A 140,586-nucleotide genomic window follows, 5' to 3' on the forward strand; every position below is an offset into this window, starting at 1 on the left:
GTATTAAATCTTTCATTCAAATTAATTTCAAGCAGTGAGGTGTATGGATTTATGCACTTAGTTAATGCTGCAAGCTGTTTTACAAGGTAAACATTTCCTTGGAACATTAAATCATTGGTTGATTTTACTACTTTTAACTGTTCCGTCCTCGATTTATACAATATTAGGCTTGTATCAGCTTTAAACGCATTAATGTTTGACGGATGACTTTACATTCGCAAGCTTAGTGTAATGAGCCAAATACTCCAACAACAGCAACAATGATTAATGGTATCTGTTCTAATTCCCCAATGTATTATCTGCAGGCTATTGCTAATAACCAAAAGCACAAGGGTTATAACTTGGACCTCTTGTGTGTATGGGCACGACACATTAACTGTCGTCCACTGTGATCACAGTATGGAGCATCTTACAAAGTATTAGAAGTGGTTGCTTTACATTTGGCATTATCATATAATTTCTGACAATGAGTGCAAGCTTTTAAACATTCCAATAAGTGCCAGCTTCTCCACCTTGGCATTTTCCACTGTGCACCTTACCCACTTAGGAAAAGCATCTAGACTGCTGCTGTTCTTTGACTAACCTCCCTCATTTGTATTGAGCTTTGGCATCACTGAAAGATTTGCTACCATTATTATTGTAGAACTTTCTTTACTCTTGTATAATTTTGTTTCTTTTATTCTCTCCTTCCTTGCATGCTACTTGGAACTGGAGTGCTATTATTCATGAGAGGCTCCATCAAAGTTAAACATGCAAATGATCAGGGAGTTTGTGGATATGGGTAAGCTTGTGTTTGGGTCCAGATTTGGCTGTACTTGTGAGGGCTATTTTATTTATTTATTTATTTATTCTTGTCTGAGGGTTAGGCAAATATTATCTCATCACCTCTGTATAAAAACCATTGTAACTATGAAATGTCCTCATTAATTTAGTGAAATAGGGCTGCACAATTAATCATATTTTAACAGTGATCACGGTTTCTGCCTCTCACTGTTAATTAAACGTAACCCTCTGCGGTATTAGTGAGCTAGTAAGCAAAAATCAGCCAGTTAAAGTTGCGAATTGTTCTTCTCTTATTTTGGGCTGTGTCTATGGACGACAACCAAATCACAAGCTCTTTAGAAGTCTGTTTTCACCTCAGCTGACCTTCTGTATCACTCTCTTTTCAGAAGTTCGCTACTGACCGATCTGTAACACTTTCAAGAACGCTCTGAAATATGCAGCCGCCTGTTGTATGGCTCGTATGTGTGCCACTTTGTTCTATCTAAAGTGTATTACACATATGCTGAACATGCATGAGGCTCATAATACAGTGTTTTCAGTGGTCTCAGAGCTGTTCTTTGAACAGATGTGCTCAGAGTTCGATTCGCCTTATGCAGTTTGCTGATGTGTGCTGGTCATGTTATATTTAAAGCACTCTAAAAAATGTTTTCGTTCTTAATACTGATGGCCACCACAAGTTACTAAAGAAATCTAAAGTAACTCCATGACAATGGGGTTTTGTAGATCGAGGAATACATGAGGTAATTTCACCATGTTTCGAATAAGGAGCACAAAGTAGTTGTCAAGTCAACTACATACACAAACTTTAAGGTCTTCCTTCAGTTTTCCGCCAAAATAAAAGCTTGAGACTGCATAGCGATGCTGCATGGAAGTTAAGAAATTATTAGAGAAAAATATACATTGCTTGCTGTATATTACAATATTATAATATTCAAGATGACTGACACCATTTTCTTTTGATTTGGGCTAACATGAAAGTGCAATAAATCAGCTGTAAAAAAAAAGTAATAAAATTGTTCTCAAATGACAGAATAATCGTAATTAATAATCGTGATTATAATTTTGAGCAAAAGCATTTTAATCATTATCGTGTGTGTGTGTGTGTGTGTGTGTGTGTGTGTGTGTGACTGTGTGGCTGGCAGAGGCTTGATAACGGTATGTTAGGTCTTACTGATTGCCAGTGTTAAAACAGCCACATTGTCACTGTAACTTGTTAAATGATTGCAGGGATTTAAAACCTGGAATGTGGAGATAGAGACCTTGAAGCCTTTTCAAGCCCAGAGAGCACAACTGCATGGGAGACATATTAATGCAGAGTGACAAGGACATGGGACATAGACTATCATTCTCACTCTCTCTCTCGCTCTCTTTCTCTCCGTAATGTGTGGTTTCAGGAATAGCCACACTAACAATTGGACAGCATGATGGGGACCTTGGAATGTAATCATGTCATTACGGTGTGAGTTAAGTATGAAATAGTGAGAGAGTGGGTGAAGATTGACTGGCCTGTGATCATGATTGCTTTAAGGGGGTGACTGATCATGTAAGCGACACCATAACAGGTATTCTGCTTCTTTATCCCTATTGTGCCCTCTTTATTTTTGACACAAGCATTCTCTCTCTCTCTCTCTCTCTCTCTCTCTCTCTCTCTCTCTCTCTCTCTCTCTATTTCACATTATTTTTTTCTCTCTCTCACACACACACACACACACACACACACTTCCTCTGTCTGACTCAAACGCATCTCTCAGACACACACAAAACACACCACAGATTTTGAAAAGTAGCCAACAGTCATTGTACAGTCACTACCATTTCCCCAGGCCTGGCTGTGAATTAATTCAACACAATTGGGAGATTAAAACACATAAGAGCTTGCATTTAACCACTTCTGTTCTCGGAGAGGGGCGGAATGCCAGCAACCAGCCTCTTGTGCTGGGTTTAGATTTGGGTCATCAGCTCGGTGTGGTCTTATCTAAATGCACTGTGCTGATAAAGCAGCAGAGGAGCTCAGGAACTCATTATTCAGCAGTCCATATCTGTTTATTACTACCCACGCAATTATGCCACAAATTGCGCTTCTTGATTTTGGGGCGGTAAATATGTATAAATAAATCACAGACCATCTGTCATCTTAACTGGATGTCAGTTAGGTAAGAATGCAGTAACATATTTTTCATTACGTGAATTTTCTGAAATGTGTGTTATGAGATCATTTGTTTTTGTTTCAGGTGGTGCTCTGTTTTAAAGCTTGGATCTAACCGCATGGGTATTGTACATGCTGTCATGGGATATTAATATATTTATGAGGTGAAATGCTGCAACATGTATATGTACAAGCTCAATAGTCCATGTCTGGCATCCAGGATGTCTTGACTTCACACAAGGACCTGTCCTTGAGGAGCCAAGGCAATAAGACAGAGTGAGTTAAAGAGAAAGATCAATAAAGAGGAGACAAAACATTTAAACAGAATGGATTGGATCTTCTTCCTCCACCTGTTCAAGAAAGGCCCTGTACTCCCTGTTGCTCTTCTTTCGAGCAGTCTCCAGGGAACCGTTCACAGAAATACAGCTTGACTCTGCTCTGCTCCTGATAAGGGCTCTACGCAGTGACCACACATACACACACACACACATGCAGGCGTGCATGCACACAGACTTTGCTGGACTTCCTACTCTCAGTCAGTGCTGTTTTGGAGGCAAGAGTTAGTCAGCCTATTATAATAACAAATCCCCCAAAAGCGACAGTACTGATTAATTTATCATCAGTAAAACACAGTGTTCAACTTGTCCTTTCGTTTTTGTTTAGCTACCTTCACACATCTTTTTATTCTTGCTAAATTCTGTTGGCTTACAAAAGGCTCTTCACATCACATGTTCTGGTATTGTGTTTTTCTATTGCATTCCAGATAGCCTCTTAGTTCAAGAGTTTTGTTATTTCAACAAAGAAATTTCACTTATTTACTTTCAGGTCAAAAGTTATGCATTCATATTGGCCTGTGGTAAACTAGGTTGTTCAGGCAGTGCCTTTAAAATTGCTCAGCAAGACGGTTCACTGTCTAGATAATGCAGGGCTGAATTGTATTAATTGTTCCAGTGTCTCCTCTGGGAAGGGGGCATCTGAAGAGCATCTCGTCACCCTCTTTAGGCATTTTCTAGGCTGCTTCTACCAGCAATTATTATTATTATTATTTGGACTTAATTATGTTTACCCTTTTTTACAGAACAACTGAGAGAAAGACAGGAAAATTGCAGGAGAGAGGATCGGGAAATGACCCAGGCCGATCTTAAAGGGATAGTTCACCCAAAAATGGAAATTCTGTCATGATTTACTCACCCTCCAGGCATTCCAGATGTGTGTGACTTTCTTTCTTCTGCAAAGGAAGATTTTTAGAAGAACTGTATTACATTTCAACACTGTACGTCCTCACAATGCAAATGAATGTGTGCCACAATTTTGAAGCTCCAAAATCCACATAAAGGGAGCATAAAAGTAATCCATATGACTCTAGTGGTTAAATCCATGTGTTCAGACACAATATGATAGGTGTGGGTGAGAAACAGATCAATTTGTAAGTCATTTTTTGTAATAAATTCTCCTCTCTGTAGGGGGCAATATGCACAACGAATGTGAATCACCAAAAACAGAAGAAGGAGAACGTGAAAGTGAAGGGAAAAGGACTTAAATATTGTTTCTCACCCACACCTATAATATTGCTTCAAAAGATATAGATTTAACCACCAGAGGCATCTTGGAGTACTTTATGAGATATTCTTCTAAATATCTTTGTTGATGTTCAGCAGAATAAAGAAAATCAAATACATTTGGGATGTCATGAGAGTGAGTAAATGATGTGAGAATTTTCATTTTTGGGTGAACTAACCCTTTAAACCTGGGTTCCTGTGAGCTAGCAGCTCTTACATATGATGAGCACTACCCACTACACCATGGCTCTGACCTTACTGTGTTTACAGTATTTAACATACTAAGGTAATTATATACCATACATTAAAAATTTGCTAAAGAGTGGAAAAGTACCACACACATTTTATAAGATAAAATCAATATTCTATCTTTGTGATGTTTGACATTTTTGTGGTGTGCTATTCTGTCTGACATTTGGTAAGGTCATTCCACGCTACTAATATAATATGCAACATTACTAAGAATAAGAATGAGAAACAGGCAAGGAGCCTTACTGTAAAGCAAATCTTTGTTTCTTCCAGGCTTTCTAATCTTCCACCACGATATGTCCTGAGAGATGTCCTTATTTTATTTTTAATTTTTTTGACTGACTGTGGACATGACACAATTGCAGTTTTGGAGGTGGCAAGGGAAGCAGGAAGTGGATTTTGACAATTTGCCTCTATGACACAGACATGGTGGAGACAGTTGGACTCATTCCTTATTCAGCGTGGAGGCAACAGTGAGCGGACTGACCCATTTTGGAATCCATATCCACTGTCACTTTCAATCACTACTGTGGCCTAGCATCCCTACCAACTCACGACCACTCAGGTAGTCCTCAACACAGTATGACTCACCACTGTTCCTGGGTCAGAGATGCAGGGTGCATTAAGCTGGGTCTGCTTTCACAGTGCTCCACAAAGCTGATCCTGGATCAGTCCCACCCAAGGAGGTCTATGATACCTGCTATCTGTTAGTATTCTAATTCACTCCCATTCATTAACATTAATTTCGGGAACATTTGCTATGTGACTCACCACTCAACAAAGCAGCAGATAGGGAAAAGTATCAGTCCATTTCACACTTTTAAGAGCCCTCCAAAAACAATCTGTCACTGGTAAAACATCATCAGAAAACTTTCATCAGAAAATGAAAATACAGTTACTTTTGAATGACCATCTATGAAGAAAGATGATTTTTGCCATCAAAAAGGTGGTGTTACTTCATCTGACAGCAGAGGCTAAGGGAGTAACACTAACCAGCCAATTCAAACTCAGCAAGCCTACAAACTCAACAGTGGATCATTTGAGACCATGCCAACTCTCACAACAATTTATCTGACCAGGTCAATCCCAGTTGGACCACTTAACAGTGACATAAGGCAATGGCTGTTTAAAGCAAGTGACTGCACAAACGGCAAATCAATATGCAAAGGCAATCAGTAGGCAAAGTGCTGAGAGAAAACACACTGATTGTAATGAATGGGTATTAAACCCTTCTGAATACCACAGCATATAATCTAGGATGATTCATGCATAGGCAAAATACGCCATAGCCGAATTCAATACACACGGCCCCAGAGTCAAAGGTCATGCTCCACACCTTTCCACTTCGTTTCCTTACACTGGATTGGATAATAACCCTGATACACACGTAACAATCAAGCTCAGTGGGTGATAGTTTTTCAAATGTAACCGCAAATAAAATTAACCACCTGCTTTGAAAGCATCAAGAGTAAAACTGCACAAAGAATGCCTGATTGTACATGCCACCTCCTCCAGAATGCAAAGGAAAATCACCTCCACCAACAGAATTATATGGAATTATGAAATCAAGCAACTGAATTTCTCTTCTAAAATCAATGGTGGATTTATCAGCCTTTAATTCAAATGGTCCACAGCATACATAAATCCCCAAATTAAAAGACTGATAACCTTTTCTTGATTTTCAGGCAACTTTCCTGCATTCGAACCAAATGGTCCAGAGCATACTTTGGTTTAAACTTAAGTGACATACTGTATAGACTGTAATTTCAGACTATTTTCCTGCCTGCTAAGTTTCTGATGTATTAACTTCTGTAGCTTTGCGAGCGCTCAAGCTTTTGCACATTTGATGTACAGTATGTTGGCTTAAATGATTCAGTCTGACCTACATAAGTCTTATGAGAACTACATGCTTTGATTGCTCCCCTTTTCTCAGCTGTTATATTATGGTATCACATTTCTGCGGTACCACAAGGTCATTAGTAGCCCTTTATGGTAGCCTGTTGGGTTCAGTAAATTCAGACATTCAGTAAGCCCACATTAAACTTGCTGGGCTGGAACAACAGGAGCAACAGCAATACAAACTTACACAGACACACAAACACATCCACTCTCAGAGGATTCACTCAGTTAAATGCCTGTCTTTTTTTCTACTTTTCTTTCTTCCTCACACTTACTCAAACACACATTTATGAACATAAAATTTTCTTGCTCTATGTTTCAGTTTTACTGCCTGTCTTTGTCTTCCAAGTCAGTCTATCTTTCCTCTTTTCATTGTTTGACACAAATGCAAACAAAGCAAAACTATATGCTCTCATGCACCATCCCTTGTGCACACAGAAATAGCGCAATCTATTTCTAACCCCCATTACAGTCATACAGTGTAGTGACTGACTTCATTATTCACCTTCGTCAATGCCCCCACATTGCTGCCTCTCTCTCCCTTTCTTCCTCCTTTTCTCATTCTTACCGAGTCATACTCCAGAGTTTCTATCCCCTCAAATCTGCCATTTCTCTCCTGTTAAGACACTTCCTTTAGTCAAGACTATTAGACCTGGGGCAGGATACTGCAAATTTTGCTCACAAATAGCTTTCCAGAGGTGGAGGGCAACAGCGACAATGAATTTTCTCACTGTAACACTCTTTTTAAGCCACACGAGCTGCAAAGTTATGCAGAGTCAAAACTACTAAAAGATGTGATGATAGCTTTGACAACACACGATATTGTCTCAAACGATACGTGTCAGCCATCAAGAAAAAAACGAGCTGTGGCATCCCAGACCCATACTCCACTCAAAAGACTTCAGCTGTGGCTTCCATATCACTCGTGTACATTTAGTGGCAGATCACAGAAGAGTTGATTGCAGTATGGCTGCTTTTGTAAGTCTTATCATTCCTCTATAATTACTACTATTAATTACGCTTCTTACAAAGATTATTCAGAGACTGTCACTCCATCTGAGATGTCTCTCAAAGGCAGATGGCGGCAGGCAGTAGTGCATAGAGGTCAACCACAAAATTATTTTGCAGTTACCATCACACACCAGGAAGATTTTTTTCCCCCTGGTCACATCCGTAGCTCTGTCATGACATTCAGTCGTATGCTCTTTTGCATGGTGATGACACCCATCTGCCACAATAGACATCACCGGCCCTGTCTTAGAGTGCCCAAAAGCATGATGGTGAATGACAGTAAAAACACCTTCAAGCCCCAGTGGAACTCTCTATCTCACCTCTGATTGCTCCCTTGGCTGTCAATCACAGAGGTCAGCGCGAGGTGCAGCCGCCGTCACGGCCCAGCAGCTATTCTCTTATGCTAATTTAGCCTGCGATCTGCCACGACATTTAGCTGCAGCGTCTGCACTCTGCGTGCTGTTGATATATGGTATGTACAAGTGTGTATGCATGTTCATATTGGGGTAATGAGATATAATGAGATATGTCAAAGTGGTGTGAGTGCTTAATGGTGTGTTGGAGTGTCTGTTTATGTACAAATTGAGCATTGTTTTAAATTGTTAAGTTTACAGCTTCACAGAAAAGAAAATGCCAAAGTGCTGCAAGTGCACTGTTGTAGCAGTTTTGGGGAGTAAACTCAGCCAAAAAAGAAACTTTTTTCAGGACACTGTATTTTAAAGATAATTTTGTAAAAATCCAAATAACTTTACAGATCTTTATTGTAAAGGGTTTAAACAATGTTTTCCATGCTTGTTCCATGAACCATAAAAATTAATGAACATGCACCTGTGGAACGGTCGTTAAGACACTAACAGCTTACAGACGGTAGGCAATTAAGGTCACAGTTATAAAAACATCAGACACTAAAGAGACCGTTCTACTGACTCTGAAAAACACCAAAATAAAGATGCCCAGGGTCTCTGCTCATCTGCATGAACATGCCTTAGGCATGCTGCATGGAGGCATGAGGGCTGCAGATGTGGCCAGGGCAATAAAATGCAATGTCCGCACTGTGAGATGCCTAAGGCAGTGCTACAGGGAGACAGGAAGGACAGCTGATCGTCCTCGCAGTGGCAGACCACATGTAACAACACCTCCACAGGATTGGTACATCTGAATATCACACCTGTGGGACAGGTACAGGATGGCAACAACCACTGCCCGAGTTACACCAGTAACGCACAATCCCTCCATCAGTGCTCAGACTGTCTGCAATAGGCTGTAAGAGGCTGGACTGAGGGCTTGTAGGCCTGTTGTAAGGCAGGTCCTTACCAGACATCACCGGCAACAACGTCGCCTATGGGCACAAACCCACCTTCGCTGGACCAGACAGGACTGGCAAAAAGTGCTCTTCACAGACGAGTCACGGTTTTATCTCACCAGGGGTGATGATTGGACTCGCGTTTATCGTCGAAGGAATGAGTGTTACACCGAGGCCTGTACTCTAGAGCGGGATCGATTTGGAGGTGGAGGGTCCATCATGGTCTGGGGTGGTGTGTCTCAGCATCATCGGACTGAGCTTGTTGTCATTGCAGGCAATCTCAACGCTGTGCATTACAGGGAAGATATCCTCCTCCCTCATGTGGTACCCTTCCTGCAGGCTCATCCTGACATGACCCTCCAGCATGACAATGCCACCAGCCATACTGCTCGTTCTGTGCGTGATTTCCTGCAAGACAGGAATGTCAGTATTCTGCCATGGTCAGTGAAGAGCCTGGATCTCAACCCCATAGAGCACATCTGGGACCTGTTGGATCGGAGGGTGAGGGCTAGGGCATTCCCCCCAGAAATGTCTGGTAAGAGTGGGGTAACATCTCACAGCAAGAACTGGCAAATCTGGTGCAGTCCATGAGGAAGAGATGTGCTGCAGTACTTAATGCAGCTGGTGGCCACACCAGATACTGACTGTTACATTTGAATTTGACCCCCCCCCCCCCCCCTTTGTTCAGGGACACATTATTCCATTTCTGTTAGTCATATGTCTGTGAAACTTGTTCAGTTTATATCTTAGTTGTTGAATCTTTTTATGTTCATACAAATATTTACACATGTTAAGTTTTCTGAAAATAAAAGCAGTTGAAATTGAGAGGACGTTTCTATTTTTGCTAAGTTTAGTTTATTAAATGAGCGATGCTACTAAATTAACTACATTTTTCAGTAGCATGACAGTAGCTCAGCTATGTTCACAATAGTGTAGCTTTTCCAGAAGTAAGTTAAATTTTCCAATAAGTAGCAATGTAGTGTAACAAAACATCACATTGTAATGCAAACACAGCAATGGAGGTTAAAATGAACGGTAACACTTTATAATAACAGTGCATGAATAATCATGAATTAATACTTGAATTAATAGTTACTTCCAAATAAATCAATGATTAGTTAATGAATGGACTAAGCAGGAATTAATGAAGAGCTAACATTAACTACATCATGACTCATATAAATTCATGCTTTAATAACAGGCACCTTAATTACATGTTAGTGCATATTTGATAGTTAATGCATTAATTAACATTAGGGAATAAACTAAATCAAACAGCTTTATTATAAGTGTATAAGAAAGAATGTGAAGGACTTCAACCTTGAATTAAACATTCATATTTAATATTTAATATTTAATATTTAAATAAAAAAATTTTTAAATACTTTTAGCTGTCTGCAGTTTCGCCACAAACGTCATTGAATGACGCAGTATAATTCAGTATAATTCCGTCATTTTTTAAATGGACGTAAAAAAAATTAAAAAAAATTAGAAAAACACAAAACATTATAATGATCAACAATAATTTGATCTCAACCCATTTTACATTATCCTCCGTCCTCATACTCACCCTACCACTCAGGTGACATGTCATCTGGACCACAGAAATAGGAAAGGTTGTCTTTATGTTTCTGGATCAATATTTGGTTTTGTTATATATATTTCTCAACATTTTTCATGGTTACTTTGTGAGTTTCATCAGTACTCAAAATTAAAAATTATGATAATGATTGGATCATCATCATCATCATCATCATCATTGTTGTTAATAATAGTAATTTGTTTTGTTCTGTGCATGTAAACATTCAATCCTTTATTGTGTGAACTTCATCCATTTCAAGTGCAGATAGTTCGCTACCTTTCTGTCTTGTCATTTCAGTTTGTTTCTGATGGGACACTTATAAGCAATGCTCTTTTGATGTTGGTTGGCTGCTTGCCACTATTTCCTATGGTAATGCTGACATTTTTAATCTAAAATTATTGGTTGTTTTGTTGGATTTAATTAAGGATTGAAGTCAGAGTGTTCATAATATCAATTTTTACAACAATATTTGGAGTATTTGAATTAATTTTGTTATTTTAATTCAAAGTTTTAGGCTAAGTGATAACATTAGCATTTTTAGCATTCCAATTTGACATCAGGAGCGATAGAGAGACACAAAACACACCTTATAAATCATACAAGTGTCTTGTATGTCTTAACAGGTATGTTTGGGTTTTCTTTTTTTATTATTATTATAATTTTGTTTTTCTATTGGGCATTCCCAATTTGCCCGATTGGAAATGCCCAATTCCCACGACTTAGTAGGTCCTCGTGGTGGCGTGGTTACTCACCTCAATCCGGGTGCGGAAGACAAGTCTTAGTTGCCTCTGCTTCTGAAACCGCCAATCCACACATCTTATCACGTGGCTCATTGTGCATGACACCGCAGGGACTCCACATGTGGAGGCTCATGCTACACCCCGCGATCCACGCACATCTTACCATGCACCCCAATGAGAGTGAGAACCACTAATCACGACCACGAGGAGGTTACCCCATGTGACTATACCCTCCCTAGCAACCAGGCCAATTTGGTTGCTTAGGATACCTGACTGGAGCACACCCTGGATTCGAACTCACGACTCCAGGGGTGGTAGTCAGCGTCAATACTTGCTGAGCTACCCAGGCCCCCTTATGTTTGGGTTTTCTTTTGAGCCTGTATATGTTTCAAAAGAGGTTTAATTCCTTTAAAGCATCTTGGTGGAAGATTGACACTTGACTTTCAGTATTGTTTTTTCTTCACATTACAGGTGTTTTTTAATATCATATATGCAGGTGGATTTGTAATTTCAAATAAGCAGATCTTAAAAAAATATCTTGGTCTTCATTTCACTGGTGTAAAAGGGTAAGGATCACCTTAGTGCATGTGTATCATTACAAACTTATTAACTACCCATGAATCCATAACTTGTTAATGTATCATCATATCATGACTTTAGTTGGTGCTGCACATCATTATTTATTCATTGTGAACTATTCATGAACTGTCATCAACTGATGACTTGTTAATGCATCATCATGTCATGACTTTACTTGGTGGGGCACATCATTATAAACTTACAATCAACTACATATGTACTGCACAAGTATTCATCCCAATCAAATCACATTGTTTAGCATCATTTAGTTTGTCATGAGGTAAAAGCCGAGAATCGGACATGGCCTGCGTATGGATGACGAGTGGTAGGACCGACAGTGGTAGGGTGAGTATGAAGGGAAAGGAATGGAGAATCACACAGAAAGGGTTGAGATCAATTATTATTATTATTAAGAATAATTACTGGTGGCAATCATTAAAGGAAAAGTTCACTCAAAATTTAAAATTCTCTTATCAGTTACTCACCCTCATGCAATTCCAGATGTGTCTCTTTTCTTCTGCAGAACACAAACAAAGATTTTTAGAAGAATATCTTAGCTCTGTTGGTCCATAAAATGGTGAATGGTGACCAAAATTGTTAAGCTCCAAAAAAGCACATAAATGCAGCATAAAAGTAATCCATATGACTTCAGTAATTTAATCTATGTCTTCTAAAGTTGTCCAATCAGTTTTCGGTGAGATCAGATCAAAATATAGCTCCTTTTCACAATAAATTTCCTTGGCCATCATGATTTCAAACTCAATTACACTTCCTTGCACCATCTAGCACTATGTGCATGCATTGAGCACTATAAAGTGTAACTGAGCTTGAAATTATAATTGTGCCTAGAGACTGCAATGGCAAGATGTACAGTGATAAAAGAGTTACATTTTGGTTTATTCTCACCCAAAACTGATAGCATCACTCACAAAGACATGTATTAAACCACTGGAGTCATACAAATTACATTTATGCTGTTTTATGTGCTTTTTGGAACTTCAAAAATGTGGTCCCCATTCGCTTGAATCATGCATTGTATGGGCCAACAAATCTGAGATATTCTTCTAAAAATCTTCATTTGTGTTCTGCAGAAAAAAGAAAGTCATACACATCTGGAATGGCATGAGGGTGTGTAAAAGATGGGAGAACTATTCCTGTAATGTTTTCAACATTTAATTAGGATGATCCATGTAAATTATGCAGAATAATCCTGCGTCATCCAGTGATGTTTGTGGCGAACCTGAAGACATCAAAAGTTATAAAAAAATGTTTTAATTATGACCATATTGAATTATGGACAATTAATTCAAGGTTGAAGTACTTCACATTCTTCCTTATAAAGCCTGGTTGACTTAGTTTATTTCCTAATGTTAATTAATGCATTAACTATAAAACATGTACTAACATGGAATTAAGGTGACTGTTATTAATGCATGAATTAATGTGATTCATGTTGTAGTTAATGTTAGCTCTTCATTAGTTCCTGATTAGTCCATTCCTTAACTCATCATTAATTTATGCAGAAGTAACTATTAATACAGGTATTAATTAACGATTCCCTCGTTGGGAACTCTGATTTGTTTTAGTGAGTCGATTCTTTCGGACTTTTCATGTAGTTCACATAAATGATTCTCTAATAACTTGTGCCCTAAAAAGACCTTGCCTTATTTTCTAAAGCGAAGTATTTAGTTGCTGTGGTTTTCAATTCAGTGATATACTGTAAAACAGGGGTTTTACTAATTTTATTAGTGTATATTACAGTAAGTATAAACTTATGTTTAATTTACAGTAATGTTAAAATCGCAGCCATTAGCTCCTTCCATGATGCATCACAATCTTTGAATCCTGGTGGAGCAATTCTTCAAATCTTCTTCCTCAAATCTTCAAATCTGAGATCCACATACCCAGGTGAGATGCGTTCACCCACAGGCGAGCATGCATAAATGCCCACACACACACACACACACACACACACACAGATTCGCTGGATCTGGCTACCCAATATAACCCTGTTCAGCTGAATCCTAGCCAGCCATAGCTTGATTTAATTACTACCTCATTACTCTCTACAGCTGCACATACTCAGTCTGTACTCTGTCATTCAACACTTCTTACACTCCTGGCTTGTGAATTCCACTCAAGGGGTGGGGGAGGGTGGAGAAATTAAATAGAAAATGTTGAGATTGGGATGTAAAACTGCAAAGTGGTGTGAACCGATAAGGGCGAGAGAGAGTGAGAGAGAAGGGAGATGATGTGAGTAGATCCAATCTCCAGGCCTGTCAGTCAGAGCTGGTGTGTTTACTGTCCTATGCCCACACATTTCTACCCCTCTTATAAGCATTACATATGCAGTGAAGGGTGTCTCGCATCAGCTGTATTGATCATGTGCCAGCATCGACCAGCAGTCTCTGCTGATTGAATATGTTGGATGAATTCCCTTGAAGGAGCTTCATCTTCAAAGCTGTGCCAAAGCTCCAGATCAAACACAAAGTGTCATAAGTGATTACATACAGTAATGATAATGACTTTGTTCTGCTCTGGATGAGTTTGTTTAATGAATGCAGTCTCCAAGTTTGTTAGCTGGTCGCACTTGGGGGCTTCTTCCTATATGAAGTTCAAAGAGGCATGCAGACCAATTCCTGAAGTGAATAAAATGGTTGCTGTCATTAAAATGGTTATATTGCTAGTTCATGATTTCTTATGGTCTATAATAATTATTCATGCACCTAGTTCCTGCCTTCTAGACTATAAGTATCATAACATGGGAACTGCTCACCCCTTACAAAAAATTACTATCATGGGACAAAATGCAAAATGCTATAGTGCTGACAATTTTGCCCTTCACTGCAGCTCTTAAATCTCATTTACACTTGCACATATTCTTCATTCTTTCATGTCTTGTAACCTAGTTTGAATATGTGAATATGCAAATGACATTACAGCAAAGGGCAAATATTTTAGTGAATATCAGCTTAAAGCTAAAGTGTAACATTTTCGGTGTTAAAATACTCTCCTATATTAGATTAATATGCAGAATCAACTATAAATAAGCCTGTAAGTTGGGGGTGGGACAATCTGTTTGTTCGATCAACAACAGACGGGGGTGGATTTGGAAGTCTTTATTTTTGCAATTCCATTCAGTGGTGCTTGTGGCACAGAAATTACACTTCAGCTTTCATTTTCAGTCTGTTCCTCACATCACTAAGGTATGGGTTCAGAAAACTTGAAGTGCACGAGTTGCTTTTATGGAATTTTTGTGTTTGTTTCCTTTTGAGCTTGACAGCCACTGATCACTTTGTGCTTTTGTTGTATATTTAAAAAAAAAAAAAAACCCACACACATGAACGTTCTTAAAAAGCAAATAGAAAATCATATGGGTTGGGAAAGAGTAAATGTTGAAAGATGTTTAAAGGTGATGTTTAATTTTTCCAATGTTAAAATTATTTCTCAGCTCAATATGTATGTAACTTTAGTGTCTAGGAGTGGAAGAGACGCAGGAGTAGAATCTTTAAATCCTTTAATTATAAACGCTAGAGCTAACATCACAAAAGCAAACCAAGGAAACACTTCAATAACTCAACGTAACACTTCAAAAGGACTGACAAATGGCAAAAGAGCGAGCACGCGCACGCGCAAACTAATGAGGGAAGTTAGTCCCTAATGGGGAGAAGGTGTCCTTTTCCTTCTCTTCCGGCCAGCAGGGAGCGTGGATACGGGGACGGTCGAGGCTACAGGCACTGGCTCTGGGACGGTCGAGGCTACAGGCACTGGCTCTGGGACATTAACAGTGGCAGGCATGGGCTCTGGCTCGTTAACAGTGGCAGGCATGGGCACAGGTTGTGGCCCGGGGTTCCTGCCATAATTCACAGCATATGGGGGAAATGCAGCTTCCGTGGTCGCTACCGCTGACGGGAATTGACCACCGGAACCTGGAGAGGATGAGGCCCCCCCCCAAAAAAGGTAGGGGAATTGTATGGAGAGGAGTTACCTTGGAGATAGGGGGTGTGGAAGGCACGGAGACAGGGGGCGTGGAGGGAGGAGTCATGGAAGTCAATTTCTGTATTAAACATGATGAGAGTGAAGGGTTATGCATATTCAGGGTGGCTAGGATGTAATTTGCCAAAGGAATCTCTTCTGCCTCTGGAAGTGCTGTGGGTCTGTGGAAGTTTAATCCCATTACATAAATGGGTTTGAGGTATATGTCCAGAACTGATGTCGAAGCAGCGAGGTGAAGGAACTTGGTTGTGTATTCCAAGAGGGGAAGATCCTGCCTGAACAGCTCCAAGAATAATACTGTTGGCTCCATGCTCAGTGATGTGCACATTGAGGTGAGGCTTTGTAGGAGAGGAGGATAAGCGGTATCGCTGGAGTAGAGGAAGATGTTTGGAAGAGCAGGGAAGTATATCCATATTCTTTGTGGGTCATTCCTTCTGTAGCATTGGTGTCTAGGAGTGGAAGAGAGGAGACGCCAAGTAGAATCTTTAAATCCTTTAATTACAAATGCTGGAGTGGAACAAACGCTGGAGTGGAACATCGCAAAATAACAAAATAGCAAAATAAGGAAACATATCAATAACTCAACACTTCATGGACTGACAAATGATGAACAAAACTAGAGTGTATATATACACAGGGAAACTAATGAGGGAATAGAAGGCAGGTGTGGATGATGATGAACAGATGGAAGTGATTAGGGCAGTGAATTCTGGGAAACGTAGTGCAGGGGACAACTTCAAAATAAGAGTCCTTGAAGAAAAAGAGGGAGACAGACTGTGACAATGTAAGAGATAATGTACAGTCAGTCGGTTGTTTTCGCACAATAAACCCGACAGGGTAATCAGGACCCTGACGCGAAACGGAGGACTCTTGCATCACCCTGAAGGGGTTTATTGTGCAAACACAACCAACTGACTGTACATTATCCCGATTATTACATGGCTACTAACCAAATAATTAAATACATGGACAAAAAATATTGATTTGCATTGAAATTATGTAATTTTGTGAGAAGAAATAAATAGCTGAACAGCTGAAATCCACCTCCGGTTTGTGTCGGAGTTCTGTTGTTGTTTACTTTGTAAAAAATGACCATCTGACTACTCAGTATTCAGCCTATTACAAGATTACTTGCCAAATAAATAAATAAATGCACATGAAACACTGATTTGAGTTTTTATTAGCTTTCTTGTAGAGAGATCGCACAGTGATCTGAGAAGCAGGAGAGACGGCTCTCAGAACCTGGATGAGTAGTCTGATACGTCTAAATCGCCGGATGTGCGTAGGTACAGAGCAATATCTGACCACTGGGTGGCGCCATTGACCAATCAGAACTGAGTATTCCCAAGAGCCGTGTAATAAGCAGAGTTAACTGTAAGAAAGCCATTTGTAGGTTGATTTTACCTAAAGGTCTAACACTGTTGCTCTGTAGTGCTATCAAAACATTCCTGTTTGTTTGAGCAGCCTGACAACATTGGCTCAATCAATATGTGAATCCGAAGCAGGACTGTCTGTTTGTCCAACCAATGGCAGATGGGGGGAGTTTCCTGGAATCTGTTTGAAAACAGTTATTAATTTTGCAATTCTGTTTGGTGACACTAGTGGGGCAAAAATTACACACTTCAGCTTTAAACAAAGAGATATAAAGATTCTTAAAGCTTCTAAAGTGTGTTCACATTAAATTCGCAGCATGCAAAATTACTCCAGACCCAGCATTGGACTCACAAATGGCCTTTAGAAGAACAATACATTCAAAATGTTGAAGTATACCATAAACTCCAGTTTCATACGACACTGTAAATCATGCAGCATCACTTCCTTATTGTACTTGTTTACTTTTAAAATTGTATTATTTGAACAGGATAATACACAACCACCAAAACAACAGTTTCCTTCATGTTTAATTTTCAGCTATGATGTTAACATCTATTGGTCAAACGTCTTTTCACTATACAAATTCACGAGTCAGAGTTCACAAAATTGTAACTAAAAATTCTACACATACAGTATGCATTTATATCTCTCATGAATGGAAGTGAATGCAACACAAAATCAAATGTAACCCGTAACACTGTTTGAAGGACATCTCATTTTCCTTTTTATGGTTTTACAGTTGGTGGAAACTATTGTTACTTTTGTAAATTTTTGTAAGAGACACCAGACTGTATAAATTAGTTTTCTTAAGCCAGGGACAGGTCAGTCTACTTGCCACTGTAAAGCACTTGAAGTTCAGATGAGGATAGTACAAATTACAATTGAACCAGTACTGATGACTTCCTTTCAATGTCAGTGAAGTGAGTGACCCAGAATGGAGCATGACATAAAGCTCAAACTATCTTTTCTGACAGGCCCATCTTCATCACAGTAACTCTTACATTTTCATTTCCTCCTCTGACCTCAATCAAGGCCTTTCACTTTTATCATAGTGCAATTTCCATCACAGATATAAACTCATTTGCGTTCATGAAGGTCAACGACTGAATGAACACAAACGGAGGGAGTTATCTGGACATGGCTGGTCTAACAGCACAATTTTACGTCATTATGAAAATTCACTGTAGGATGAGTCAGTAAATAAGTAGATTTGAAAGACGTCACACCAGCCAACTGCTGCTAAGTTCTGGTGAAGGACAGAAGCATATTAGAGAACCAACTAGTGAGAAAACACACTCCATGACCTGTTTAAAGGGATAGTTCACCCAAAAAGAAAAATTCTGTCATCATTTATTCACCGTCTTGTTGTTTCAGACCCATATGACTTACTTTCTTTTGTGGAATGCAAAAGGAGAACACAAACATTTAGGAAAAAATGTCAGTCACCATTCACTTTCATTACGTCTTTTTTTCATACAATGAAAATGAATGGTGACTGAGGCTATCAGTCCCTATCATTCTGTTTAACGTCAACTGTTTACAAATTTTAAACTGTCACGTGCAGCTGTAACTGTCACTATCCGATCAAAAACTTTGTTAGATTAAAAATTTCAATTTTGGTAGGAGACCCAATTTAGTTTCACTCAAAAATGTTACAAGATGCATCTGAGACAAATTTATGATTAGATCTACCAAAGGCTGTTAATACCCAGTATAAACAGGGCTCATGTTTTGTGTTTCATTCACAAACACATGTAACAAGTTCGGCTATATTGCACTTCTTTCCCTGTAAATACACCCTTCCAGAGCAATCACTAATGAATGTTAATTTCAGTCCCTTGGCACTGATCCAATACTGCTGATAAAGTGTGTGTCTGAGGCCCGTGGGGGCAACAAAGCATCTCGAGCAGTGCTTTCATATTGAACATTAGTAAAATGGACCAGAAAGCCTGGCTTTCTTCTCTCGTCTGTAATTAACACGTTAATTATTAAAATGAAGCTGTAGATAGTTCCCTTAAGCATACTGATACCCATAGCAGGCATTCATAGAGACTCCATCAAACGCTCTCCGTGCAGATGCTCTCACAAGGGTAATTGTAGTGGAGACGATCCGTATCATGTACAACTATTAGTGCAACTGAGGAGACGCACACCATCCCTGACCTCTGCTGTGGTTTCCTTCTCTACTCGCTTTCGAAATCCTCCAGAAATAGAAGAAAATATTGATATCTGACTCTCATGTGGATTCATTGTATTATCTTGCTTGTCCACAAAGTGATAATAAGGTATAAAATACTTTTCTTGCAACTGAAGCCTGTTTGAAGAAAGTGTAGACCTTAATCAGGGTAAACACTTTGTAAGTTTTTTGCAAATTAAAATGTGAGGAATAGATGTGCAGTCTGTTTAACAACTTGAACTGTCTAAAAGTAGTAGGTCACCCATAAATGAAAATTTAGTTTTCATTTACTCACCCTCATGTCATTCTAAACTCATATGACTTTCTTTCTTATGCAGAACACAAGGGGAGAAATTATGAAGAATGTTGAAGCTGCTCTTTTTTTCCCATACTATAGAAAATGGTGACTGAGACTAACATTCTTCCTAACATCTCCTTTTGTTTTCCATGGAAGAAAGTCACACAGGTTCGACATGAGGGTGAGTAAATGATAACAGAATTTTCATTTTTCTGTGAATTAAACCTTTAAATCCTTTAAAGTCACTGCACATTTTCACATCACATTTTCCAGTGTTTGAATATACTGTTTTAGTAAATGTTTCCATTTATTTTATATGCATGTCTACTTATCTGAATTTTTCCCCCACCTCAAGCAAGTGTATACTTTATTTATGCACACTTTGAAGATTTTATTTGCATCTTGGTGTTTCCATCCAACATTTTTTATGCAATATCCAAATTTGCATACAAATATGTGGATGGAAACCCAGCTATTGATACCAAGGTATATTACCCTCACAGCCACATTTTTATTTGCGAAAAATGAAATATGGCACCTACCCTCATGAGTCTATATGACAGCTATGGAAGAAACTTAGTGATCACTTGTTATTTTACATTTGAAATGCAAAAGCATTTGTTTCTGCTTGCGTAAAGCGCTAATGGAAGTCTTGAGCACATAATGTGGCTCAGATGGCCATACTTTAAGTCCCACCCACACCATGATTACACATGAACAATAGCACTCCGAGTGACATGGTTCACCCATGTAACCTTAAAAGTTCTTGTTGATAAAGTGACAAGCACAACTTAACTGTGAACGTAATTGCAGCCTTGCAGCTAAAGGTTCAACCTGCTAGATTAACCACAGTATACCTGATGTTATACGCAGATCAATTCTCTACAATGAGAATAGCTCTTAAAAATGTGTAACTGACTTTTCCTAAACAATTACTGATTTAAAAATGGATGTTACGTTAAAATAACCAGAGATTCCCAGAAACTGTAATAGGTTGAAATAGAACAGGAATAGAAAACTGTCAAATGTCAAAACAACAGTCTGATATTGAATACAAACAATTCACTGAATGCTAACATGAGTTTAAGAATTAATTTATTCTACTTGTGTAGATGTTGAAGCAAAGCAATGCGATATTTACACATTTTGATCATGTGCCACTCATAAAGGTTCTCCCGGTATCGCCACCCCACACTAGGTCTGTGCCACATCTTGGCAACCCCAGTAAAAATGTCCAGGATACGCCACTGTAACCATCAGAGCCAAGGCCAATTTCAGACTATAATTCACAGTGTGGTATTTGCTGTAACTAGTGAATTTAAACACTTTTATTGGGAAAAATCTTAATAGTTGAGTTCATTTTCTTCATTTTGTTGCTTTTCTTTGCATCTGTGTTGTTTTTGCAGTAAAAGCTGTATGTCTGAACAGGGAATACGTAGATGATGGCATTTCCCCAGTCATATCCCTTGAGAATCACACAGGTTGTGTCTTTTAAAGGGATAGTTCACCCAAAAATGAAAATTTGGTTTTCATATACTCACCTTCCTTTTGTTCCGAACCTGTATGACTTTCTTTCTTCCATGGAACACAAAAGGGAGATGTTAGGGACTCAGTCACCATTCACTTTCATTGTAGGCAATGGATAAAACATGCATTGAAATTTGATGGTGACTGAGGCTGTCAGTCCCTAACATTCTGCCTAACATCTCCCTTTTGTTCCACAAAAGAAAGCCATATGTGTTTGGAATAACATAAGGGTGACTAAGTAAAGACAGTTTTTTCAGTGAATGAACCCTTTAATGGTGCAATCTCCTCTCATTTCTCAGATAATAATACTTTTCATCCAGACAGCTTACTTATTCATATCATATATGTATCCTTCTTTGTGGCAAAAACACTGGCAAACATACATGTTGATAAACTCAAATGTATATATCTAGGAAAACAAATCATTCATATGCATAATGATAATATAAATATATATATAAAAAAGAAAAAAGTAAAAAAGACAGTGCGATTGAGGCAGCACAAAGCTTGTCATGTCAGCACAACAGCGCCTTCTGTTGGTGTGATGTGAGCTCATGACCAGGGTACAGTGATCTTTGCAACACGTCATTCATTTGACCTTGTCTTCTTTTCAAAATGTATATCATGGAGATTAAACAGGACAATGAAACCATGCAGTTGCAAGAATTACACACATTTAGGATACTAGATAAATCAAAGCCTTGTACATTGCCAGATATTATCATAGTTGAGTAAAATCTGTTTTGAGTAGTTGGTGTGCTTTTTTTTTTTAACATATGATACTCCTCTTTTCAGAAGATTTTCAGTACAGTTCGTATCTGGTTCTTATCACAGTGTAAGAGCGAAAAAGAACATGAAGAAAATTGGACAGCAAACACACACTTTGGAGTTTTGGAGAATGATGTTGCTAGGCTGCTGTATCTTATTAGTTCCCTCCAGGATTTTCCTATGAAAATAGAAAGAATGAATCCAATGCCAGGTTATGGATTTCTCTTCATAAAAAAATAAAAATAAAATTGGTAATGAAAGTACAAGACATATTTGTTAGTCTCATAATTCTTCTCTTGCTTACCTCATCAAAGGTGGACATCAAAAACCTCGTCCTCTTCCTCTTGAGAGCCATCTGGGATGACTGTGGAGGTAGAGGGAATACAAAATGCTGGGAAAGGATTACAAGTCACTGAAGTTTGCAAGTTATTATCATAATTGTTTACTTTTTCAAAAGATCAAATACATTCCTGGACATGATGGCGATTGTACCAAAATTATGTGAATATGAAAATACATATATAATTTTATAATATTAATAGTATAATATTGCGATAACAATAGCTTGATAATTATTGGTTTTCCTCATTTCAGGCACATCAGTATGTGTTTATGCATCCATGTGTACAGTTGCAGGAAAATAGTATGTGCACCCTTTGGATATACCTAGATTTCAGCATAAATCAGCCATAAAAATTGGATCTGATCTTACAATTTGATCTGGCCATAACAATAGACAAACAGACTGCTAAAACAAATTACACATAAACCATGACTGCTGAAGATCAAATTGTTTTGACAATTTATACAGAAATCTAGGTCCAAAGAAGTCTTTTGTACAATTCCAACTGCATGTACATACCTGCATGCTCTGCTATTGGCTGGGTGCTGTTAGGTGGCGGGAAGCTGAAGGAACGTGTGGCCTTAAAGGAAGTGCCATTGTGATAACTGACACTCTGCACCCGCTTGCGGCACTCAATGGCCAAATGACTCCGACAGTCTTTATGACAGCTAACACCACAGACTGAAAAACACAAGAGGAGGGTAATGATGCTTTGACAGCTTTATTTAAAAAGACCCCGTGGCTATTCAGTGTTACTCTGAAAATTGGAGGACTAAGATTGGTTTCATACCTTGACATTTGTAACGTTGTTTGTAAAAGCCCCATATCTGAAAGAATTAGAATATATTTAGGCAAAATGACAGAGAATAAATGAAAAATATTCTATACATAAGGTTCTATACATCGGTATATGGGTATACATTAACTTTTCCTAAACCCTCCTGCTATGTTCGGGTCATTTTTGAACCGTTTAAAGGATAGTTCACAATAACATAAAAATTCTCTCATCATTTACTCACCCTCATGCCATCCCAGAAGTGTACGGCTTTCTTTCTTCTGCTGAACAAAAATAAAGATTTTTAGAAAAATATCTCAGCTCTGTAGGTCCAACAATGCAAGTGAATGGTGATCAGAACTTTGAATCTCCAAAATAACACAAAGGCAGCATAAAAGTAATCCATCTGACTCCAGTGACAAAAATCTATATTTTCAGAAGCAATATGATAAGTGTGGGTGAGAAAAAGATCAACATTTAAGTCCTTTTTTGCAATCTCGACTTTCACTTTCTTATTCTTTTGTTTATGCCAATTCGCATTTTTCATGAATATCGCCACCTACTGGGCAGGGAGGAGAATTTATAGTTAAAAAGGACTTAAATATTGCTGTTTTTCCCCCACACCTATAACATCGCTTCTGAAGATATATATTTAACCACTGGAGTTTTATGGATTACTTTTATGCTGCCTTTATATGCTTTTGGAGCTTAAAAATTTTGGTCACCATGCACTTGCATTGTATGGACCTACAGTGCTGAAATATTCTTCTTAAATCTCTGTTTGTGTTCATCAGAAGACACAAAGTCATACATATCTGGGATGGCACGAGGGTGAGTAAATGATAAGAAAATTTACATTTTTGGGTGAACTATCCCTTTAAAAAAATACAACTAATCCTAATGGTGTATTTACAGAAGTCAAAATGCCTTTGAATCCTCTATAAGAATGAATAAATAAATATTTAAAAACAATGTGTATTGCATTTTATGATACTTGTTTACATTTATTCAATGTCAGCGTATTTTGGGTGTTGCTAACGTGTTGCTAGGGAATTACTAGATGGTTGCTTAAGACAGAAGAGACCATTCCCAAGTCTCTATGGCATCCTTATTCCTAGATACACTATATTGCCAAAAGTATTCGTTCATCTGCCTTTAGACGCATAAGAACTTAAGTGACATCCCATTCTTAATCCAGAGGGTTTAATATGATATACAGACACTGATGTTGGACGAGAAGGCCTGGCTTGCAGTCTTCGCTCTAATTTATCCCAAAGGTGCTCTATCGGGTTGAGGTCAGGACTCTGTGCAGGCCAGTCAAGGTCTTCCACACCAAACTCGCTCATCCATGTCTTTATGGACCTTGCTTTGTGCACTGGTGCGCAGTCATGTTGGAACAGGAAGGGGCCATCCCCAAACTGTTCCCACAAAGTTGGGAGCATGGAATTGTCCAAAATCTCTTGGTATGCTGAAGCATTCAGAGTTCCTTTCACTGGAACTAAGGGGCCAAGCCCAGCTCCTGAAAAACAACCCCACACCATAATCCCCCCTCCACCAAACTTCACAGTTGGCACAATGCAGTCAGACAAGTACCGTTCTCCTGGCAACTGCCAAACCCAGACTCGTCCATCAGATTGCCAGATGGAGAAGCGTGATTCGTCACTCCAGAGAACACGTCTCCACTGCTCTAGAGTCCAGTGGCGGCGTGCTTTACACCACTGCATCCAACGCTTTGCATTGCACTTGGTGATGTATGGCTTGGATGCAGCTGCTCGGCCATGGAAACCCATTCCATGAAGCTCTCTACGCACTGTTCTTGAGCTAATCTGAAGGCCACATGAACTTTGGAGGTCTGTAGCGATTGACTCTGCAGAAAGTTGGCGACCTCTGCGCACTATGCGCCTCAGCATCCGTTGACCCCGCTCTGTCATTTTACGTGGCCTACCACTTCGTGGCTGAGTTGCTGTCATTCCCTATCGCTTCCACTTTGTTATAATACCACTGACAGTTGACTGTGGAATATTTAGTAGCAAGGAAATTTCACAACTGGACTTGTTGCACAGGTGGCATCCTATCACAGTACCACGCTGGAATTCACTGAGCTCCTGAGAGCGGCCCATTCTTTCACAAATGTTTGTAGAAGCAGTCTGCATGCCTAGGTGCTTCATTTTATATACCTGTGGCCATGGAAGTGATTGGAACACCTGAATTCAATTATTTGGATGGGTGAGCGAATACTTTTGGCAATATAGTGTATGTGTGGGGACCATTGAAATGGAAGTGTAAGGGATTTTCTGCTTATTTTTTAACTGCTGGGCTGAAAAAAATCTGAAATAAATATATTCTGAAATAAAAATCCTTAGAATATAAATCACGATTCTGTATTTGAATGAAACAGACACAATGTGTAAGTATTTTAATTATCTTTCACTGAAAATTAAGGGATTACTGTCTATCTACTGTAAAAGAATAGCGGAACGGTGAGAGGAGGGTCCCATGGTTCCTTAATGTGCCCCTGGCTGTACTGTATATCTACTGTACTCTATCAGGTCTTTTTTTGACCCAAAAAAATTGCTTATTTGGAATTTTCCTTAAAATAGAAGAGTTAAAATCAACATCAAGATTTTAGGTTAAAATGTATATGAATGTATAAGGGAAAATGAAAGTTAAATTAGTTTTTCATGATTTTTAATCATCTTTTTGCCTTTACTGGTATATTTTTTATGGTTCTGTAGTGTGACAAATTATTTTTTTAAAGTACAAATGTTCCACATATTCTCTAAATCAATATTATCATTAAAAACATGCATGCATAATAGTTATAAACAAAAAAAGTAGCAAAATGTTCTTTGGTTTAATAAATAACTTAATAGTTTTAGATGGAGTGTAGCATATCACAATGCAGGATATGAAATAGTATTTCATGTCAACTAGAGTACACATAGCAAAGAACCTGTATATATCAAAATCCATTTTTCAAAAACCCTTGTTCAACTAAACAAACACTGAAGAAAAAAGGAAAACAGGCTATGTGCTAGGGTGGATCTTGACAGGAAATCAGAAAATAGGAAGTGGTTACTATCTACACCCAACAGTACCTCAGCAGTACACCAACTGTGAACAAAACAACATCTTTCCCACAGACACACCCTCCCTCTCCCCAGCCTGCCTCTGAAAAAAAACAACACTGCTGCACTCCAAGCAAAAACAACATAAGTCATAAAGCTGAGACAGGAGAGACAAATATAAACGAATACAAGATCTAAAATAGATCACATTATGTGCATCTGTGCTTTTTGAAATAGATAAAGATCCAGATGGCCATTTCTCATGATGCTGAAAAGAGCTTATTTCATCTCATCTTTGGGTTGTTGTCAGGTTGGAGATGAAGATAAAGAGTTTGAGCCCTAAATAAAATGTGCACTCACCAGGCGAGAGCAGTGCCGACAAACTGAAGGCTTCACACTGGTTGTCTCCATAAACGTGTGAACAAAGCCCATCTTGCAGTTCAGTAAGGAGCTTGCCTTGGTGAAGTACTCAATCATCTCCTCTCTGCTAATTTTACAGTCCCTGGGAGCCAAAATGAAAAAGAGAAAGATGGAACTTTTACCGTACTGCAGACTTTGACAAATGAATGAAAATAATTACACTAGATAAACTGGGTAGATGTCTTGATAAACCCACTGGTTTTGGTCCAGTTCATCGAACTTGCCAAGGTAAGGGAAATTGCTTCTAATGATCTCAAACTCTCTTTGGGAAATGTAGCCGTCGCCATCAGTGTCAAAAGTTTGGAACACTGACTGAAAAACAATATGTCTACTGGTTAGTTTTCTTTTAAAACAAATTAATAATGCTTATTACATGGCTCTCTGGAATACTTCATTTCAATTGGTCAATCGTGGCATTCTGCTGTCAATAATTTTTGTATAATTACTGCTGTACTGCAAAACCGTATAATTGACTGTTGTCCCGGGCAAACAATTTCCTACATAGCAACAGTATGCTGTTTTTATGTCTTTCATATCATTCCATGATCTCATTCTCACGAATTAAAATAATTTCAACTGGAATTAATATTTATGCCCATTTACTTATTTATCTGGTAAGTAGCCTTGTAATAAGCAGGATAGTGTACAATCAGGTCATTATCACAAAATAAACCATGATATGTTGATCAGGAGTCTTGTATCACCCTGAAGGGGTTTATTTTGCATGTTAAACATATAGTACATAATGTGCAATGAGATTATAAGAATATCAAAGAATGTTCAGAGAATTTATAAATGAATAGTGAAATTAGTCATGTTTGCATCACATACCTCCACCATTTTTTCAATGTGCTTGTTGATAATGGCCGGATCTGCTTTGGGTTTGACAGAAGATGCCCACTGTTCTATCAGAGGAGACTGCGACTTTGAGCTGGAAGTCTAAGAGGACAGAAATCAATGGTGAAGTCACTTAGCAAGAGGAAATAAGGCACCAAAAGATGTGTATAAATGACTGCTGTCTATTGGTTGATTATGCAAGCAACGTGGGAAAATTAATCCGTCAAACTGTGTCAAGTAGTTGTAATTGGTGGTTTCTACCTCATGGTGGCCACTGATTTGCAATCTGAGCAGTTATGTCGGTGGGGGTGACTCACTGATAGTTTAATACTGCGTGGCTCCCTCTGAAGAGAAAGCTTATATATCTCATCCTCTGAGTGGTACTGGTCCAAAGACACCTGGCGACCGGGCGTGGACAGAAATAAAATTGATAGTTAATGTCAAAAAGTTAAAGTGACCATCATTACGTATCTAATAATTGACACAGAATTGACAAATCCAAGTAGCTAAATCATCTCTTAACCCCATGTTCCCTAATTGAAATATTAGTTCACTGAACATTTTTATGTTTTACTGACTTCCTTATCTTTTTGTTGTTGGCAAAGAAAGCCTTATCGTTTTCTGCAATATTTTTATTTTTTAATTTTGGTCTACGTACTGCACATATGTGTCAGTTAGAAGTCTTTGGCCTTTGTGTCACATCTCACTGTTTTTCCATGTCTTGAACCATGAGTGCATTTTTAGATGTTGTGTCAAGTTAAAACTAGATACATTTTTCCAAAACATAATTTGAGTCCCTGGGATCCTGTTGTGCTCTCTCTAGCTAACTAAATTTCTTAGTGAACGTCTTAAAAAAATATTGCATGCACGTCAACATGATCATACAGGAAAATGACACATTGCTTTCGAAAGTTATGTACTCTGAAATCAATCCCATTTCCAATCCCATTTGAAATCAATAATCACATTTCCCTTTAGCGTTACTGATTGCGTGTCACGTGAACAACCTTTGACACATGGGTTCTGGTCCTGTGTGAACCAAGAAGTAATCAAATTCACATATACAATGGTAAGCATGATTCGGTGGTCACATTTTCACTCTAGAATTACATTTTTAACATTACTAATGGTTAGGATTAGGGTTGAGTTTTGGGTTAGGGTGTGGGGTCAACTGTTGACTGTATTACATCACTTACAATTAAAGAAATACAACTTGCTTTTGGCCCCACTCTGTGGATACTGCACCTGGAAACTGGAGCTCACATGTGTCCATACTTTCAACAACACTTCCTATATTAGACTCACTAAAAGCAGATTGAGGAGGTCTGAATTGGCTTCTATACTGGGTGGAGTGCTCTGAATGAGTGCCAGCTCCTCCAGGATGGCGTACAGCTGATGAGTCTTGGTTAGGTTGACCCTGCTCTTCTCTGGGTCAACCCAGTCAGGCAGGGCCACGTGGACAGCAATCAGATCCTTCAAATGAACCCCAAGGATGGGGAAACGAAATCCTGAACATTCTGAGAAACGCTGACGGTAGCGACTGTAATTTCCAGAGGAAGTGACCAGCTCCACCAATCCATCAAACACCTGATTCAACACAGAGAAGGCAATCAGTAAGAATTAAAGGTTTAGTACACCCAAAAATGAAAATTCTCTCATCATTTACTAACCCTCATGATATCCCAGGTATGTATGACGTTTTACGAAAAATAAAAAAATATCCCAGCTCAGTAGTTCCTTAAAATGCAAGTGGATGGTGACCTGACCTTTCATGCTCCAAAAATCAAAAACAGTCAGCATAAACGTCATCCATACGACTCCAGCGGTTAAAATGTCTTCTAAAGCAATACGATCGCTTTTGGTGCAAAAAAGATCAATATTTAAGTATATTTTAACTATATTCTGGTCAGCAGCAGTATGCGCATTCACGAAGGCTGAGTTCACGTGGTCTCTCATGTGACGAATTCACGTTGGCATGTTACGGACATAATCTCACATTTTTCTCTCAGTTGAGACATCCAGGAAAAGCACACAAATGCACCACTGTGAGTAAACAAACATAAACAAGTACAGATCTAAACCAAAACCAACAAAGCTTCTGAACAGTGTTCCTCCTACTCAGTTGTAAACAGCGCTGCTCTTCTGGGTGTGTTGCAGGTCCGTCAGTTCTCACGTGTCTCACGTGCCAACATGATTACATCACACGTAGATACCACTGCTGACCGGACGCGATGGTTTAATTTTAAGGACCTACTTAGCAATTTAAGATATTTTTCTATTTTTCTTCAAATGTGTTCTGCTGAAAAAAAAAGTCATACACATCTGGGATGTGTATTTTTGGGTGAACTATGCCTTTAAGGCTGGTTTGGCAGATATATTAACTGTGGGTTCATTAGTTCAAGACATTTTGGAATAAGCTCTTCATGAGAGCAGAAGATATTTGGTTGTCTGAAAACCAGATCCAGATAGACTCTGCAGAATTTTTTGCATTTTCTGTGCTGATTTTGGGGGGAAATCTATGAACTGGCCCCCTTCAGTTCAGATGCAGAAGTAAACTATATGGGTAAACTTTACCACTGGCATCTAGTGGTAAATGGAAGACTACTGCAAATATTATTTTTAGATTATTTTTGCACAATTTAAAAAAATCCACTATTATGGTTTCATGATTTTCCATACAAGGAAAAAATATAGAGAGATGGATTATTGCATTCAGAAGAGAGAAAGATGCCAAATCTACTGTCACTCCCTCAGCAGCTGTATTTGAAACCCCATTGCAGCAATGGTGTTGCTGTTGTTATTATTATAATTAATGGCAGGGTAATGTTACAACAAAAAAGTTTTTACATTTTAAAATTTTTTTAAAACACACACACATATATATATATATATATATATATATATGTATATATAAAATGTATTATAATTAATAAATTAATTAATACAATTATATGATGTATAAATTATATCAAAATTATATACTATAAATATAATATATTATAGGTATATACCTAAATATATATTATATCTATAAATATATGTATTATACATTATTTGTATATGTATATTAGGGGTATAACGGTTAAAATTTCTCAAGGTTCAGTTTGCAACACAGTTTTAGGGTCACGGTTTCAGTATTTGTTATGTTCAGGTAAAAAAAAAAAAAATATTACTGCCAAATATAAAAATATACTATTTGGTAACAGACACTTCAAGAGATTTGCCCTCACTACAAATCACCATGGTTTTACTACAGTAACCATAGTTTAAACATTGTATTTTTGTAGTAAAATCACAGTAACAACAAAATTAACATGGTTGGGGGCCTGGGTAGCTCAGAGAGTAAAGACGCTGACTACCACCCCTTGAGTTCGCGAGTTCATATCCCAGGGCGTGCTGAGTGATTCCAGCCAGGTCTCCTAAGCAACCAAATTGGCCCGGTTGCTAGGGAGGGTAGAGTCACATGGGGTAACCTCTTCGTGGTCGCTATAATGTGGTTCTCTCTTGGTGGGGCACGTGGTGAGTTGCGCGTGGATGCTGCAGAGAATAGCGTGAAGCCTCCACACATGCTATGTCTCTACGGTAACGCAATCAACAAGCCACGTGATAAGATGCGCGGGTTGATGGCCTCAGACGCGGAGGCAACTGAGATTCGTCCTACGAGTAGAGGCGAGTCACTACGCCACTATGAGGACATAGAGTGCATTGGGAATTGGGCATTCTGAATTGGGGAGAAAAAGGTGAGAGAATTGTTTTTTTTTACATGGTTACTATCATGGTTATAATTACTATAGTAAAATCAAGGTTACTATATGGCTACTACAGTATTACTACATAAAACCATGGTTAATTCTATCAAAACCATGATTTCTGCTAAGAAAACAATGGTGACAACAGCCCTTGTTATTACGGTCATGATTACTACAATATTAGTATAGTAAAACCATGGTTTATTTTCATTAGGGTCCTTAATTACAAAAAAAAACAAAAAAAAAAACACTTTCTCTAATTACCAACTCAACATTTTAACTTAATACCTGCATTATTACACTACAAGCATCAAAATAAAGTGCATTTCAAACTCAACATATATTCAGTGTTCTGAAGCTGTACATCACTATAGAAGAAATAAACTTGCTGTTAAAATGAATACGAGAATGGTTGTTGTAACGTGACTCAAGTATTTGAATCATAAGCTGAAATCCCACATCTTCATCAATGGAGTAAGGGCAACATAACTTTGGCTATGAACACTCCAAGCTCTTTAGTTCTTGTTTCATGTCTGTCCGAACTAGCACCGAGTCCCTGCTTAAAGTTTCGGGCTCACCTGCGGCTCTGTGCGCACCGCGCGCTATATATCCTTGGTTGATGTCAGCGTAAACAACTAATCAAACATCGATGTATTACCAATATACAGCATTCTCTTCAACCAATGTCTGCAAACAGTGCCTTTTTTGTAAAAGTTTTGACCATCGCTGTTGTAAATGACTGCATAAAGAAAAAGTTCCCAGACAGGAGACTTAAATAACGCAGAGGCTTCTCTCTTGCGGCTTGTTTTCTCTGCTTGTCATTTTCAACTTCACACTAATGCATGCAGAACTATGATGTCATCAACTGATTTAACATACTAACAGTTAATAGGACAGCTTCTCTCTGTAGAAAGTTGACCCACATGAAGCACATGCGGAGTGTGTCCATCTACAGAGCCATACAGGTGCATTAGCGGAGGTTACAATTGCGCATGTCTATTTGGCGCTTTATTTTTTTCACCAAACTGCATGATCCAGATGTGTTATTAAACTAGAGATGAACCGCAGAGCAAATGCTTACCGAACCGTGGTTGGCATACCGTTCTTTTTTTTTTTTTTACAGAGAACGGTTACACCCCTAATGTATATGTATGTTTATATATTTATATATAAATTAAATTAAAATAAATATATATATATATGTACTGTACATAGGCTACAAACATACTAAAAGTGTACATTCTTATTAGTAGCCAAATGCATGTTCACATTAGCCAAAATATTGAATAAACAAAAATGCAAGGGGCAGTGCGGACATTTTCTGCAGAATGCCAGGTGCGCAGATTCTGTGTGGGCCTGCTGATAACATTGCACTCCACTCAGTATTGATATTTCTGTGCAATCTGGCGAAGAGTATGAAAATGCCACTCAAGCCGCCTACTGCTAAGAGGGCTCTGTTCGCTGACTTTAAGAATCTTATCTCCTTTAGCCAGAGTTTGAGTGTTACAGTTGTTGTTTTTTCTCAACAGTATTGGAAGTGTGATCACAAAGCAGCTCTCTAGCAGTACTCACCTTGCGTGTCTCGCTGCCAATGAGTGCCTGTGTATCCTTGAGTCGAGCAATGGAGCTATTGCTGAGTCCACCCACAACAGCCATCAGTGTGTTAAAGTTCTGCAGCTGCAGTAGCATCTGCTCACACAAACATACACAGATACACACCAAACAATGGCCAGATCTTATATAAATATATACAGTATTACATATCTTCAATTATACAGTAGTTAGTTTTGGTCCTGTAATCTGATTGGACAAGTTCCATTATAAGAGTGCTGATATTTAGTATAAAATCATTGGAATGCTTCACTGTTTTTATCACCCTAATGTTTTTTCCAAACTCAAATTATTTTCTTTCTTCTGTGGAACTCAAAAAGAGGTCATTCTGCCTAACATCATCTTTTGTGTTCCACTTAAGTCAGTCAGATGGATTTTGGGCAAAATGAGGGTGAGTAAATGATAACAGAATTTAAATTTTTGAAATTGTACTAACCTGGGCCACTTTGATAAATTCACTGATGACAGTGGCTCTCTGCTGAGCTGTATGCTTACTGAGAACCATAATCTGGATCCATTGGGAAACACTATTAAATAGAGTAATGAAACGCTCCAGAATTGGATTATCCACCGTGCAGCCATGCATCACGAAACTGTGGTAGTCTTGGAACTGAAAGAGAACAGATTCAAAATTTTCAATACAACCCCTGATTTAAGGTCATGCTATTAAATACACAAACATACAAACACAACAACAAATACTGCTGCTCAGAGGGGCCAAATGTGCCCTACTTTGCATCTACACTGTTTTTTTTTTTTTTTGTTTAAAGAATAAACTAATGAAAAACCTACCGATGCCAAAAGACAAAATACATTTATATTCAAGATGCAATATTTTAAAACAAGGTAAATATCAGGTAAATATATCTGTTTAAAATTACTTGTACTGGACATGAATGTGAGATTTTGCAATGTATTAATTACAAGACTTACAAGAATTTTGCAAAATGATTTGTACTCCATATAAGTCAGATGTTCAGCCAGGGTGGAGGCATCCAGATGGTCAAAAAGAAGAGACGTCTTGCGTTTCTTCTGGACAGTCTCATCCAGTTGCCGTCTCCATTCATATGATGGGCTGCAGGCAACAAAACAAGCTGTATTTCTGTTCTTTGTCCCAGATGTCCAAACACTGCATATTGGTAGTTTCATTATCTTGTGGAATTAAGTGTTCAGTTATCAAGAATACAGTGGCTCCCAGTGCTATTTGGACCCATAAGCGACACTTAAATATGTATTTAACATAATTGCATTAAATTAGAAACTATGAAAGCAAGTAACTTTTAAACTGAAGATAACACAAGCTAAAAATTTGCATAATTCAGCATTGCTGGTACATTCTCTTTAGTATGATTCTCATAAATCAATCCCCAACCCCACCCTGGCCCAAACAACATTCCAGTGGTTGCAAATGATATAGACACACACACACACACACACACACACACACATACACACAAATAAAAAATTATATATATATATATAATAATAATCACCCATCCATAAATGACATATATCTGCCAAATTTCTCCATGAACCCATTGTACTTCCCCATTCTTCTAAACGACCCCTCCTCAATGGCTGCCACCCTTCCCATCTCCGAGCACCAAGGAGGGTGCTCCAGCAGACCTCCAGCCCCTTAAAATTATCTGCCTGGAGATCATGACACTGGTTAAGACACAACTCTTTATGCGTCTATTTTCAATATCGATGACCGCCCCATCGCCCAAAATACAGAGTATGGGGCAAAATGATACTCAAGTGCCTAATACATCGCACACCAGTCTCCGAACCTTCAACCAAAACTCCTGGATCTCAACACATCCCCCAAAAGGCATGGGTTATGTCACATCCTCTGATTGGCATCTCCAGCATGTGGGTGTGTCTTTAAGACCAAACCTATACAATCTAGAGGGGGTCCAGTAGAACCGATGTAAAATCTTGAATTGCATAAGGCGCACCGTTGCGTCTCTAGATGCAGTCTTGACGTTTTTTTAGAATCCTAGCACACTCTCCCTCCTCCAATTCCAAGTTTAAATATTTCTCCCATAATCTCTTGAGAGTGGTTGAGGTTCCATCCCCCAGACTCTGAATTAGCAGGGAGTAATACACTGATGCCTCATGACCTTTTTCAAAAGCAGTAATCACCACTCTCATAGTATCTGCTGCTTTAGTGGGGTGAATGCTATTCCCAAAAATAAAACAGAGCAAGTGGCGCAGCAGTAGATACCTAAAAAACTGAGATCTGGGGATCCCAAAATGTACCAAATTTTCAAAGGATCTCAACATACTACTCTCATATAGGTCACCAAATGTAGTAACCCCCCTCACAATCCACTCTGACAAGCAGAAAGGGGATTTATTAATACGTAGTTTAGGGTTCAGCCATAAGCTCGAGGCAACATTTAGATAAATATCTGAATTAAACACTCTGGACACTTTTGTCCATACTGAGTGCAAATGCGAGATAACGGGGTGTAATTTAACTTCTCCGGTTAGACTGATAGAAAGGTTTTGTCATGGCAAAATAGGGGCAAGAACTTCCTGTTCAATACAAAACCAGGGAGGGGCTGTTTCAGGTGGAAGTGACCAATGAGCCAAATATCTGAGACCGAATGCATAATAATAAAACAAAATCTTGGGTAGGCCTAGCCCACCTTTGTCAATCGGCCTATGCAGTTTACTGAAATGTAATCTGGGACGCTTACCATTCCAAATGAAAGACTTCGCTATGCTCTCAAATTCCTTAAAATAAGAGAGGGGGACATCTATAGGGAGTGACTGTAGCAGGTAGTTGAACAGTTCATTTTAATAACATTAAACTTCCCAATCATAGATAAATGTAATGAAGCCCACCTGCAAACATCGCTCGAAAACCTTTTTATTAAAGGGTCAAAATTAACTCTAACTAAATCAGACAAATTTGCTGGGAATTAAATACCAAAATACTTAATGCCCTGTTTGGTCCACTGGAAGGCACCCAGCTGGAAAGCCGTTACTGGGCTGTACGCTGTTAGAGCCAAAGCTTCGGATTTAGACAAATTGACGTTGTAACCTGAGAACTTAGAAAAGGAATTAATAATTCTGTGGAGGCAAGGCATAGATCTAGTAGGGTCAGAGACGAATAATAAAATATAATCTGCGTAAAGCAGAAGCTTATGCGCCATACCTCCTGCCATCACCCCTGGAAAAGCATCCTCCTTTCTTATCGTGGCTGCTAATGGTTCCTGGGCAAAACAGAACAATAATGGGGAAAGAGGGCAACCATGCCGAGTGCCCCTATCCAGAGTAAAATAATCTGAAATTAATCCACTTGTTTGTATCACCGCTACAGGGTGTCTATAAAGTAACTTAATCCATCCAATAAATGTTCTCCCAAACCCATACATTTCCAAAATCATAAAAAGAATCCCATTCTACCATATCAAACGACTTTTCGGCGTCAAGTGAGATGGCAGCGACCGGAGTCTGATCATTCGCCACTGACCACATGATATTGATGAAACGCCTAATGTTATCAGAAGAGCTACGGCCCCGAATAAACCCCACCTGATCTATATGTATACAAGATGTCATAACTTTACTTAATCGATTAGTCAACAATATTTTAACGTCTAGCTGGATCAGGGAAATTGGATGGTAACTTTTACACTCGCTTGGATCTTTGTCCTTTTTAAGAATCAGATTGATCCGGGCTTGTGTCATGGCTGGCGGAAGCTTCTCATTCTTTAATGATTCCGTATAAACTTCTAACAAAAGTGGAGCCAGTTCTGTAGCATAAGATCTAAAAAATTCAGCAGCAAAGCCATCTGGCCCCGGAGCCTTGCCTGTAGGTATGGACTTAATTACTTCGTCAAGCTCCTCCAAGGTTATCTCAGAATCAAAATAATTTTTTTGCTCAGTCGTCAATTTAGGGAGTTCTAGAGGTTCCAAAAAATTTCATCAGTAGACAAAGAGGTGGAACTATAAAGATCAAGATAGAATTCTTTAAAAGCATTATTAATATCAATGGCTGAGGTAAATATTTCACCACCAGCAGATTTCACTGAGAGAATGGTAGAAAAAGGCTCTCTCTGCTTTATATATCTAGCCAAAAGTTTTCCTGCTTTGTCCCCCGACTCAAAGTATGACTGTCTTGCCCTGAATAACCAAAACTCCACTTTCCGTGACAAAATAGTATTATATATGTATTTCAATCGGATCAATTCTCTGAGGCCATCAAACGACATTCGGCGCTTCACTATGATCAAGGACTGAGTCCATCAATAGATTAAAGTCTCCTTCCAATATTATATCATGAGTGCCAGCGGCTTGCAACATCCCTTCAAGATCTATAAAAAACCCTGATCATCAACGTTAGGTGCGTAAATATTAGTGCATCAAAATAATCCAAATGACTTCAGTCAACAAATAAAGTTATTCTGAACCCAAACGATTGATTATTTTTAGAAACCAAACAATACTTATATACTTTTTAACAACAAATGTTCACTTCTGTACATCTCTGTGACACGCGCTCATGAGAGAGATGACATAAGCTCGTTGCAGGAAGAACGTCATTGTGTACAAGAGAAACTTGCACAGACCACAGACCAAGAACCGTTCACAAACCAAAACAGTCCAAAACAATTTCAAAACAATATAAAATAAATAATAATTTCCAAATAATAATAATAAAAAAAACATAACCGTCATTTATTTCGGAGCAATACCGTTGCGTTATCTACTTGTGCTTTTTCTTTGTCATATAGCCTATATATTTCTGCTAAAGTTTTCACACATACCCGAGTTCGCTGGAAAAACAGCACAGGCACAGCCGATGAATTCAGATATCGACACTTTGTTTCTTTCAATGGTCTGAAATCCTCAGGGGAAAATGTTCACTGCGCACCCTCCAATATTTGAGAGAATGTAGGGGTGTACTGATATCCAGGATCAGCGTGATAAGCCAGAGCTTCAATCGCTCATGATCATGTATAGGCAATCAATGAAAAGTTAATATTTTTCCCGGTGTGCATTTTCTTTGGGGTTTCTGAAGGTTGAAGCATTCAGGATACACACACCAAACGACCATTTTGAACAATACACTTATACAAATCTACAGCAAAGACAATTAAACTTTTGTATAGCACTCCTCTTGTAAACAATGACGCGCTTCCTGCCTCCTCCTCCACGCGTGACCTTACCAACGGACTTATGTCATCCCTCTCATGAGCACATGTCACAGAGATGTACGTAAGCGAACATTTGTAGTTAAAAGGTATATAAGTATTGTTTTGTTTCTAAAAATAATCAATCGTTTGGGTTCAGAATAACTTTATTTGTTGACTGGAGTCGTGTGGATTATTTTAATGCATCCTAAATATGCATTTTGGACAGTCAAACAAATGCCGCTGAATGTTGTGATTCTTCGAAGAAAGCCTTCCTTTGCTCCTCGCCTCGCATAACACAAGATCTTTATCGGATGATCTCAGAAATTTGGCCAGAATTGATCGGGGCCTGTCTCCGTCTGCGGATCTGCGAGCCGGGACTCTGTGAGCTCGCTCGATTTCCATCTTATTGCCTGTTATGTCGAGCAGACTCAGGAAGAGCTAGTCTAGGAATTTCACCATATCTCGGCCTTCTTCCTGCTCAGGGATTCCAACAATTCGGACGTTGTTCCGCCATTATGATTCTCAAGGTCTTCCAACTTTTCCCAAGTCTATCTTGGTCGCTAGCGAATTTGCAGCTAATTCCCTCTCCGATGACCCCAGATAATCGATCCGCCTCTCGACGTCCGACAATCTTGTAACCAACTCAGAGAATTTCGCTGTAATCGATCGACGTATTACAACAAGATCCTCCAGGTCAGCAACAACCTTCGTCAGCATCACAGACACGCTCGCCAATTGCCGCTGGATTTCTCCTGCTGCACCAAACCGAGTCCCTGGTCTGCGGTATCAGCTTGAGCACGTAAGTTCTTTTAATGTCCCAGAGCCCGAAACTTTGAATTCTTTGCCATGTTGACTTCATAGGCATAGTGACTTGCTTCAATCCGGGTGGCAGAGGATGATTCTCAGTTGCCTCGGCATCTGAGACCGTCAACCCATGCATCTTATCACGTGGCTCATTGAGCACGTTGCCGCTGAGACACAGGGAATGTGGAGGCTTCACGCCATCCACCGCAGCATCCACACACAACTCACCACACGCCACACGCCCCACCGAGAGCGAACCACATTATAGCGACCATGAGGAGGTTACCCCATGTGCAACCGGGCCAATTTGGTTGCTTAGGAGACCGGGCTGGAGTCACTCAGCAGGCCCTGGGTTTCGAACTCACGACTCCAGGGGTGGTAGTCAGCGTCTTTAGCACTGAGCTACCCAGGCCCCCTTAGTTTGATATTTTAATAATTTCACATTCAGCCTATGCTGGTATAAGCTGTCCCTGTTTTAAGAATGGCTTTTGAGTCCAAATGCTTTTCTTGGACCACTGTATATAGACGTGCCATACAGTGTGATAAAATCAACTTAAATAACAAGCCATGTAAACAGGGAATGATTGGACCATTGTATGAATTGTATGAACAGTTGTTATCATGATGTTCCATATACAATCCCTTTTCATTCACCAGGCCTCAAAGGAGCAGCGGTTTAGGTTAGTACTGTGCCCTGTGACTCACATGCTGTCTATGTCGATGAGCAGACTGCGTCTCACATCTCCATTCTGCTCCAGTCGCTCCTTCAGACCGCGGATCTGCTCGGCCAGCTCAGGGTTCAGGTCAAATTCGGCAGGAAACTCAGATATCCAGAACCTGACAGAGAAAGAAAGGAGACAGAAGACAGAGGGAGCTATGACACTGAGTAGCTATGCGTGAAATGGGTCTGGGCATAACATCAGGAGAACCAGTAATCTCAGTGAATAGTCTTGCCTCAACCTTTTGATGTGAATTCAGAGTATAATATTTGTGATCCAACAAAGCTGTTTTATGGTACAAATCATACACGCCTTTACAAGAGACACAGTGGGGTTCAAAAGTCTAAGTCCACATTGAAAATCTGAGATTCAAAATGTATTTAAAGCTAAAAATATACAGAAAGTTTCAGGGTTTAAAAAGAAATTAACCAAAAATGGTATTGAATGCAATTAAAATATATTACATATAAATACAAATATTTAATATTTTGCAGTATTTCTAGGTCACTAATCAAATCAGCAAATTTATGACATTGATCATGTGAACTTCTTTGTACAAGAGGTCAGATTTCCTTGTTTCCTTGAAGCAAACAAGAGGCTCTTTGGAACATTCTCATAACATGCTGGATAACATGAATCATCAGGTTTTGTACAAACTTGCGGAGTCCATGCAGCTCGAATGCACGTTGTCATTAAAGCAGATACAGTGCATTGTACTAAGACATACCGAAATTCATGTTAATGTAAACTTTAAACAACAAATTGTCATGCTGATAATATAACATGTAATGAAAAATTGGATTCCATTAGAGAAATGCTAAATTGATGCATTTTCACAAATGTATTCAGACTTTTGAACCCCACTGTACAGTATTTAAATTTCAGTGGTAGTACTGAGCCAAGAAATCAAACTAAAAAATCTAATTGAATAAATGGGTTTTTAACCTACTTGACAAGGTGACAAATTTGAGACTGTCGATTTGCAGAACAATCCTGTTCCTGAGACCTTTTAAAACAGTCAAGGCAGCTCCACTTTATTACTATTATCGGCTGCGAGGAGAGTGATGGAAACAGTTTATGATGCTGTCAGCCCACTCTCCAAATGACAAACCCTACCCATGACCGAATGTATTAAGTGCTAAATGTCTTACATAAAAGCTGGGCTGTCATGTCCGAAACTAAATGCACAAAGACTTTTTATTTCTTTTCAGGTATTTGATAGTAATTCTAGTTTTTGAAAATTAGAGTTCTCAGAAAGTGCAATGCTGTAGAAGCAAAAATAGATCTGCTGTAGAAGGATACTTGTGCAGGAGTTTCTTGGCTAGGTCACTGGAGGAGAGATACCAGGGATGCATGGTTAGAAACATGCGCACCAGAGATGTTTCCTTCAGAACACCTTCATTGTCTGGGGGAAAGAGAGAAAGCCAGACAGTTGCAGGAAAATGAGTTTCACATTTATTTACATAAAACCATTTGCCTCTGATTTTCTTTCTTTAGAATCAAGTCTCAAAATTAGTAAAGGAACTAGAGAAGAACAGAACTTTTAAACAACAGGGGTCTTAAACAGTGGCGATATTGCAGGAGATATTCCACCAAATATTGTTTAATCTCACAAAAATAATAAGCCATAAACAAAAATGCAATATTCGCTTATCTTCAACCAAAGCTAAAATTAAGAAGCTAAAGTTCAGCTTATGTTTCATTGCCACTCCATCATTAAAATGCATTAAGTTGAAACATAAGGTAAACAAATTACTTATTTAAATAAATTATTATTATTTTAATAGGTTTCCAGTGCAAGCATCATAGCAAGGTATGTAAATGAGTAAATTAAAAAACATGTGTCTGAATCAATTCATTTGGATATATATTTTCTGGGGTTAAATTACAAAAAGAAAAATGTGTAGGTGGTGTAACTGTGCAGAGACAGTACAAAGAAATACTCTAAATCATACTTCCATTCGGCAGTGTTACGCGCGTGTGACGTAATCGCATTGGCATTTGAGACATGTGAGAACTGACACATGTGCGACACACCCGGAAGAGCAGTGCTGCTTACATGTGAGAAGGAGGATCGCTGTACAGTATCTTGGTTGGTTTTGGTTTAGATCTTTATTTATCCATTTCTTTACTCACAATTGTGCATTTGTACACTTATCCTGGATGTCTCAACTGAGAGGAGAAAGTGAGATTAAGTCCGTATCATGGCAATGGTAATACGTCACACGAGAGACCGCTTGAACTCCACCTTCTTGTGAAGCATTGGATTATAGTTAAAAAGTACTTAAATATTTATCTTTTTTTATTTTTTTATTTTCTCCCCTTTTCTCCCCAATTTGGAATGCCCAATTCCCAATGCGCTCTAAGTCCTCGTGGTGGCATAGTGACTCGCCTCAATCTGGGTGGCGGAGGACGAATCTCAGTTGCCTCCGTGTCTGAGACAGTCAATCCATGCATTTTATCACGTGGCTTGTTGAGCGCGTCACTGCAGAGACAGAGCACGTGTGGAGGCTTCACGCTATTCTCCGTGGCATCCATGCACAACTCACTACGCGCCCCACCGAGAGCAAAAACCACATTATGGCGACCACGAGGAGGTTGCCCCATGTGACTCTACTCTCCCTAGCAACCGGGCCAATTTGGTTGCTCAGGAGACCTTGCTGGAGTCACTCAGCATGCCCTGCATTCGAACTTGCGACTCTATCAGCCCCATTTCTCCACAAACATGTTAAATTTCCCCAGTCTTCTAAATGGCCCTTCTTCAAAGGCCGCCACCCTCCCCATCTCCGAGCACCACTCCTGAAATGAGAGCACTCCAGCTGACCTCCACCAGCAGATTTCACTGAGGGAATGGTAGAAAAAGACTCTCTCTGCTTTATATTTCTAGCCAAAAGCTTCCCTGCTTTGTCCCCTGACTCAAAGTATGACTGTCTTGCCCCGAATAGCCAAAACTCCTCCTTCCGTGACAAAATAGTATTATATCTGTATTTCAATGGGGTCAATTCTCTGAGGCCATCAGACGACATTCGGCGCTTCAGCTCTGCCTCGGCACTTTTAATATTCCCTTCCAACTCCACAAGTTCTCGTGCTTTGGATTTTTTGATGAATGAGGCATATTGTATGAACTGACCCCTAAGAACCGCCTTAAGTGCCTCCCAAGCCATGCCCACAGAGGATACTGAGGACCAGTTGGTCTCCATATAAACACTGATTTCAGCCTTTAACATTTGTTGGAAATCAGGATTTTTCGAAAGGGATACATTAAAGCGCCAACTATATGATTCTTTTTTCTCCATATGTGGCAACACCTCTAAACTCACCAGGGCGTGATCTGAGACAAAGATGTTTCCAATTGAGCAGTCAACAACAGATGAAATGAGGGACTTAGATATAAAAAAAAAATAGATTCTAGAATAAATCTTATGGACTGATGAAAAGAATGTATAGTCCCTACCAGATGGGTTCAAAAGTCTCCAAATATCTGTAAGACCAAGATTTTTACACATCTTGTGAAGTGTCAGTGTTGCTCTAGGGGGCTTACACACTTTTGCTTCACTATGATCAAGGACTGAGTCCATCAATAGATTAAAGTCTCCTCCCAATATTATATCATGAGGGGTGCCAGTGGCTTGCAACATCCCTTCAAGATCTATAAAAAAGCCCTGATCATCAGCACTAGGTGCGTAAATATTAGCCAAAATCAGACTTTGCCCCTGAATTTCTGCTAAAACAATAATGACTCTTCCTAATTTATCTTTTCTCTTTTTGAGACATTTGAGTTGTAGATGTTTACTTATCAGTGTAATGACTCCCCTACTCTTACTTGAGCCAGCACTAAAGAAAACATGCCCACCCCATATCTTCCCAAATTTTTCAGCTTCCTGTGGAGAAAGATGTGTTACTTGAAGAAACACTATATCATATTTCTTTCGTTTAAGAAAATAAATAACCTTCCTTCTTTTTATGGGGTGCCCCAACCCATTCACATTCCATGTGGAGAGAGACAATCCACTCATATTAACATTTGACATTTTGACATATTAGAAAAAAATAGATTGTGTGTCAAAAACTAAATTATAAAGACCACATTCCAACATTAGTGCAGCAATCAAACCCCGAAGAACCAAACAAACAGAAAACAGAAAAACGTGCGCATTAACCCCGCGCACGACAGTACCAACTGGCATCCATCTCTCTTAACTCAAACAGTCCATGTATGCCTACGACAGCCCCCGCGAAAACTTTGCCATCCAATTGCTCAAGTCCAGTGTTTCTATACAAATTTTGTGAGACAGAATTACATAACAGAAAAAAATCTATAAAACAAACTCCAGTCAATAGGCAAAATAAACACAAAGAACATGTAGATTCATCCACATAACTGTCCCGAAGGTGTGTTCCTCCACAAAACAAGCTTCGGCCACTAGTGGAACCAGCAAAAAAAAAAAAAATTCCAGTTTCCTCAGGCAGTCAAACAAATGTTCAGTGAGCCCGCTGTTACAAGAGTGCAGAAGATGACCTAATCACTCCAATGCCCTGCAAAAAATACTCCACAAAACAAACTCCAGCCACTAGGCGGAACGAGCACAAAAAGAAACAAAAAAGGCATCCAGATTCCTCGGACGGTCAAGTGAATGTTCTGTGAATCAGGCCCACTCGGCTGCAATGCGAGCACCACACAAAGACTTACTCATTCCATTGACTTTATGAAGGACAATGCTTGCTGGGGACATGTAAATACTTTGTGGCCATCTTTAGCATCTATTCTCAAACTGGCCAGGAACATCTGTGCAAAAGCGACCTTCTGTTGATGCAAGAGTTTCTTGAAGGAGTGTTACTGCACAAAACAAACTCCAGCTGCTAGGTGGAACCAGCACAAAAAGAAACAAAAAAGGCACCCAGTTTCCTCGGATGGTCAAGTGAATGTTCAGTGAGTCAGGCCCACTTGGCTGCAACGTGAGAATCACACAATAACTTACTTACTCCATTGACTTTATGAAGGACAGTGCTTGCTGTGAGCATGTAAATATTTTGCGGCCATCCTTAGCATCTATTCTCAATTTTTCAGTGCAAAAGCGACCTTCCATTGATGTAAGAGTTCCTTGCATTCCTTGAATCGATCACGTTTCTCTCGTCGAATTCGCAAAGTCTGGGAAGAAGAAAATGTTGTGGTTCTTCCAAAAAAGCCTTCCTTTACTCCTCGCCACACGTAACACAATCGGATGATCTCAGAAATTTGTCAAGAATTTATCGGGGCCTGTCTCCCTCAGCGGATCGCCGAGCCAGAACCCTGTGAGCTCGCTCCACTTCCAGCTTATGGCCTGTTATGTCAAGCAGACTTGGAAAGAGCCCATTCAGATATTCCACCATATTCTGACCCTCTGCTCACTCAAGAATTCCAACAATTCAGACATTTTTTCGCCAGTTACGATTCTCAAGGTCTTCCAACTTTTCCCAAAAGTGTTCCAAGTCCGCTTTGGTTGCTAGCGGATTAACAGCTAATTCCCTCTCCGATGACTCCAGATAATCGATCTGTTTCTCAACATCCACCAGTCTTGTAACCAACTCAGTGAATTTCATCTCCATGGCAGTGATCGATCGACATATTACAGCAAGATCCTCCAAGTCAGTTACGACCTTCGTCAGCATTACCAACATGTTCAACAGTTGACGCTGAATCTCTTTCACCTCACTGGCCAAATTGAGTCCCTGGTCCGAGGCCTCCGGAGGGGCGTCAGCTTGAGCGCGTAAGTGTCTTTTAATGTCTCCAGAGCCCGAGGATTTTGAATTCTTTGACATATTGTCCTCCTAGAACAGTTATGGAACAGAGTGTATTGAATCTCACCGGTTTATGTCATAAAAGGTATTAAAACTAGCAAAGTGTGCAGAGCTCGCAGTTCACACGTCCGATCCTCGCATGGCGTCACGTGACTCCCCCCCTTAAATATTTATCTTTTTCACACCAAAAGTGATCGTGTTGCTTTAGAATACCTTAATTTAACCGCTGGAGTCGTATCGATGACGTTTATGCTGACTGTCTGTGATTTTTGGAGCTTCAAAAGAGAAATCTCCATTCACTTGCATTTTAAGGACCTACTGAGGTAAGATCTTTTTCTATTTTTCTTCAAGTGTTTTCTGGTGAAGAAAGTCATACACACCTGGGATATCATGAGGGTGAGTAAATGAGAATTAACATTTTTGGGTGAACTATCCCTTTGGTTGAACTTATCCCATTCAACCTCTTCCCAGCATGTACTTGGGCATAAATAATATGTTTGCATTGTTTGGTTGTTTGTATGGTTTTATGTACATTTTTGTTGTTAATTTTGTTGTCATGGTAGGTAACTTGTTTTTTTAATGCCAGGATGAGTTTGTTTCTCTGATAAAATTATTAATTTGTTGATTGTTAACCTTGTCAGTTTTATGTACCAAATGTCGAGGACATGCCATTTTTAAAAAACAATAAGATTTATTTCACATGGGTGTTCATGTGATGAGTAACAATGTGATATTATTGGATTAAGACAGCAACCACATCACTTTCCATGAAATATATGTTTAAAGAAATTGTGAGATGAGATACTGAGATGCTCAGAATACTGAACAGTTTTAAAATATGTAAATAAAGGACTAAGTTGACAGAGTTTAAGTAATGTTTGTAAATTTTACTTAATTTTAATATGCATGTTAAATATGTAAAATTAATATTTAACATGTACAACTAATATGTAAAAGTAATGGCAGGTTGACATTTTAAGTTCAGTTAATTTACTTAAAATGAAGTACATTAATTCAACTTCCTAAGAAATCCTAATTTCTTTAAATTGTACAAACATTCCTTTTTACAGTTTTAATAATCAATAATAAACAATCTATTTTTTTTTTAATCTATTTTATTTTGAAAACAACATGGTGGACTATTTCCAGTGCTGTACTGCAAAAACAAAATCTATTTTGATAGCTGTGTTAATTTCGCTTTATTTTTATTTTTTTCATTTTTTTATTTTTGGAGAAATGTTGTGTGTAAAAAGTAAAAAAAATAATAATTCCACCTGGTAGGTAAATAAAAAATAGAGAAGACTCCTTTAGACCCACACTTTGCTGTGTGTGAAGTTTTTTTTTATTTTATGTAATTTTAACAAAAATAAAAATTTTATTAGGCACATTTCATTCAGGTCACATGGAGTAACCCTATGAAAACTTCTTGATTCAGTCAATTGATTTGTGACTCAAAAATTCCATGATATTGTAAAAAAAATATTGTTTACATTAAACAACATGTTTTAAACCATTTCTTTTTTAAATGATGATGAAGTTTTTTACATTAATGTGTGTTTAAGGTACAAGGAAAGTACACCACTTAACAATATTAGAGTTATAAAAAATAATTATTAATTTTTTTAAGAAAACGCTATAAACGTTTTTCAAAAAGGAATAAAACCAACCTGGATTATTGGATTATTACGTTTCTACAAACTTGATACATTAGTTTTCAACCAGATTTTAAAAAGATTTATATTTATTATAATCTCAGACAACCTTATTTGTCAATAACTATTGATATAATGTAAATTATTAATATGGTCCTATACATATGTTCCCTCAATTTTTTACAATATGTCACAGGAGGTCCCTGCTCGGTCTCTCTATCCACCAAGGGGTTCTTGGTCTAAAAGCAAAGAAATTCAATGGGAAATACTGAAGGGAATAGGGGAATAAGAAAAGAGAGAGACACAAAAATACTCAAATACTTCAGAGTGTTTACACAAGAGGAGGAAGCAAATGTGAGTACTGACCAAAGGCTTTAATGCAGGCTTCTACCAGCTCATCCACGCTGGCTGACTGATCCGATGAAACGCTCTCCATTTCTCTCTGCTCCACTGTTCTCCACAGCCCCCTGCTTAATTTTACACTCCTCTCTTTGATCCCTCTCTTTTTCAGTCTGAAAATGAGGCAATGCCATGCGCGGCAAAGGAAACAGAATCAATAAAGCAGAAAATGGTTCAGATGTGAGAGGTGTCACTGCATTTTCATTTTCATCAAAAGCAGACAAATCCTTGTCACACATGGATAATGCATTGGACACAACTTGTGCGACAAACAACAAGGTGCATAAAAGAAAAGAAAAATCAAACATTCATAGTTACTGCTCTTGGACAACAGCACAAAAAAGCCTTTGGAGCACTTTCAAAGGAAACTTACCCAACAAATGTGCCCTCAATTCTCAACCAATGAAGTGCTAATGAGCACAGAGGCTTTAGTATAGTGTCACTACCCGTAGAAGATCTAAATGTACTGAAAACCACAGAAACCAAGGGTTCCTTGGGCTGGGGTTCATTCTGAGTACAGCTGGCTGTACACTTGTGTTTCCTGTCAGTTGAGAAATGTACAGCAGTTGCATTTCCTGTTCAAAACAGAGATGTTTCAACTCCTTTTTCACATTCACAACAAAAAGGGGTGTTAGGAGATGAGGAAGAAAAACAGGCAAAAAATTAATTAAAAAAATTAATTTACAGTATGCTTACATAGACCTATTACAATTTAATCTCTCGCTCTCATATGTGAAAATGGGAGTGGGCTAACGTTTGGGTGAGGTGTCACACTTTAAATTTTTTTAAATGCCTTTAAAATAGCTCAATAGCTCCATCAGACATCAATACAGTACCTAAATCCAGTATAACATAGGCAAAGGCCATTACAAGCATTTTTGCACTCATTCACACAAATATCAACAAATGTTGATACATGTTGGGGTAGAATGCCATAACATTTCATGACATCAATAGAAAACACTTGAAATTACATTTCTTTGCCATTTACAGGGTGTTCTATATTGGGCCTGATTTTCAATCCCCAGTAGGCTATGACACATGTGACACAGAAGCTCAACTGATATCCTAATCCTGCACTGTCACTACCATCAGTTCAACACTTTGGATGAAAACTGTTAGTTAAAGCCTTAAATCACATGAGACAATTTCAAAACTGTTGAAATTTACCAGTTTTTTTTGGCGCCCCTTAGTGGCTACATAGTGTCACAGATATGAATTTCTCATTCTAGATTTGTATTTAAAGGAATAGTTCCCCCAAAAATGACAATTCTCTAATCATTTACTCATCCTCATGCTATCCCAAAGGTGTATGACTTTCTTTCTTCTGCAGAACATAAACAAAGATTTTTAGAAGAATATCTCAGCTCTGTAGGTCCATTCCATTCAAGTGAATGGTGACCAGAACTATGATGCTCCAAAAAGGACATAAAGTCAGCATAAAAGTCATCCATAAGACTACAGTAGTTTAATCCATGTCTTCTGAAGCGATCCAATTGGTTTAGGGTGAGAACAGACCAAAATGTAACTCATTTTCACTATAAATCTTGACATCAACAGTCTCCTTGGCGTTCATGATTTCAAGCTCGATGACACTTCCTAGCGCCAAGCTCTGTGCATGAAAGCACTGGGAAGCGTGATCGAGCTTGAAGGAAATAAAATAGAACTCAATTATAGGTTCAAGGTGTCTTGTATTATTTTATGATTGAATCATTTTCGTCTTTGTTTAATATATATATATATATATATATATATATATATATATACACACAGTGCATCCGGAAAGTATTCACAGCGCTTCACTTTTTCCAAATTTTGTTATGTTACAGCCTTATTCCAAAATGGATTAAATTCATTATTTTCCTCAAAATTCTACAAACAATACCCCATAATGACAACGTGAAAGAAGTATGTTTGAAATCTTTGCAAATTTATTAAAAATAAAAAACGAACAAAATCACATGTACATAAGTATTCACAGCATTTGCCATGACACTCAAAATTGAGCTCAGGTGCATCCGGTTTCCACTGATCATCCTTGAGATGTTTCTACAACTTGATTGGAGTCCACCTGTGGTAAATTCAGTTGATTGGACATGATTTGGAAAGGCACACACCTGTCTATATAAGGTCCCACAGTTTACAGTGCATGTCAGAGCACAAACCAAGCCATGAAGTCCAAGGAATTGTCTGTAGACCTCCGAGACAGGATTGTATCGAGGCACAGATCTGGGGAAGGGTACAGAAAAATTTCTGCAGCATTGAAGGTCCCAATGAGCACAGTGGCCTCCATCATCCGTAAATGGAAGAAGTTTGGAACCACTAGGACTCTTCCTAGAGCTGGCCGCCTGGCCAAACTGAGCGATCGGGGGAGAAGGGCCTTAGTCAGGGAGGTGCCCAAGAACCCGATGGTCACTCTGACAGAGCTCCAGTGTTTCTCTGTGGAGAGAGGAGAACCTTCCAGAAGAACAACCATCTCTGCAGCACTCCACCAATCAGGTCTGTATGGTAGAGTGGCCAGACGGAAGCCACTCCTCAGTAAAAGGCACATGACAACCCGCCTGGTGTTTGACAAAAGGCACCTGAAGGACTCTCAGACCATGAGAAACAAAGACTGAACTCTTTGGCCTGAATGGCAAGCGTCATGTCTGGAGGAAACCAGGCACCGCTCATCACCTGGCCAGTACCATCCCTACAGTGAAGCATGGTGGTGGCAGCATCATGCTGTGGGGATGTTTTTCAGCGGCAGGAACTGGGAGACTAGTCAGGCTCGAGGGAAAGATGAATGCAGCAATGTACAGAGACATCCTTGATGAAAACCTGCTCCAGAGCGCTCTGGACCTCAGACTGGGGCGAAGTTTCATCCTCCAACAGGACAACGACCCTAAGCACACAGCCAAGATAACAAGGGAGTGGCTCCGGGACAACTCTGTGAATGTCCTTGAGTGGCCCAGCCAGAGCCCAGACTTTAACCCGACTGAACGTCTCTGGAAAGATCTGAAAATGGCTGTGCACCGATGATCCCCATCCAACCTGATGGAGCTTGAGAGGTCCTGCAAAGAAGAATGGGAGAAACTGCCCAAAAATAGGTGTGCCAAGCTTGTAGCTTCATACTCAAAAAGACTTGAGGCTGTAATTGGTGCCAAAGGTGCTTCAACAAAGTATTGCGCAAAGGCTGTGAATACTTATGTACATGTGATTTTTCGTTTTTTATTTGTAATAAATTTGCAAAGATTTCAAACAAACTTCTTTCACGTTGTCATTATGGGGTATTGTTTGTAGAATTGAGGAAAATAATGAATTTAATCCATTTTGTAATAAGACTGTAACATAACAAAATGTGGAAAGTGAAGCGCTGTGAATACTTTCCGGATGCACTGTGTGTGTGTGTGTGTGTGTGTGTGTGTGTGTGTGTGTGTTACTAAACCTGCAGTGTTGTGTTCACAATGCATGTTAAACACAAACTGCTCTGTGGAAATAAAGTGAAACTCTCAGTACCTCTTGAGATGATCAGAGATCATCTGCAGCATTTTCATAGAGGACATTGTTCTTGCAAACAGTTTTCAGACAAATGAAACGGAGAAAACTGAGTGATAACTCTTCACATGTGCGTGTTCCACGAGACAGGGTCCCACTTCACTCCTCTGAACAAACAGCGAATCTGACACAAGCAAAGACGGCTTTTCTTTTGTCTGTTCTTATAGGATAAAATAAAGTTTCTTCAAGCAAGTGTTTTGTGACTAACAGCATTTCTTGTCATGTGCCACCCTGAGACGTCTTACAGGTCACCCATCTTTTGCAGGTAGATGAGCAAAATTACTCGCGCATGAAATAGGCCTACCCGCATTTGGACGAGGAGCTTGCGAACTGGATTAAGCCTCGTCACATTTTGCGGGTGGCGGGTGCTATATCACACCCTGGGCGCACATAACAAACATTTGTAAAAAAAAAAAAAAAAAAAAAAAAAAAAAAAAAATCGCTCGTAGAAAATGCCCTTAACCGCTAAGATCAATAGTTATTGGCAAATGAGGCCCAGAACTCTATACATGTGCATGTCTTGGAGAAGCGCTTTCATTACACTTGTGAAAAGCAGAGCTCACTGCGCACACATCAAATCAGATGCACATTGGCAGCTTTTTTTTTTGTCTGTTCTTCAAAATATAATCACACGTTTCGTCAAACACACATCTTTGTGTCTAATTTCTTGGCATATATCACTCCGAGAAGTCTTACAAATCGCCCTTCACAGTGGCTGGTATATCAGCAAAATTACACACCATTGCACATGTCAAATCCAAATTTGGCAGGTGTTAATTTCAAACCTTGTTCACCAGGAGTAGGCTGTATGACAAATTCGGGAGAAAGGAAATCAAAAGTGTCAGTGACTTCAAGCTTTGCAATTGCACCCACACTTTCTGCAGGACAAAGAGCCACTTGTGGCTTGCGAACCATAGGTTATAGAAGCTGCAATGTCAAAACATACATAAGGAGTTACATTTTGTTCTGTTCTTACCCAAAAACAATCAGATCACTTCAAAAGATATGAATTTAACCACTGGAGTCGTATAGTTTATTTTATGCTGCCTTTATGTGCGTTTTGGATCTTCAAAGTTTTGGTCACCATTCACTTGTATTGTATTGTATGGACCTACAGAGCTGAGATATTCTTCTAAAATCTTTTTTTTGTGTTCTGCAGAAGAAAGAAAGTCACACATCTGGGATGGCATGAGGGTGAGTAAATGATGAGAGAATTTTCATTTTTGGGTGAACTATTCTATTAAGTTGGAATTAAAATTAAATCAGCATCTTACCGGAACATGCAAAAAAGTCTAAATAATCAGATTTCTGAGAATGGGAAACAAGTGAATGTTCAACAAATTGTTAAAGCATTAATATTAACACCTGAATGTTTCTGTGATAAAGCAAAGAGATGACATACTATAAAGTGTTCTAAATCTCAGTTCTTAGAATGTTCACAGTCATTAATTAATGTGCTTGTAGTGTTTCTGAAACTTAAAACAGAGCTTTTTTTATTATTATTGAATTAGAATTAAAATTTGAGCTAGGATTAAGATTAGGGTTCTGGAATACAGGATGAGTAACATTAGACTAATGAAAATATGTTTTACACTTCAGAAAATCCTGTTGTCAATCAGTATTATTGTCTGTTCAATTGGCAGGTTTCTTTTTTTCTTTACTCCAAATTTAGAAAAAACAATCTTTCAATGGAACAAGACATAATACTAGTAAACAAGTTTATATTCAAGATTCATTCTCTGAAAATATGTAGTTTAGACATTTTTTTGCTGTAAAATAAGACAAAAGATACTGGGTGATGAATCTTAAAGGTGCAATATGTAATATATTTACTGTACTAAAGCATAAAATTATCATAATATGTTATCAGAGATTTAGGAAACATGCTACGTTGAAATACTGGCTTCTCCGAAAACAATGCTACAGCCAGTATATTCTACTTTGAAATGTCTGTTCCTGGCCTGAATTTCTGTTTGTGTTTTGGCCTGTGTGATCCTGCCCACCGCCCATTTCCCAATAGTATTTCGACACCCCGGGTTGCCAAATCTGAAACAAGTTAGCGGGCAAACACAGTGCGCTGCAGGCATGGAAGCCAGCAATACATCTAGCTAACATTGACAGTTACAAAAAATCCACATGAGCTGGTTTATAGTTTGCAAACAACAAAAACATTGTAAACATATGCATTAGCTAATCAACTTACAGTGACAGGCTTGTCTTGCCATTGTCAGTTTGCTCGTTCCTGTTGCGTGTCCTCAACCTGGCAACCCGCGTGAGCTGAGGGGGGCGGGGGAGACAACTGTCTCCAATATTTTGAATTTGGACTGCAGTACCCATTTTAAACGCTTGATGTCAATGTTACATATTGCTCCTTTAATGAGTTCAATCTACAAAAGCTACGGTGGCCATGAAGTGCGAAACAAAACAACAAATCTAAAAACACAACAGCAAATCCAAAGACAAAATAACAATTCAGAAACACATCAACAAATCATAAAACACAACGGCAAATCCGAAAACAAAAGAGCAAATCAGAAACACAACGGCAAGACAGAAAACACAACAGCAATTCAGTTGAAACAGAAAGGGTAGGTACCATAGCTTCTCACCTGATTGGCTGTGTGGATGAGACCTAGTCCTTTTCTCAGGACTGGTTCTCTGCCCACTTGCGCAATTATTTCAAAATTCATCCCAAATGCTCAATTACTGAAAATTGTGAGTGGTTTGTCACTCAGTAAAACAGTAATGGGACACTCTATAACATAGAGAGCAAAAACAGCGAGCGGAAAATTTTTAGGTGCGATGGTCGTCTACAGTGTGTAAGGGACCGTCTAAAAATTCCACAAACTGCGCTAAAATGCAAGTGTCTAAGCGATCATTCAATTGACTGGAATATTCTAACATAAACACTGTTATTAAAAAAGAATTTTCTCATTCTAAAGGTTGCAGTAGACTGCTGGCGTGATGGCTCACTTTCTACATTTGAAGCCAGCATGTCCAATTATGAGTATAGTGTTCAAGTATTTAAGAAAAAAAAATAGCTGAAATTTTACCAAGATATTATATTCATATTGTAAAGGTTGTAGTAGGCTACTATTAGATATGCTGATTTACTCTGGGTGAGATTTTATTAGGATGTGGAATTATACATATACAGTATTCTATTCTTTTAAAAAAATATATTAATAATAATAATCAATATAAGTTGTCGTCATGGGGCCTGGGTAGCTCAATGAGTATTGATGCTGACTACCACCCCTGGAGTTGCGAGTTCGAATCCAGGGTGTGCTGAGTGACTCCAACCAGGTCTCCTAAGCAACCAAATTGGCCCAGTTGCTAGGGAGGGTAGTGTCACATGGGGTATCCTCCTCATGGTCGCAATTAAGTGGTTCTCACTCTCAGTGGGGTGCGTGGTAAGTTATGCGTGGATCGCGGAGAGTAGCATGAGCCTCCACATGTTGTGAGTCTCCACAGTGTCATGCAAAGCGAGCCACATGATAAGATGCGCGGATTGACGGTCTCAGAGGCGGAGGCAACTCAGATTGAGGTGAGTAACCGCGCCACCACGAGGACCTACTAAAGTAGTGGGAATTGGGCATTCCAACATTGGGAGAAAAGGGGATTTAAAAAAACAAAATAAGTTAGTCATTCACAAAACTGGCAGCTTGACATCTTGATGAATTTTAGTGGTGTTTTTTCTAAAACAACTGAATACTGTATTCATATAATTAGATATACTTGGAAAAACTATCCATTAGCAGCAACCGGAACCTTTATAATTATTATTATTATTTATTTTTTTAAACAACAGTGTTTTTTAAGTTAGAACTTGCAAATTGAATGAACGCTTGGATGCCACCAAAGTTTTAGTGCAGTTTGTGGGCTTAAAGATGGTCCCTTAAACACTAGATGAACCATGAGACTATAGAGGAACATTGTACTTAAAACTAACTTTTCCCGCTCGCTGTTTTTACTCTCTGTGTTATAAAGTTTCCTGTTACTGCTTTCCAGAGAGAGAAAACATTCCAAATGATTTAGGTTTTCAATCAGTGACCTTTTGGCATGGATTTTGATAGCTATGGTACCTACCCTTTCCGTTTCGACTGAATTGCTGTTGTGTTTTCTGAATCGCTGTTAAGTTTTCTAACTTGTTGTTTTGTTTCTAGTGATAGGTCGTTCATGAACGATTCGTTCATTTTGAACGAATCTTTTATATGACTCAGAAGAACGAGTAGTCTCTGAGAGTGATTCGTTCATTTTGTGTTGGCCGCGCATGTGCATTGCGAAACCTCCGTTCGTTTGTTACGTGAAAACCGCATAGGCGCTGTACAGGAAACAGAAATTATTAGTTCACCTTTCAACTCTTTTGGTCCAAGTCGTTCGTTCTTTTGTCACGTGACATTCGTATACGCTATGTATTGCTCACACAGGAAACAGAAATGATTCGTTCACCTCTCGAGTCTTCTGGTCAGAGTCGTTCGTTCTTTTGTCACGTGATAGCCGTGACAAAAGAACGAACGACTCTGACAAGAAGATTCCAGAGGTGAACTAATCATTTCTGTTTCTCATAATTTGTCCTTGGCTGCATTATCAGTTTTTCCTTATTGGGTCTGTAATCAAAGTTTGCGTAAGCAGACGTGTCGGGGTGGGATTTGGCTATTGAAACATTTTTATTTAATTCTGCTCAAATGAAAATTACTTGAATTAAGATTCATTCATTTTGCTGAACGAGACTCAAAGATTCAAGTCAGTAAAATGATCCGATATTCCCATCACTATTTGTTTCTGGATTTGGTGTTGTGTTTTATGATTTGCTCTTTTGTTTTCGGATTTGCCATTGTGTTTTATGATTTGTTGATGTGTTTCTGAATTGTTATTTTGTCTTTGGATTTGCCGTTGTGTTTTTAGATTTGCTGTTTTGTTTTGCCCTACACGGCCACCGTACCAATCTATCAATGCTGGGAATTACTTCTCTAAAGACAAACTTAGTCCATTACAATCACGTCTATTCAATTTGCAACACACAATAAAAACTAATTTTGATAAATTTTTCTGGAGTTAAACTTATAAATGTGTAAGTGGTGTAACTGTACGAAGACAGTAAAAAGAAATGAATAAATAAAAACAAATAATGAAAAAAGCTGAAAAAAGTTTTGGAAAAAAAAACAAAACGTTTAAAGTAGGCTGTTTATTAATTTGACAAATAATTAATGTGTCAGAAGTGCTGCATGTGATGCTCAGCTGTGAGATATGTTACTACGCCAGCGGCATGCCGTTCAAATATCATGGCCTTTGAGCTGGGTCATTGCAGCTATTAATGTCTTCGGCTTAACAGAGCTCTGTACTCTTAAGGGGCGTTCACATCATATGCGTTTTTGTTTCCTAAGTCTGCTCTGTGATATTCTCCATTGTTTATATGTAAATCTGCGCTAGACGGACGTCTTTCACTGCTGCGCCGCGTCCAGCTGTTTTGCTGGCGTTATTGCACAAAATAATAAAGACGCAGCGCAAACACGGGTGTGTCAAGACGCGTTTCTAAGTTATTTCAACCTGACACGGAGTCTAAAACGCTGCGCGCCTGCGCGAGACAATTAAAGCCCTTCTAGCGCATGTTTACATAAAACAATTTATAAACAGCGCCGGCGGACGGATGCATTAAAAATGTACAAATAACGTACTTGGCTGATTTACATATTGAAAACTTAAATGGCCCATGTCTGCGAAAACACCCCGCCTAATAATCAATATTCATGAGGTGAACTTTAAATTCCGAGAGCTGTTAACGTTGAATGGGTGCTATGTGACACATCGCTGTGTGCTGCCTAGTGTTTACAGTACAGTTTCACCCGAACCATCATCATGTCCAAACCACTGTCAGACCACGACAGAAAGAAACAGATTTCTGTGCGGGGGCTCGCTGGTGTGGAGAATGTCGCAGACTTGAAGACAAACTTTAATCGCCATCTGCATTTCACGCTGGTAAAAGACAGGAATGTAGCCACAAGACGGGATTATTATTTCGCTCTCGCGCACACAGTCAGAGACCACTTGGTAGGCAGATGGATCAGAACACAGCAGAGTTATTACGAGAAAGACCCAAAAGTAAGTTCATGCATGTGGAGATTGCACCAAAACAGAAGCAGTGCATGCATGACGCTTCTACAAATAAATAAACAAATAAAAAGGCAGATTTTTGTACATGGTCCCTTAAGGACTTCAGATGACAGTAACAATCAGTTATAATCACATTGTAATATCATGACATTTGTGCCTGAGGAAGGATCTTTTAAAGCTTCTGCTTGGTCACACTCATGTTGACCTTTTGTGACCCTTCATCACAGAGAGCTCTAAACCAGGATCAGCACCCTCTTACAATCATCCTGCTCTAAACAAGTTTACTGATAAAACAAAGTGCAGCTTTTGCACACCTTTGGTCTACTGCACCATCTGCAACTATGTGCAACTCTCTGATATACATGTCTTAACATTAAGAATATGAATGAATGATTCAGATGATCAAAAGCATGATATTTACGTACATTACAAGCACAATAATGCACTGTTGCCAGATGGTCACAGTTTAATGTACATCCTGTCATGTGCATACATTCCATTATAAAGCATCTTGAAATGCCAGGTGATTTCAGCACTTTACAATAGCTTCTTAACAACAGCTGTATTCATATTACTAAGTTTAACTAAACTTTGAAATGAGTCAAAATTTTCAGACACCGTCCTATATTTCAGTGCAAAGGTTACTTGAGGGATCTTCTCTATTTTACTGTAAATACTAAAACGAGCAAGCAGCAGAAACAGTGTTGCTTGAATATGTAAGTGCTCAATGCAATAAAATCCTAGATTCGGAGAGAAGACAGGATTTGATACCACTGCTCATCATCCCTGACCTTTTCCTCTCCAGCCTGGCTCAAGGTCCCTGGATAGAACAGATGTCTATGATATAAAGGTCAAAAGTTGCTCCCTAAAAGAAAGGTCACCGTAGAAACGAATATGAGTGGAAGAGGTGAGATGTAAATCTACCTCATTACAAACAGTCCGCATATCTCAAAGAGTTATACATAAACACTGTCAAGACTTATTTATATGGTAGGGAAATGAGAGGTATATTATACTCTACCTCTTGTTATTAACACTATAAAAATGTAGAAGTAATTAGTAGAAATGATTTTCCTTCTGTGCACCCATTGATCTATGAAACTACATTTAGTTTCTTTCCTTACTATTTTGGTGGGCATTGGCAATAAACCTTGACTTGCTAATTAAAGCTCAAATGAGGCTCATATGTGTTTCCTTGAAAGCATGACTGTCATTTATCTGGAGCTCAGCCAACAGTGCAGAAGTGACACAGAATATAGACAAAGACTGTTTAGCCCAAGACAGACCAGTTATATTACAATGAATGGGAGAAATTGCAACAGCCAATATGGTGGATGTAGAAAAGGAAATCCCACCTTACAGGTAAAAGAGCCAATCATCTTTTAGATACAGACATCGCCTGTCAGTCAACACGAGAAATCATATGCGCGTTGGCTGGAGCAGCCTGACAAATAGCAGTTTTTGTAGCATAACCTGAGCAGAAGAAGCACAATTAATACCATCACCATTGCTGTCAGATTTAACTGCTTTTTCTTTTCTTTTTTTATCGTAATCTTGAGCAACCGTTTTGGAGAATTTCTGTCTTTTCCTATTCAAGTAGATAGGAGCTATACTTTTATGCCACTTGTGTCCATAGAAAATAGCTTCCCGGAAGCGCTCCAAAAATGGCAGCAGAGTGCACTGTCTTGCCTTAAAAGGGACTTTAATATAGAGCAACATTTTCCACACAAGCTTGGTCTAAGAAACAAATTCCAGGAATTTAAAGAAGCTTCTGGGTGCTATGAGAGTGGGCTTATACATTGTCTATGTTCTAAGCCAGGGATAGTTCACCCAAAAATGAAATTTCTGGGATCACTTACTCATATGTTGTTCCAAACTCATAGTACTTTCTTCCTTGGAACACAAAAAGAGATGTTCAGCAGCATGTTAGCCTCAGTTACCATTCACCTCATTGCATCCACTTACCATTTACTTTCATTGCATCTTTTTTTTTTCCCCCTGCAATGAAAGTGAATGGTGACTGAGGCTAACATGCTGTTGTGTTCCAGGGACAAAAGAAAGCCATATAGGGTTGGAACTAATTTTCATTTCTGGGTGAACGATCCCTTTAACATCTAAAAATAATATTGTATAATTAGTTTTTAAGCAAAAGGCACTTTTTTCAACACTTTTTTTTCAGCAACAGAAGTTGTGCAACATGTTGGTGCGCACCCTTCTTCATTAGCTGCAGGAGAGCACCGCATTACACACCCTGTAACCTTTGCTGGTGACCTCGCTGCTGTTTATTTTTGTTAGAGTCAAAATGCCAGTGTTACATAACACCACTGACCTTCCCCACTCTCTGACTAGTCTTTTTCAGCTGCTTGTACCCCACACAACCGCTCTCACCTCCACTGTCTCTCTCTTTCTCTCTTTCTTGCGTTTCATACCCAACAACACCAAAGGAAATGCTTAAATGTCAAAGGCTACAACAAGAACAGTATCAGATTGCCCCCGTTAGGTCATCCGGTGTATCAGCGCTCTGCTAAAGAGTGTTAAAATAGTCCACAGGCTGAGGGAGCTCATTTGACAATTATAAACTTAATTGTACATACTGCATTTCTAAATACTGTATACACTACTTGGCCAAAAGTATGATGACACCCCCTTCTAATTAAAAGATTTGGCTTAGCCCCTTAATTTCACTAAAGACAAATGATAATGCTATGGCATATTATAACAATCTAGAGAATTGTGTTCTGGTTACTGGTACTGAGTCTGATGGAAGAAATTGGCCTGCACAAAGCACTACCTGTCCTCACTGATGCTCTTGAGTCTGAATGGGAGTAAATTCCCACAGCCATGTGCCAACATCTAGTGGAAAGCCTTATTAGAAGAGTTGAAGATGTAGGAGGACCAACTCCCTATTATTGCCAACAGTTATGAATTTAAATGCGCAATAAGCACATATGGGTGTGGTGTTTGGGCATCCACAAACTTTCAAACAAAGTAAAAAAAAAAAAGAAAAAAAAAGTCATAGACAAAGCAAACAAAAGACTTCTAGATTGTTCTCTCTTGTTCTTGCTGTGCCCGCAGCGCGTCTACTACCTCTCCCTGGAGTTCTACATGGGCCGTACCCTGCAGAACACCATGGTGAACCTGGCTTTGGAGAACGCCTGCGATGAGGCCACATATCAGGTTGGACAGCTCAGTGAAACCCTAGTTAACTGAGCATCATTCATTCAGCCAGTTTACTGCTCGATAAGATAGTTGTATCATAGATATGTGATGATATGTGAATGGCAATTGTTTTGAGTGAAGCAGTGAATCGTTACATGCTGTGTTTTTTTAGCTGGGTCTGGACATGGAGGAGCTACAGGAGATGGAGGAAGACGCTGGACTGGGAAATGGAGGCCTTGGCCGTCTGGCTGGTTTGTAATCTGATCTCCCTTCCATTTGTTCCCTCAGGTTTAAAAAAAGGAAGCATCTTTTTAGTATGGATTTACTGAACTTTGCCCAAGTAAGTCAGACGATAGCAGAACATTCTACAAGACTCAATCCTCAAACTTTTGAAAATAGAGAACTTTTTACAGAACTTTTTAAGATATCTCTCTTTTGACTCCAGCCAGGTCTCCTAAGCAACCAAATTGGCCCGGTTGCTAGGGAGGGTAGAGTCACATGGGGTAACCTCCTCGTGGTCGCTATAATGTGGTTCGTTCTCGGTGGGGCGCATGGTGAGTTGAGCAAAGATGCCGCGGTGGATGGCGTGAAGCCTCCACACGCGCTATGTCTCCGTGGCAACGCGCTCAACAAGCCACGTGATAAGATGCGCAGGTTGATGGTCTCAGACGCGGAGGCAACTGGGATTCATCCTCCGCCACCCGGATTGAGGCGAATCACTACGCGACCACAAGGACTTAAAAAGCGCACTGGGAATTGGGTGTTCCAAATTGAGTGAAAAAAAAAAAGGATATCTCTCTTTCTTATAATGCTCAATATTGCTCTCCTTCTCTGTTAGCTTGCTTCCTGGACTCGATGGCCTCTCTTGGCCTGGCTGCTTATGGTTATGGCATTCGCTATGAGTTCGGAATCTTCAACCAGAAAATTGCCAGTGGCTGGCAGGTAGTTTAAATTACCTTCAGTTATTTGTCATAAGATATACATACATACAGTACATCTATAATCTGTGTATATATACCAAGGGTCTTCAACCATTTTCAGGCCAAGGACCCCTGGGTGGGTAGAGAGACGGAGCCGGGACCCCCGTTACATATTGTATAAAATTGAGTGTTGCATTTTATGCCTATAAAAACGTGTTCATGTGGTAGGCTACCATATTATTGTATGTACATATTTCATGATGTTTACATTGCAAAGCCATTGAAATAATCATTAAATTCTGCCCTACTGAAAAGACCAGCTAAAACCAGCATAAGCTGATTGGCTGGTTTTCAAGGGGTTTTGAACACATTTATTTAGCTGGTCAGGCTAGTCATGCTGATCTTAGCTGGTCAGGGTGGTCTTAGTTGGTCAGGCTGGTCATGGTGGTCTTAACTAGTCAGGGTGGTCTTGGTTGGTCAGGCTGGTCTTAGCTAGTCTCCCAGCCTGACCAAGCTGGTTTAAACTGGGGAGGTTAGCTGGTCTCCCAGCCTGACCAGCTAAAAAGTGTTCAAACCCCCTCTGAAACCAGCTTACTGACCAGCCTGGCTAGGCTGGGCGACCACCTAAAACCAGCCAGCCAGCTCAGTCTTTTCAGCAGGGACAGCAGGGGTCTGCAACATTTTTGACATGAAGTGACATTTTTAATTTAACTTGTGCCAAACCTCCTCCAAAAAGAAAGAAAAAGACAGACAGATTGATAGACAGACAGAAAGACAAACAGACAGGCCCTGTCCATGCAGAATAAAACAACTTTTATAAGGTTACTAAAACGAAGTCTTCATCTCATGTGAGAGATCGATTTTATAGATATATATATTTTAAAATTACTGTTCATTTCATCGAGTAAGAATTTGTAATGAGAAAAACAATGACTGAGTGCACCTTATTTTAGAGTCACTGTCTTATACTGTATGTGTGGAACGTTAAGGACTGTGTATGCCAGCTTGATAATCTCAGCGGTAACTATTTATTTACACCAGGCAAGTAAGCTATTGTTCTGAAAGCAAAAAGCAACTAATAATAAAAAAACTGTAGGCTGTCATCTGCTCAACCGCACAGCACAACCAATGCAAAGTAGACGCATTTACTCATGTGACCCTCCACTGCAGCGCTGCTAAACCTGATGTGTGTTGCGCTTTGAGCGGCTCCTGATGAGTGGTGGTCGTGTGAAGGGTTTGTCCGGGCTGCACACTTCTACTGACAAGCCCTGTTTAGTCACACTTTAAGATTTGGCATACAGTTACGAAGGACTTCAACATGTGGATAGACTAAAATTCATACTCCTCTCTACTCGCTGTCGTTCGTGTGTGAGTGAGTGATTATTAAAATGCCAATGCTGGATCAAACAATAATTTGCGGACCACCACGGACCCCCTGTTGAAGACACTTGATATATACAGTTGAAGTCAGAAGTTTACATACACTTAGGTTGAAGTCATTAAAACTCATTTTTTAACCACTCCTCAGATTTAATATTAGCAAACTATAGTTTTGGCAAGTCATTTAGGACATCTACTTTGTGCATGAGACAAGTAATTTTACCAACAATTGTTTACAGACAGATTGTTTCACTTTTAATTGACTATATCACAATTCCAGTGGGTCAGAAGTTTACATACACTAAGATAACTGTGCCTTTAAGCAGCTTGGAAAATCCCAGGAATATCCTTTAGATAATTAGCCAATTAGCTTCTGATAGGAGGTGTACTGAATTGAAGGTGTACCTGTGGATGTATTTTAAGGCCTACTTTCAAACTCAGTGCCTCTTTGCTTGACATCATGGGAAAATCAAAAGAAATCAGCCAAGACCTCAGAAATACAATTGTGGACCTCCACGAGTCTGGTTCATCCTTGGGAGCAATTTCCAAATGCCTGAAGCTACCACGTTCATCTGTACAAACAATAGTATGCAAGTATAACACCATGGGACCATGCAGCCATCATACTGCTCAGGACGGAGACGCATTCTGTCTCCTAGAGATGAATGTAGTTTGGTGCAAAAAGTGCAAATCAATCTCAGAACAACAGCAAAGGACCTTGTAAAGATGCTGGAGGAAACAGGTAGACAAGTATTTATATATACAGTAAAACAAGTCCTATATCGACATAACCTGAAAGGCTGCTTAGCAAGGAAGAAGCCACTGCTCCAAAACCACCATAGAAAAGCCAGACTACATGGACAAATATCTTACTTTTTGGAGAAATGTCCTCTGGTCTAATGAAACAAAAATTGAACTGTTTGGCCATAATGACCATAGTTATGTTTGGAGGAGAAAGGGTGAGGCTTGCAAGCTGAAGAACACCATCCTGACTGTGAAGCATGGGGGTGGCAGCATCATTTTGTGGGGGTGCTTTGCTGCAGGAGGGATTGGTGCACTTCACAAAATAGATGGCATTATGAGGAAGGAAAATTATGTGGATATATTGAAGCAACATCTCAAGACATCAGCAAGGAAGTTAAAGCTCAGTCAAACATGGGTCTTCCAAATGGACAATTATCCCAAGCATACCTCCAAAGTTGTGGCAAAATGGCTTAAGGACAACAAAGTCAAGGTATTGGAGTGGCCATCACAAAGCCCTGACCTCAGTCCGATAGAAGATTTGTGGGTAGAACTGAAAAAGCGTGTGCAAGCAAGGAGGCCTACAAACCTGACTCAGTTACACTAGTTCTGTCTGGAGAAATAGGGCAAAATTCCAGCAGCTTATTGTGACAAGCTTGTGGAAGGCTACCCAAAATGTTTGACCCAAGTTAAACAATTTCAAGGCAATGCTACCAAATATTAACAAAGTTTATGTAAACTTCTGACCCAAAGGGAATGTGATGAAAGAAATAAAAGCTGAAATAAATCATTCTCTCTACTATTATTCAGACATTTCGCATTCTTAAAATAAAGTAGTGATCCTAACTGAGGGAATGTTTTCTATGATTAAATGTCAGGAATTGTGAAAAACTGAGTTTAAATGTATTTGGCTAAGGTATATGTAAACTTCTGACTTCAACTGTATATATATATATATATATATATATATATATATATATATATATATATATATACACACACACACACACACACACACACACACACGTCACACTTTATATTAGGTGTCTTTAACTATTAGGTACTATGTATTTACTGTGTAACTACATTCACATTTGCTGCTCCTGAGGTTGAGGTGGGTGTAGGTTCAGGAGAAGGGTTGGGGTTAAGGGTTAGATTTAGGTTTTAGGGTAAGATTTATAAATATATATAAAGTGTTTATAGCATTGTGATTGCACAACTTCTATGACTAAACATTTACTATCGACATATCTTGAAAATCTGATATTAATGATTGACAGGTTGAAGAGGCAGACGACTGGCTGCGGTATGGAAACCCATGGGAGAAGGCCCGTCCAGAATACATGCGCCCTGTGCAATTTTATGGTAGGACAGAGCATCACCCAGATGGAGTCAAATGGGTGGACACTCAGGTATAAATTTACACGTAGCTTGATTTGAGCAAATACTAAAGGTGATTCTCATGAAATCCATCAGGATAATGTCATGGTCCTAATTTACTCCAAAATAAAAAGAAACAAATAAATTATATTTTGTGTATTGGAAATTAAACTTACTATCATGGCCATTAAGATTTTTTACACTGTGACAGTTATGCACATTTTATCACCCAATTCTCATTTCCGCAACGTGGAAAAAAAGATTGTCATGATGATATTCTCATTGCCACAATGTGAAAAAATTATTTACTATATAAATTATAAAGTATTTATACATCATATTAAGTATTTGATTTTGTTTTGCTGATTTTACTTTAAAAAGTCAGTGTACAACAGCATCTTTTTTACTGTAATACAGTAAAAATAAATGACTGTTACGGTAATAAGAATCATCACTGAGTACGTTTACATGCACGTTCTTACACCAGTTATGCATAATTAGCTGACAATGTGTGTGATCATGTAAACACCTTTCACTGCTTTCCTTAATCAGTGTAAGGACATTAAAGGCTTAAGAATAAACTGATTGACACAGGTAGATTTTTGCCTGTTACCCAGAATAGCAAAGGAAATGTTTTCTCCTCTGGACAAAACAGAAAATAAGCAGCAGCAGCATAAAAGATCTACACGTCAATAACACTACAGCAAACCACTTACAAAACAATTGTGTCTCTACTCCCTCAAAAACTAAGACTGAGCGAGGACTAAACAAAAGGCAGGGTATAAACAGAGAAAGCACAGGTGTAAGCAATTAACTAATAACAGACAAAAGGAAAAACACAGGCTGTGTCTCGTTTGGAAGGATGCGACCTCCGGAGGTCGCGTCCTTTGAAGGCTGCAGTATACCGAGTGTCCTCCTTTAAACAAGTCTCGTTTAAACGAGACAGCCTGCATAGGATGAACGGAACTTAGCATGGTTGCTATGACAGCATGCTACTCTTTAACAAGCATGAGCGCTTGGAGTGAGAAGGGAACAAAGTCCCTTTAGAAGGCAATGTATGAGGTACATTTTAGGAGAGTTATAATGATGTAAAGAGAAAAGAAAATAGATTTTACAGGTGTACTTTTAGTCTAATACTTTATTTTAATTATATATTAATATAATTATACATATTATATACTCTGCACCCATCTTCTGAGGTACTTCAATTTGGGAATTAACACTCCTTTGAACATCATATTTACGGGCAAATTGGCGTCATTTTTTTTAGACATAACCGTTGAAGCAAAGAATTGTGGGTTATGAGTGCCCACGAAGAATACACCTCATGCATCCTCCGAATTCCTGTGAAAGAAGGTCACATTCGAAGGCTGCATTCGAAGTGTCCTACTCACTTTTCTGAAACGAGACAGCCTCGATGACATATGCGGCCGACAAATGCGACCTCTGGAGGACGCATCCTTCCAAACGAAACACAGCCACAAGGTGAGCAATGACTCCACCTAAGTGGCCAACACTGTGGGAAATTTAACAATCATTACAGGGAACAGTAAAGTTAAATGTTCATATGCTTGCGGTAATGAATAGTGGGGAATAAAATGTGCTTAGGTGTCCTGAAAATACACAATTATAAAAATCTGTTTCTATTGTGTTTACAGGTTGTCTTGGCTTTGCCATATGACACCCCTGTACCCGGCTACAGAAACAACATAGTAAACACCATGAGGCTGTGGTCTGCTAAGGCCCCTTGCGAGTTCAACCTGAAAGACTGTATGTACCAGTAACAGCAATAGTAGCTACTCTTTAGCTAAAAGAATCAGATATCAGCAATTCAGTCCCACATGTTCTCCCCATTTTCAGTTAATGTTGGTGGCTATATTCAGGCTGTGTTGGACAGGAACCTGGCCGAGAACATCTCTCGTGTGCTCTACCCTAATGACAACGTCAGTACCACACCATTGGCTCTCTGTGAAGTACTCACAATTACCAATTTAAAGACAACCACAGTTCTGCACAGATTTCACACTGGGTTGGTTATTGAATGGTTTTTAAATACTTGCTTGAAGCTTTTGGTCCCTGTCTCCACGCAGTTCTTTGAGGGTAAGGAGCTCAGACTGAAGCAGGAATACTTTGTGGTGGCTGCAACTCTCCAAGACATTATCCGTCGCTTCAAGGCCTCCAAGTTTGGCTCCAGAGAGATTGTGCGCACTGATTTCAGCACTCTACCTAAGAAGGTTATCCATACAGATTTCTAAAGATTCTAAAGTCTCAGTCTCAAAGCTGTTTGTCTTTAGTATTACTTTTAGAGTGTTGGAGTGCTGCTCTTTGCCATGACTCTCAATATTTCTTGTTATCTATTTATTTGGCTCCTCTCAGGTGGCCATTCAACTGAACGACACTCACCCTGCCTTGGCTATCCCTGAGTTGATGAGAGTGCTGGTTGATGAAGAGAAGTTACAGTGGGAGAAGGTTTGAGGCAGATGCTTTGTTACTGAATGTGATTTTTAACTCTTTTTTTTTTTTAAGTCAACCTTATGTAAATGAATTATCCCTTTGCTCAAACAGTTTATAACACTGTATTGAACAACCACAGGCTATAGCACTAGAAGGCAACAAAGTACTATGAACCTCAAAAGTTGTTCCTAACAATACTGTATGTCAAAATTATTCTGAATGCCATCATTGCATTCACTGTTTTTAATACATTAAGAAATATTCCTTATTGACACTAAACAGTGAATAAAGCCCTGCTGAAAAGACCTGCTAATCCAACATGCATTTCTCATGCTGGGCTAGGCTGGTTTATGTTGGTTAGGTTGTGGTGAAGCTGGCCGACCAGTATGTTTTTTCTGGTAAAGCTTTTTAACCAAAGAATGCTGGTTAAGCTAGTCAAAAGGCCTTTTTGGAACACTTGCACTCAAAACCAGCTATTCTGTTTTTTGTTTTGTTTTCAGCAGGTGTTGATAAATCACTATGGTAGTGCTTGAAGGGGCTCATAGTGCAAACATAGTCCACCAGATAAGTTGCAAGCCAAACTGTGTTTTCTTCCTCCCTCCCTGCAGGCGTGGGATATCTGTGTGAAGACCTGTGCCTACACCAATCACACTGTGCTGCCTGAGGCGCTGGAACGCTGGCCTATCCACCTGTTCCAGACCCTGCTGCCCCGCCACCTCGAGATCATCTACGAGATAAATCGACGCCACCTGGAGGTCCGACATCTATCTATCTATCTATCTATCTGTCTGTCTGTCTGTCTGTCTGTCTGTCTTTCTGTCTGTCTGTCTGTCTGTCTGTCTATCTATCTATCTAATCTGCCTGCCTGCCTGCCTGCCTGTGTCTCTATCCATCCATCTGTCCATCCCAGAACATGACAGGCCAGTTTTGCGAGCGCTTATTTTGTAAACTTTACAGTTTTTGTGTAGTATACATTATGTGTTTGTTTTTGTAGCGCGTAGCCTCTCTTTACCCCGGCGATATGGACCGACTGTGCCGCATGTCTCTGATTGAGGAGGGGCCACAGAAGAGAGTCAACATGGCTCATCTTTGCATCGTTGGCTCTCATGCAGTCAATGGTGTAGCACGTATTCACTCTGACATTCTAAAAGCTACTGTGTATGTATCATATTTCTCTTGCAAATACACATAGGCCTACATTACAAACTGTATTAACCAAAAGCACCTTCGCATATTGTCTTAAATGGACAGTTCATAAAAAATGAAAATGCTCTCATCATTTACTCACTCTTATGTTGTTTCAAAACCGTATGACTTTCTTTATTGCACAGATGTTAGGCAGTATGTTAGTCTCAGTTACCATTCACTTTCATTGCACCTTTTTTTTTTGATATAATGAAAGTGAATGGTGACTGAGACTGTCAATCTGCCTAACATCTACTTTTGTATTCCAAGGTAAAAGAAAGTTCATACAGGTTTGGAACAACATGATGGTGAGTAAATGATGACAGCATTTTCATTTTTGGGTAAGCTATGCCTTTAATTATGCTGTGGTATCTATGTGCAGATTCAAAGACTTCTATGAAATGGACCCACACAAGTTTCAGAACAAAACCAATGGCATCACCCCTCGCCGCTGGTTAGTCATGTGCAACCCTGGCTTGGCTGAGGTCATTGCAGAGGTTGGTACTGTTGTTTACACCTACAGTAGATATTTTTCATGTTAACGTAATCGAGAAATGATCACCAACTGTGAAAGAAACACTTAAGAGAAAGTTTGTGTGTAATTTCTGCAGAAACATTAGTTGCTCTTTTATATAATGCACAATCCCATGGTGTGATAATCACCATATTACTCTAGCAAGAGGAAAGGCTCCATTTAACATAAAATATGTAACATATGCTCAAATGTTTGTGCATGTTAGAGAATCGGAGAGGACTTTATCCGTGACCTGGATCAGCTACAAAAACTTCGCAATTTTGTCAGTGACGAGGCTTTCATTCGCGATGTTGCCAAAGTGAAACAGGTTAGAAAAGGATTCATATGTGGCCTATTTCTAAACAGAAATCAGTGACATTTTGTGGTTTCATAATTTAGAGTTGATTTCTGTAGATGTTCTTGCTTCTTTTAGGAGAACAAGCTGAAGTTCGCTGTGCACCTGGAAGAGCACTACAAAGTAAAGATCAACCCCAACTCCATGTTTGACCTGCAAGTCAAGAGAATTCATGAGTACAAGAGGCAGTTGCTGAACTGCCTGCACATCATCACTTTCTACAACCGTGAGTGGATTGTGCACTTTCTAGGGATGGGATAATACAGAATATATAGAATTTCAATATATTATGAAGCAAAAAAAAAAAGACGAATCTTATCGAGGCAAAACTCGACATTTCAAAATTTAAACATTGTTTTCAATCCATGTGATCATAAATTAAATGACCCATCAAACATCATAATTTCTCTATCGCTTGATTTTACCCCTACTTTTTTACCTACACTAGTAAGTGCTTAAAGTGCTTTCAGTATTTAGCTTTCAGAAATTTAAGTGGAATACCTGGAAAATCGCCTTGTTTTGTTGAAATGTGCTTGAGATTAAAACAGAACATTTCTTCCGTGTAATGTGTGTCCATCAAAAATCAGATCCCGTAATCCCGCACACCACTTTCATTGAATAATGTGTCTTTTAATATCCTTTCTGTTCTTTTCGTTCAGATAAAAAAGTAAAAAGAAATATTAATTTTGATCACAAATAGCACAGATGCGCTAAAAAAACTAGACTTCTCTCTCGTTAATAAATAAACCACAACACCTGTGTGAGTCTGTGAGATGCATTAAACTCTTAAAGTGACAGTACCATTACAGCACTTGTTATACAAATGAATGTAAACTTAATGTTATTACTTGTAAATTGTATACATTATTTCAAACATTGACCGCTCCTTTCATTATTATACTGTATATACAATTTCAAGAAATAATATTAATTGACAGAATGTAGAATTTGTATATTTTTTAAAATGTTAAATGTGGGGGGGCCTGGGTAGTTTAGCTAGTAAAGAAGCTGACTACCAAACCTGCAGTCACAAGTTCGAATCCAGGGAGTGCTGCGTGACTCCAGTCAGGCTTCCAAAGCAACCAGTTGGCGCGGTTGCTAGGGTGGTTAGAGTCACATTGGGTTAACCTCCTCGTGGTTGCTATAATGTGGTTCTCTCTCTCAGTGGGGCAAATGGTGAGTTGTGCGTGGATGCTGCGTAGAATAGCGTGAAGCCTCCACATGCGCTAGGTCTCCGCAGTAATGCGCTCAACAAGCCACGTGATAAGATGTGCGGATTGATGGTCTCAGACGCGGAGGCAAATGAGATTCGTCCTCCACCACCTGGATTGAGGCGAGTCACTACGCCACCATGAGGACTTAGAGCGCATTGGGAATTGGGCATTCCAAATTGAGGAGAATTTTTTTTTTTAAATGTGATTATAAAAATCAAGACAAACAAACTATTACAAAATTAAATATTTTCACATACTTTTTCAGGACAGGTTCTGTTCACTTCTATTGCTTGTTCGGCACCTGATCAGCCTGAATGTAGCCCACTATTTTTGAAGGCTCATTTATGTGTGATCTTTTCTTATAGTGAAAGGTATATAAGAAACTCTTATTATTTAAACTTTGAACATTTATATTGTGTATTAAAGAACTTTATTTTGATGAGAAATTATAATATGCATTTTGCGCAAATTTAAAAAAAAACAATTAACACAATTTTCTGCCATACTTTGTCACTGAAGTGTTATCATATCAAATCTAGAAAATATAGAATTGAAAACCTCATTTTGTATATTGTACCGAATTGTGAGATGACCATATCGTCCTATCCCTAGCACTTTCACACCTTTTTTGTATTTCTCAATCATATGGCATATTTAAACAATAAGGTTCGAGAGCCTGTGCTGTGTTAATATGAATTTGGTCACAGCTACAACAGATTGTTAGGAAACTGTCATGGCTCCGGTGAGTTTGTCAGTTTGTTTTGTATGTGTTGTCATTTTCTCTTCCTCATGTTTTGCAGGCGCGGCCGACATGCATGATCGGCGTTTCCATGGGAACACTGATTGTTCTCGGGCGAACGCTGATCATGCCACTGATTAGTGTGCCAAGCAACACCTGTTTTCCCTTAATTCACTCCCTTCTTTAGCCCGTCGTGTTCTCAGTATCTTTGCTAGATTGTTGTTTGATGTTGAGTACTAACTTCACTCTCTCTGTCTAGTCGGTCCTGTCTCGTGTATCAGTTGGTTGCCCGCGTGTCTGGTATGTTGTTGCCTTCCAGTTTTGCTGCATGTCAGCTGGTCTTCCACGGAGGATACCTTGCCTCTGCCCGTGTGTAGGGAGTAAGATCGCTCATCTCAGCTGGGCGTTGTTCTGCACCTCACTAAGCTTCAATGGAGGATTCTACGAGTCTGTTCCTGACCTCCACAATGCACACACTCATACTACAAACACACTTTTCACGGATTTCCCCTTGCGCAGCCATGGTGCGCACGCTATCAGAGATCGCTTCCTGCTGCTGCAGCCGGTGCCAGGATCTTCGACATTCCACAGCACATTGACTGCTTTTATTTGTTCTCACTGACGCTCGTTACAGTAACTCCTTCAGCCATGACTGTATATAACACAGCCTCGAGTGCCTAATTGCTTCTTTTTTTTTAAACAGTAACTACATAATCAAAATATTAAGGACACACATTTTGATTAAAACTTTTTTTTATTAAGCAAATCAGTTAATCCTAAATTAAAAATTGTAATCATTTTATAACTCAAATTATTTTCTTTCTTCCGAGGAACACAAAAGGAGATGTTAGGCAGTATGGAAAAAGATGCAATGACAGTAAATGGTGACTGAGGAACACCATGAGGGTGACTAAATGATGACAGAATTTTCATTTTCGGGTGAACTATTTCTTTTAAGTGCCACCTTTCTGCTAGGCTAGAAGATCTAATCACTGACACAACAGAACGTTGCTATGCAGCAATAATAAATGAACCGCTATTCAAGCCAAACAGCATCCAGGACCAGAAATATCTGTTTTATAAACTATTATTATGGCATGATTTTTGTTATTTTTATTTTGCAGGTATCAAGAAAGAGCCTAACAAGCAGTGGACCCCAAGAACAATTATGATTGGTGGAAAAGTGAGCATACCATCTGAAGTCTCTTAAGTGCATCTATATTAATGGGATTGTTAATTCTGTTCACTCAATCATTCACTCACCCTCATGTTGTTCCAAACCTGTATGGCTTTCTTTATTCCATGGAACAGGAGATATTAGGCAGTATGTCTCAGTCACCATTCACTTTAATTGCATATTTATTCTATATAATAAAAGTGAATGGTGACTGAGACTAAACATTCTTCCTAACGTCTCCATTTTGTGTTCCACAGAAGAAAGAAAGTCATACAGGTCTGGAACAGCATGAGGGTGGGGATCTTTTGGAATTGCTGGGAGTGTTTCATATCTGTTTTCTGTTCAATCCATCCCAGGCTGCTCCAGGCTACCACACAGCTAAAATGATCATTCGTCTTATCACGGCTATTGGCGAGGTGGTCAACAATGACCCCGTGGTGGGCGACCGTCTCAAAGTCATTTTCCTGGAGAACTACAGGGTCACCCTTGCTGAGAAAGGTACCAAATGACAGATGTTTAAGTTTCTGAATGTTACTTTATTTTAACATGAATATTCATTCATGTTAGGTTTCAATCCTTCTCTTGTTTTCTATCAGCTATCCCTGCGGCTGACTTGTCTGAGCAGATATCCACAGCCGGCACAGAAGCTTCTGGAACAGGCAATATGAAATTCATGCTGAATGGAGCTCTGACCATCGGCACCATGGACGGAGCCAATGTGGAGATGGCAGAAGAAGCAGGAGAGGAAAACTTCTTCATCTTTGGCATGAGAGTGGAAGATGTTGAAGCCATGGATTCTAGAGGGTTTGCTTGAATTCTTGGTCTGTCTGTTAGAGATATCACACTGTATACTGACTAAACTAAAGAGTATAGGAACACAGGAGTTTGGGATCTTTAGAACGGAATCAAGAGAGCACTTAGACATTGTAAATGACATGATATTCTTTCATCTGGCAGATACAATGCATCCGAATTTTACAATCATCTTCCAGAGCTGAAGCAGGCCATTGACCAGATTGCAGGAGGCTTCTTTAGTCCAAAACAGCCAGATCTCTTCAAGGATATCGTCAACATGCTGATGCATCATGATAGGTAGAGAGAAATTGATGAGCAATTTTCACATACTGTATACAATCCCATAAACACACATACACAGAAATACACAACACTTTACAATGGGGTTCTACAGTATATGTTAACATTAGTTAATGCATTGTGTATCATGAACTAACAATGAACAATAATTTTGTACAGCATTTATTATTCTTGGTTATTGTTAATTTATCAAAATAGTACTGTTCATTGTTTGTTCATGTTCATAATAGCACTTATTGAATTAACTAATGTAAACATACAGTATACATCTTTTTATGTAAAAATGGATAAGTAGATAATTAACATTAACCAAGATTACAAAATGCGTGACACTTTACAATAAGGTTCCATTTGTTAACATAAGTTAACAACATTATTTAACATAAACTAACAATGAAAAATACTTTTACTGCATTTATTAATTTTAGTTCATGTTAATTTCAACAAATGCTAATACATTTTTAAAAATCGAAAGTTGTATTTGTTAACATTAGTTAATACACTATGAACTAGCATGAACTAACAATGAACAATTGTATTTTTATTAACTAACTTTAACAAAGATTAATAAATGCTGTAAAAATATAGTTAATAGTTTGTTCATGATACCTAATGTTTAAACTAATATAAACAAATGGATCCTTATTGTAAAGTTTTACCAAAAATGCTGTAAAAGTATTGTTCATTGTTAGTTCGTGTTAACTATTACATTTACTAATGTTAACAAATACAATCTTATTGTTAAGTGTTACCACACCATTTAATGTGAACAAGTGCTTGTCGTTGTTACAATATACTAGAATTCATTTTAATCATATTCCTACATACTTTCCTTTTATTTATGTGTGCATTCATATCATATCATATAATTGAAGCAGATCGTCTAAATAAGTGCAAACCCCAAACCCCAAACCCAGCATTTCTCTATGAGGCACAGTATTGGACAAATGTGAAGCAAACCGTGAGTCAGAAATTGAAAATGATACAAATATAGTTACACTATCGATTCAGTTCACTCAACATTGCATTTTAACGCTATGGGAAAAATCCCTTTTCCACAACCTAGTTGAAGCCCTTGTATCATAACGGCAATCTTGTGATTGGCAATTATGTTTAAGCTCCGCCCCTTTAGGTGTGCATTTGCCCTATATAAGTGGGTGCTCAAACATCATTTCTTCAGAATTTCTTCCTTCAAGACCGGCATCGTCTAGTCTTGACAACGACGGATCATCTCATCTTGATTGGCCAACTCTTTGCCGTCGATGGGCACCCTTCAGCGGACGGGATTCCCTGCGGACATTCTTTGCCTGAGTCCAGCACCTGCAGCGAAGATTCACTTGCCCCCTCTAGTGTTCCGGTGAAGAAGTCTCTCCGCCTCGCTGACGGATTGGAATCTTCGCTCAGCGAGACATCTACCCGCTTCCGCAACATCCAGGCAGGAGTTGTATCCTTTCAATATACTGTATATATAATATAATTCCATCCAATTGACTTAAAACACACATAAAAGAGCCGCTTGTGTGTACGCGTCATTTTAAATATGTCATATCGCAAGTGTTTCGGTGAGCAACACATTGCTTCGTCAGACCAACATGAGAGCTGCGTTCGCTGCCTGGGCCACACCCACGCCGAAGCAGCTCTCATGGGGACAGACTGAACTCACTGTGATGACATGAGTCTCAAGACGATCCGCTCAAGGGTCACCCTCGTTCTGAGGGACGATTCCGCCTCCCGCGCCCTCCCAACCGCTTCCTGTGTGTTAAGTCTCGAGGGACCAAATGAGGAAGCACGGCAGGGCTGCGTGGTAGAGATGGAAGAACCCGAGGAAGAGCTCACGCTGGCACAAGCCCCACGAGCCCCTCGATCTTCCCATACAGTGTCTTCGCCAAGAGCCAAGAGCCGCCGCTGAGCCATCGGTGAGACCACGTACACCGTGGCGCAAACAGAAACCTCGCCCATTCCTCCTGGGCAGCAGGCGTGTTCCTGACCAGCGCAATGCCATAAAGAGGAGTCTGGAGCCCGCAGTTCTTCTTGGCCCAGATCCAATGAAAGCCCGGCTCGACACATGCTGTTTCGCTTTCCGCAGTTCAGCGTCCAGACCATTCACCAGTGTCTGTCTCAGTTCAAACTGGGGAAAGCATTTCCACTGAAGTCTTTTCAGAAAATGCTGGGTTTTATGGCGGTAGCATCCGCCATCATACCGTTAAGTCTTTTAAACATGAGACCTCTCCAGTGCTGGCTCAAATACTATGTACCGAGTCACGCCTGGTGTTGGAGGCGCATGCGTGTCACTAGGACTCACCACTGTCTGGCTGCTCTAGCACCATGGACAGCTCCAAACCTTTATCAGCAGGGTGTGTTTCTGGGTCAGGTTATCAGATGGAAATTGGTGACCACGGATGCATCCAACAAGGGTTGGGGCGCGCTGTTCGATGGACACCCGGCTTTCGGCCGGAAACAGGCGTGACACATCAACTGCTTGGAAATGCTAGCCGTCTTCTTAGTGGTGAAAGCTTTCCATTCTGATTCGCTCAGACAATATATCAGTGGTGGGGTACATAAATCGCCAGGGTGGCACTCGATCGCTACTTATGACGAGCCTGGCGCAACGCCTCATGTGGAGCGCACGCCATCTTCTCTCCCTGTGCGCAACATATGTTCTGGGCCATCTGAACTTCAGTGCAGACATGTTGTCGCGCCAGGGACTGATGGAGGGGGAATGGAGACTTCATCCTCAGACAGTTCTGAGGATTTGGGAAATGTTCGGCAAAGCAGAAGTCGACCTATTTGCCTCCGCAGAGACAGCCCACTGCCCTCTTTGGTCCATGTCCCAAGCTCCACTGGGAATGGGCGTCTTGGCCCACAAGTGGCCAGCGAAACGCAAATACGCATTCAGTCCGGGGCTTTCAAAAGCCACCATCAATCCCATAAAAGGCTATGTGCCTAAGGTGCTTTCCACACCCTTTAGGGCTCAGATAGTGCACCTACAAACTTTCTCTTCTCCACGGTCTAATTCGGACGAAGAGCAGTTAGCACATTTATTATGCCCTGTGCGGGCATTGAACACGTATGTGGAGCACACTCGCGAGTTTAGACTGTCAGATCAGCTCTTCTTTTTTTATGGAGGACACACAAAAGCATGTCCATCTCCAAACAAAGGCTCTCTCACTGGATCGTTGATGCGATCACCCTCGTTTATGAGTCACAGGGCATTAGATGCCCTATTGGCATAAAGGCGCATTCAACTAGAGGCATGGCTTCCTCATGGTCATGGACAAATGGATATATGCTTTGCAGCAGGATGGTCTTCGCAGTACACGTTCGCTAGGTTTTATAACCTACGTGTGGCATCCATCACTTCGCGAATCCTCTCTGTCTAGGGTGCTACTATTCCTTCACCCAGCGGGTGAGCCCGAGCTCCTTATTCGGGCGGGCTACCTGTTAAAAGTTTAATACAGCCGACTGGGTAGGCCGCTATCCAATTTACGCCCACTAGAAGTCACAAGCACTTCCAAGAGAATAAAACTTCCCTCCCTACCTCTGGTTATGAAGGGGTTCATTATTCTGTGTGTATTATATGACTCATATAGATCCTCAGATTAAGATTCACTTTCCATCTGGTTTTCACCATGTGGGGTTATTCATTTTCATATGTACCAGAAGGGCAGTAACCTCATATACACATTCTTCTAAGTGTTTCTACCCTGGTACATCTACGGTATGACGCTATGTAGTGCGGCGTGATGGGACTCCGTTCCCCATAGCATTAAAATGCAATGTCGAGTGAACTGAATCGATAGGGAACATCTCCGGTTACTCGCGTATCCTCGGTTCCCTGAGACGAAGGGAACAAGACATTACAAAGTTTTGCCACACTACTAGGTCAGAGTTTTGAGGAACGAGCAACACGTTTTTGTCCCTCAGTCAGAAATTCTGAAGAAATGATGTTTGAGCGCCCGCTTATATAGGGCACATGTGCGCCTAAAGGAGTGGAGCTCAAACATCATTGCCAATCACAAGATTGGCGTTATGATACAAGGGTTTCAACTAGGTCGTGGAAAAGGGATTTTCCCCATAGTATTCAAATGCAATGTCTTGTTCCCTTCATCTCAGGGAACCGAGGTTACCGGAGACTCTCTCTTGAGAGCTTGCTGCTGTTTCAGCTGAAATTCAAATCTATGAAATCCATGGGGAAAATAAGAATGCAGAATGTATTTAAACAAGGACAAAAGTGTTAAGTGGAGTGAAGAATAGTACACTCTTATTGTTAGCTGAATATACTATCAAATTAACCAAAATCTTATAATAAACATCCAAGGCGCAAAATACTTTGGAATATAAATTTGTGAATGACATGCATACCAATTCTGTGGAAATCTATCACAAACAGCATCTTTTCATTAAATGTAAAATTCTAAAACAACAATTAATCTTTTTAAAATGTCATTTAAATGCTTTAGTACAGTTGTAGCTCAGCTTTGTCAAGCATGTCAACACGTTAGCGGACCACAGTTGGCCTTGCCGTTGTGCACATGCTTTGAAAGACAGAGGTGGCGCACGTTTTTAACACGTCCTCAGCCTGACGTACTTTCTTTTAAATATTCTATTATACATTATGCCATGTATACTCTTGGATAGACAAAGTCTGTGATGTAGCTTGACTACACAAAAACCCACTGTTATTCAATTAAAGTAACTCAACTCAATATAACTGTGCATGTAAATGTATTTAAGGTAGCTGGGGTTACTCAGCCCTATTCCTATAAACATGGATTTTATGTTTTTTTCCTCCCCCTGCTAAGGTTCAAAGTGTTTGCTGACTATGAAGACTACATAAAATGCCAAGAGAAAGTCAGTGCTTTGTATAAGGTGAGACTAAACTATGTTTTTATTTTGCTGGCAAAATAAAGTCTTTGAACCTTGATGACTCTCAATTGTTCATTCTTCCTCTTTTGACAGAAACCTAAGGAATGGACCAAGAAGGTGATCCTGAACATCGCTGGTTCTGGCAAGTTCTCCAGTGACCGCACTATCTCCCAGTATGCCCGTGAGATCTGGGGTGTAGAGCCCACTCTGGAGAAGCTTGCGGCACCTGATGACCTAAAATAAATCTCCACCTATCCCTGTGCTTATCTCCAACCAAGAGCAACCATAGTATATTACTAAGACAGCAACACTAGATGCTCCCTCTAAATGAATGCAGCTATAGCTGTCTTATTCTTTATTCCAATTTGGTAATGCTTTATCTCATAGCACACCATGCACAGTCTGTCAATCTTCAATCGTTAATGTTCTGCCTCAAAAAGACACATTCACCCAGTATACAATCAATAAGTTCAACAAATTCCATCAACGTTCAACTGGTAACATCTAAATCAGCCTTTTTTTTTTTTAGCAAAAGTGTCTTTCTGTGATTATACGGGATTCCGGTACTCTGAATTTACGCATTCATTATGAGCAGGAGACATCTTGTCCCAGAAGAGGCTTTGATGGAACACCCTGTGGTGTTGAAGTATTGATGCTATCTTGTGTTTTGTGTTTGAACTGTTAAAACACTCCATATTCTGAATAAAATCCAATTAAGGCCGATCTCAAACACTATTGCTTTTGGCTGTTAGTTCTGCTGGTTCTTAAAGGATTAGGAACATGCTTAAAATGACAAGATTGTCAGTTATGTCTGCAATAGCTCTCATTAAAACGGAATGAGTAGGGTGTTATGGTCGCTTTTAACATATAAGTGGTTGCTGCTTACACATTTAACATGCAGGGTCTATTTGAACTGAATAATTTTTTTATGGGAGGTAGGCTAAAAAAAGAGGTCTTAAAGGGATAGTTCACCCCAGAATTAATATTCTGTCATCATTTACTTACCCTCATGATGTTCCAAACCTGTATGAATGTTTGACTCAGTCCCCATTCGGTTTTATTGTATAGAAGAAAATGATGCAATGGAAGTGAATGGTGACTGACGCTAACGTTCCACCTAATGACAGAATGTTTATTAATGGGTGAACTATCCCTTTAAGGGCTGGTAAAGGAATGACAGATCCACATTCTCTTTTGTCTCTGGTTTCTCCTATCAGCTGTCACTGATGATAACCAACAAACCCAAATACAAGGCCTTCTCATCAATGTTGTTTGGCAAATCACAACCTACAGTAATTATGTAATAAACTATGAAAAAAAAAAAGTTTCCATTTAATTTATTTCACCAATTTGCTTAGAACTCTCTCACCCATCCAGCTTGACAATTGAGCACTTCAGTATTGACACTTGTGCAAGCAAATGCTCACACACATGCATGCATATGAGAAATGTATAAGATTAGGGGTCAGCTATCAGCCAGCAGTAAACGACATAATGGCAGGCAATCCTGTAATGGCTTACCAGTCAGATCCAGAGCTTTGTTTCTGTGTCATAATTGGGTGAGGAATGCTAAATCCCTACGCACACCTTGACCCCATGGGGTCTTCTCACAAACCAGCAGGTGGCATGAAATGAAAATTCACCCTATCTATTTTCTAAATGCATGTTATTGATCTTATTGTGAACGATTCATCCATGCATGTTTTTTTTTTATATATAATTTTTTTTTTTTTTACCTCATAATCTTTAATCAAAATGTCATAACTTGATCTTTGGTGAAACGACAGACTTCTCTCTGGTGATGTATGCAGGACTTCTCCGATCATTTAGTCTGCTTAAACCCTGCCCCTTTCTTAAAAATACCACAACCTTGCATAGAGTTGAACGAAGCGTCAATCGCATGTTGGTGAAGATGGCAAGGTGTATTTTTGTCAGTTTTCCTTCAAAATTATCGTTCTTTAACCCGAACTTCCTTGGTTATGGGTCAGCTGTCTTGAATTTACATTTCGAATGAGGAGGAATAACGGTGAATTTGGGGTTGTGTTCAAGACATTTCATGCCTGAATTGCTGAGGAGATCACTGATGAATACAATGCTTCGGATGCCTCTGGAGTTTATTTATATTTTGAATGCAGTTATCTTGGGATATACAGCACGAGTAAGTGGTTTTTTCCTTTATATTTAGTGTATTGCAATTCAAAATGAAAAAATACAGTTATCTTTTACTCACTCGTTTTTCAACAGCTACAGCCTCTTCATAAGCGAAGACCGCGATGTGCTTGTGCGTTTATGTGGTCATTTTGATCATAAATGTGTTGAGATTGCTGCTCAATTTCACCGATAACCGGCTCTGACTCAAGCAGCACGGTGGTAGGGGTGTGTGTCCACTGCAAATTCGCAATCACATCTGCCTCCATTATGCTATGCAACGCCTATATTTTCACAATCCAATCAACAACCAATGGATAAACTCAAATCACCGCATTACATTTTTTTCTTGTTCGATAAGTTTTCACTCGGAAATACGTCACAATACGGAAGTCGATCGCAACTTCCATTTCATGCTGACTTTAAAATAAAAAAAGGTAAAAAAAAAAATTAAAAAAAAAATTTAAAACATTTCTTGTTTAAGCATAAATCTAGTTATATTAGTTGTTTTAGCCAATGGGATAAGGAAAATAAACGTAATTCAAGATATGTCCTTTGTAAAAGTCTTAATATCTTAAATTATTTAGGTCTCAAATAAATGTATCTTGTTTTAAGAGTCCTTTTGAAATTTTACTGTAAATCAAGACAAACAATTATTAAGAACATTATTTTATTTATTTTTTTGTGAAAAAAAAAGTTCTGAAAAAGTAATTTTGCATGACTTTAACAACATTCTGAGAACAAAATCTGAGAGTGAAATTATGTACTGTAAATTTGCAGATGCTGTTGAATAACAGCTATGTGAAAATGTTCTGGCTTTTATGTTTTATGTCCACATGCACAGAATGAGCCATAAGTAATAGTTACTAAAAGTGCTGTCTGGGCCTCCTAACTTTTCAGTCTATGATCAAATATGATCAAAAGTCCCCCTAGTCATGCTTACTTTTCTAATTCTCCCTTACATAACTAGCAAGTCATTAGCTTGTTTTTCTATCTTTACATCGCCATAGTCTCTCAGGCTGAACAAACTTCAGGGGTTTCAAGAAGTGAATATGACAGCGTATGTGTGGATGTGATGCTCATATGCATTCTTGAACACTGAGATGATAGACAGATAGCTGGATAGATAGATAATGTAATGGAAAATTATTAAGACTTTGTATTCTATTGATTCTTTGTGTTCTCGCAGCCTGTTCTCTCCCATTCATACCATATAATGTGTGGACGGTCTGTACACTGCTTGGTGATAAAGTGTGTGTGTCCTTTAGTTGACTCTACTCCTTATTCTGCCCAGCAATAGCGTTAGAAGATGTAAGACACACAATTTTCACGTGCCCGAGGCGTGGACGAAGCATGGACACTGAGTGGTCAGTGCAGAGAGGAGCCAGTCTGCTCCTGGAACAGGGTATCACTGAAACAAAGCCTGGCAGAGTATAAGGCAGAGGACACAAAGAGCTCTATACTCTTCACCTGTGGAAACCTTTGATATCTGTATGGTGACTGAGACTACTTGCAAGTATTTTTAATGATCCAGAAAGCAATTTTCTGCCTCCGAGTCTCTTATTTTATGGAATTTCCACAACAATTGATAGATAGATAGACAGACAGACAGACAGACAGATAGATAGATTGATTGATTCCCTGTCTTATGTCAGTTAGGATCACTACTTTATTTTAAGAATGTGAAATGTCAGAATAATAGTAGAGATAATTATTTATTTCAGCTTTTATTTCTTTCATCACATTCCCAGTGGGTCAGACTTTTACATACAATTAGTTAGTATTTGGTAGCATTGCCTTTAAATTGTTTAACTTGGGTCAAACTTTTTGGATAGTCTTCCACAAGCTTCTCACATTAAGTTGCTGGAATTTTGGCCCATTCCTCCAGAAAGAACTGGTGTAACTGAGTCAGAGTTGTAGTCCTCCTTGCTCGCACACACTTCTTCAGTTCTGCCCACATATTTTCTATCAGATTGAGGTCAGGGCTTTGTGATGGCCACTCCAGTACCTTGACTTTGTTGTCCTTAAGCCATTTTGCCACAACTTTGGAGGTATGCATGGGGTCATTGTCCATTTGGAAGACACATTTGCAATCAAGCTTTAACTTCATGGCTGATGTCTTGAGATGTTGCTTCAATATATCCACATAAATTTCCTTCCTTGTGATGCCATCTATTTTGTGAAGTACACCAGTCCCTCCTGCAGCAAAGCACCCCCACAACATGATGCTGCCACCCCCATGTTTCATGGTTGGGATGGTGTTCTTCGGCTTGCAAGCCTCACCCTTTCTCCTCCAAACACGATGATCGTTATGACCAAAAAGCTCAATTTTTGTTTCATCAGACCAGAGAAAATTTCTCCAAAAATTAAGATCTTGTCCCCATGTGCACTTGCAAACTGTAGTCTGGCTTTTTTATGGCAGTTTTGGAGCATTGGCTTCTTCCTTGCTGAGAAGCCTTTCAAGTTATGTTGATATAGGTCTCGTTTTACTGTGGATATAGACACTTGTCTACCCGTTTCCTCCAGCATCTTCACAAGCTCCTTTGCTGTTGTTCTGGGATTGATTTGCACTTTTCATACCAAACTACGTTAATCTCTAGGAGACAGAATACCTCTCCTTCCTGAGTGGTATGATGGCTGTGTGGTCCCATTGTGTTTATATTTGCGTACTATTGTTTGTACAGATGAAAGTGATACCTTCAGGCATTTGGAAATTGCTCCCAAGGATAAACCAGACTTGTGGAGGTCCACAATTTATTTTCTGAGGTCTTGGCTGATTTCTTTTGATTTTCCCATGATGTCAAGCAGAGGCACTGAGTTTGAAGGTAGGCCTAAAAATACATCCACAGGTAAACCTCCAATTCAGTACACTTCCTATCAGAAACTAATTGTCTATTTGTCTAAAGGTTTGACATAATATTCTGGAATTTTCCAAGCTGCTTAAAGGCACAGTTAACTTAGTATATGTAAACTTCTGACCCACTGGAATTGTGATATAGTCAATTAAAAGTGAAACAATCTGTCTGTAAACAATTGTTGGAAAAATTACTGATGTCATGCACAAAGTAGATATCCTAAACGACTTGCCAAAACTATAGTTTGCTAATATTAAATCTGTGGAGTGGTTAAAAAAATGAGTTTTAACAACTTAATTGTATGTAAACTTCTGACTTCAACTGTATCTCCCCTTGTCACACTTCATAATTGCTCTTAGAAAACAGAACGTCCTAAGATGAAAGCAAGTACTAATGCTATTAAAATCATTAATTTACCCCAAATCCCTCCCTCTCTCACATTCATTCTGAGACATGAACTCACACAAATCTAAAACCCAGAGTTCTGCTCTGTTCCCTCATAGCAGTAACCTCACCAGCCTAGACACTGGAACAGTTTCAGATCACAGCAGGTACAAGCACAGAGGTTAGCCAAGGGATTCCAGAGGAAACACAACAACTTTCACTCAAGCTGATCTTCTCCACCACTGGGGCATCTCTTCCTGGGCTTCAAGGAAAAGTCTATTCATGCAACAAATGGTTTAAATGTTCAGTTTCTAATCCTGCACAGACGTAAGGTGTATTTCGACCCCAAAGCCTGAGGAATTTCAGAGCTGATTATACAATACAGCGTAACCTGCTGGAAAAGTTTCTCTTTTTATTTTTCCCATTTGTAGAAACACACGTAAAGTGAAACGCTTTCTATTTACATTTGCTCTTTTGGAGGAAAATTCAGGACATTGATCTAATCAATAAGAGGTGTGTTACATTAATCGGTGAATCTCATTTAATGTACCATAAATACACTTCTTATGAACAAATAAAATCTATTCTCTTTGCACAATTCTGCTCTTGCTTTTGTACTACTCTTGAAAATTCAGTATTTCAGATCTGCTAATATATATGATAAACTGTGTGTGCTTTTCTTAAATGGTAAGTCGCTTTGGATAAAATAGTCTGCTAAATGACTAAATGTTATTAGTATTGTGATTGCAGTGCAATTCAATTTTAATGAAATGTAATGAGATGCATTTCACTCAGCTAAATGTTAACAGCTACAGCCACATTGTGTTAAAGAATCACTCTTTATGGCATTTAACCGATTGAGCATTGGTAGTAAACAGCATGACCTATTTTGTGAATATTCTTTAAGGCATTTCGACCTTCTTACCTTATCTTGTGTCCCTACAGATATAAATCAATCAACTGCACTACTAACAGCATTTCTTGTTCCATGGGACAGAACTTTGTGTTATGAACTGAAATCCACACGTGAATTATGATAAAGACTGTGACAGATACATTTGCTGCTGCTGTGGATCTCTGAGCCATGGCATTTGCCGAATTACTAGAGCAGGTAGGCAGCACTGGACGCTTCCAGGTCCTGCATGTCACCCTACTGAATATGCCCACCCTCATGATGGCCAGTCATAACCTGCTGCAGAACATTGTGGCTGCTATGCCTTCACACGACTGTGCCCCCCATGCCAACATCTCAATGTTCTTGCTGGCTACAGGGGACATGCTGCTGGCACGGTGCCTCTGGACCAAAAGGGCAAACCGGAGCAGTGCAGATGGTAGCCCATCCTCAGTGGCAGCTCTTGAGCAGCAATAGTTCTGAAGACCTTTAGGAAGAGGATGTAGAAGAAATAGAGACACAGGGCTGTGAAGATGAATGGTACTGCAACATGACAGAGATGAGCTCAACAATTATTACAGAGGTGAGTAGAGGCCTAAATGTCTTTCCTCCTGGATAACAGGTCAAGGCATCAAGGCACATCCGGATCCAATGATTACGACACATTCTGTCTACTAAGATGCCTTCATCTGGTTGATTTAGAAGGCAACATAGATGTATTTTTTGCTGTCTATTATATCATATCACAAAATATTGTGTGTTCAGTTCAGCGGCTGGTTGAAAGAATAAAAGTGGTATCTTTTGGAGCGGTTGAAAGAAGTAAATTAATTAATAAATGTCATTTTTTCCCCCATTTTTGTCAACTTATGACTCTACTTACACCAAGAAAGAAGCACTGTAGTCACTACATATTTGCTTGGTTATCTGTAAAGTTTAATTGACTTAAAAGATACATGCACCTTAATGTTGCCTGTGCAATTATTGGCTGCCAGGCTAGCAAGGCAGCCTTAGGTTTCGGATGCAGTCATATACAGGATTCCTGCGGATCCTTAAAAATCTTAAATTCAGTTTTCCAAAATTTAAGGTCATAAACAGTCTTAAATATCTTAAAAGATAAAACAAAAGTCTTAATGGTTATTTAAAGAGGTCTTAAATTTGGGGGCGGAAAGACAGGAATCGTGATATGACCTAATGTGATGATCAAACTTCAAAAGAATCCGAATGTATTAAATAAATGCATGCGATGTGTCCTTCAAAGTGAAAACGCGGCACTGTTGTATTTTCTCCAAACATGCCTGGGCTTGTGAGTGTTATCAACTATTGCAGAGCAGTTCGCAATCATTAAGCCATGTCAGAAATGTATGACGAGCGATTGCTAATGATCAGCTGTTGATGATGATATAGTGTTGATGAAATATGAAATCTGATAGTGTTTACTTTTAACTGTTTATACTGTAATATGCTGTAGATTATTGTGGGAGTGCACATTTTATATTCCTTATTTGTTTAAATGAGCAGCTGGAAGCAGTGAAGCGCAAACATTTCAAAATAAGAGTCCCTGGTGTATTTCAAAGTTAAAGTGCCTTTAAAGTTAAAATTTCCACGCTATGAATCAATAAATGAATGAATCATAAAATGCATCTGGAATTTAATTAAATATGGACTCTTGTAGCCTCTGTCTGGCCCTCCCCATCACAGGAAGAAATGACAAAGAACATTTAATAAAGGCTACCAATAAATAAATAAAATCTAATGGCAGATTACCTGGCTTTCTTTCAACACATTATTGAATCAGCACAATCCAATATCGGTCAACCTTTAATTTGTATCTATTTATGTAATGGTACGTAAACCAGTTTGAATGTGATATATACATATATATATATAGTGTGTGTGTGTGTGTGTGTGTGTGTGTGTGTGTGTGTGTAAAACATGTCTTGAGTATTTTAAACTTGCATATAGCCTACCCTGTTTTACTGATAAGCAATGTTAAGGCCATGCTGAATGTGTGCACCTGCCTGTTTAAGTAACAGTCTGTGATACATTATTTATTTTGAGATTGTGCTGGTTTCTTTTGGTATTGGGATACGGTATTAATTTTATTTGTTCAGGTCTTGAAAAAGGTCTTTAAAAGTCTTAAATTTGATTTAAAAACTCTGCACCAACCCTGATATATGATTCCTGCCTTTTCACTATGCTATAAACAAACAAAGCGAAGTAGTAGCCTATGTGTGGTTAGATGTCCTTTATTTTTCTCTTTCAGTGGGATTTGGTTTGTGACCTGCGTGCACTAAAGCAAATGAGTCAAACTACCTACATGGGAGGGGTGCTTGTGGGAGCAATAGCCTTTGGGGGACTTTCAGACAGGTTAGTTTTCACTTTCAAATGTTTCTTGGTTAAAAATGACAGTAACAACAACAATATAAATATAATAAAATTTTCATGACACTTCTTACCATCATACCCCATGCAGGTTTGGCTGTTGTATTTTACTACTAATCTTTAACCTGATGATGGCAGTTGGAGGAACATGTGCTGCCTTCTCCACCTCCTTTACACTGTTTTATGTGTTCCGTGTCTGCTGTGGCATGGCCCTGTCTGATTTGGTGCTCTTCTATTTCACTCTTAGTGAGTATACAGAAAAAATGGCTTAACGTGGCTTATTTTTGGCAACTGAATATGCAATGTAATGTGCCTGGCTTTAGGCAGCTTAATTAAACTCCCTACAGCACGGCTTTAGATACAAGGTTGATGCCAAGTCTGTGTGTAAATGAAAACAGTTTACCTTACATTTGGTGACATCTACTGGAGAAAGGCATGAATTGAGTTTTTGCCTCTCCGTAGTTGTATAATGTATCCCTACACGTGCGGACAGTGGTGGGTACAGGAACGGGTTACTGCTGTACCACAGGCCAGCTGAACCTGGCAGCCCTTGCATACTGCATCAGAGACTGGCGCTGGCTCACACTGGCTGTTTCCCTGCCCTTCTACGTGTCCTTTCTCTACTCATGGTGCGTCCTCTACTCATGCCTGTTTCCATTAAATAAACTCCACTTTCAGATTCTTTTGTTATGAACATGCTGTTAAAAATATAGTAGTAAACTAGGAAGACATTAGCAGTTACTATAAATCATTATCTCTACTATTATTATTATTATTTCACATTCTTAAAATAAAGTAGTGATCCTAACTGACCTAAGACAGGGAATCAATCAATCAATCAATCTATCTATCTATCTATCTATCTATCTATCTATCTATCTATCTACTTACCTACCTACCTACCTATCTATCTCTTATAAGTTGACTATACTCAATTGATTGTGTAAACTTGTTCACTCAAATGAACTGAGTAATGGCGTCTCCAAAACTTGTGTAATTAAGTTCACCTAACTTGGTAATCATATAGAATGAGCTGAACTATTTAAGTTAATGTAACTAGATGCAAGTAGACTTAACTCAGATTTGCTGTTTAAAGGTGCACTGAGTAACTTTGTCTTTGTGTCATCTTGGACTTACACAGTCACTTAGTGGCTTGGATGCAGCATCATTTAAAATCAATAGTTTTCAGTTTCAGATGCCATTGTAGAAATTTAGAATTCACAGTCAGCCATGACTGCTTTAATCAATGAGTGAAAGTGTCAGATAACAGGACGGTTTCTGAGATTAAGCGAGTAGTATTCGGCTGGTCATGTGATTTTAACATAGTAGCCCCCATATGCGGACCCTCTCCATGTGTACAATTTCCAACAGCTTTTATAAGGTTACTGATATGACTTGATTCTTCATTTTAATGTGAGTGGTCATAATTTCCTACATATGTTGTAAAAATGGTTTCCATTTATATTTTATAGGCTGGTGGATAACAGCCTATAAAATATGGGGTGTTGGTAAGAGACTGCAATGTAGAACTGATGGAGTTTGGGAATAACCCATTTATTGTCACCACACTCGATACTATATGGTAGTGGAACTTAGTTTGCTTGATTATGCATATACAGGTGCATCTCAATAAATTAGAATGTCGTGGAAAAGTTCATTTATTTCAGTAATTCAACTCAAATTGTGAAACTCGTGTATTAAATAAATTCAATGCACACAGACCAAAGTAGTTTAAGTCTTTGGTTCTTTTAATTGTGATGATTTTGGCTCACATTTAACAAAAACCCACCAATTCACTGTCTCAAAAAATTATAATACATCATAAGACCAATAAAAAAACATTTTTAGTGAATTGTTAGCCTTCTGGAAAGTATGTTCATTTACTGTATATGTACTCAATACTTGATAGGGGCTCCTTTTGCTTTAATTACTGCCTCAATTCGGCGTGGCATGGAGGTGATCAGTTTGTGGCACTGCTGAGGTGGTATGGAAGCCCAGGTTTCTTTGACAGTGGCCTTCAGCTCATCTGCATTTTTTTGGTCTCTTGTTTCTCATTTTCCTCTTGACAATACACCATATATTCTCTATGGGGTTCAGGTCTGGTGAGTTTGCTGGCCAGTCAAGCACACCAACACCATGGTCATTTAACCAACTTTTGGTGCTTTTGGCAGTGTGGGCAGGTGCCAAATCCTGCTGGAAAATGAAATCAGCATCTTTAAAAAGCTGGTCAGCAGAAGGAAACATGAAGTGCTCCAAAATTTCTTGGTAAACGGGTGCAGTGACTTTGGTTTTCAAAAAACACAATGGACCAACACCAGCAGATGACATTGCACCCCAAATCATCACAGACTGTGGAAACTTAACACTGGACTTCAAGCAACTTGGGCTATGAGCTTCTCCACCCTTCCTCCAGACTCTAGGACCTTGGTTTCCAAATGAAATACAAAACTTGCTCTCATCTGAAAAGAGGACTTTGGACCACTGGGCAACAGTCCAGTTCTTCTTCTCCTTAGCCCAGGTAAGACGCCTCTGACGTTGTCTGTGGTTCAGGAGTGGCTTAACAAGAGGAATACGACAACTGTAGCCAAATTCCTTGACACGTCTGTGTGTGGTGGCTCTTGATGCCTTGACCCCAGCCTCAGTCCATTCCTTGTGAAGTTCACCCAAATTCTTGAATCGATTTTGCTTGACAATCCTCATAAGGCTGCGGTTCTCTCAGTTGGTTGTGCATCTTTTTCTTCCACACTTTTTCCTTCCACTCAACCTTCTGTTAACGTGCTTGGATACAGCACTCTGTGAACAGCCAGCTTCTTTGGCAATGAATGTTTGTGGCTTACCCTCCTTGTGAAGGGTGTCAATGATTGTCTTCTGGACAACTGTCAGATCAGCAGTCTTCCCCATGATTGTGTAGCCTAGTGAACAAAACTGAGAGACCATTTTGAAGGCTCAGGAAACCTTTGCAGGTGTTTTGAGTTGATTAGCTGATTGGCATGTCACCATATTCTAATTTGTTGAGATAGTGAATTGGTGGGTTTTTGTTAAATGTGAGCCAAAATCATCACAATTAAAAGAACCAAAGACTTAAACTACTTCAGTCTGTGTGCATTGAATTTATTTAATACACGAGTTTCACAATTTGAGTTGAATTACTGAAATAAATGAACTTTTCCACGACATTCTAATTTATTGAGATGCACCTGTATGTGGGTATGTGTGTGGTTTTTTTAATAGTCACGCACACAACTTTCAGCAAAGACAAATTGTATTAGGAATAAACTTGCATCCATCTGCATCCCGTTCAGCTCAACTCAGTTTAGGGGTGGAACTGATCACAGCGCGTCACTTTCTGAATGCTGATTGAGTGATCTGGAGGATGCTGTATGCGGACCAGTTTAGAACTGTAAAAATAGGACTAATAAAAAAACATATTAGTGAAATAATTACAATGGCTTTTTTTTTTTTTTTTTTTTTTTACGTATGTTGAAAAATTACAATTTATGTTTTTAGGAATTAAACTTTTTTAATGAAGAAAAAATTACTGAGTGCACCTTTACATTTTGTTGTTTCTACTTAATCATTTTAATTGAATGGACTCAAATTTAGGTCATACAATAACACAGCTTAAATAAGTTATTGTCTTGAAAACCTTTTCTTTTGTAGGTATGCGTATTTGTGGCTTAGAAAGATTTGATGTTGCTGATTAGAGTGATTGAGTGTTTGTTATATGCTGGTGGGTCATAGAGTCTGCTCATTGGCTGGTCCTGACCAAGAAGTCAAAGCAGGCAGTCAAAAACCTCAAAGTGGTGGCTCACATAAACAGACGGACGGCGGGCAGAGGCAGACAAGATCAATCTTGAGGTATGACATTTTATGGGTTGAGTGAATTTCAGCATCCCCCTGATCATTCAGACTGCTCATTCAATATGCTTGTGTGTGCAGATGTTGCAAGAGGCCACGAAGAAGGAGACGGCGTGTTCACACTGACATTCTGCGCACATCCACTATGATGGTTAGTTATAGATATAGATATACTAGCATCTGATTTTGTACTAACAAGCATTTTAATACTATCACTTAAAGGACTAGTACACCCAAAAAAGGTCATAATTTACTCGCCATTATGTTGTTCCAAACCCGTATGACTTTCTTTCATCTGTGGAACACAAAAGGAGATGTAAAGCAGAATGTTAGGAACTGACAGTCTCAGTCACCATTCACTTTCGTTGAATGGAAAAAAAGAGTGGCATCAGCATTGTTCAGAATTTTCCACTTCTGTTTAATGGAAGAAAGAAAGTCATATGCACTTTGGGCTACATGAGGGTCAGAGTAAATAATGACAGAATTTTGTGTTTTGGGGGGGTTGTGTAAATAAAATACAAAAACATAACATGAAACATTCTCTTAGATTCTCCACCAGTTTCGCCTACTATGGGCTCTCCATGGATCTACAGAAATGGGGTCAGCATTTATCTCATCTAGGTCATCTTTGGAGCAGTGGATATTCCAGCCAAAGTCGTGGTTACAACAGAGGCACAAAAACCATATATGCAAGGTATACAATGCATAGGGGAGCCATGTAAAGGGGGGCACCTGCGGCTCACTGAAGGTGATGCAATCGGCCTCCTCGAGCCCTCCAACATCAACCCCCCACCCCAATGCTCAATGCTTATAATAGATGACACTCCCCCCCTCGCTTGACAGATACATGGGGCACAAAATTTCGTTTTGCATACCCGCTTGGAAATGTGTAGTTGTGCCCCTGGGTTACAATATGCATGAGCATGTTAGGACGAAGACCATCTCAGTGTGGAGCTCTTGTGCTGGCTGGCATAATGATACTCGTTAATCTTTTGGTGCATTATGGTAAGAGTTTGAGCCTGGTTGGCAGTTATAGAGAGCATTGATAATAAAATGAAAAAATCTCCCTGTCACGTGGGTCATTCTTTTACAATAGCTGTTATTGTCATCTCATTCATATTTATTTGTCTGTCATTCAACATCACAGGAATTGAGACCTTGGCATATAAAGGTTGACATTCATGTGGCTGATCATGTAGCTATGTATCCGTGACTTTTGTTGTTGTGCATGTGCAGACCTGCAGTTATTACACACCAGTTTGGCAGTGATCGGGATGGGTTGTCTGGCTGCTTCCTTCAGCTGCTGTTACCTTTACTCTGGAGAGCTGTATCCCACTGTCATCCGGTAATTAATCACCCTGTCATCATTGTCATCATACCCCAATAGTCAAAGTCTATGTAACATTCTAAAACAACACTAGATTCCCTGTGAGTCACAGTTTAATTGTGGTTGTCCATTATTTTGTTTCTTTTTGACAAGCAATAGCCAGAGCTGCAAAATTACATGCTGTTTTCAAGTGCAACTGATGTCAGCTTATGCAATTTTCAGCTCTATTTCTGCTCTCAGTCAGAATGGTGTCATGATTCACTGTTGCTTTGCCTTGTGTTTTCCCTGGACTACACTTCCCATAATTCCCTGCCCTCCTCACTGCCAGCTGTTCCCTATTGTTCTCACATGTGTTTCATTTCCTCATTTACCCCTGTGTATATATGCCCTGATTTCTACCCAGTCTTTGTGAGATGTGTTTTCTCTCTCCTGTTCACATGTATCAGTTCCCTTTGTGGATGTTTTGTTTGTTTTATTTCCTAGTTCTTAGTTCAGCCTTGTTCCCAAGTTTTCCATGTTATTTTTTGTACTTTTACTTTATATCTTTATTAAACTTCTTTAGCCGCACCTAGATCCTGCTCTTGTGACTTCCTTCGAATCGCTACAGAACAACTCACCACACAAATGGATCTAGCGGCATACTTCGTCCAACTAAGCCAAGCAGATTTATCTATAAGGGAATACTCCCATTTTTTCACCACCGTTGCCAGCCACACAGCATATGATGATTCCACCCTGAAATCCATATACCGGATCGGACTAACAACTCGACAGTGGAGGGAATTGCCGGAGACCAGAAATTACACGTGGGAGGAATACGTAAAGCTAAAATTAGAAACTCTCGCTTCAGAGGATCCTCACCTGAGTCCGCTCCACGCCATGTCACAGCCACGTCTGAGTCCGCTCCGCGCCATGTCACAGCCACGTCTGAGTCCGCTCCACGCCATGTCACAGTCAAGTCTGAGTCTTCTCCATGCCATATAACAGTCAAGTCTGAGTCTGCTCCACGCCATGTCACAGCCATATCTGAGTCCGCTCCACACCATGTCACAGCCATGTCTGAGTCCGCTCCACGCCATGTCACAGCCACGTCTGAGTCCGCTCCACGTCTGATTCCCCTCCACGCCATGTCACAGCCATGTCTGAGTCCGTTCCACGCCATGTCACAGCCATGTCTGAGTCCGCTTCACGCCTTGTCACAGCCACATCTGAGTCCGCTCCACACCATGTCACAGCCACATCTGAGTCCGCTCCACGCCATGTCACAGCCACTCTGAGTCTGCTCCACGGCATGTCACAGTCAAGTCTGAGTCTGCTCCACGCCATATAACAGTCAAGTCTGAGTCTGCTCCACGCCATGTCACAGCCATATCTGAGTCCGCTCCACACCATGTCACAGCCATGTCTGAGTCCGCTCCACGCCATGTCACAGCCACGTCTGAGTCCGCTCCACGTCTGATTCCCCTCCACGCCATGTCACAGCCATGTCTGAGTCCGTTCCACGCCATGTCACAGCCATGTCTGAGTCCGCTTCACGCCATGTCACAGCCACGTCTGAGTCCGCTCCACGCCATGTCACAGTTAAGTCTGAGTCTGCTCCATGCCATATAACAGTCAAGTCTGAGTCTGCTCCACGCCATGTCACAGCCACATCTGAGTCCGCTCCACACCATGTCACAGCCACGTCTGAGTCCGCTCTACGCCATGTCACAGTCACTCTGAGTCTGCTCCACGCCATGTCACAGTCAAGTCTGAGTCTGCTCCACGCCATGTCACAGTCAAGTCTGAGTCTGCTCCACGCCATATAACAGTCAAGTCTGAGTCTGCTCCACGCCATGTCACAGCCATATCTGAGTCCGCTCCACACCATGTCACAGCCATGTCTGAGTCTGCTCCACGCCATGTCACAGCCACATCTGAGTCCGCTCCACACCATGTCACAGCCACGTCTGAGTCCGTTCCACGCCATGTCACAGCCTTGTCCCATTGTGGATGTTTCCACGCCATGTCACGCCATGTCCCACTGTGGATGTTTCATTTGTTTTATTTCCTAGTTCTTAGCTCAGCCTTGTTCCCGAGTTTTCCATGTTATTTTTTGTACTTTTACTTTATTTCTTTATTAAACTTCTTTAGCCGCACCTAGATCCTGCTCTTGTGACTTCCTTCGAATCGTTACAAATTGCATGGGTTGGGTATCCAAGATGGCTCAACTGGGGGCGATGGTGGCCCCCATGGTGCTTCTTCTGGTGGAGGCTGTCGCAGAGGAGCTCCAATTCTTAGTGAGATCTTTGCCTTCTTTGTCCCCGAAACCCTTGCAATGCCTCTTCCTGACAATATCCAGGATGTGTAGGACAGGTGAGCCGGTGCTTGACATTAAAGGGATAGTTAACCCAAAAAACTAAAATCATATACTTATGTTGTTCCAAAGCTGTATGCCTTACTACTCCTTTTGAGTTCCACAGAAGAAAGTAAGTCATACGAATTTGGAAAAACATTAGGGTAAGTAATGAAAGTTTTTTTTAATTACTTTGAAGTTTTGTACTAGTTAGACCTGATCCACAAAAGTTGTGTTAATAGACATGACACAATAATGCTTAATAAAATGGACCACTAGGTATCTTGTGGAAGAAACATGTTTAAAAGAGAAGAACAGAACTTTGTGTGTCAAAAGTTAAAGTAACATGAGTAAAATGCCATGATTAAAATTTTTATGAAGTATGAAGTTTATTAACTAAATTAGTAAATCAATAAATGAATGTAAATAGAAAGTAAATGATAGCATTAAGAGTAGTTAGTATTTCATTTGACATAGGCCCAAGGGCGTAGATGTGGCTTGAATATTGCTCTATAGGACCAGTACAGTGTATTTAAATCTTGCAAACTTAAGTATGATATGATATTTAAAATATTGCTGTTGCTAATTCTGCTCTTTTTAACTTATCACCTAGTTATCTGGTTTGTCAAGATAAGGTTTTGTCAAAATTGCAAGTGACTTTTGTATATGTTTATATCTATCATGGAGTTACATTATAGCTGTATATTTTCCAGCTACCATTACAAATTAAATGTATTTAAACTAGTAAAGAAAACATAACATTAAAAGAAAAAAGAAATTCTGGCTCATGCTAAAAATAGTCTTTTTATTTATTTATTTATTTAAAAACAATTTTTGTGGGACCAGTGAAAATGTTGAAAGGGCAAGAAAAATATGCAGAGAAGAAAAAAAGTCTTATTGTTGAGCCCTGCACTATGAAATGAATATAACATGCTACTTTTCAAAAATATAATCAGGGCTGCTCATGAGAGCCCACTAGGGCCAATATGGGTCCAGCATTTCACTCTTTTTCAGAGTAGTGTCATATTTTTTTTAATGGGAATGAAAACGAGACATTGAGGGATAGACTCACAGTCTCTTTAATTGCATGCACTGTATAAATCTGTATAAAAAGATCCTAGATCACATTAAATTTCAACAACACATGTTTTCTACAGTTTTTTTTCTTCTGCAAATTTTTTTTGGAAATTTGTTTTCTCAATGTTTTGTCAGCTGAACGATTAACACCAATTTAAACAAAAGTTCAACTAGGGTTGCCACCCGTCCAATATTTTCACAGTTTTTGGCCACCTGTCCTTTATTTTCATTTTCAATTCCATTCCGGAACTATTGTGGAATTCGAAAATTTTCCCGATGTACTTACTGAAATTAGTCAGAAACCTGATCAAACACCATCCAATGCGGATAGACACATTAACTGTTTTTTTTTTTTTTTTTTAAATAGGTACATACACACACACACACACACACACACACACACACACACACACACACACATATATATATATATATATATATATATATAAGATAATGGTTCAGTGTAGTCAGGCCCTATTTTTAATAGCTTTTACTGCAGCTAACGACTTTTTTTTTTTTTTTAAAGGGTAGCTTCAACTCAAAATTGCTTAGGGATAGAAGTAAATATTAAACTTATACACAATTAAAATGATTGATATTACCGTTGAATAAATTATATGCTGTTTTACTGTAATTTCTATATCAAACAAGGTCATACAAATGTTTATTGCTTGAATGATGGCCAGCAATAGGCCACTTTTTTATATTGATATTGTATTAAGAATTTTACAGTGCCAAACACATTGAAGATGTTCCTCTATCCCTCACAGTGTCGTTTTCATTCCAGTCAAAAAATTAAATATAGTGCTCCTCTGAATAAAGTGTTCCGCTTGCCTTGTAGGGATTTACAAATGATAATATAACAGAAGATTGTTCAGTAACCATTTAACTATATACCAGCACTATATTACCAGCACTTTGTTATGTCACTGGTACATAACAAATCAAAGTCAAATGTAATGGATAATCTATATAATGTATAACGAGTGACGATGCAAACAATAGTTTATTTTAACGATTTTAACTGGGGAAAAGGGTTGTATGCAAATAAAAACTACAACTCCCAGACGCATAAAAATGTTTCCCATGATGCTTTGCTGAATTCGTGCCTCTGATTCCGGTGAGTTCTTCCTGTTCAATACACACACGCTAGCAAAGCATCAAGATGTCTGGACTTCTGCGGGGAATCGCGAGAATCCGAACCGCCCCGGTTCTGCGGGGATCAGCTATCACCCAGCGAGCCAACATCGCTACACGACCAGCCAAGGACGCTGTTGGTCCTGCTGTAAGTTTACTTCATAGAGCAGATCGTTTTCTTGAGCCTCGAGATTGGTGCGCCATTATCTCCTTGACTGTCACCCTTGGACTCGCTGTATATGATCATCAGATACACGCAACTCCAATTAAGCTCAACTCTAATCCAAACAGTAATTGTGAATAGATCTGATCTGACTAATGTTTTCGGATTATTGTTGAATTGACAGTTGTTTTGGGTTACAAAATAAGCGGATAGCTGTCATTCAAAAGGTCGTGGCGAAATAGCGCCACATCAGGATTGTTTATTGAAAGAAACAATAATTAGCTAATCATAAAATGCTTAGATATATATGTAAATGATCGAGTCTTTCATGGTAATTATTGTGGGTTTTAAGGGTCGTTTGGTGTATATTTCAATGAACAATACAATAGAAGAATGAGAACATCAATTATTAAGGTTTGCTTGGAAGGTTTTTTAAAAAAATAGCCTAATATTACCCTTCACATTGACTGTAGCCATTATGTTGGATCCTTATTTTAACTTTATGTAGTAATCCATATGTTGGGTATTTCTATGCAATCATGTTTCTATTTATTAACTCCACAGACCACCCTCAGCTTATTAAATATATATATATTTTGACTAATATAATGTCTTTTCGCAGGAGACAGCAATTGGTCTGACGTTGTTTTCCCTTGCCATCCTGGGACCAGCGGGGTGGGTTCTGGCCAACCTGGAAAACTATAAAAACAAGGGTTCTGCTGATTCGGAGTGATTAACCTTTCATAGACTGAAAGCAGCTTGTCTGATTTTATTGCTTTTAAAACATGTTGGGACCACCATGTCACTGACCTCCAATTTTACCTGAAATGTGGAACAATATATCTCTTCTGAGCCACCCAGCTTACCTCTCCATGCGACCGTTTACTTTCCTCCAACCACTCTGGTCAACAATGCACTGAGCTGTCTACTTGGTGTTAATAACTGTGTAATAACATGTCATCGTGGGTGATTCAATTCTCCTTCCATGGAGCTTGTTACATTTGAAATAAACAGTTATTTAAATCTTAAATTGTGTGTGTGTTTATTTTGTCTGACAATAATGCAAGAATAAAGTGCTGTTCAACAACAGATTGTTGCATGACAGTTTTACAGTTTAAAGGAATAGTTCACCCAAAAATGAAAGTTCTCTCATCATTTACTCACCCTCATGCCATCTTAGGTGTGGATGAGTTTCTTTCTTCAGAGGAACACATTTGAAGAAAATTAGAAAAATATCTTCGCTCAGTAGGACCATAAAATGCAAGTGGATGGTGATCAGACTTTTAAAGCTCCAGAAATCACTGACAGTCAGCATAAACGTCATCCAAATGACTCCAGGGGTTAAATTAATGTCTTCTAGCTTTTGGTGTGAAAAAGATAAGTACTTGTTAACTATAAACCATCGCTTCTGGTCAGCAGCCGTATGCGCGTTCACGAGAGTGCTGAGTTCAAGCGGTGTTGTGTGATGAATTCGTATTGGCATGTTACAGGCGCAATCTCGTGGTTCTCTGTCGGTTGAGACATTGAGGATAAGCACACAAACGCACCATTGTGATTAAACATACAGATACAAATACAGATCTAAACCAAAACCAATAAAGCAGCGCTGCTCTTCCGGGTGTGTCGCACATCTGTCAGTTCCGGTGTGAACATGCCAACGCGAATGTCACGTGTATACTGCTGCTGACCAGAAGCGATGATTTATATTTAAAAAGCAAAAGATATTGATCTTTTTTTGCACAAAAAGTGATCGTATAGCTTTAGAAGACATTAACCACTGGAGTCGTATGGATGATGTTTATGCTGACTGTCCTTTTTGGAGCTTCAAAAGTCTGATCACCATCCACCTGCATTATAAGGACCTACTGAGCTAAGACATTTTTCCATTTATCTTCAAATGTGTTCTTTAGAAGACAGAAAGTCATACACACCTGGGTTATCATGAGGGTGCGTAAATGATGAGAGAATTTTCATTTTTGGGTGAACTATCCCTTTAAGGGTCTTGTTTAAGCTCACAGAGTGAAAAATCAATCTATTGATTTCACTAGTTAATCGATCTGCTAGGCGTGGATAGTAATATGTGCTATAGTTCGTGTGTGTGTGTGTGTATGACAAATACTTATTTAAAAAAAAAAAAACATTTTTTAATTATGATTGACTTACAGTGAATGTGGAGTCCTCCAATAAACATTGTTTCTTGGCATGAAAAAAAGTATTGACGCATGGCTGATCAATATGATCAAATACTTAAAACATATAAATATATAAAATAAAAGTGGTACTCAGTAAAATGCAGAACGTAAAGAATCCTCAGCCGTAAGTGGTTTCCAGTCGATCTGGTGACCGGAAATGACTGTTCAGCAGGAACATGGCGGAGGAGCAACAGCAGGATATTTCTCAAAAAGATGCTGATGGTGAGGATTAGTTTAGCACAGTTGGGACCTGAATGAAGATCTGATTTGCAGCAGTTTCTATGTAATTGTTGCCAATAATGTTATTTTGGGATAAGTAATCATTAGGCATTAAACGGATGAGCAGCTAGCGCGTTGCTACCCTGCTAATAGCAATAGCTGAGAGTTCTTGTTTATGTTTTAAAGCAGATGTTTAACTGTCTAAATTGCAATAACACGGCTTTTAGCTTGGTATAAGCGTTTGACAAACGAAGACGCTTTCCCTTATGATAAGTTGGATGTAAAATACATTCATGGACAGTGGAAATCACCTGCACTGGAACAAATGTAGAAAGCCTTGACAATACCGTTCCACTCTTGTGATAGCAACAATGTTTCACATCTAACCATTGATGGAAGGAAGTTAGGTATTTGCAGTTGAAAGACTGTTGAGAGGTAATGTTTTGGGATTGGTAAATGTTTGCAAGTTAAATGCATTTTTTTCTATGGCAGGGCTGAATTGTCTTGCATATGATGAGGCCATTATTGCACAACAAGATAAGATTCAGCAAGAGGTAACTGTTCTCATTTTAATTTGTTTTTATAATCTGTCCACAGGTTATTCCTCTAGAAGTAAAGGTCTGTCTGCAATGCTGTTGACAGGCAGTGGTTATGCTGATTGTGTTTTGTTATACTGAAATATAGGATAAAAAAATATAGATGAAATACAGTTGAAGTCAGAAGTTAACATACACTTAGTTTGAAGTCAATAAATCTTTAATTAACCACTCCACAGATTTAATTTAATTAGCAAACTATAGTTTTGGCAAGTCATTTAGGACATCTACTTTGTGCATGACATGAGTAATTTCTCCAACAATTGCTTACAGACAGATTGTTTCACTTTTAATTAACTATATCACAATTACAGTGGGTCAGAATGTCAATCCTTTAGATAATTAGCCAATTAGCTTATGATTGGAGGTGTACCTGTGGATGTATTTTAAGGCCTACATTCAAACTCAGTGCCTCTTTGCTTGACATCATGGGAAAATCAAAAGAAATCAGCCAAGACCTCAGAAAAAAATTGTGGACCTCCTCAAGAGCAAATTATCCTTGGGAGCAATTTCCAAATGCCTGAATGTACCACGTTCATCTGTACAAACAATAGTACGCAAGTATAAACACCATGGGACCACGCAGCCATCATATTGCTCAGGAAGGAGATGCATTCTGTCTCCTAGAGATGAACGTAGTTTGGTGCCAAAAGTGCAAATCAATCCCAGAACAACAGCAAAGGACCTTGTGAAGATGCTGGAGGAAACAGGTAGACAAGTATCTATATCCACAGTAAAACGAGTCCTATATCGGCATAACCTTAAAGGCTGCTCAGCCAGGAAGAAGCCACTTCTCCAAAATCATCATAAAAAAGCCAGACTACAGTTTGCAAGTGCACATGGGGACAAAGATCATACTTTTTGGAGAAATGTCCTCTGGTCTAATTAAACAAAAATGTTATTGTTTGGCCATAATGACCATTGTTATGTTTGGTGGATAAAGGGGGAGGCTTGCAAGCCGAAGAACACCATCCAACCGTGAAGCATGGGGGTGGCAGCATCATGTTGTGGGGGTGCTTTGCTACAGGAGGGACTGGTGCACTTCACAAAATAAATGGCATCATGAGGCAGGAAAATTATGTGGATATATTGATGCAAAATCTCAAGACATCAGCCAGGAAGTTAAAGCTCGGTCGCAAAGTTGTGGCAAAATGGCATCACAAAAGGTATTGGAGTGGCCATCACAAAGCCCTGACCACACATTTGTGGACAGAACTGAAAAAGCGTGTGCGAGCAAGGAGGCCTACAAACCTGACTCAGTTACACCAGTTCTGTCTGGAGGAATGGGCCAACATTCCAGCAACTTAATGTGAGAAGCTTGTGGAAGGCTACCTAAAGTTGACCCAAGTTAAACAATTTCAAGGCAATGCTACCAAATACTAACAAAGTGTATGTAAACTTCTGACCCACTGGGAATGTGATGAAAGAAATAAAAACTGAAATAAATCATTCTCTCTACTATTATTCTGACATTTCACATTCTTAAAATAAAGTAGTGATCCTAACTGAGGGAATGTTTTCTAAGATTAAATGTCAGGAATTGTGAAAAGCTGACTTTAAATGTATTTGGCTAAGGTGTATGTATACTTCTGAATTCAACTGTATATGGAACAAATATTCAGGGTTCCTATTAATACAATTAATGGGATATTAAATTGAAGAAAAATCACAAAAAACAATGAAATATCTAGAGTGAATATAATTTTTTTCTTCATATTTCATCAGCTCAAAAGTGCTCTTTGTGAGTTTGATATCTTTAGCATTAGTTTTAAAAATTCTTATTCAGTATTGACTGAAAAAGGAAAAGCCTTAGCAATTTATTGCCGAAAAAATGCATAGCCTATGTATATATAGGATTATAATGCAAATATATATATACTGCATATGTATATTTCATGATTGTATGGAAAATTGGGAGATTTAGTCCTTAACCCAGCCTGAATTTTATTCCAGATAGCTACTAATATTCCTCTGGTGTCAGAAAGAAAGGACCTAGCTGTCCTTAAGAAAGAGTATGCTGAAGATGATGCCATTTACCAGCAGAAGATAAGAGTAAGAACATCATTTTTCATTAGTGAAATATGGGGGGGGGGGTTAGGAAAACAGTAAGGGTTATTACTTTTTACAGTTATTGTTAAGATTACAATAAGGAAGCATAATGTTTATCTTCTCTTTAGCCAAATGCTATCCCTAAATTATCATATTTAGGTGTGTGCCTCTTTGTACTATAATCAGATACCCTGAAGGGAAGAGAGAATATAATATTTATTTATGCACAAATATGTGCCAGGGTCCCCTGTCCCGTGTCTGTGTTCTTTTCAACAAAGTGAACTGTTTTGTCAACAGGATTTACAAAAGAAGTACTTGTCTATACGCAAAACACGGCCAGATGGAAACTGTTTCTACAGAGCCTTTGGTTTCTCACATCTGGAGTCTTTACTTGATGACAGCAAAGAATTACATAGGTAACCTACATTCAAGCCTCATTCAAGTGAAGTGAATAAACATAATTGATTCAGTTGCATTGAACGCTCATTTAATGTGAAATTGTAAGGAGAAGGTGGTAATGGCCATCTTACATAGTCAAGTCATTTTTATTTGTATAGCGCTTTTCACAACACACTTAGTTCAAAACAGTTTACAGAAAATCATACTTTAACAGAGAATTAAGTTGTAATATCTGTGATGTCTTAGTCATCACTGTGCAGTCTGATACAAATGTGATTGTAAATTGTATCTTAAAATAAATAAGTAAATAATTATTGTATTTAGACCCCCAGTCAGCAAGCCAAAGGCGACTGGGGGGGAGTTCTCCTTTGGCTAAACAAATAGCTTCAGTAACCTTTGGTCCATTCCTGTAAGATCCTGTTGTAACTTACAATTATTGGTTACGTTAACTTGGTAGGTTCAAGGCAATTGCTGCCAAGAGTAAACTGGATTTAGTGAGCCAAGGTTTCACAGAATTCACCATTGAAGATTTTCACAACACGGTAAGTCTGTATGTTTTTGAAAATAATTTTCATCTGTATGTGTGTGAAATCAGCCCTACTACTTTATATTGGGATTACAATGAACCCTTTGAAAAGCTCTTCCCACTTTGGCTACTTATTTTTCCACACAGACAAGCTTGACAGAACATCCCATAGGAAAGAATTGTAGAATTCTGTGAACAGTAAAATGTGCTCAAAAAGTGGTAAAAATTGTATTGATATTATTGTTACGTGGGCTGAAATGAAGTGTGACATTTCAAAGCATCTTTTATCTTCTATTTTTCTTTAAAGAAATTGTTAAATTATGCTGTAACGTGATTAAAAACTGCAGAGGCTGATGCTTCTCACAGTCAACTGAAAAGAAAGAAGTCTCATTTGATAGCAGTTACAACTGATCCTGTTACTGAATGTTAATGATGTTATACACGTTCATTCGGAAAAGAGTGCAGAAGACACAATTTCACAGCAAGCACTTTACAGTATTTAAAGTACTGCAAAAATTATAATAATGCCTATATGATTTGCATGTGCAGAGTAAGATTTGTAAAAACGTAAATGAAGTTACAAGCGTGATAGAACAATTTGCATGCACAGAGTAAGAAAGGATTGTGAAAGCGTAAATGAAATTGCAAGTGTAAGAAACAAATATTAGCAATACTTTAATGCTTTGCATAAGTGTAATTCATATGTTGTGAATCTGTAATTGAGTATTAACACAAAGTAAATTTGGTGTGTACTCTTCTGACTTCCTTTTTTTCACGCTTACGCTTTTGGCACAGTTTTTGCGCCTAAACATGGCCAAAAACATTGCAAACCTGCAATCAGCGACATGCTAGCAAAGAAAGAGTGTATTGAACAGCAAAACGGATTGACCACGTAGAATCAGTCTATATGTGTAAAATAAACTACTGCAAACGTGTAAATGACGTGTTTGTGGCATAAATATTTTCCAGAAATAATCCAATATACACAGTTCCATCTTCCCTTTTGTTGCGCTCACAATTTTGGCGTGAATTTCTCACTGAAAAGAGTTTTGCAAGCACGAGGGGGAAGGCGGGTCTACCTGCCTCTAGTAACCAATCAAATTAGGTTTAAATTAGTTTACTCTGACCTGATCGGTTTAATAACGTGACAGACAGCTTCTTCATATGGCTCAGCGTCGTTCCTCTGGGTATCTCTCCTCTCTTAAATATTAAACTGAAATATTAATACATACACTATTTAATTATATTTACTGTTATTTTTCATTGGCAAGGCATTTTGGTGAATAGATGGAATTAGCTGGTACCACAGAACTCATGCTAGAAAACAAATTAATAAAGTAAGCCATATAATATGAAGCTCTGTGAACAGATAGACATATAGTTTACTTATAACATTGTGTTTTTTTTAGAATGAGTTCAATGATACCAGCAAGATCCATCCATCCATCCGATAATTGAAAGTAATTAAAATATAATTAGAATAATGAACAGCAACAAGAAGAAACATTTGAACAACAGATTGAGATTTATATCAATAAATGGTGTCAGCTCAACTTTACACTTGCAATAAAAGAACGTGTATGTATTAATATTTCAGTTTAATATTTAAGATAGAAGAAATAAGAAGAAACTGTCTGAAATGTTAAACCAATCAGGTCAGAGTAAACTGTTCAACGAAAACCTCATTTGATTGGTTAGTAGAAGCAGGTAGACCTGCCTTCCCCCTCGTGCTTGCAAAACTTTTTCAGTGATTAATTTGTGGCAAATGTGTGAGCGCAACAAAGGGAAGATGGAACTGTGTATATCGAACTATTTCTGGAAAATATTTATGCCACAAACACAAGTCATTTACACATTTGTAGTAGTTTATTTTACACATACATGGTCAATCCGTTTTGCTGTTCAATACACCCTTTCTTTGCTTGCATATCGCTGATTGCAGGTTTGCAAAGTTTTTGGCCATATTTAGGCACAGAAAAAAGAAAGTCAGAAGAATACACACCAAATTTACTTTGTGCTAATATGAAATTACAGATTCACAACACATGAATTACACTTATGCAAAGCATTAAAGTATTGCTAATATTTGTTTCTTACGCTTGCAACTTGATTTACATATTTACAAAACGTTCTGTGTGCATGCAATTTATTTTTACGCTTGCAATTTGATTTACACTTTCACAAATTTTACTCTGTGCATGCATATAATTTAGGCACAATTTTACCTTCATAATAAATTCTCTCTGTGTACTTTGTGTGACTATTATGTTGCCCAGGCAACAATTTACTGACATCTTATTTGATCATTTCTGAAAAAATCAGTTTAAAACGTTCAGGATTTTCATAGGCTTTAAAGGAATAATTCACCCTAAAATGAAAATTCTCTCATCATTTACTCACCCTCATGCCAGCCCAGATGTGAATGACTTTCTTTTTTCAGCAGAACACAAACAAAGATTTTTAGAAGAATATCTCAGTTCTGTAGGTCCATACAATGCAAGTTAATGGTGACCAGGATGTATAAATGTTGCTTACACACAAAATGGGGACTGAAATGTGCGTACGCAATTTCACGTGCACTGGATTTTTAAGAAATAAACTTGACGTAAATATGTGCAAACTGTCCGTACACTCTTGACTGTGCATCCACACTCTTTCACTGGTTTATCTGAATTGGCGACTCCAACTGGCCAAGTAATGAACTGACCTGACTGATTCTAAGTTCTGCTTTCCATTTAATACAAAGCATTTACAAAAAAAAGTATGTAGTTAGTAATTGTTATCCAGCTGATATTAGCTATATTAATTTTACATGACTAATTAAAAAGGTATTAAAATAAAAACTGTAAAAAGGAAATATTGTAGATGCGCTGCTTTTAGAAGACTTTCCTGTGGCATCATACGGAGGAAACTTACTTTTAATGACAGCAAGGATTTCTTGGCTTGTGATACTTTTGGTTCCCAAAGGCTGTGTGCTTCAAATTGTGTTTTACAATACAGAAGTCACATTCTGAGGACAGCATTCAAATAAAGATTAAATCTCTGATGCGCACTTCTGATTGACGTGGAATGGCCTGGTGAACCAGATGGTATAATGTGTGACACCGCCAGACACATTCAGAAGTCGAACAGACCATTGGAGTGACTGGTAGTTGGGTGTCTGAATATGTTTGGAAAGTTCAGAAACACAGTACTGTACAGCTACACAATATGTTCATGAAATGTGTTGTCTGTCACACTTTCCGAAGTGCTTGAAAAACAGTTTAAAATACCATTGCAATCCAGTAGTGTTTATGGTTTAGTATGTGGAATACAGAAAAAAAAACTTGCACATTTTATTTTTTAGTGATCTGATGTCAGACCATAATGTTTTCACTGCAGAAATATTTTTTTTCTTGTCCAGTAAAACAGTAAAAATTATTTCCTTTAAAGGTGTACTCAGTAATTTTTTTTCCCATTAAAAAAGTTTTGTAATTTTGAAACGCAAGTATAAAATCAAAACCACTCACTTGAGAAAAGGTTGTATCAGTAACCTCATAAAAGCTGTTTATTCTATATGGGGCAGGGGGGCTCTCATGGGGGCTGCCATTTTAGAATCACATGACCAGCTGAATACTACTCTCTTACTCTCAGTAACTGTCTTCTTATTGGACACTTACACTCTATTAAATTAAATTAATCATGGCTGACTGTGAATAGTGAATTTCTACAATGACATCTGTAACTGAAAACTATTGATTTTGAATGATGCTGCATCCATGGCACTAGGTGTCACTGTAAGTCCAAGATGATACGAGCAAAAGTTACAGAGTGCACCTTTAAGGATCTATAAAAAATAAAAATAAAAACATGCACAATTTTAAAATGACCTAAGAATCAAAATTGCTCAAGAAATATGCTTGCAAAAATCTAAAATAATTTGCCAATGTTCTAAGAATAATACTCTTCACCTGTAGCCTATTCAAGACATTTTCTTTGAAAACATGTCTTAATATCTTACAAAATATTTTTTTCTCATCTAATTTGATCTTGCTATCTTATGCGTCTATCTTTAAGACACATGTGACATTTACAGTCTGTATTATCATCAATTCTCCTAGTTTCTCTTACAGTTAAACACAGTAGTACTATGTATCTGGATTGCAAATGGAAATTACATGTAGATCAGGTTATGCATAGTAAAAACAGGGGTTGTATGCTCCATATATGGTTATTTTGGGGAGGAGACGTGGTGGGGAATAAATCTCTTGCATGCGCGCGCACAGTCTTCCACTAACTGGGATTTATAAAGTGAACTTTGCATAGATTCTGGCGAACATACGGTTTTACAAATCTCAAAACCTTCGTGTATACGCAAAATCTGACTTCTGTGCATACGCATACTTGTAGGATGAAGTTTCATACATGTGGCCCCAAAACTTTGAAACTCCAAAAATTACATAAAGGCAGCATAAAAGTAATCCAAACAACTCCATTGGAAAAACATTTCTTCAGAAGTGATATGATAGGTGTGGGTGAGAAACAGATAAATATTTAAGTCCTTTTTAACTGTAAATCTCCACTTTCACATTCTTCTTTTGTTTTTGGCGATTTGCATTCTTTGTGCTTATCGCCACCTACTGGGTAGAGAGAAGAGTTTATAGTAAAAAGGGATCGCTTCTGAAGATATACAGTTGAAGTCAGAAGTTTACATACACCTTAGCCAAATACATTTAAAGTCAGTTTTTCACAATTCCTGACATTTAATCATAGAAAACATTCCCTGTCTTAAGTCAGTTAGGATCACTATTTTAAGAATGTGAAATGTCAGAATAATAGAAGAGAGAATGATTTATTTCAGCTTTTATTTCTTTCATCACATTCCCAGTGGGTCAGAAGTTTACATACTCTTTGTTAGTATTTGGTAGCATTGCCTTTAAATTGTTTAACTTGTGTCAACTTTGGGTAGCCTTCCACAAGCTTCTCACAATAAGTTGCTGGAATAAGTTTTGGCCCATTCCTCCAGACAGAACTGGTGTAAAGGTTTATAGGCCTCCTTGATTGCACACACTTTTTCAGTTCTGCCCACAAATTTTCTATCAGATTGAGGTCAGGGCTTTGTGATGGCCACTCCAATACGTTGACTTTGTTGTCCTTAAGCCATTTTGCCACAACTTTGGAGGTATGCTTGGGGTCATTGTCCATTTGGAAGACCCTTTAGAGGTATGCTTGGGGTCATTGTCCATTTGGAAGACCCATTTGTGACCGAGCCTTAACTTCCTGACTGATGTCTTGAGATGTTGCTTCAATATATACACACACATTTCCTACTACATGATGCCATCTATTTTGTGAAGTGCACCAGTCCCTCTTGCTGCAAAGCACCCCCACAACATGATGCTGCCACCCCCATGCTTCACAGCCAGGATGGTGTTCTTCGGCTTGCAAGCCTCACCCTTTTTCCTCCAAACATAACTATGGTCAGTATGGCCAAACAGTTACATTTTTGTTTCATCAGACAAGAGGACATTTCTCCAAAAAGTAAGATCTTTGTCCCAATGTGCACTTGTAAACTGTATTCTGGCTTTTTTATGGTGGTTTTGGAGCAGTGACTTCTTCCTTGCTGAGCAGCCTTTCAGGTTATGTTGATATAGGACTCGTTTTACTGTGGATATAGATACTTGTCTACCTGTTTCCTCCAGCATCTTCACAAGGTCCTTTGCTGTTGTTCTGGGATTGATTTGCACATTTCGTACCAAACTACGTTCATCTCTAGGAGACAGAATGCGTCTCCTTCCTGAGCGGTATGATGGCTGCGTGGTCCCATGGTGTTTATACTTGTGTACTATTGTTTGTACAGATGAACGTGGTACCTTCAGGCATTTGGAAATTGCTCCCAAGGATAAACCAGACTTGTGGACATCCACAATTGTTTTTCTGAGGCTGATTTCTTTTGATTTTCCCATGATGTCAAGCAAAGAGGCACTGAGTTTGAAGTTAGGCCTTAAAATACATCCACATGTACACCTCCAATTCAGTACACCTCCTATCAGAAACTAATTGGCTAATTGTCTAATGGCTTGACATCATTTTCTGGAATTTTCCCTGCTGCTTAAAGGCACAGTTAACCTACTGTATGTAAACTTCTGACCCAATGGAACTGTGATATAGTCAATTAAAAGTGAAACAGTCTGTCTGTAAACAATTGTTGGAAAAATTACTCATGTCATGCACAAAGTAGATGTCCTAAACGACTTGCCAAAACTATAGTTTGCTAATATTAAATCTGTGGAGTGGTTAAAAATGAGTTTTAATGTCTTCAACCTAAGTGTATGTAAACTTCTGACTTCAACTGTAGATTTAATCACTGGAGGCTTATGGATTACTTTGATACTGACTTTGTCCTTTTTGGAGCTTCAAAGTTCTGGTCACCATTCACTGGCATTGTATAGTCCTACAGAGCTGAAATATTCTTTAAAAAAAAGCCTTCGTTTGTGTTCAGCAAAATAAGAAAGTCATACATATCTGGGGATGGCATGGGTGTGAGTAAATGATGAGAGAATTTTTATTTTGGGGAGAACTATCCCTTTAAATTAGAAAAGAGCAAAAGGTTTACTGATAATATGGCAAATGGCAATAGTTGCTAACATAGCAGGTCCATGCTGTTTTTAAGGTGGGGCTTAACAAAGGGTTGATTATGTGCAAAAATGAGTATAACATTTGCTATCCTATTACATTTACATCCTATGCAACTTTCAACTACCTCTCAGACCTAGTAGGATTTTCTTCTTTCCACTTAAATATTGAGAATATTTGTAGGCTTAAATGAGTTTTCTTCTTTGTATTATTTACTTGTCTTTTCACTATAGTTCATGGACCTGATTGAGGCATGTGATAAGCAGCCGTCTGTCGAGGAGCTGCTCAGCTCCATCAATGAGCAGAGTGTGTCCGATTATCTGGTTGTGTATTTGCGGCTGGTAACCTCGGGCTACCTGCAGCGAGAGAAAGACTTCTTCCAGCACTTCATAGAGGGCGGCCGCACTGTTCGAGAGTTTTGCCAGCAGGTAACATGGTGCTACACTACACACTTTGAGAGATTGGCAAGTATCTCTGAAGCAAAAAAGTCATTTAGTCTTCTTTAATTGAGTAAAAGTTTTGTAAGTATAATGGCATGATATAATTGCAGTACAATGCAATGCACTGTAGCAATAATTATATTTTTGGGTAGTTGACGTCCTGTAGTTTAACATGCTCTACTCATACTCTTTTAAATAGCATTTCGCTAATTCTATTACAGTTATTATACATGCAGTTTTATGACTTCATTAATTGATTAACTTTAATATTTTTACTTATAAAATTAATTTGTCACACTGCAGAACCAAAAGGCCAGTCACAGCACCAATAATATATACTTTCTCTAATACATGCATTTATATTTTTATATATATATATATATATATATATATATATATATATATATATATATATATAATTATATTATTTACACTACCGTTCAAAAGTTTAGGGTCACTTACTCATTCTTTATTTATTTTTTTATTTTTTTTTCACATTTTAGAATAATAGTAAAGTCATCACAACTTTGGAATAATAGAAATGGAAATATGGGAATTATGTTGTGACTAAAAAAATCCAAAATAAATCAAAACTATGTTATATTTTTGCATCTTCAAAGTGGCCACCTTTTGCCTAGATTTTGCAGACATGTACTCTTGGCATTTTCTAAACCAGCTTCTTGAGGTATCACCCTAGGATGCTTTTTAAACAGTATTGAAGGAGATCCTGTCAATATTGGGCACTTATTAGCTGCTTTTCTTTATTATTCGGTCCAAGTCATCCATTTTTTCTTTTTTTTTAAATAAAATTTTCGTTTTGTAATAAATTAATATGTTGGCACAATTATATTTTTGTCTACAAAACTAATTTCAAACATTTAAGCATACACCTTCAGATCAAAAGGATTTTAAGATCATGAGAAACTTTTCAGGCAAGTGACCCCAAACTTTTGAATGGTTGTGTGTTTGTGTGTGTGTGTGTGTGTGTGTGTATACATATATATACAGTACTATGCAAAAGTTTTAGGCACTTAAGATGTTTCACAAAAACATTTGTCATAAGATGATGATTTATATCTTTAGCTTTAGTGTGTCAATAGGAGAAATACATTTTAGACTCCCAAACATTACTTTTGCAAGTAGAAAAGATTAGAATAGAAGAATAGGGCGCTCTGCAAAAGATGGCGTTGCCCATCTGTGTCCAGGTGTACCTAGGAGAATTGGGGCTGTTTTAAAGGCAAAGGTGGCCACACCAAATATTGATTTAGCTTTTTATGTTTACTGGACTTTGTATGATGTTAATTGATAAATAAAAACTATTTATAGCATTATTTTTGAAGACATCCTCACTATGCAACATTTTTCACAAGTGCCTAAAACCTTTTCACACTACTGCATATATATATTATGTACTGCAGATTATTTATTGCATCCAGTCTTTTATGGGGTAACCTGTTCTATTGACTGTGCATCATTTAATCCAGGCTGTCCTTCTGATTTGACCAGGAGGTGGAGCCTATGTCCAAAGAGAGTGACCATATTCACATCATAGCTCTGGCTCAGGCCTTAAACGTGTGCATCCAGGTGGAGTACATGGACAGAGGAGAGGGAGGAACGGTCAATCACCACATCTTTCCTGAAAATGGAGAGCCCAAGATTTTCCTCCTCTACCGACCTGGCCACTATGACATCCTCTACAAATAGCAGCTGTGCACTGATTTGCTGCTAAAGGCTCATCTGTTTCAGTGCTGTGAGTTTGACTCAACTTGTGAAATGTGAATCCGAAAGCCCAGCACTGAACATTGCAATTTCCTCTCAAAACCCCAAAGACTCGGATGCAGAGTTTTGAAGGTTCTGTGATACCAGGCACTGGACATTGTACAGTCTTCTTTGTATAACCTGCATTTTTCTTTTTCTTTTCCCCCACCCATAACAAAGTTATTTCATTTACTTTTTTCTTGTAGTTGAAAACTGCCTGTCATTAATAATAGGAGTGGAATTGCTTTATTCTGTTTGACTGTATTTTACTTTAATGAGAATAAAAACAACTTGCAGTGTAGCCAAAGTTTGTACAGACAAGTCATCGTTTAATACGAAGTAGGTTTAAAAACAAAAATGGTCCTTATTATGGCCATGGTGCAATTTATACTGGACACACAAGTGCTTTTACAGAAGAGCGGTGAAGAAGTTTGCCACAGAACCATCTTTGGTCTCCGTAAGTTCCACTGAATCACAGAAAGAGGGAGGTATGAAGACCTCCGGGTCTTCTATACCAAGCACTAGGTCATAATAACTACGGAAAAAGAAAATAGGTTAACATACAATGCATAGTGTCCTACATGTTGGTCTCTACATTTTAGAGTGTGGGTTAAGTGCTGTAGACATAGAACTTCATAGATCCCTAGGGAAATTTGAGGCATTACAATAATGACCAAAAATTGCAGGGAGAGAAAAAAATGTATGCCTACTAAGAACCAATTGAGAAAACAAATGACACTGATGACTTCTTTTAGATTTATTGAAAACTGTACAAAGTCATTATTAACAGAATCGGCTGTTTTTCTTCAGCTAACATAACTAAGAAGATGTATTAGTTGTGCAAACGTTAGAGTAAAGCATTAATTAGTATGGCAGTTATGTATTTGTGACTGCAGTGGGTTCACTCTGAAGCTTATCTTAATACTCATTTCTAGCAGAGCACTTCCCTCTAGCCAAGGCTGTAATGCAGAAATTATTAGTTGCTTTATTTAGAAATGGATTAAACATACACAAATATGACATGTTTTTTTAATTTAAATCTTTCGTTGGTCCTGGAACAATATCCTTATCAAGCAACCAATACCCTCTTATTTTAAGGGTTTAAGTATAGGTATATGGTAAGGGCTTGTCATCTCATTATTAACCCTTGAATGCATGGGTGTTTATTGCATACTTGGGTCTTTTGAGAAAATCAATGTGATATTGAAGTCAATTGAATGAATATAGTTCTCATTTGTCTTGTAATAAAGAAACATATATCATGTGATAGTAAACTTATATAGATATGAAATAATCATGAAAATATGATTTATAGAAGTGCAAAAAATAAGCGACACTATTACATGCCTTGGGTCTTTAATGACTGTACACTTTTGGTAATTAAGCAGTTATATATACTACTGTATATAGTTAAGAAATTTGCCTTTTTATTTTTTTACACTATTTGTAAGAGGTGTGGGTATAACACCAAAAAATGGATAAGGTACAGAGGGTGGAATGAGGTCCCTGGTCACTATAGACCTGATGTATGCATTAGAGTCAGCAGTAGGTCTTTGTTGAAAACAGGATTGAGAAATAGTGCTTTAATGGCATTCATACGTGCCACACGTCAAACAAAAAAAAACAAATCACTTTTATTGTCACACAACCATATGCACAAGTGCAATAGTGTGTGAAATTCTTGGGTGCAGTTCTGAGCAACATAGCAGTCGTGACAGTGATGAGACATATACCAATCTACAATAAACTTCAGATTTACACAACACAATTTAAAATCTAATATACACATAATTACACACAACACAATATACAAATAATAACATACAATATACATTATACAATACACACAATATAGAATACACTTTATACAATAAAAAATAGTATATATAGTATATATAAAATGTACAGTAGGTTGTATTGTACTGTATTGACATTCAGGCTGTCGGTTGATAGTCAGTTGCCAGTGTGTTGTTAAGAGAGTGCTGATGTATATTGATCGTGAGAGACCAAGAGTTTAAAAGTGTGATTGCTTGGAGGAAGAAGCTGTCATGAAGTCGGCTGGTGTGGGTCCTGATGCTGCAATACCGCCTACCTGATGGTAGCAGTGAAAGCAGCCCATGGCTCGGGTGGCTGGGGTCTCTGATGATCCTCCAGGCTTTTTTCACACACCGCCTGGTATATATGTCCTGGAGGGAGGTAAGCTCACCTCCGATGATATGTCTGGCAGTTCGCACCACCCTTTGCGGTTGTGGGCGGTGCTATTGCCGTACCAGGTGGAGATGCAGCCAGTCAGGATGCTCTCTACAGTGCTGGTGTAGAACCGTGTGAGGATGTGGTGGTCCATTCCAAACTTCCTCAGCTGTCTCAGGAAGAAGAGGCGCTGATGAGCCTTCTTCACAATGGCCTCAGTGTGGACAGACCATGTGAGTTCCTCAGTGATGTGGACACCCAGGAACTGGAAGCTGCTGACTCTCTCCACTGGTGCTCCATTGATGGTGATGGGGCTGTGTTCTCTTTCTCTTCTCCTGAAGTCCACCACAAGCTCCTTTGTCTTACTGACGTTGAGGGAGAGGTTGTGCTCCTGACACCAGCGTGTCAGATTGTGCACCTCCTCTCTGTAGGCTGTTTCATCATTGTTAGTGATCAGACCTACCACCGTCGTATCATCAGCAAACTTAATGACGGCATTGGAGCTGTGTGTTGCCACACGTGTGGAGTGGGCTGAGAACACAGCCCTGTGTGGCTCCTGTGTTGAGGGTCAGTGATGAGGAGATGTTACTGCCCATTCTAACCACCTGGCGTCTGCTTGACAGGAAGTCCAGGATCCAGCTGCACAGCGAGCTGTTTAAGCCCAGAGCCTGGAGTTTCTCATCAAGCTTGGAGGGCACTATGGTGTTGAATGCTGAGCTGTAGTCTACAAACAGCATTCTCACATATGTGTTCCTTTTTTCCAGGTGGGAGAGAGCAGTGTGTATTGTAGATGCAATGACATCATCAGTGGAGCGGTTGTTGCGGTAAGCAAACTGCAATGGGTCCAGTGATGGAGGCAGCACAGAGCAGATGTAATCTCTGATTAGTCTCTCAAAGCATTTGCTGATGATGGGGGTCAGAGCAACAGGACGCCAGTCATTTAAGCAAGTGATTTTGGATTGCTTTGGTACAGGCACAATGGTGGATGTTTTAAAGCATGTGGGGACTACAGACAAAGAGAGGGAAAGGTTGAAAATGTCCGTAAAAACACCAGCCAGTTGGTTCGCACATGCTCTGATGACGCAGCCCGGAATGCCGTCTGGACCCGCGGCTTTATGGATATTCACCCGTCGGAAGGATCGGGTTACATCCGCTACAGAGACGAAGAGTGAACTAACCTCTGTAGCTTCGGCCGTGAGAGCTCTCTCCGCGAGGGCAGTGTTATTCCCCTCGAAACGTGTATAAAAAATATTTAGCTCATCCGAGAGAGAGGCAGCGGTGTTCACGGCGGAGTTTTTATTCCCTTTAAAGTCCGTGATGTTATTAATTCCCTGCCACATGCTTCTAGAGTTGGTGGTGTTAAACTGTCCTTCAATCTTGTTCCTGTACTGGAGTTTTGCTGCTCTGATAGTTTTTCAGAGGGCATAACTGGCTTGTTTATGCTCCTCCGCATTCCCGGAATTAAAAGCGGAGGTCCGCGCATTAAGTGCCGCGCAAACATCGCTATTAATCCAAGGTTTCTGGTTCGGGTAGATCCGTATTGTTTTGGATGGAACAACATCCTCTACGCACTTTCTGATGAACCACGTGACGCTATCAGCGTAAAGCTCGATGTCGTCATCAGAGGCGGACCGGAACATCTCCCAGTCCGCGTGTCTTGTAGCGTAGAGTCTGATTGGTCCGACCAGCACTGGATCGTTCTGAGGGTGGGTGCTTCCTGTTTCAGTTTCTGCCTGTAAGCGGGCAGAAGCAGAACAGAAGAGTGGTCCGATTTGCCAAATGGTGGGCGGGGGAGGGATTTGTAGCCATCCCAGAAGGGAGAGTAGCAATGGTCCAAAACCTGGTCCCCTCGTGTGTTAAAACTGATGTGTTGGTGGTATTTTGGTGCGATTGATTTGAGATTGGCTTTGTTAAAGTCCCCGGTCACAATGAACGCGACCTCAGGGTGCGCGGTTTCCTGCTTGCTTATAATCCCATACAGTTCCTTGAGTGCCCGGTCTGTGTCGGCTTGTGGCGGGATGTACACAGCTGTGATAATGACCACATGAGCAGAAGCATGAAGAAATTCCTGATCAGGAGAGCAGAAAGACTTGATAGAATGTATGTTCCTCTGATCACACCAGGATTTGTTGACCATAAAACATACACCACCACCTCTGCTTTTACCTGAGAAGTCTGTTGCTCTGTCCGCTCAGTGCACGGAGAACCCCGCGGGTTCTACAATGTTGCGTTGGAGCTCGCAACGCAGCAGCCATACTCCACGCCAACATGTCGTTTTATTTGTGTGCGTGTAATTCATAAGGCGACTCTGATCAGAGGAAGAGGAAAGACATTGTAAACACATGTAATTAGTTAGGATGCAAACTTGCATAATCTCTGTTGTTCTTCATCAGCATACTACAAATGTGGTTAGGGAAAGGACAAGATTGCAGACTTGATTACAAAATTATTATCCATGTGTCTTGGGTTTTAATGGAAAACAGAGTTGGATGTGGTTATGGTTTCTGTGAGGGGAAAGGCCCATAACCTTGAACACTAACCTTGCCATGATGTTTAGGTCCATTTTCTCTGTGTAATAGAAGACATAGAGAGGCATGCAGCCAAATTCAGTGAAGGTCAAGAAATAGTTTTCTGTGGAGAAAGGCACAGAGATCAAATAGCCAATAGTAATTAAAAAACTTCCAAGAAAAATAAAATAAATAATATTAATTCACCCAAGCCAGAACAACAGTTTACCCAGCTTAATTGTTGTAATGCTCATTGATTGTAAAAATTATAAATAAATTATAAATAGTATTTAGTTATTTTTAAATATTTAATATTTATTTCAAAATTGTGTTTTTAATATTTTAAAAATGTTAATTATTTTAAAATTGAAATTAGGCAGTAAATATTTAGCAAGATTAAATGGTTGGGAAGACAAAATATAGACTAATGTAATGAACCTTAATAACAAAAAGTAGAAATGAATCGTATTTGGTACTAACAGTAATCAGATCAAACTATTTATATCAAATTTTCCATTTTTGCTATTGTTGCTCACATTAGCTAAACTGTAAAGTGTTTGAAAATCAGGTTTGCTATACAAATACAATTGAATACAATTTTGCAATCTTTGGAGTGGAAGGTTTAATCTTTTCATTTCACTTAATTTAATTTTACCCCATGAATCTTTAATTATTTTACAAATTAATCAATAATTGTTGTAAAGGATACATACATGAAGGGCATACACAAAGTGTACAGAGATTCTCTCTTAAAGGTGCAGTATGTAAGATTCAGAAACCCTTGTTATTAATGACACCTGTGGCCATTAAGTGAACTGCAGCCTGTTGCTCGTGATCATGCACACACTGTATTGGGACGCGAGCATGACTCCATAGGGAAGCGAGACTGAACATGATTCACCAGCATCATGATCACAGATGAGGTAGCATAATTAAAATAACACAGTTATGATTGTTTTACTACAAATTTTGAGACTGTATACTGTATTTGACTCTCCAGGGCTGGAACAGGGCTAAAACAAAGTGTGGATATAGGTCTGACTATGTGAGACTGTAGTTTGAAGTAATCACTTTTCTTTGCATGATACATTGACTGCATTAATACAATAGCCTATGTTGGCAATAGCTAGCTAGCCAGCTTTATCAATAGCTGTTAGCTAAATTTGGTGGATGATGATAGTAGCTGTTTATAAAATAGACTGTACATTATAAATATGTTGACACAACTGTCATTTTGATATATCGATGTCCTATTGTTTATAATAATAGATTTTATATATTTTCTGTTACGTTACATTACACTAATGGATGGGTCTTTTTGCATTATCTTGAACATTGTCTAGCATTCATTTCATGTGTTATTGTAGTTTACCTTGCTGAATAATTACAGATTAACATTATGTCAGTTACTGTGAATCAGCATACATGACTTTTAGTATAAAGAGAAGATCATTGAAATTAAGTTACGAAGCAAAATAGCTTGCAATTCGTCAGCGTTAGCAGGCAAGATCAAGTTAGCTAAAATTACACAGATCAATCCTTATGGCACTATATTTCACATGCTTTGCAGTTATGTAAGCTTACCTGGCCAATAAGAAGAACGCCAATTCAGGGTCGGTTTTGATCCCCAAAACCAAACGAAGGTCCCTCCAGGAATCAAATGTCCTGCCAATGTTCACTTAGTTTTCGCTCGACCACGATCACGTTCCCGCTTAGCCAGACGGGATTCAGTAAATATTTTTTTTTTGTTTTAGCTTACTCTTTTTGTAGTTTGTGTAGGAATCGGTGTTGTGCTGGGAACCGGACATTTGCTGGATTCCATCTTTAAGATAACGTTACCTAGTGTTGCAGTTTGTTGTCGCTGTTGAATAGTGGAAGAGAAGCACTGAGGCAAGGCTCTCGGGAGCGCACATAAACATCACATCCTTTGGATTTTCCCGGCAAAAGCGATCTGCTCCCTTCGCATGAAAATCAGTCTACAGGCTTTAATAGGCAACCTAGGAAGTCCAGGAAGGGCTCATTTTTTAAGTTGCGTTACAAGCCGTTCACACATTGGCAAAAAAAGGTGAATATTACATGAAAAATGTTACATATTGCACCTTTAACGCTCACGGAGCTGCTGGAGCACAACTGATGGCACGGGCAAGACAGACAGTCTGATTAAGCTGATCCACCAATCAGAACATTAATTTCAGACGCGATTGGATATTTGCTAACCAATAATATTTTCTGTTTCAGTAAGGGGCGGGACATTTCCAGCGTCTGATGCACAAGCATCTCTGGAGTAACCATAATTTGCACTGTAAATTTATTTCCCTGCTAAATGTAAATATATGCATTTAAATTTAACTTACGCAATTAAACTTTGTGAAAGTACTGCATGTTATTGCACCCCTGCTTTTTTTTTGTTTTTTTTTGCCTTTTACTGCTGTTGGTGGTGCCTTTTTCTTGTGACATCAAATCATTTCAACTTATATTTCTAATTAGGAAAACAATTTCTCTATACACAGAAAATCACATTATCATGCACAAATAAAACAAATAACCATTAATTTTCATATTAGCTACAATATTTAACAGTTTACATTCACTTGATTCTGTATATAACAGATTTGTATTTGTATATTGTACATACATACATACACACACACATATATATATATATATATATATATATATACATATACACATATATATATTGTCTTATTGTGTATTTCTATATATACTTTATTTTCTATCCACTTTTTATTTTATTATTATTATTATTATTATTATTATTATTATTATTATTATTATCTATGCCTTGTTGCTGTATTATTTGTGCACTGGAAGCTTTGACAAATCACCAAGACAAATTCCTTGTATGTGTAAGCATACTTGGCAATAAAGCTCATTCTGATTTTGATTCTGATTTATAATGCATTATGAATTAGTTTATTTGTTAGAGTAATAATAAAGTAACAGTTTTCATAGTAGCCTAATAAAATGAACATTAATGACATCTATTAATTTAAATACATATTTAACATCAAGTTACCACACCATTGTTCTTAGCAGTGTACACTACACCATGCCAGCAAGAAACTTACCCTGATATACATTTTGTAAGTTTATGTGGGACTATAAATACAAAAAGTGGGGGGGTCAGAAGTAGAAGTTGGTGGTCCCCAGCTACTATGGGGACCTGAAGATATGTCATGCAACACATGACTACACAAGGCGATGGCAGCAACTGGAAAAAGGAATAGCAATGGGATGTTCAATCTCTCCCATCATGTTCACAGCTGTGTTTTAGATCATCCTAATTGGTGCAAGACAAATGGTCCGAGGAATCCGTGCACAATCTTGGGTGAGATTGCCAACTCTGTGCAGTTATATGGATGATGTCACAAGCATCCTCCAGACTGCTGCATGTACTAACTGGCTCTTGAAAAGGCTGGAAGAGCTATTGGCATGGGCCAGAATGAAGATTAAGCCAACAAAATCACGTAGTCTTTCTTTTAGAAAGGGGGTGAGGGACAATCGGATTTCATTTGAGATGGAGGGAGAAATAATCGCGGTTGTGGCAGAGCAGCCTATTTGAAGTTTAGGTAGAGAATACACAGCAGATCTTTCAGACAAACACATGGCAGAGTTGGTCCTGAAGAAACTGAAAGAGGGCAAGGATAAGAACAATTGTCATCTCCCAGGCAAATTCAAGGTTTGGTGTTACCAGTTTGCACTTTACCATCGCCTGATATGGCCGCTAAAAATTTGTGAGATTTCTGCAGCAGCAGTGCCAAGGATGGACACCAAGGCCAGCAGTTATATCAGGAAATGGCTAGGCCTGCCATGTTTCTCTCAGATGCTGCACTGTTTGAAAGAAATGCTTTATAACTGCCTCTAAAATCACTCACTCTGGGCTACAAGCAGGAAAAGACCATGCTTTTTTTGGAGCTATGGGAATCTTCAGACCAAGCAGTGAGGGCAGGTCAAGTCCAAGTCAGAACTTGAAAGGCAGAGGAGGTCATAAACCAGGTGGTTTCAAGACTGAAGCATCAAGAGATTGTTGGAAGAACACAGTCAGGAAGAACAGGCCTTAGATGGGGAGTGGTTCCCAAACTGTGTTCAGCAGCCTCCCGAAAATAGAGGAAAGAAATGGTAATTATGGAAGTAACTAGGATGGAAGAGGAAGGGCATAAGGTTAGGGCAGTCAGCCAGCAGCAGCAAGGGTGCTGGACCATATGGGAGGGGACAACTGATAAAGTGTTAGGATGGGCTGACCTGTGGTGGTACCCCAGGCCAGGCTAAGTTTTTTAATATGATCCACGTATGATAACCTAACAAGCTCTGGGAACTTGTCTCTGTGTTATGGCAAAGAGGAGAGTTGCCCCCTCTGTGAGGCCCCAAGATCAAACTTGCAGCACATATTGGCTGGGTGCAAGACTGCCCTGGCACAAGGACAGTACAGGTGGCGGCATGATCAGGTCCTGCGGAAGCTGGCAGAGATCCTAGAGGTGCATAGAGTAAAGGCAAACAAAGGCAACCATGCTCCCCAGAGGCAGGGTGTTGATTTTGGTAAAAAGGGAGGTGCCGCACAAGGCACAGCACGGAGGGAAGCCAGATCAAGCTTGGTGCCTGGAAGTGATTGGTCTATGATGCTCAACCTTGGCCAGCAGCTAAAATTTCCTACCGAGGTTGCCATTACCTCCTTGAGGCCAGACGTAGTGTTGTGGTTGACTTCAGCTAGGAAAATAGTGATGATTGAGCTCACTGTTCAGTGGGAAGTGGGTCTGGAGGAAGAAGCTAAAATATGCTGATCTGGCCACAGAGTGCAGGGAAAATGGATGGAGGACTGCAACCTACACTGTGGAGGATGGGTGCTGAGGATTTATGGGAACACCTATTTCAAGACACTGGCATCATAGGAGCAGTTTTTAAAAAAAGAGTTTCTGACTATGGTTAAGAAGGAAGGACAAAAAGTGGGGGGTTCAGAAGTAGGAAACTGAGGAATAGGGAACATGGGTGATATGTGGTGAGGGCTTGTGCTGAGGTAGTATGCTGTACGGAACCGGTGGCACTGAGTTACTGAAATTTACGGTAGTATGCATCTCTGTGCCAATTGTCCAATGGGCTGGCGCGTATGGTCGTGTCGAGGTATTATGACATATGGAACCCTGGTTGCAAGTAATTTGTGAAATGTGCAAGAAGACATCCTTGACCACTGCCCCACCACCAGGAGATATTCTGGGATTAATGGGGTGAAATATTGAAGATAGGTGGCTCCCGGCTGATGACCCCGCAGCTGGGCTGAAGGCACGGGTGGAGTTGCGGCAGGCAAGGATGCCCGGCAGTTTATTACAGCTACCTATACCTGTCTTTTTTTACGGAAAATTTTTTATTTCTTACACTTTTTACATATGTACTCAGGGTTGGGAGGGTTACTTTTGAAATGTATTCCACTACAGATTACAGAATACATGCTGTAAAATGTAATTTGTACCGTATTCCATTAGATTACTCAAGGTCAGTAACGTATTCTAAATACTTTGGATTACTTCAGCACTGGTAGATTTTTTACACTTGTTTTGACTATAAAAACTCTGCCAATACAGTAAGACAAAAAATAAAATTGGTAAAATTGGATAAAAAAAATATGATTGTGCCTGGTAAAATGTGCATGTAAAATGGCTAGGAATATCATTTTAGCTTAGCGTAAAGCTGACAATTTACACAAGGTTTATTTCTGTTTCTTCTGCTCCAAACTTACTACAAACTTACTTCTCTGTCTGCTCGTATGAATGTAACACATCATAAGAAAGTGTTTCACCGCTGTTCAAATGCACTTTGGATCGCATCATTTATATGTATAAATGTTTTCCATCTGAAAGGACTAAATATTAAATGAAACAAATGACAAAAAAAATAAAATAAATAAATAAATAAATAAATAAAATAATGCAAAGTAATCTTTTCTGTAATCAAATTACTTTTTGAATGTAACTCTATTCTAATTACCAATGATTTAAATTGTAACTGCAGTGGAATAGAGTTACTTATATTTTATATTTTAAATACATAATCCCATTACAATAAACTATTCCGTATTCCGTTACTCCCCAACCCTGTATGTAATGTATATAAATGATAGATCGAGGGCATGTGTTTTATTTTTTTCTGATTAACAATTTTTATTGATTCACATAAATGTACCGCATAGAACAAAACATATAAACACTCAAACTTAATCAAACTTAACCCCAACTATTACTCCTCCCCCTCTCAATCCCACCCTAACCCCAGCAACATAACAGTGTAGGGTTTTACTGGTTGTTTAGATCAGTGTTACTATTAGAAATAACTGGTAATTATTTCTTTAGTTATTAATTAATATTTAAATTAATTAATTGAATCTAACTCATTAAAACCTCATATGGGGCTCCAGTAAATGTAGTGCGCTACGTTTAGGAGTGGGTTCGGTTATCAGCAATAATTAATAATTATCAAAGATAATTATTCATTATTAAAATCAATAGAACATTGATGAGAATCAATGTTAGCTTTTTCTAATCCTTTAAATCAACAATTATCAAAGATAATCATTAATTGTTAACATCGATGAAACATTAATTAAAATTAACACTGGCTTATTGATCATTCAAATTCAACAATCATCAAAGATAATTATCAATTATCAAAAATCAACAGAATATTAATAAGGATTAATTTTGATGGGGCACCACCCTGGAATCAGGGACTAATAACCAGATAGTATAACAGTCTCAATATTAGATTGTTTTCTTAGGAAAATCGACATCCGAAGAATATCGATTTTCGGGAAAAAAAACAATGAATGAAGGCTTGAATCTGAGCACTGACATCCCATCAGCATGACACAGGTGTATCCAAAACAAACAAAAACACTTCTCTTTGTAATATAACAAAGTTTATTTATGCAGTAATATCAATTAATAATTAACACAATGCAGTCAATAAACTTCCGACTTACAACTACAAACTAAACAGTGATATGATTAGATATGGAAATCAAAATAATCCTATAGCACATGAGGGTGTGTGTGTATGAGAGCGAGTGTGTGTGTGTGTGTGTGTGTGTGTGTGTGTGTGTGTGTGTGTAAGGAGGGACACGCACAAAATGGCAGACGTGACTCTCGTGAAGAGTATGTTACGTGAAACTTCCGGCCACAGAATGTGGCCGCGAATGTGGGCGGAGAGAAACCAGTCAATGGCGTCTACCAGTTACCGAGTGTATCCGCTTGTATGATAGCTTAGGGACAAATCACGGAGCTGTCTACTAGCCAAAAATGTGTCCGAGAATGTTTGCGAGGGATCGCGCGTGCGCGCGCGCGCGCGCGCGTGTGTGTGTGGTTAGTACGAGAGAGAGAGAGAGAATAAAGTGACGGCCCCAAAGCCGGTTTCACGATCGTGGGAGAGGAAGCAGCTGTTAGTTTATCACTCAGAGACGGGGTGGATGGCTCGTAAACCGTCCCGCGGCTTTGATTTTTTAATGGATAAACTCAGTTTGCCGGTCTCACCCGCGATGGCGGAAATGCACAACAGTCCAATGTGGTTGGACCACAATACAGCAAATCAAATTCATGATAATTAATACCCTGAGTATTAATAATGAGCGGACATGGAGGTCCGTAAACTGTACAAGCAATAACCTTGGTACACAAGAATAACACACTATAATATTCTATCTCTGCCCAGACGTAAACCTCTCACTTGAATCACATGAGGATGCAGAATGTGTGTTCATCCGTCCTTTAACTCAGACTCGGTTCCTCGAGGCCTGGGTGATGATGGGAGGCCGTTTCCTCGCTCTGTCGGTGGGCGGTACGGCTGCTGATTCTTGGCTGGCGGAGAAATCAGCGACGTTGACTTGATTGAAGAGGGAAGAGAAATCTTTTCTCTTCACTTCTGCAGGCAAACGGATGAAGATGCGGATTGCTTGGCGGTCTCCTTCAGATCCATTAGAGTGTTCGGTGGAACACAGAGTAATCTCAACTCGTCCAGCAAGATGGAGATTGTATGGCCACAGTTTCAGGTCAGACGTTACTTCCTTATGCCACGAGGCTGCACCTGAGAACAGCGATGAGCTGCGTCTACACACGGCGAGCAAAGTTGCTGGAAGCAAATCCCGGAAGCATTTCAGAGGTATTTCTACTCCTGATGATGTCATGGTTGAGGGACGTTCTGTTGTGTGCCTCATCCAATAGGAGTTGAGAGTTCGATCCTTTAGTGAGCAAAGCTTCATGGGATTTGTAGTCTGTTTTGGACTCCCTTTGTTTGATTTTGATTTTGTTTTTATCAGTAAGATTTATGACCTGGTATCTAGGGGCCTGAGTTAGGTTTTACGACTGTGTTAGGCCTGCCTTTGTCTTCTATCTGAATACATGAGGCCCAACAACAGTGGTCTTATATGACATAGACACACATGCACACACATACAAAAATACATAAAAAATAAACAAATAAACAAATTTAAAAAAAAACACAACAACAATAATCACACATCCACAAATGACAAATACCCGCCCCATTTCTCCATGAACACTTTAAACCTCCCCGTTCCTCTGAAATGTAACTTCCTCAAAGGCCGCCACCCTTCCCATCTCCAAGCACCACTCCTGAAAAAAGGGTGCTCCAGCCAACCTCCAGCCCCTCAAAATGATCTGCCTGGCGATCATGACACTGGTTAAGACCCAATTCTTTATATGTCTTCTTACAATGTCAATTGTAAGAAGAACCGATTACATAGAACCGATGTAAAATCTTGAATTGTATAAGGCGCACCCTTGCATCTTTAGATGCAGTTTTTATGTTTTTAAAAATCCTAGCCCATTCTCCCTCCTCCAATTCCAGGTCTAAATCCCTCTCCCATAATCTTTTGAGAGTGGTTGAGACTCCATCCCCCAGACTCTGAATTAATAAGGAGTAATACACTGATGCCTCATGGCCTTTTCCAAAAGCAGAAATCACCTCTCCCAGAGTATCTGCCGATCTAGGGGGGTGTATGCTATTCCCAAAAATAGTACAGAGCAAGTGTCGTAGCTGAAGATACCTAAAAAACTGAGATCTGGGGATCCCAAAATATTGAACCAAATTTTCAAAGGATCTCATCACACCACTCTCATAAAGATCACAGAGTGTATTAACCCCCCTCGCAATCCATTTAGACCAACAAAAAGGGGACTTATTAATGCATAGTTTGGGGTTTAGCCATAGGCTCGAGGCAACATTTAGATAAATATCTGAATTAAACACTCTGGACACTTTTGTTCATACTGAGTGCAAATGTAAAATAACATGGTGTGATTTAACTTCTCTGGTTAGTTTGATGGAAAGGTTTTCCAATGGCAAAATAGGGGCAAGAAGTTCTTGTTTAATGCAAAACCAGGGAGGGGCTCTTTCAGGTGGAAGCGACCAATGAGCCAAATGTCTGAGACTGAATGCATAATAATAAAACAGAATCTTGGGTAGGCCTACCTTTGTCCATCGGCCTATGTAACTTATTAAAATTTAACCTTGCACGTTTACCATTCCAAATGAAGGACTTCGCTATGCTATCAAATTGCCTGAAATAAGAGAGGGGGACATCTATAGGGAGAGATTGTAACAGGTAGTTGAATTTTGGAATACAATTCATTTTAATTACATTAACCTTCCCAATCATCGATAAGTGTAATGAAGCCCACCTGTCCACAACATTCGAAAACCTTTTTATTAAGGGATCAAAATTAACTCTGACTAAATCAGACAAATTTGCTGGGAATAAAATGCCCAAATACTTAATGCCCTGTTTGGGCCACTGGAAGGCGCCTGGCTGGAAGGCCGTTACTGGACAGTATGCTGTCAAAGCCAAAGCTTCGGATTTAGACCAATTGACTTTGTATCCTGAGAATTTGGAAAAGGAATGAATAATTCTGTGGAGGCAAGGCATAAATTTTATCAAAAAAATGATAAAATATCATCTGCGTAAAGCAGAAGCTTATGCGCCACACCTCCCGCAATCACCCCTGGAAAATCCTCCTCCTTTCTTATCGCGGCTGCTAATGGTTCCAGGGCAAGACAGAACAATAATGGGGAAAGAGGGCAACCCTGCTGGGTGCCCCTATCCAGAGTAAAATAATCTGAAATTAGTCCATTTGTTAGTACCACTGCTACAGGGTGTCTATAAAGTACCTTAATCCAACCAATAAAAGTACTCCCAAATCCATACATTTCCAAATTCTTAAAAAGATAATCCCATTCTACCATAGAAAATGCCTTTTCAGTGTCAAGTGAGATGGCAGCGACTGGAGATTGATCATTCGTTACTGACCACATGATATTGATGAAACGCCTAATGTTATCAGAAGAGTTACGGCCCCGAATAAACCCCACCTGATCTATATGTATAAGTGATATCATAACTTTACTTAATCGGTTAGCCAGAATTTTTGGCAACATTTTTATATCTAACTGGATCAGGGAAATTGGGCGGTAACTTTTACACTCGCTTGGATCTTTGTCCTTTTAAGAATCAGACTGATCCGGGCTTGCGTCATGGTTGGCGGAAGCTTTCCATTCTTTAATGATTCCATATAAACTTCTAACAAAAGTGGAGCCAGTTCTGTAGCATAAGATTTGAAAAACTTAGGCCCCGGAGACTTGCCTGTAGGCCGGGCCTTAATTACCTCATCAAGTTCCTCCAAGTTTATCTCAGAATCAAGAGAATTGTTTTGCTCAGTCGCCAATTTAGGGAGTTCTAATGGTTCCACAAAGTTTCTAATATCTTCATCAGTAGATGAAGACATGGAAATATAGAGATCAAGGTAGAATTCTTTAAAAGTATTATTAATAACAATGGCCGAGGTAAATATTTCACCACCAGCAGATTTCACTGAGGGAATGGTAGAAAAAGACTCTCTCTGCTTTATATATCTAGCCAAATGTTTTCCTGCTTTGTCCCCCGACTCAAAGTATAACTGTCTTGCCTTGAATAACCAAAACTCCTCTTTCCGCGACAAAATAGTATTATATCTATATTTCAATTGGGTCAATTCTCTGAGGCCATCAGACGACAAACGGCACTTCAGCTCTGCCTCTGCACTTTTAATATTTCCTTCCAACTCCACAAATTCTCGTGCTTTGGATTTTTTGATGAATGAGGCATACTGTATGATCCGACCCCTAAGAACTGCCTTAAGTGCCTCCCAAGCCACGCCCACAGAGGATACTGAGGACCAGTTGGTCTCCATATAAACATTGATTTCAGTCTTTAACATTTGTTGGAAATCAGGATTTTGCAAAAGGGATACATTAAAGCACCAACTATATGATTTCTTTTTCTCTATATGTGGCAACACCTCTAAACTCACCAGGGCATGATCTGAGACTAACAGATGAAATGAGGGACTTAGATATATATATATATATATATAAAAATCTATTCTAGAATAAATTTTATGGACTGATGAAAAAAATGTATAGTCCCTACCAGATGGGTTCAACAGTCTCCAAATATCTGTAAGATTTTTACACATCCTGTGAAGCATCATTGTTGCCCTAGGGGGCTTACACACTTTTGCTTCACTATGATCATGGACTGAGTCCATCAATAGATTAAACTCTCCTCCCAATATTATATCATGAGGGGTGCCAGCGGCTTGCAACATCCCTTCAAGATCTAAAAAAAGCCCTGATCATCAGCATTAGGTGCGTAAATATTAGCCAAAATAAACCTTTGCCCTGAATTTCAGCTAAAACAATAATTACTCTCCCTAATTTATCTTTAATCTGTTTGAGACATTTGAATTGTAGATGCGTATTTACCAATATAATGACTCCCTTGCTCTTACTTGAGCCAGCACTAAAAAAAAAAAGCCCACCCCATATCTTCCCAAATTTTTCAGCTTCCTGCGGGGAAAGATGCATTTATTGAAGAAACACTATATCATATTTCTTACGTTTAAGAAAATTAATAACCTTCCTTCTTTTTATAGGGTGCCCCAACTCATTTACATTCCATGTGGAGAGAGACAATCCACTCATTTTAACAACTGACATTTTGATATAGTAGAAAAAATAAATTGTGTATCAAAAATAAAATAATACAGACCACATTCCCCATTAGTGAAACAATCAAACCCCGAACTTCCCCCCGAACAAAACAAACAGAAAAAAGAAAAACGTGCGCATTAACCCCGCGCACGACAGCGCCAACCGGCGACGATCCCTCTAAACTCAAAAGGTCCATGAATGCCCACGAGCCCCCACGACAACTTTGCCATCGGAATGCACAATTTTGCCTCACAAATTTGTGAAAATACTTTGTAAAATAAACCCCAGCCAATAGGCAGAATGAACACAAAGAACATGTAGATTCATTCACAGAACTGTCTCAAAGGTGTGATCCTCCACAAAACAAATTCCAGCCGATATAAAACCATTCAGATTCCTCAGACAGACAAACGAATGATCAGTGAGCCAGCTGTTATGAGTTCAGCAGATGACGTAATCATTCCAGTGTCCCGTAAAAATACTCAACAAAACAAACTCCAGCCAGCAGGAGGCATAAGCACTAAGAATGAAAGATTAATCCCCAGCTGTTCCAAAGGAGTGTTATTCAACAGAACATACTCCAGCCGCTAGGCGGACCAACGCAAAAAGAAACAAATCCGGCATCCCGGTTCCCCAGATGATCAAGTCATTTCATTCGGAGGCCGTATAAAAGTATATACCATGACTTAATCTGTCAGCTTTATAAAAGGCATCCTTTGTGTGAGCAGCATGTAGATATTTTGCGGTCATCTGTAGTGTCCACTCTCAAACTGGCCGGGAACTTCAATGTAAAAGTGATCTTCTGTCAATGCAAAAGTTTCTTTAAGGAAAAGTGTTATTAACGAAAAAAATTCCAGCCACTAGGTGGAGCCAACGCAGAAAGAAACCAAAATGACGCCCAGCTTCCTCAAAAGCCAGAGTAAGTACAGCGAGTTGACCCAATCACATGAGAAACATCTGATGGTTTACTCACCCATTGATTCTATAAAAAACATTGCCTGATTGGGACATGTAAATACTTTGTGACCGTCCTTCGCTTCTATTCTCAGCTTGGCCGGAAACATCAATGCAAAAGTGATCTTACGTTGATGCAAGAGTTTCTTGCATTCCCTGAACCATTCGTGTTTCTCTCTTGTTGAACTCGCAAAGTCCGGAAACAAGAAAATATTATGATTCCTCCAAGAAAGCTTTCCTTTGCTCCTCGCCTGGCGCAACACAAGATCTTTATCGGATGATCTCCAAAATCTGGCCAGGATTTATCGGGGCCTGTCACCCTCAGCTGATCTGCGAGCAGGGACTCTGTGAGCTTGCTCGATTTCCAGCTTATGGCCTGTTATGGAGTGGTGGTGGTGTAGTGGACTAAAGCACTGAACTGGTAAGTGGAAGGTTGTTGGTTCAATCCCCACAGCTACCACCATTGTGTCCTTGAGCAAGGCACTTAACTCTAGGTTGCTCCAGGGGGATTGTCCCTGTAATCAGGGCACTGTAAGTTGCTTTGGATAAAAGTGTCTGCCAAAATGCATAAATGTAAATGTTATGTCAAGCAGACTTGGGAAGAGCTCATCCAGGAATTTCACCCTATCTCTGCCCTCCTCATGCTCAGGAATTCCAACTATTCAAATGTTATTTCTGCAGCTTCTGTTCTCAAGATCTTCGAGCTTTTCAAGAACCCGTTCCAAATCAGCTTTGGTCGCGGGTGGATTAGCGGATGATTCCCTCTCCAAAGACTCCAAATAATCGATTCATCTCTCAACATCAGTCACTCTTGTAACTAACTCAGAGAATTTTATTTCCATCGCCATAATCGATCGACGTATTACAGCGAGATCCTCCAAGTCAGCAAGAACCTTCGTCAGCATCACGACATGTTGGACAACTGACGCTGGATCTCCTCTCCCACCGTGCCATCTAAATCGAGCCCCCGATCTGTAGGCCTGTCGGGGCTTTCATCCTGAACACGTAAGTGTCTTTTAATGTCTCCAGAGCCCGAGGATTTTGACTTCTTTGCCATGTTTTACCTCAAAGAGCAAATGTTTAACTGGGTGTCTCGAATTTTACCAGATTATAACATGAGAATAATTAAAAATTAGCAAAGTGCGCAGAGGTCGTCGCTCACACCTCTGCTTCTTGCATGGCGTCACGTGACCCCCTGAGTGCATGTGTTTTTTTTGTTTTTTTTGTGGGGGGTCTTTCATAAATTCACAGTATGCCTACCTCTTCAGACACTACTACACCACTGCATACATGTGAATTACATCAAAAAAAGGAATAAAAAAAAAAAAAACTCAATATGATAATTGACAGCATGAAGGCATACTGTTTCAGAACTGGGTACGAATATGAATATTTTGTCAAAATTAATTTAGTTTATGATCAAAAATCTTTCAAACAATATGTTTATCATCTTAAACACAATATGCATTCATGATATAAACAGTGCTGAATCCTTTGCTGATTGAGAATCAGCAAACAAAATCATCATATAATTGTGCACCTTACCTTTCGATTGAGGTACTGTTCCTTCCCAGATATTGACAAGCAGTCCCTCTCCTGGTTTAGAGCTGCTACCCAAGACCATATGTCTCAAGAACTTGACATCATGGGGAATCTCAAGAGGCATAAAAGGAACCTTCAGAGGTTTCTTAATACAGATGCGGTTGTGGTAGTAGATCTCATAGTTGATCCCCTGTGGAGCGGATAGCAAACTCCGAGTCATATTAGCTCAGTTGAGAAGTAAGACTCAGCAGCACAATTTAATGATTAATTTCACAATATGGTATTTTTCATTGTTTATTTCTGTTTAGCTATTTATCTCAAACCCTTTAGTACCATACTTCTTTAAAGAGTAAAAGACTGTCTGCAAAGTTGGTCTCATTGCCCTCCTTCCCAGATGCAATAACTGGAATATTCCGTCCAATTGCATCATAGTAGAATTTCTCATATACACTTAACATCTGCACTGGGAAGAGCGGAGTATGAGAGTGAGATAATATTAGCACTATTAAAATATTTCAAAGTAAGTATTTCCAGTGTCTTGAACAGCTGAAAATCAAACTTCAGTTCTGATGTTCTCTTCATGTCAGCCCACTTACCACATTCAGTTTCCCCTCAAGCAATGGTGGAGACTCTGTAAATCATGTGAGAGCAAAAAGTTTCATTTAGACTTCTCAAAAAAAAAAAAAAAAAAAAAAATCTAAAAAATCAGTATCAATGGACAGTAGCAATATGATAATAAAGCAAAGCTGATGATAAAATCTGTGTGTGAAAATGAATGGCATGTTGAAAACACATTTTTAAGAAAAACGTAAATACACTTCTTAAATACAAGATGAACTAAGCCTTCTGTTAGACTGTAGTATCCCATATAGCAATTCAAGGGTTCAATTCCCAGGTAACTCACATAGTGATAAAATATATAACTTGAATGATTTGTAATTGTTTAAGCATCTACCTAATTTAAAATAAATAAATAATTTGTAAATGTAGTTAGATTTTCACATAAAATCAGTGGGATTTTGTTTTCTATTCTTGCTGAAATTAATTGTATTTTTATATTTATACATATTGATTTTAAAAATATACAAAATTAATCAGGAAAATAACTAAAATGTATTACAAAATAAGTACAAATAAATAAAATGTATTACAAAAATAAATGTATATTACCAAGATATTTTCTGATATATTTTTCATTTAATTTATAAAATACATAAAAATATACTCAAAATAATTATTTTAAGATTTACACATTTCAATTTTTATAACAAAAATGAGAGAGACATTTTTTTAATCACTTTAATTCTGTAAAAAACTAAAGTTGATGGAATTTTGTTATGATATTAAAATGTGTAAATCTTGACAAACATAGGCTAAAATATTATATATACAGTGTGTATGTATATATATATATATATATATATATATATATATATATATATATATATATATATTTATACCATTTAGGATATCAAATTTCCTGTTTTACTCCAGAACTCCTGTTAAGTAGAACTAATCAACTATCCAGTAGTTACCATTTGGTCATCGGTTTATTTGAGATATTTTACTGGTTAAAAGAGAAATTAATTGTAATATACAGCCGAAGGACATTAGGTCAGAAAATCTTACTGCAGGGATGCGGCATCTGTGCACATCTGCTGAGAGTCAGACTCTGGGATCAGAATCAGGATCTTCGTAGTTACTGTGAAGAGCTGGCAAACAGGAGTCAAAGCAACAGAACTGGCAGCAGTGTTTCTAAGTTTGATCTGCTCATAGCATATCATCGCTCGAAAACGGTTCAAGGAATGAAAAAGAAATCCAAAAATGAATGAAATGTTTCGCAGAATGCAACTTAAAATGGGAACAAAGTGATTTTAATTTGTTCTGGAGGAAAAACATTATTTTTAAATGCTGGTAACTGGTTATAATTTTGTTCAGATAATTTTTTTATTGTTTTTCTAATTTGTTTTAAGGCCAAAGGGTTTATCGTGGTAAATTTTTGGAACTGCACCACTTCATGTTGCCACACATTTCTTTGCCCAACTGCCCATTATGGATGTTCATTCTGTGAATGAAGACTATGAATTATAACTCCTTAATACTGTACATGCACGGCTAATCCAGATACCAGTAAAACATTATAAGAGGTAAAAATTATATTTCTCAGTTGTTTCCAAGTCTTCACTGAATTATTATTAGATATGATGCATTTATACAGATTTGATGCTGCCGGGTTTTGACTGAAAAGCAGATCTGTAATTAAATTGATACTTAACTGTAAATTATCTGTATGCTTTTTATGATTTCTATGATGATAAATTCACCACAAAGGAAAAACTTTAATTGCTTATTTGTGCTTGCTTTGGTGAGGCAAGTGGCTTATTTTGGGTTTGTTTTTCCAGACCTCATTGCTTGTTTCTCTTGCAAGATCTGGCAACACTACAACTGGTATTTCACCCACCCTTAGCACAGAGTACTGTTATTTTAAAAAGAATGTTATTAATTTTTTATTTTGTTCTAACCGGTAACCATTTAGAAAGGAGGCTGCGGAACTTCTGAACCGGAAATAAAAAATACAGTTTTTGCTCAGAACAAACCAAAATGAAAAACATTTTGTTTTTAGTCTCTGCTTCTCACCCACACTGGGCATTTTGGGTATCAGTGATCCAGCGGATTAAAGGTACTATAGGTGTTAACAGTAAGTAGACTGGAATAACAGTGCATGATAAACGGTCGAGAATTTAGTACGAAGATTAAATGTTTTTTAAATTATGATAATGGAAGGTACTAGCAGATGTCCCTAGAATAATTGCTCACCAATGTAAAACCCAGACTGGAGTACAAATTAATTTAATCACATGATGAAGTCTTAGCATAACGACCTCATTTTAGTTTTTATCATTTACTTGCCCTCTTTCTTAAAGTGAAGAGGTCAATGCTCAAGAGCAGGTGCCAGTCATGTAAAATTTTGCTGTAAATGAAGAAACAGTAAAATGTAGTTGTGCTTTACCTGGCAAAATCTGGCTGGATATGATCGTTGATCATCTATGTTACACAATACTGAAGATAGCCTGTAGTTGACCCCAAAATGAAATCTCAACCTAACATCAACATGTGGCTGTTGCCCATGGGGTGATTTTATCAGGTTTTGTGATGCCCCATGAAAGTAAATAAAAAACAAACTAGGAAAAAGCAGCCCATTTTACGTCCTTAAGTAACTCAAACATGTGCACATGCCTGCACAATTCTCTGCCATTTCCACCTCCATGATCGGCAAAGTAAACAAGTTTTTTGACTGCTGTCTATCTGAAGTGTTGGGGTGAGAAAGGGTGTTGGAAAGAATCAAGCCACAGCATGTACAACGCATTTTTTAGTGCCTGCACTATTATCACAAGGGCACATCAAAGGAAATATTTATGGGTTAAGTGTTTCATTTTGAAAGTTCTTGGGTTCTCTTGCCACACACCTATAGGTTTATAAAGTTTGGATTGCCATTTTGATTACTTCTTTACTGCAGTCTAAGTACAAAACAGCTCACCCGTCAAGCCATCCATTCGGCTCATGTGACCTATTTACGGCTTCTTTGATACTTGAAGCCACAGAAGTTTACTCATAATTGGGTTGAAGAATAAGCATAATTTCACATATGATCAAAGTCTGAGGTTGTGTAATATTTTTTCCTTTTATTCAAACATTCACTTTAAATAGCTGGTATAACCTATAATTATTGGTGATCTGAATTCTTGGCAGGATCAAATAATTGTTTATTGTTATATTCTGGGTTTTCATGCAAGAGTCAAGAAACTTTAAACTGATTCAACATCCCACCCATTTTATTTCACACTCTGTTTTACCATTTTATTACATTGTGTCTTACATTTCTCGCTTTTATCCAATGCCACTTACAAATGACGAATACAGCAGAAGCGATTCATCCTAAGGAGGCAGTAATAAGAGAATTTCTATAATACAAAATTGCTCAGGGAAGCACAAGTAGAGAGGAAGATGAGAGACAGTGGTGAAAGAATAAATTTTCACCATTTAGGCACCTGCTGCTGAAAGCTAGCAAACATGAAGTCCATCAGAGCATTTTGTCTGCACACTCTAAACACCAAATAATTCATTTAATTTAAAACACACTTTGAGATTTTGCGCATAAATTAAATTTGAAACTTGGATGAAAATATAGCTAATGACTGCGTTTATGTTAGCTAGTCATGACATATATTGAAAGATTGGTTATTACATTGCACGGAGAGTTATGATGATATGCTAATATAATATACACATGCTAATATGTGTACTGTTTAAGTGTTATGGTTTTAATTTTGAAACAGTGTGATTTTACATATTACATTTTTTTTCACAGCACTGGCAACTTGTCTGCAATACTCCCATTGTATATTAAGGCTCATAGCAGTATCACTGTGTTAGCTTAGCAACAATCTAACGTCAAAATTGACTGAAATCAGTTCTAAGTGTCTGCTTTGCAGAGCACTTATGGTATTTGTAAGATGCACAGTGTTGATGCTGTTGTAGAGCATTCCAAACTGTTCATTTAGGTTCTGTGATGTCTAAAATGCTGCCTAAGTAGACAACTACCTATGCAGTAACTAGGTTTTCAAACAGAGCTTGAATTGTAAATAACCCAGAATATTCTTTCAGGGATATTTAGTCTGTATGATGAGGCTGACGACAGTTGTATTGTATATGGCTTGTCCGCCAGGTTTTTGCAGAAGTGTTGAAAAGGCCTGTGTATTAAATGATTGATGTGTGCATTGCTTCATCACCAGACACATGTGAACCATCAGATGTTGCATTTTCATCTTCACATGCACTCTCCGCTACACTCCATCAGAGATTGCAGAACATTCATCATAGGCTGCCGTGAATCATAAATGTTATGATAGAGAAATGTTGACTTGTTGTAGCAGATCCTATGGAGCTGCATGAGTCTGAAGAACCAGAGGATCAGTACCAGAAATCATGGCAGTCTCATGTAGCCAAACCTTTGGCTAAAGAGCATAAGGTCTGGTCCTCATTGCAGATAATTCTGACTAAGGATTGCACACAACAGAGAAGGAAGGCAACAACCACAGTGCGGTTTACTTAGTTCAGGGGCGGGGTTATCTGAAATAAATTTTTACCACAATAATAAACCAGTGTTGAAAACATGTGTTCAAATAATGGTGTAGCAATTACTGAGAAGCATCATTCCCCATAAGAAAACAGGAAAATCAGACCTTTCCTGTCTGAATATGCTACACAGTTCCTGGTCCAAGCTCTGGTCATTTCAAGACCGTACTACTGCAATGCCCTGTTGGCCAGCCTACCAGCTAGCACGATGAAGTCACTGCAGATGGTCCAGAGTGCAGCAGTGTGTCTGATCTTCAATCAGCCAAAGAGGGTTCCAGTCACCCCACTCTTAATTTCACTCCACTGGCTACCTGTAGCTTTACGCATCAAATTCAAGGCTTTGACTCTGGCCAGTGGAACGACACCCTCTTACTTCAATTCAGTCTTCCAAGTCTATGTCCCCATTTGCTCTCTGCGGTCAATGAACGAGTGGCGCCTGGTGGTGCAAAGAGGCACAAAGTCTATTTCATGATCATTCACTCTCTCTTTCCCTCTGTGGATGGAATGAGCTTGGATCTTCCACACTATCTGCTGATATCATCTCAACATTCAAGAATCAGCTGAAAACACATCTGTCCCATGAGCACTTAACCAATTCACATTAACTGCACTTACTATTTTTTTTAAAAACAAACAAAAAAACATGCTTGCTGTGTTCCTCATTTGGATAAAAGCATCTGCTAAATGACAAAATGTAAATTCAAATTAGGGGATCTAAAAGTAGGATTTCGCTTAGGGCCCTCATATGCTCAGAAACGGCCCTGATTCAGAGGTTTAATTTTTGCTCTAAAGTTACATTATTTTCCCACTGACAGTTAGTCTGGTATCTTGTTCCATGTGGATTAAAACAACACCTGTGTACCCTTCCTCCCAGAAGTTGCATAAAACCAGCCAATCAAATTGGAACTTGCGATTTTAGCCAGCACTTACCATTTTTGTATGTGTGACGAGGAGGAGTGCGTGGCCGGGCAATGATGGTGCACGGCTGACGCTAAACCAGCTGATCATTGGAAGAACGAAATAAAAGGGAGCTGGAGATGCCAGTTCGAGAGAGAGAGAAACGCACGCAGCCGCGCTGCATGTGTTTCTGTGTCCTTATGTTTTATGTTGTTTTAAGTTCATTTATATCATTAAAGTTAATGTTGACTGTTCTGTCGATTCCCACCTCCTCCTTGCCCACCTTGCCCTGTTACAGTGGTGCCAAAACCCGGGAGGGAGGAGGGATGCGCTGTCGCGGAGTCCTCGCCACTGCCGTCCACCCAAAGGAGCAGCCGCGGCCGTCTGCCTGGGGACGGAGGGGTCGCTACTGGCTGCCAAGAGCCGGAGTAACCACAGCAGTCCACCGAGAGGGGGAGGAGTGGTTTCGTCTGCCAGGGTTCAGAGGGCTCGCTGCTGTCCACCGGGGGAGGAGCAAGCTGTCATCTGCCAGAGGGGAGGAGTAGTTGAGGACCAGACAACAGTGTGTCTGGAACCTGCAGGCAAGTTTTCTCTTTCTCTCCCCTCTCTCTCTCTCTCTCTCTGTGTCTCTCGCTCACCCTTTTCCTCTCCCCATGCCTCCCCTCGCCTCTCCCCCAGGTTCCCAGGAGGCGGTGGACAGAACGGCTGGAAGGGCAGCGTCTCCCTTCCAGAGATGGGGGGGTAGGCCAGACCGGTGGCGACCCAGCCTGAATCAGGCAGGGGAGGAGTGTGACAAGGAGGAGGGCGTGGCTGGGCCGGCGCTGAATCAACTGATCAGTGGGAGAGTGAGAATAAGGGGAGCCGGAGACGCCAGTTTGAGAGAGAGATGCACGCGGCCGTGTTGTGTGTGTCTGTGTGTCTTTATGTTTTATGTTGTTTTAAGTTAAGTTTGACATTAAAACTTTATGTTGACTATTCAGCCAGTTCCTGCCTCTTTTTTGCCCACCTTACCCTGTTACAGTATGGAATATGCATGAGACACTCAGTGAATGAAATGTGGGTGTCTGAGGCTGAGATTTAGATCCACGCAGCAGAAATGACTACACGGCCAAACTTGTCGAGCTTCTGTGTTCTTTATGGAGTGCAGTCTCCAGATAGCCTTTCTGTCCTGATGAAGAGCAGCACAGGCAAATAAACATGTAGATATAATAATTGTTCACTCTTGTTTTGTCGTACACTAATGACTATAAAAGCCTGGGTATTTTGCTTAGAAACATACATTATCTTGTCATGTTTTTCTTGCCTTTCAATCAGAGAGTGTGTATATGACAGTTTGTGAGTGAGGGAGAGAATGTATGGTGTGTAATTAGCACGCACTGCTTGAACTTGGTGGGAGCACAGCGTTTTTAAAAATGCTAGACATTTCCAGCTGTCAGAGCTGAGGCTTGAGCTCACGGCCACACCTGGTTCTTAGAATCTGATGGTCTTAGCGGGTCCTTGACTCCTGATGTGTGTTGAACATTTCATCACAGGAGACTCCCTGAGAAAACCTACAGATTTCATGTCAGCCCATGAGAGCATCCAAAAAAGAGTAATTGTCTTAGTTGAGCTGATGAGCTGAGACTTATTGGAGATGTGTGTGGTCTTTGTGTTAAACTTTGCGAGAGATGCCTAGCTGTTCATGTGCATTGATGTGTGACTTGTTGGAAATATTGTAAGCTTGTTGTAGAAAGGTCCGGTTTACAGATTTTGTTGACCTGAGGCTGGTTGGGAAGTATCAAGGCTCTGCCTGTTGCAACACTGAAAGCAATTTTTTTAAAAGACATTTTTTTTTTTTTTTGGTTTAGATACCTTGTCAGGTGGCAGTGTATGAGTAGGGTATTTCCTCATTTCATTAATTTGGCTGCTACCTTCACCAAGTCAAGTCACGCTAACTTCATATTTCCATTTTCAGATCAATAGCATCACATTGTCAAGTTTGGAAAGACTTCATAGCCTTGTTCAACTCATGAGAATATTTACACACCTACATGGTAACTGTGGAAAAAACATGCATGGGGGGTAATTTTTTTCCCCTTAAAATTAAGAGGACAAACAATGATGCCAAATCATTTGGGAAAACATCAGAACATTGTCAAGGTGAAGCAACATTCTGAGAGTTTATAATCCAAATGCCTCTCATATCAGGTTATCATCTGGAGAGTAAAATTCAGTAATCCACACCTTCATTTTACAACGAGAGCTCACTAGAGAAGAGAAATTCTGTCATGGACTGTTTCAAACATGCACAGGCTCTTCCTTCTCTCCTCTGAATGATTAAAAATTGTATGAAGTCTCACAAAACTATCTCTTGTAGTTAAGGATGCTCAGGAACTAGGGACATCAGGTGCCAAATTTACTTGAATAACTGCAAAATTTTAAACAAAACTCCCTTGCAAGTTATCTATCACTTAACACTTTATTGATACCTGCCAAATACTGTGTCCATTGAGATAAGAGCTTTTTAATTTGGTTATAGTCACATAAGAAATGCTAGATGTATCTGAAGGTGAGGCAAAAGGATTACATTCAGATTATGGTACATTACAGTCAAACATATATATATTGTGCGGTTGCAAAAGTAATAGAATTCACCCTATATGCCAAGTAGGCCTACTTCATATAATCTTTTTGACTGGTGAATAAAGATTGCTGAGAAATTACATTGTCTGAACATGTAAAAATAAGGTACAGACGTTATGTTTCTGTCTGTGCTTTTTCAAAAGAATATTCTATGCAAACAAACAAGCGCTCAGTTGACATCTTTTCGCCATTGCGTTGAGTTTCACATTATTTATTTTTTTACTTCTCACGTAATAGCGGCGTGTTTTTTTTTAGAGCCATATCCCAAGCAAGGGCATAGCCAGGAAATAACTTTTGGTTGGGCTTCAATAAAAATGGATGGGCAAGTTTTTTAAACCAAATTTTCCTTAACAACAGAGAAGCGGCGCATTCAAACAGTTCTTTCACACTTTCAGAAATGTGAATTTATGCATTTTTTTTAAACTGTTAAATATATATATATATATATATATATATATATATATATATATATATATATATATATATCAAGTCAAAGAATAATCTCTAATATTCTGGGTGGGCCTAGGTCACCCCGTCCCACCCTGTCCCACCCTTGGCTACACCACTGATCCTAAGTGTATCTTTCTGCTTCCTGTTGTAATCTAGCTTTTGCTCACATGGTGTCAACCTGGGTTTACAGTCTGACAAATTGAATCTCTCTAGTACCTTTGAAATGTACCTGTTCTGATTCATTTTTATGACTCCTTAATTTTGATGAAAATCAATTCCTAGGAAATATCTGAGTTCCCTGTCTGTCACTCACTTGACGTTGTGTCTATCTAGTGACACTAGGGGTCACTTTTGGGAGCCTGAGACACCTCTGGTCTTTGATAAAAGGCCAATGAAAATTGGCGAGTGGTATTTGCATGCCACTCCCCCGGACATACGGGTATAAAAGGAGCTGGTATGCAACCACTCATTCAGATTTTCTCTTCGGAGCCGAACGGTCATGCTCACTGAGCTGAATTCCCACGACTGTTCATTCAACTCTGCTGGATCTGATGGCGCATTTCAGCGGCTTCTCCCCCCTCTGCACTGTTGCAATGCAGAGAATGCCCCCGGGCGCTTCGGCAGAAATAAGTGTATATTTCTCTAAAAGAGTATATTTCTCTAAAAGAGCGGCAGACACGGAATGTCTTTTTAAAGACGCGTCTTTTTAAAGATGCCTTTCCGATTGTGTGTTATTCCTGGTTGCGCTCGTTATCTCTCGCCT

The 140,586-nt window shown here is 39.0% G+C and overlaps 4 protein-coding genes and 1 pseudogene across 7 annotated transcripts; 4 read left to right on the plus strand and 1 right to left on the minus strand.

Moving 5' to 3' along the window:
* Nucleotides 1-21,470: 21,470 nt before the first annotated feature.
* On the minus strand, nucleotides 21,471-47,837 carry LOC127431259 (RAS guanyl-releasing protein 2-like). 3 transcript variants are annotated; one of them, XM_051681632.1, is made up of 17 exons: nucleotides 47,669-47,835; nucleotides 47,263-47,408; nucleotides 40,769-40,871; nucleotides 40,416-40,472; nucleotides 39,453-39,584; nucleotides 33,727-33,868; nucleotides 33,230-33,403; nucleotides 32,755-32,871; nucleotides 28,739-29,020; nucleotides 27,751-27,831; nucleotides 27,428-27,535; nucleotides 26,793-26,908; nucleotides 26,537-26,678; nucleotides 23,124-23,160; nucleotides 22,853-23,014; nucleotides 22,295-22,381; nucleotides 21,471-22,168 (listed from the first exon to the last, which is right to left on the minus strand). In XM_051681632.1, the coding sequence occupies exons 2-16, from the start codon at nucleotides 47,330-47,332 to the stop codon at nucleotides 22,299-22,301; spliced, it is 1,806 nt and encodes a 601-aa protein (XP_051537592.1). In that variant the 5' UTR covers nucleotides 47,333-47,408; nucleotides 47,669-47,835; the 3' UTR covers nucleotides 21,471-22,168; nucleotides 22,295-22,298. The 3 variants fall into 3 exon arrangements, with proteins under 3 accessions (XP_051537592.1, XP_051537593.1, XP_051537594.1); XM_051681633.1 differs by having other exon boundaries at nucleotides 22,295-22,354; nucleotides 47,669-47,832; XM_051681634.1 differs by lacking the exons at nucleotides 21,471-22,168; nucleotides 22,295-22,381; nucleotides 22,853-23,014; nucleotides 23,124-23,160 and adding an exon at nucleotides 23,195-23,389 and having other exon boundaries at nucleotides 47,669-47,837.
* A 7,503-nt stretch (nucleotides 47,838-55,340) lies between these two features.
* On the plus strand, nucleotides 55,341-79,432 carry LOC127431256 (glycogen phosphorylase, muscle form). 2 transcript variants are annotated; one of them, XM_051681619.1, is made up of 20 exons: nucleotides 55,341-55,375; nucleotides 60,022-60,123; nucleotides 60,278-60,356; nucleotides 60,944-61,047; nucleotides 64,427-64,558; nucleotides 66,185-66,296; nucleotides 66,387-66,469; nucleotides 66,617-66,760; nucleotides 66,903-66,995; nucleotides 67,589-67,735; nucleotides 67,975-68,138; nucleotides 68,548-68,662; nucleotides 68,906-69,007; nucleotides 69,113-69,260; nucleotides 72,112-72,170; nucleotides 72,521-72,662; nucleotides 72,761-72,968; nucleotides 73,122-73,256; nucleotides 78,062-78,128; nucleotides 78,219-79,432. In XM_051681619.1, exons 2-20 carry the CDS (start codon nucleotides 60,052-60,054, stop codon nucleotides 78,366-78,368), a joined length of 2,256 nt encoding a protein of 751 aa, XP_051537579.1. In that variant the 5' UTR covers nucleotides 55,341-55,375; nucleotides 60,022-60,051; the 3' UTR covers nucleotides 78,369-79,432. The 2 variants fall into 2 exon arrangements, with proteins under 2 accessions (XP_051537579.1, XP_051537578.1); XM_051681618.1 differs by lacking the exon at nucleotides 55,341-55,375 and adding an exon at nucleotides 56,442-56,934.
* Nucleotides 79,433-84,596: 5,164 nt separating this feature from the next.
* On the plus strand, nucleotides 84,597-94,393 carry LOC127431260 (solute carrier family 22 member 6-like; annotated as a pseudogene).
* Nucleotides 94,394-96,498: 2,105 nt separating this feature from the next.
* Nucleotides 96,499-97,713, plus strand: LOC127431266 (cytochrome c oxidase subunit 8B, mitochondrial-like). The gene is made up of 2 exons (XM_051681640.1): nucleotides 96,499-96,668; nucleotides 97,306-97,713. Exons 1-2 carry the CDS (start codon nucleotides 96,549-96,551, stop codon nucleotides 97,414-97,416), a joined length of 231 nt encoding a protein of 76 aa, XP_051537600.1. The 5' UTR covers nucleotides 96,499-96,548; the 3' UTR covers nucleotides 97,417-97,713.
* Nucleotides 97,714-99,016: 1,303 nt separating this feature from the next.
* LOC127431265 (ubiquitin thioesterase OTUB1-like) lies at nucleotides 99,017-111,747 on the plus strand. Its single transcript, XM_051681639.1, has 7 exons — nucleotides 99,017-99,097; nucleotides 99,587-99,648; nucleotides 101,644-101,742; nucleotides 102,037-102,155; nucleotides 102,596-102,680; nucleotides 109,513-109,707; nucleotides 111,226-111,747. Exons 1-7 carry the CDS (start codon nucleotides 99,052-99,054, stop codon nucleotides 111,421-111,423), a joined length of 804 nt encoding a protein of 267 aa, XP_051537599.1. The 5' UTR covers nucleotides 99,017-99,051; the 3' UTR covers nucleotides 111,424-111,747.
* The last annotated feature ends 28,839 nt before the right edge of the window (nucleotides 111,748-140,586 follow it).

This window comes from Myxocyprinus asiaticus, chromosome 40, assembly GCF_019703515.2.
Source record: "Myxocyprinus asiaticus isolate MX2 ecotype Aquarium Trade chromosome 40, UBuf_Myxa_2, whole genome shotgun sequence".
Classification (NCBI taxonomy): Eukaryota; Metazoa; Chordata; class Actinopteri; order Cypriniformes; family Catostomidae; genus Myxocyprinus; species Myxocyprinus asiaticus.

What these genes read in the sequence shown, in the direction of transcription:
- LOC127431266 (XM_051681640.1), top strand. Translation starts at nt 96,549, where the DNA reads ATGTCTGGACTTCTGCGGGGAATCGCGAGAATCCGAACCGCCCCGGTT. An exon ending in AGGACGCTGTTGGTCCTGCT is followed by an intron (nt 96,669 to 97,305) that starts GTAAGTTTACTT and finishes GTCTTTTCGCAG; the next exon opens with GAGACAGCAATTGGTCTGAC.
- LOC127431259 (XM_051681632.1), bottom strand. Translation starts at nt 47,332, where the DNA reads ATGGAGAGCGTTTCATCGGATCAGTCAGCCAGCGTGGATGAGCTGGTA. An exon ending in GCCAAGAAACTCCTGCACAA is followed by an intron (nt 40,473 to 40,768) that starts GTATCCTTCTAC and finishes CTGTTTTAAAAG; the next exon opens with GTCTCAGGAACAGGATTGTT. An exon ending in GTCGGCACTGCTCTCGCCTG is followed by an intron (nt 23,161 to 26,536) that starts GTGAGTGCACAT and finishes TAATTCTTTCAG; the next exon opens with ATATGGGGCTTTTACAAACA.
- LOC127431256 (XM_051681618.1), top strand. Translation starts at nt 56,692, where the DNA reads ATGTCCAAACCACTGTCAGACCACGACAGAAAGAAACAGATTTCTGTG. An exon ending in ATGTTGCCAAAGTGAAACAG is followed by an intron (nt 69,008 to 69,112) that starts GTTAGAAAAGGA and finishes TGCTTCTTTTAG; the next exon opens with GAGAACAAGCTGAAGTTCGC. An exon ending in CAATTATGATTGGTGGAAAA is followed by an intron (nt 72,171 to 72,520) that starts GTGAGCATACCA and finishes AATCCATCCCAG; the next exon opens with GCTGCTCCAGGCTACCACAC.
- LOC127431265 (XM_051681639.1), top strand. Translation starts at nt 99,052, where the DNA reads ATGGCGGAGGAGCAACAGCAGGATATTTCTCAAAAAGATGCTGATG. An exon ending in TTCTCAAAAAGATGCTGATG is followed by an intron (nt 99,098 to 99,586) that starts GTGAGGATTAGT and finishes TTTCTATGGCAG; the next exon opens with GGCTGAATTGTCTTGCATAT. An exon ending in TTTACCAGCAGAAGATAAGA is followed by an intron (nt 101,743 to 102,036) that starts GTAAGAACATCA and finishes TTTTGTCAACAG; the next exon opens with GATTTACAAAAGAAGTACTT.